The sequence below is a fragment of the Ranitomeya variabilis genome, chromosome 8 (genome assembly GCF_051348905.1).
Source record: "Ranitomeya variabilis isolate aRanVar5 chromosome 8, aRanVar5.hap1, whole genome shotgun sequence".
NCBI lineage: Eukaryota > Metazoa > Chordata > Amphibia > Anura > Dendrobatidae > Ranitomeya > Ranitomeya variabilis.
The window spans coordinates 143,174,208-143,318,386 of record NC_135239.1 but is presented as its reverse complement, the minus strand read 5'-3'; the positions used below and the strand labels follow the sequence as shown (position 1 = coordinate 143,318,386).

Here is a 144,179-nt window from a genome sequence, read left to right as displayed (position 1 = left end):
GGCAGTCCCCTCTCTCATGGTGCCGTCATGGAAGACCGAATATAAGTACCTTTGGATCCAAGCATGTCGCTAAAAACCTATGAGTTCCTAAAGAGGTTTAGGTTCCAAAATTGGGTCACTTTGTGGGGTGTAATTGCCGTTTTGCCACATCAGGGGCTTTTCAAATGTGACATGGCATCTGAAGTATTGTCCAGCCAAAACTATACTCTAAAATCCAAGTCACATAGCAATCCTTCCCTTCAGAGCACTGCCATGTGTACAAACAGAGTCTGACAACATATCTGGTATCGGCAGGTTCTGTAGAAATTTCTTAACACATTTTTTCCCCATTGCAGCATGGGGAAATTAAAAAAATGAAACTAAAGCAACATTTTAGTTGAAATTTTTCATTGCACTTTGAATTCATTCTAGTGAAGCACTTAAAGAGTTAAACTTCCTGAATGTGATTTCTAATACTTTACAGCAAGGGTGGGAAACCTTCAACCCGCAGTTCTTTGCTCTGGATCTAGCTGGGGTGCATGCAATGAAGAATTACATCCTGAAGCTGGCTAATGCAAGTGATAGGACGTACTTCGTGGGTGAAGTCAGCACGCTCTGCGCTCTTATCCCACTGATGAAGACAGCAGCCCTAGTATGTAATGTAAATGCTCCAGCCCCAGTTTCTCCTATGTAATGTATATACAACAGCCCCGGTGTTTCCTATGTGATGTATACAGCAGACACCTCCCACTACTGGAGTGTATTTAACATAAACAGTGATTAATTTCTTCCTATGGGAAGACCTGCAGAGTAATCTGCAGGTGCTTCTCACAAAATTAGAATATCATCAAAAAGTTAATTTATCTCAATTCTTCAATACAAAAGGTTCGTCCATGCATATAACTTTAGCGAGTCTGGCTAATTTTTGTGCTTTGGTCTCCCTCCTTGATTTCACTGATGCCCTAGACAGGATATTTAAATTAAATGCTTCTGCCATTTATAATTTATTAATTCACTGATTGTTAGAAAAAATAACACTTCCTTACTTTTTCAAGTAAGGGCACGGTGAGGATAGAAAGGAAATTTTGTGGGATGAGTTGTAGTTTTAAATGACAACTCCTTGTACCATACAATGACTTTAAAATTATTCACCCCACCCCCTATTTTAAATTACAGTAGAATGGTGAAAAAAACCGAACCCAAACTAAAAATAGGGATTTTTGTGTACTCACCGTAAAATCCTTTTCTCCGAGCCATTCATTGGGGGACACAGACCCTGGATGTATGCTGCTGCCACTAGGAGGCTGACACTAAGTGATACAAAGAAAGTTAGCTCTTTCCCTGCAGTATACACCCTCCTGCTGGCTCTCAGCTTACTAGTTCGGTGCAAAAGCAGTAGATCAATAACAACATATGACAGTATAGCATGTCACATTATATATGAGAATATAGCACGTCAAATTATAAAACAAGCACAAGCTAATAACAGGGTGGGAGCTGTGTCCCCCAATAAATGGCTCGGAGAAAAGGATTTTATGGTGAGTACACAAAAATCCCTATTTCACCTTCACTACATTGGGGGACACAGACCGTGGGATGTCCCAAAGCAGTCCCTGGGTGGGGAGAACATCAGATCAGGCCCTGTGTAACTGCTACTTACAAGTGCGCCACTGCGGCCTGCAGAGACCGCCTGCCCAGACGAACACCTCTGTGGAAGTCTGGGAATTATAGTGCTTCAAGAATGCATGCGGACTGGACGAACCCGCTAGGTTGTAGGCATGCTTTGCTGACCCCTGGTGCCTAGAACCCAACAAAACCTCGATAGACAGGGAGATAGGGAGATAGGCTGGCATTTAACACAGAAGGACTCCTGGATGGTGTAACGAATCCAGCAGGCTAACATGGCCGATGAAACAGCTAAACCCTACCTGTAACCGTCAGGAAGCCAGGAAGCCAAAATAAAGCGTCCAACCTTCGAAACGAAGCCGTCCTCGAGACGCACCTACTCACTTCGTCCAGAATATGGGGAACCCATTCCGTTTTGTGGACTGGTGCCGAAAGAGATGAGGGAAGAACGATGCCCTCATAACAGTGGGAATACAATACCACCTTGGTAACAAGGGACGGGGATGGCCTGAGGACAACCTTGCCTTGAAGGTAATAAGGGAAAAAAAGTCCAAAAGAACAGAGCGGCTAGCTCCGAAGAGTCGTCAGGATGACGAGATCGCAGAGAAAAAAAGGTGACCTTTCTTGATAGTAAAGTCTGTCCGGATCGAAAGGAGTCTACTATAAGACTCCCAGGACCATTAAGGTCCCAAAGACCTAATGGTATGCGATAGGGAAGAACAACATGTGAAAACTCCCTGCGAGGAAGTCCCTACTTGCATTTTTGTTTAAATAAGACGGAAAAATACTAGTTCCGCAATTAAAAAACCTGACGTAGTCAGTGCGGATCTCCAAGGATCACTGGGGCCCTTCCTGCTTCCGAAAGGCTCTCAGAAGTAGTGGAAGAGGGGTTATGGAAACTGGTACCATTGAAGAACCAGATAATGCACTGCGATGGCTTTTGGATCTCGAGGCCGAACCATGAAGTAGAATACATTGGCGGTCTGGACGCCATCCGACCTACATCTGGAGTGCTCCAAGAGAAGGCAGATCTGATGGAAGACTTCCGAGTGAAGTTCCCACTCACTTGAGGCGGGACCCTGATGGCGTCTGCCGTCTAGAGTTCTACTCCTGGGATGTGGAGTGCCGAGATCACCTGAATGATAGATCTCGGCCCATCAGAGAATGTGAGGTACCTCAACCATGACGCCTGACCGTGGGTACCTGCTAGATGATTGACGTATGGCACAGCCGTGGCATTGTCCGATTGAATTTGGATGGGGTGACCTGCCAAAAGGCAGTGGACCTGCTGTAGAATTTGCCGTACCGTTCGGATCCCCAGATCAATGATCAGGAGAAGAGGACTGGCATCACTAGTCACTAATAACCATTGAACCGGGAGAAAAGATCTCTCCTGGATGAGGAAGGAGCTCAGAGACTACCCTCTGAAAGCCTGTTTGACCTGCAGAAAATGAGAGGAGTGAAGGAAACCGATTCCATTGTCGTCACCATTTTCCCTCAGAACCCTCCTAGCAAATCGAATGGAATGAAGGGAGTGAACAAGTGTGCGAGCTCCCTGTTGAAGGGCCATGGCCTTGTCTCAAGGGAGATTTACCAACCTTTTGGAAGTGTCTAGGATCATCCTCAAAGAGGATATCCGCTGGGCTGGAAATGAGGAAAAACTTGTCTAAGATTAGCTGCCAGCCCAGGTGAGAAAGGGTATCACAAGAGATATAGACGACTCAGCGCAGTCCTGGAAAAGCGGCTAAAAAGTTGACCAGATAGGGCAGGACGACCATTCCTCTAGGGTGCAAGAGGAACATGACAGCTGCCATAACCCCTGCGAACACTCTGAGTTCAGCAGCAAGGCCGAAGGACAAGGTCGTGATTTGAAAATGCTGTTCGCGAATGAAAAGCAAAGGAATTTTTGAAGAGGGAAAAAATAGGAATATGAAGGTAAGCATCCCGAATGTCGGTGGATGCCAGAAACTCCACCTTTTTCCGTTGAAGTAGTGGCTGAGCGGAGGAACTCCATCCGAACAAGGGGGACCTTGTCAAGCTTGGTAGAAGTTTGAGGTCCAGGATCGGTCTCACTTTTCGGTCCCCTTTTTGGAACTAAGATCCCTTAGATCTAGACCGTCCTGGTCAACTCATCCACTGATGTTTGGGTCTATAGGAAACATGCGATCCTTTGTTCCTCCGTGGGGAAGGCTCCTAACTTCTCACCGAATAACCGATCACCCTGGTAAGGGACTGATGTCAGAGGCTTTTTGAACGCGGAGTATGCTTCCATTCTCTGAGCTATAAAATCCTTCTGAGTGTAATGGCATTTGCTGGTGACAGCGCCGCGCAAGTAGCCGCATCCGAGAGGCGTGAAGCAGCTAGTCTCCCACTCAAGAAATTTAATTGACCAGCTGTACTGTCTTCAGGAGAAGGCTACTGTTGTGAATCAAGGAAGTTAAGGTCTCCGACCAGGAGACCATTGCTGTAGCAACCCATGCAGCGGCTAAGGAAGGGTAGAGCGCTGAACCCGAGGCCGCAAGATGGAACGAACCAGATTTGCTATCTGACAGTCCGTTGTATTTTTAATTGATGACCCATTGTCAGGGATACTGGAAGGTATACCACAGGAGATTCTACCCGGTTAATCTGCCAAGTGGCAGAATGCGTGGCTGCATCTGGAAGGTCAGGAAAAGCAGTCTCTTGCAATCGCTGCTCTTTTTTGACAGTGCGGAGATAAAATGATGAACCCTCAATTCACCATCCTCTTAACAGGGAAGTGGAGAGGGATCGTCCGCCTTCTTGCATCATCTGCTAAATAGCTGTGATGCAGAGGGGGATGTTTGGATGCCAAAAACGGTGCCTCTGTACATCCACAGCGTTCAGGTCACTGGGTGGACAGGGCTGGTTGTCTTGCGTTAGGCCTGACTGCAGAAGAGGATACATGGAGGCGACACTCTGTGTGCTCGTCTATTGATGGTGTGGGGAGATCGGTGCCCTTTAAAAGGACCCGTCGCCCCTAAGAATCAGACCAGGCATGGCATCCCACGTCTTAGGGGGGTATACGTGGAGGGGACACCCCACGTGTTTGCATATTGGCTGAAAAAGGATACCGCGTTTGCAAAGGCTTCTGTCCAGTGAATCGCTTATCTGGACACTCCCTGTGCGGGTGAATGGCAAATGCTCTGCTGGGAGTTTAGTCTCCTTATGACAGACACTGCGTGATCTAGAGTAGAACCGAAGTCCTCAACCTACAGAGATTGGTTGATGATATAAATAGGCAAATCCATCCTTTTCTGAAGTTCTGGTGAGTGCAGAACCAAGGCAATATCCAATCCATATTCAGAGTCTTGTTCTCAGCAAATCATTGGTGAGAGATCAGGAAATGAAACTTCAGTTTTCTAGACGCCTGTACGTTTCTAGAATACTTGCAGCCCAGCGGCGTGTCCTAGCAGGCCATGTGAGCGGACGCATAGAAGAGCACTCCCGCTGCTAACTATTCTTAATCCTGTACAGGCACCGCTGAACGGACTTATTTGCACAATACCAGCTGGCCGAAGGTCTGGGGAGTGGAGCGGTGCTGTTTTGGTGGCCCGACAACGAAGGAGATGACAAGACGGAGGCAGAGAGACGCGGAAGCCGGCGATGAAGGAACCAGCCAAGATGGTGCTGCGGCCAGAGAAGACGCCGACAAAGCTAATGCCGCATGTCAGCAGCGCATGGAGGTGGCTGCGAAGCTCAAGAAGTTGTCACGCGGGTACTGGATAGACTACAGCTGATTACCCGGGCCCCTGCGATATCCCTCAGACTAGGGAAAACCCTGTCTGTCCCTCTCTCAGAATTTACACTGATGGTGTGCTTGTCTGGGCCGCCAGGCCTGACCCTGACTCCTGTTTCAGCCCTATGCTGAAACCTCCACCCGCCACCCAGTGATTAGACCACACACCAACCCCTACAGAAAGCACAGACAGGGAAAACTAAAAACGCACCACACCGCAGACACACAGAAAAACACTATAATGTGCACAGGGCAAAACAAATACAAATATAAGAAGGAGAAATATGGATCAAGAAAAATTTCTACCAATCCCAATTATTGAATACAGCAGGGTAGATGTGGAACTAAATTAAATAAGATAAAATTTAACTTTTAATATTAGTATTAAAACCCAATACAGACAAGAACAACAAAACAAACACTAATAACACACAGTGCAAAATAGCAGTATAAACCCAAGGCTCCGTATTCACCTTTTAAGGGCGTATCCAAAACAGAGAATCTAGCTATATCATATAAATGCTATATACTGCATAGCCGCCACAATCAAAGAAAAGACATCTGCTTAGAAGAAGATGGAACGGTCTCACCCAGGTGTGTGTACATATGTTCCTCCTGGTCTCTCAGACGGCTCCAGAAAGATGCTTTAAGTTAATCCCAGGACGTGGGGAAACGGGTATACTTCAGTCCCCGTAAAATTGGAAACCCACCATTAGGATACTAAAGCTTCAAAAATTAACCCCAAGGCCTCCCGATGCGTTTCATTGTTCCAAATCATCAGGGAAGGAAAATTAGATAAATAGAAAAGTTGCCAGTTTGGGGAAGGAAGGGGTTTTCCTCACAAGGAATAAACCACCTTCTTATTCAAAATCATCCTACGAGACTGCTGAGAATAATTGCATGGGGCCAAAAGTCATTGCTTGGTTACCATTGCTCAAATTGTAATGAGTCTACTGGTTGAGAGACTAAGACTTCAGAACCTATTTTGAGTGATTGTTTTGGATATGCCCTTAAAAGGTGAATACGGAGCCTTGGGTTTATACTGCTATTTTGCACTGTGTGTTATTAGTGTTTGTTTTGTTGTTCTTGTCTGTAATGGGGTTTTAATACTAATATTAAAAGTTGAAGGAGAAATATGACAAAGGATAATACACCACCAGATACAATATTTCTTCTCCTAGACCAAAACTCCAGACCGAGATCACCAGGCACGAGACACAAGCTATAATCGGCGATGCCCAAAGTCCAGAATGACTATTTAAAGGCCATGGGCGTGACCCAGCCTCCAACCCGATTACCAGCTAAATTAACCCCGGACAACCTGGATAAAGTCTAGCCGGCGCCACTGAGTGTATAGTGGACGAATGTGGAATTACCGCTGTCTGTCGGACGCCCTAGTGTGAATAGCGTCCGACATGACAGTACCCAGTCTTCTACGAGGGACTCCAGGGCCCTCACGACTTATAGGACCCGGCTTGTCCGGATGACGGCGGTGAAACATACTGACCAGCCAGTCCGCATGTATGTCCGAAGCTGGTACCCAAGACCTCTCCTCCAGCCCATAACCAAGCCAGTGTACCAGGTACTGTAATGTGCGGCGCACTATAGGAGAGTCAACCACCTTGGAGACTTCAAACTCCAAATTGCCATCCACCAAGACTGGAGGTGGCATCGGCGCCGCGTCCAAGGAACCCACCACCTTCTTTAAAAGAGATCTGTGAAACACGTTGTGTATTTTATATACCGTAGGAAGGTCCAATCGGTAGGCTACAGGGTTAATGATGGCGGCGACCCTAAATGGACCAATAAACCTTGGACCCAATTTCAGGGATGGTACTTTGAGTTTTATGTTTTTTGTGGACAACAACACCCAATCACCCACACTCAGGTCCGGACCTGGCACACGTCTACTGTCAGCCACTCGTTTGTACCTGCACCCACGCTCAGCAAGCGTTGTTTCACTCTCCTCCAAACGGATGACAGTTGTGCTCCTAGCTGGTCCTCCTCCGGAACGCCAGCAGAGCCACCCTGACGCAGAGTACAAAATTGAGGATGGTACCCGCAAAAACACAAAAGAACGGGGACTCCCCAGACGATTCCTGGCAGTGATTATTAATGGCAAACTCAGCCAAAGGAAGGAACGTCAACCACTCCTCCTGGTTGTCAGAAACAAAGCAGCGTAAGTACTTCTCCAAATTTTGGTTCATACGCTCGGTCTGACCATTTGACTGAGGATGAAACGCCGAAGAATGCGACAACTTGATCCCAGCCGTGAGCAAAATGCTTTCCAAAACTTTGCCACAAACTGAGTACCCCTATCCGACACTATGTCAGATGGGACCCCGTGAAGTCTGACCACCTCCTGCACAAAAACCTGAGCCAGAGTCTTTGCGTTAGGCAACGAAGGCAAGGACACAAAGTGCGACATCTTTGAGAACCAATCAACAACCACCAAGATGACCGTGTTCCCAGCTGAGGAGGGCAGGTCTGTAATAAAATCCATGGAGATCTCCATCCATGGCCTACTGGGTACCCCTAAAGGATGTAATGAGCCAGCAGGACGGGAGTGAGGCATCTTAGCCCTAGCACACGTGGTACATGCTGATACGTACGAGACCACGTCCTGTCGGATTTTGGGCCACCAAAACCGACGCAACACCAACTCCAAGGTACCCCTAACCCCTGGATGGCCAGCCAGAACAGCATCATGATGCTCACCCAACACCTTTAGGCGAAGATGAAGCGGTACAAATTATTTGTTAATGGGAAGCTCTGGTGGTACTTCCTCCTGAGCCTTGGCAATCTCAGCCTCAACCTCTGTTGTGAGAGCTGAGACCACTACACCCTTTTGGAGGATGGGTACCGGATCTTCCCGAGGTCCTCCCCCTGGAAAACACCTAGATAAAGCATCTGCCTTAGTGTTCTTAGACCCCGGTCGGTACGTAACAAAAAAGTTGAATCCCGTGAAAAACAATGCCCAGCGAGCCTGCCTGGGGGACAGACGCTTGGCTGACTCTAAATAAAGCAGATTTTTATGGTCGGTGATAACTAACCTGGTGGACCGACCCCTCCAAGAAGTGTCGCCATTCCTCAAAAGCCAACTTGATAGCCAACAGCTTTCTGTTGCCGATATCGTAGTTACGTTCGGCGGGCGACAGCTTCTTGGAAAAGTAGGCGCATGGACGCAACTCGCCCAAGGATGAGCCTTGTGACAGCACCGCCCCCACTCCAACCTCAGACGCGTCGACTTTCACGGTAAATGGTTTTGATACGTCCAGTTGCACCAGAATGGGGGCTGAAACAAAACTATTCTTCAGAAATTCGAATGCGCACACAGCAGCCTCAGGCCAGACGGAGAAATTGGTACCCTTTTTCGTCATGTCAGTAAGCGGTTTAGCAATGGTAGAAAAATCTTTGATAAATTTTCTATAATAATTAGAAAATCCAAGGAACCGCTGGAGTGCTTTTAGGTTATCAGGCCGTTCCCAATGCAGCACCGCTTGCACCTTAGCGGCGCCAATTTTAAACCCTGAAGCAGACACAATATAACCCAAGAAAGGCAACTCCTGAACCGAAAAAACACATTTCTCCAGTTTTGCATAGAGCTTATTTTCTCTGAGTAGCTGTAACACCTGCCTCACATGCTCTAAATGAGTATCACGGTCGCATGAATAAATGAGAATGTCATCTAGGTACACAATAACGAATTTCCCCAGTACATGCGAGAACACATCATTTATGAAATGTTGAAATACAGCAGGCGCGTTTGTCAACCCAAATGGCATCACCAAATTTTCAAAATGACCCTCAGGAGTATTAAAAGCCGTCTTCTACTCATCACCTTGACGGACTCTTATGAGGTTGTACGCCCCCCTGAGGTCAAGCTTGGAAAACCACTTAGCACCAGCCACCTGGTGGAACAATTCAGGTATCAGTGGCATAGGGTATGGATCCCAGACCGTAATCTGGTTTAACTCCCTGAAATCCAGACACGGGCGTAGTCCGCCATCTTTCTTCTTAACGAAGAAGAACCCCGCTGCCACCAGCGAGGACGAAGGCCTGATGTGCCCTTTGCTCAAACTCTCAGCAATGTAGTCTTTTAAAGCTTGCCTCTCAGGACCAGAGATGTTGAACATCCTAGCTTTCGGCAATTTGGCCCCTGGTTTAAACCTAATAGTACAGTCATAGGATCGATGTGGTGGCAATTCTGAGCAACCCTTCTCAGGGAACACATCAGCGAAATCCAGCAGTGACTCAGGAATGCTAGGAGTCACAGCGGAAACACAAGTGGCCAGGCAATTCTGGCAGAATCCGCTCCACTGAATTATGTCCTGAGTTTTCCAGTCAATCACCGGGTTGTGCATAGACAACCATGGAAAACCCAGAACCATTTGTGCAGGAAGATTACTAAGCACCCTACATGTAACTTGCTCAGAATGTAGGACCCCAATGTGGAGTTTAACCTCAGCCACAAACTCAGTAATCTCCCCCTGTGGGAGTGGAGTAGCATTAATGGTGACCACCCAGATAGGATGAGGCAGTTTTTCGACCATGAACCTGGCCGTGCGCGCAAACTCCTCATCAATGAGATTAGTGGCCGACCCACTATCCACAAAAACAGTGATTGGCAGCTCTCTGCCAGCAACCATAACTCTGGCAGGAAGCATACATTGAGAGACCACAATGGAGGATATGCATAAGCTCAGATTGGCCTCCTCCACACCCTCTGAGCTTAGTAGTTTTCCGCCGTTGCGCTTTTCTTAGAAAACAGAGGACAAGCATTAACATAATGCCCTTTTTTACCACAGCAAAAACAGGCTCCCAGCTTCCTGAGTGAGGGGGCTCGATGATGTGACACCCCTGCAATTTGCATAGGCTCCGTGGGCTCACCTGCAGCAACCTCACGTGCACATACGCCCTCCCCATAAGGGGCGTTTCTTGCACCTTCTGACGCAAATGGCGATCAATGCGGACAACAAAACTCATGACAGACTCTAGGGAAGCAGGAGTCTCATACATCAGGAGGGCTTGTTTAACCCTTCTCGAAACCCCATGTACAAACTGACTCCGCAGCGCCGGGTCATTCCATTGTGTGTCCACCTCCCAGTGGCGAAATTCAGAACAGTAATCCTCTGCCATTCGCTCCCCCTGGCGGAGAGCGCGTATTTTAGATTCTGCTAGAGCCAATCTGTCAGGATCATCATATATGAGCCCAAGAGCAGAAAAAAAAAACTCCACTGAGTTAAATGCAGCTGAATCAGATGGTAATGAAAATGCCCATGCTTGGGGGTCTCCGTTCAGTAATGACAATACCAGGCCCACACGCTGAGCCTCATTACCTGAGGAAACCGGGCGCATACGAAAATATAATTTGCAAGCTTCACGAAAAACAACAAATTTACTGCGTTCCCCAGCAAACCTCTCAGGTAAAGGAATCTTTGGCTCTGCAACTCTACTTGCAGTTTCAGCTTGCACATTAGATACTACAAGACCCTGTTGCTCAACTGCCCCCTTCAACTCAGTGACCTGTAAGGACAGCGTCTCCAACTGGCGGGTTATGGAAGTCATGGGATCCATGGCATCCAAAATTTATTTAGGCCAATTATAATGTCACGCGGGTACTGGGTAGACTACAGCTGATTACCCGGGCCCCCGTGATATCCCTCAGACTAGGGAAAACCCTGTCTGTCCCTCTCCCAGAATTTACACTGATGGTGTGCTTGTCTGGGCCGCCAGGCCTGACCCTGACTCCTGTTTCAGTCCTATGCTGAAACCTCCACCCGCCACCCAGTGATAAGACCACACACCAACCCCTACAGAAAGCACAGACAGGGAAAACTAAAAACGCACCACGCCGCAGACACACAGGAAAACACTATAATGTGCACAGGGCAAAACAAATACAAATATAGGAAGGAGAAATATGACAAAGGATAATACACCACCAGATACGATATTTCTTTTCCTAGACCACCACTCCAGACCGAGATCACCAGGCACAAGACACAAGCTATAATCGGCGACGCCCAAAGTCCAGAATGACTATTTAAAGGCCATGGGTGTGACCCAGCCTCCAACCCGATTACCAGCTAGATTAACACCGGACAACCTGGATAAAGTCTAGCCGGCGCCACTGAGCGTATAGTGGACTAAATGTGGAATTGCCGCGGTCTGTCGGATGCCCTAGTGTGAATAGCGTCCGACATGACAGCAGTTTGCCCGAGTGGGAGAAGCGGAGGAGGCAGAGACATTAGCCTGAGATGGATTAGACATGGAGGAGGAGGAAGCGATCCCGGCAGGAGAGCATGAGGTACAGAAGGGGAAGGGGGAAAGCAGCATGGCGGTGGCAATAGGGGCTTCTGAAGAAATGATGCCGGGAGGAGAGCCAACCCTGAGGGATGTTTTTACATTAGTTTCCTCATGCAAGCAGTCCCTAAATGCCCTGACCCTCCAGATGCAGCAGGTTAAGGGGGATACTGCACAGATAAACGCTGCCCTACAAAAGATGGACAGACGCATGGGTGTGATGGACGAGAGGGTGAGCACTGCAGAAGACCATATAGTAAACTGCAAAAGGCGGAGAAAAAGTTTGCTCAAGCGATATCCGAGTTCGCTGCAAAAAATGAGGACCTGGAAAACAGGTCCAGAAGGAAAACTGAGGGGAGAAATCCCACTGAGTTTATTGAAAGTTGGCTGATAGAGAAAATTGGGGTCAAGTGCTGACAAAAGCTTTCGCAGTTGAGAGAGCTCATAGGGTCCCGCCGCAACCCCCTGCCCCAGGAGCGAATCCCCGTACCATGCTTGCCAAAATACTGAACTATTGAGACAGGGACATTATTCTCAGGAAGGCCAGAGAAATGGAGGATCTGACGGCTGGAGGTCAGAGGATTGCTATTTACCCGGATTACTCTGCTGCGGTTCAGAAACAGAGGATGAAGTTTACTGGTGTCAAGAGACAACTGAGGGAACTGGGGGTGCAATATTCTATGTTGTTTCCCGCGAAGTTAAGAGTGGTGGCTTTTGACAAAATCCATTTTTTTCTGACACCAGAGGATGCTACCCAGTGGATAGACATTAATGCTAAGAAATTAAAAGCTAAAGGCAACTGAAAATTCGTGGAGACCCAAATGGGTGTTATTTCTTTGTCTCTGGAGGAGGGATTTGTGTTTATAACATAACTGCTCAATAATTGGGCAATTGTTCAACTTTTGAGGAGCTGAGCTTAGCCATTTTGATTGACTGGCCAGAGGGTGCAGTAATGGTTAATATGAAAGGGGGAGGACTAAACGGTGTACTGTAATTTTGTTTTGTAGTTTCTTTACATTATTATATGCGTTGAAATGTTTTTGAAAATTGTAAGAAATTCTGTTTTTTTACGGTAGCGGGAGGTGAGAGTAAATCAAGGTAGAGTGTTTGCAATGGGCAGAGGACCCCACTCTTGATGAGAGGAAGAATCTGTAGCACTGGGAGGGTTGGGGAAGTTGGATTTTGAAAGGGTGAAAGGGGAGGGGGGCTAGACAGCTTACACTTGGAAGTGAGGATAATTTGAAGAATGATGAGTGGCATGATGGGGGGGCGGTATTAAAATACTGAGTTGGAATGTAAGAGGCCTAGCGGATAAGCCCAGATGAGCAGCGAGCCTACAGTATGCTCGAGATCAAAGCGTCTCAATGATATGTCTGCTGGAGACACACTTGGTGCGGGAGAGGGTGGATGTGCTATGTAGGCGCTGGATACAGAGGGCATATCATTCTACTTTCTCTACGAAAGGGGAGTGTCAGTATTGATTCCCACGGGTGTGTATTATGAGGTGGAGGTGTATGTTGATGTGGATGGACAATATGCGGTGGTGGTGAAATGTAAAATGTATGGAGTGCTGCTGTGTGTAGCGGCGTTGTATATCCCACCTCCCTATTCCAGCAAGAAAATTAGAGAAGTGCTGGAGCTGGTGGGACGTTGGGGCCTGATACCGGTTTTAATTATTGGTGACCTTAATAATATATGTGATGACTTTTGGGACAAAAATAACAATTTTCAGAATAGGTCTGATGGGCACACTACTACGTTTGGTACCTATGTCCGAGAAATTGGTATGATTGATCTATGGAGAGTAAGACATGTTGGGGAGAGGGGGTAGTCTTGTTATTCACCGGCTTATGGTACTCTGTCCAGAATTGATATGGCTCTTGGAAATCTACTGTTGGACACAATGATGGGGGACGTGAAGTACTTGCCGAGGGCTATCTCAAACCATAGTCCAATTAAGGTGGAGTTTCGATTGATGGAGACACAGGCCGCGAGCAGGAGAGAGTGGAAGATTCACCCTAACTGGCTGCACAGTATAGATTTAGATAATATAAAGCGGGAGGTGATGGAATTCTTTGTGCTTAATGATGGGAGTGCAGATGCTCTCACTGTATGGGAAGCTATGAAGGTGTATTTAAAGGGAACCTGTCGCCCCCAAAATCGATGGTGAGGTAAGCCCACCGTCATCAGGGGCTTATCTACAGCATTCTGTAATGCTGTAGATAAGCCCCTGATGTTACCTAAAAGAGGAGAAAAAGAGGTTAGATTATACTCACCCAGGGGCGGTCCGGGTCCGATGGGTGTCTCAGGTCCGGTCCGGAGCCTCCCATCTTCATTCCATGACATCCTCTTCTGGTCTTCACACCGCGGCTGCGGTGCAGGCATACTTTGTCTGCCCTGTTGAGGGCAGAGCAAAGTACTGCAGTGCGCAGGCGCTGGGACAGGTCAAAGAGGCCCAGCGCCTGCGCACTGCAGTACTTTGCTCAGCCCACAACAGGGCAGATAAAGTACGCCTGCGCCGCAGCGTGAAGACCAGAAGAGGACGTCATGGAATGAAGATGGGAGGCTCCGGACCGGACCTGAGACACCCATCGGACCTGGACCGCAGCGGGACCGCCCCTGGGTGAGTATAATCTAACCTCTTTTTCTCCTCTTTTAGGTAACATCAGGGGCTTATCTACAGCATTACAGAATGCTGTAGATAAGCCCCTGATGATGGTGAGCTTACCTCACCATCGATTTTGGGGGTGACAGGTTCCCTTTAAGAGGGGCTGTCTAGAGATATTAGTAGATGTAATCGGAGCGTGAGGATGGCTGAGAAGGCAGCGATTGATGGGCTGAGGGCAGCGGAAGACGAGATGGTAATACTGGGAACTCCTGAGGCTGGGAAAAGATTAAAAGCAGCTCAAAATCATATGGATAAAACTATTTTGGAAAAGGCAGAAAGGAAGCGGGAATTTCAGAGGTTGACTTATTACCAGGAGGGGGAGACTGTGGGCCACATGCTGTTGCTGGTGGCTTCTGCCCAGAGGAGTACTTTGTTTGTCCATTCGCTGGTTTCGGGGAGTGGCACGAGAGCTTCCGAGACTCGAGATTTTGAAAGTCTTCGCTGAATTTTACACAGGCCTATATTTCTCTCGGGTGGATGCATCGGTGGGAGACACAGTGGCTTTTTTTTTTTTTTTTTTAGAGGGATTGGGGTTGCCGAGGTTGAATGATAATGACAGGGAACGCTTAGAGGCTCCTATTACAGAGGAGGAACTGGGTCAGGCATTACAGTCTATGGCAAATGGAAAGGCGCCAGGAGTGGATGGGCTACCCGCTGAAATCTATAAAAGTATGGGGGAAGTGTTAGTTCCCAGATTAAAGGTGGTTTTAGAGGAGGCTAAGAGTAGAGGGGCTTTGCCAGCCTCCATGAGAGAAGCCATAATAGTGGTAATTCCGAAGGAGGATAAAGATTTAAGGCAAAAACACCTAAGCAAGGACGCCCTCTCAGCCAACAGAGGGCATACCTCTAAGCCAAAAACATATAAACCTATAAACCACACTAAGTTGTGAAATGATGAAAAAGTATCAACAGGTCTAATTCTCAACAAATTAATTGACCAAAAAATCCACAACAAAGCGATAGAGGTATAAAAAAATATGAAAACACTTTTATTAAAGTATCAAATGTACATAAATGTGATAATTATACATATACATGGACAACAAGTGGTGAAAAGGAGAAAAACAGCTAAAGAAACCAGCATGCAAAGATGGTAAAAATAATGCTGGTAAGGAATACAAGGAAATCCAAGCATCCTAACTACAACAGCATGCCGGTATATGCTCTATGGTCATAAAGGGTAAACAGAGGCAACACTAAAGCGAAAAATAATGTATGGATGTATAATAACTCCATAAGTGCAGCCAATCAAAATTGGATTGCTCCAAAAAATACCAACATGTGTGCAAAAGACCAAGAGCAAAAGATCAAACAACCAACAAAAGTACAGGTACCTAAGAAATATATACATGTGCTGCTAGTAATACTGCATGGTTACCTTGAGACATGTTGGTAAAAACCGGCGTGCTGCGAGCAGGAAAAGGCCTGGACGTGTGTTTCGCCGTCGTGGCTTCGTCAGGAGGCGTGGTTTAATAAAGGAAAGTGCTGGGGTATATGTAGGGGTCATAGGGGACTCGCGGACTACTCCTTTGTAGTGGTTCTTTATTTTGTACATTTATTAGTGCCAATACAGCCCTATATAGCTTATTATGTTCTTATTGTATTAGATAATTGTGGGATTTTTCCTTTTAAACTCAAACACTGGGGCTTACTAAATAGTCATTGGTTCTTTATCTCAGAGTCACTCTTTAACTTTGCCATAAAACAAACCATTCCTTACTTTCCCCTCCCCCCTCCTTTGTTGGTTGTTTTATCTTTTTCTCTTGGTCTTTTGCACACATGTTGGTATTTTTTGGAGCAATCCAATTTTGATTGGCTGCACTTATGGAGTTATTATACATCCATACATTATTTTTCCCTTTAGTGTTGCCTCTGTTTACCCTTTATGACCATAGAGCAGAGGTGTCAAACTGCATTCCTCGAGGGCCGCAAACAGGTCATGTTTTCAGGATTTCCTTGTATTGCACAGGTGATAATTTAATCACCTGCACAGAATGATTCCAGCACCTTGTGGAATGCTAAGGAAATCTTGAAAACACTCATGGTTTGAGGCCCTCAAGGAATGCAGTTTGACACCTCTGCCATAGAGCATATACCGGCATGCTGTTGTAGTTAGGACGCTTGGATTTCCTTGTATTCCTTACCAGCATTATTTTTACCATCTTTGCATGCTGGTTTCTTTAAAAGATTTAAGGCAGCCTGAGTCATATCGGCCAATTTCTTTGCTCACTATGGATGTCAAGCTTCTGGCCAGGGTGTTGGCGACCCGACTGACGAGTGTTATCTTGAAGCTGGTGCACTCAGATCAGTCTGGATTTATGCCTGACAGATCTACAGCAGTCAACCGGAGAAGGCTTTTTATGAATGTGCAACTGAGGTCCGACAACTATGGCCAGAGAGTTATTGCATCCTTACATGCCCATAAGGCATTCGATAGCGTGGAATGGGGATATTTGTGGCAGGTTTTGCACTGTTTGGGCTTTGGCTCACAGTTTGTGTCCTGGATTCAGCTGCTGTATGCGCAACCAGAGGCTAGAGTCAGGGTGAACGGGGAGCTATCTCACGCTATAAAACTACATAGAAGGACGAGACAGGAGTGTCCGCTCTCCCCTCTTTTGTTTGCTTTGGCTGTGGAACTGTTAGCCGCCAAAATTTGACAGTCTGCTGAGGTGTCTGGGTTCAAGTACGGGACAACAGAAGAGAAGATCGCGCTATATGCAGACGATATACTACTGTTTCTGGCTGATCCAGTTGCTTCCTTGAGGGATGCCATTGGGCTTATTGAGAGATTTGGCTCTTTATCGGGGTTGACGATAAATTGGAATAAGTCAATTCTGTTTAAAGTGGACGACGTTATGACGCGTTCCGAGACTATTATCAGAAATTGTATACCTCCCCACAACTATCTTCGCCACAACTCCTATCCTCTTTCCTAGACGAACTGAAAATGCCCAAAATCCCCAACTCTGCTGTAGACCAACTCCAAGCACCTATGTCTGAAGATGAAATATCTACAATAATTAAAAATCTTAAAAAAAATAAGGCCCCTGGACCTGACGGCCTCACGGCACTTTATTACAAGAAGTTTACAAACATCCTCACACCCCACATTAAAAACTACTGCAATGCTCTACTAAATGGCACCCAGATGCCCCCTGAACTCTATGTTGCCCATGTGACGGTAATCCCAAAACCAAAGAGAGACCACCTCCTCCCTAAAAATTATAGACCTATATCGTTGTTAAATGTTGACCTTAAAATCTTTACGTCCATCATTACTACCAGACTCAACAGACTCTTACCCGCCCTTATCCACCACGATCAAGTGGGGTTCATACCTAATAGACAAGGGCCTGACAATATTAGAAGGAATTTAAATATTATACACTCGGCAAATTATCATAAACAACCCCTGTTACTATTAGCTTTAGACATAGAGAAAGCTTTTGATTCGGTCTCATGGTCCTACCTATTCGAAGTTCTATCTAGATTTGGCATCCCCCACAACCTTATTTCGTGCCTACAACTACTCTATGACAGACCCACAGCTTACTTGAAGCTCCCGTCCACCCGACCTACCCCTATCATCATACAAAGAGGGACGAGGCAGGGCTGCCCACTCTCACCAGCCCTGTTTGCCATGGCCATGGAACCACTGGCCGAAGCAATACGACTTAATCCGGACATACTCGGACCTGTGGGACCTGGCACGCAATATAAGGCTAGCCTATTTGCGGATGACCTGCTGCTGACTTTATCCAGCCCACTCACTACTTTCCCAAATTTGTTCTCGGTCCTCCGTAGATTTGAGTTGGTCTCGGGACTCAAAATTAATGTTGACAAATCTGAAGCTTTGTTTCTTAACACCCCTAAGGACATGCAAACAAATATAGTCTCTCAGTTCAAGTTTACAAAAAACAAACATTTCATAACCTATCTTGGAGTCAACCTCACCTCCCATAGACCGACTTTATTTAAGTGGAACTATCTCCCATTAATAAAAAGCCTTCGAGCTGACCTAACCAGATGGTCCGCCATGGCGTTGACTTGGTTGGGCAGATTGCATGCAATTAAGATGGTTTCCCTGCCCAGATTCCTATACCTGTTTCGCTCCCTCCCCATTCCGTTACCCCATAAGACTTTCCACGAGATCCACTCTATGATTTCAAAATTTATTTGGCAAGGAAAAAAACCCAGAATTCGACAAAAAACTATGTTCATACACAGAAAATTAGGGGGACTCTCCTTGCCCAGTTTTACACTATATTACAAGTCGGCTCAGTTGGCTCAACTGACTAATGCCTGTGCTTCCAACCATACACCTAGATGGGTTGGCCTGGAATCGTCCCTTCTACATCCATTTTCCCTACCCGGCCTCATGTGGTCCATACAAAACTCCCGAAAAGGCTTGCACATTACAGCACCATTCACGGCACACTCCCTGATCCTCTGGAGGAAGGAGAGGTTCAAGTTTGACCTCCAGTCCAAATCCTCTCCACTAACTCCCCTCTTCTGTAACCCTATGTTCGCACCCGGACTCGATCCACGCCCATATGCCTGGTGGACAGCTAATGGAATAACCACTTTAAAACAGCTCTGCTCGCCCTTTAATATAATTTTAACCAGACAGGAATTCCTCCAAAAATACAATCCACCCATTAAGGAAACTCTACGTATTTACCAGGTATTCCATTTTGCAGAACGGATCCTACAGCATAAAATCCCTTTTCATGCGACTAACTTCGAACAGAGATGTTTAGACGATCCACTGGGTAGGGGAACTATCTCTCTGCTGTACACGTCTTTAAACATTGCGCACGGGGTCGACAAATTAAAATACATGAAGCAGTGGGAGGAGGACCTAGGTATTCATCTATCTTTAGAAAATTGGAGGCGATGTTGTGACACAGTTTCCAGGGGTAGTCATCAAACCTCCCTGGCAGAGACATCCATTAAAATTCTACATAGAGCATACCAAGTCCCAAGTAGACTCCATACCATATACCACAACGTCACAGATAAATGCTTTAGGGGATGTGGCACAGTGGGAGACATGAAACATATTTGGTGGGAGTGTCCGGTTGTCTCGGCTCTGTGGCAGGAAGTTGGGTTGACAATTGAAAAAATGTATGGCAAAACAATACAACTTGACCCGGCTGCCTTTCTTTTGGGAGCCAGACACCCGGGCTTTTCTAACAGGTTCCACAGGTTGATAGGCCAACTGTGCATGGCCACTAAGCTACATATAGCTACCAACTGGAAGTCGCCTTTCCTTTCTATACAATCGGTTAAAGACAAGATGAATACAATTCTCCTATATGAACGTATACATGCAACTAGGGATGATTTGTGGGAAGCTTTCTACCAGGTTTGGAAGCCATGGATGGACCTTAGCACGAATTTGAACCTTGATCAGACCTTGACTTTATCTATTTGAGACTCTAATAACCTGTTATTATTACTAGACCCTGATGGCTGGGGGAATGAAGCTGTGTCGGTCGGGGTGCAGGGAGGGGGGGGGGGAACTTATAAAACAAAACAAAGTATCGCCTCGTCCTGTGAATATATTGCAGTTTATCATAAAGTGTAATGTAGAATCTCACTTCCCACCCCACTTTCCTTCTTGTATGTTTTCCCATGTACTTGTCTCGTCATATTTGGGCTTCTGAAGTTGAGTTAATATATGTATGTTTCCTATTCTCTGTTTATATACAAGCTTATTGAACTCCCTTGTATGGGAGCCAGTTGTAAAATTGCTATGTTAATGAAAATAAAATTTATTGAAACTAAAGTGGACGACGTGGGGGAGGAAGTGAGTGAGCTTATGGAGGAAGGGCGACTTAAGGTGGTAAATCAATTTAAATATTTGGGGATATGGATCTCTACGCCAGTCACAGACTATCTGCATAGGAATTTGACTCCTGTTTTGGGAGTTCTTAAGGCGAAGGTGGGTGCCTGGATTAAACTGCACTTGTGGTGGATCGGGTCAATCTCATTAAAATGATTTTGATGCCTAAAATATTATACGTTCTCCACAACGCGCCAATTTGGATACCACGCGGGAAATTTCGGCAGAGTAACTCCCTTTTCAGGAGTTTAGTATGGGGGAGACAGTACCCGCGTATCAGATTGGAGACACTTCAGCGACCCAAGGAAGATGGCAGTTTGGCTTTGCCCAACGCTGAAGTAAATTTTCTTGCAGCCCAGTGTCAACATTTAAAGGGCTGGGCGCATGAGGCGTCTTTCAGTGCAGTACAGCATTTGATGAAAGAGGTGACGAAAAGAAGCCCAGTTATACAGTGCCTGGAAGATGGATCCCTGGGTGCGCTTGGGAAAATCTATCCAACTATATTTCTGATACGTAAGCTGTGGGGTAGATTGAAACAAATTTGTGGGGTTACGTGACTGACTAGGTTCTGCCCGTTATGGTATAATAACAACTTACCAGAGTTTGTGGCATTGGGAGTTCTACCAGAGTGGCAGGACAAGGGAATTCAATATGTGCATCAGATAATTGAGCAGAGAGAGCTGAAATCCTTTTCCCAGTTGCAGTTGGAGTTTGGTCTTAGGGCCTCCGGGGACTACCAATATGCGCAGATGAGACACGCGTTTGGTGCTCAAAACAGGGGGGAATGCCTTAGAATCCAAGGAGATATAGTGCTTGAATATGTGTGCGGTGAGGGGACTACGAGGGGGGTTATTTCCAAATTATACAAAGATCTACTACATACGTACCTATTGGGATTCCCGATAAATGCGAGAGCTAGGTGGGAAAGAGAGCTGGGGCCCCCGGAAGATGAAACGTGGGAGTCGGTGTTGGAATGGGTTCCAAAATTGTCACTGAGTGAACTGTATAGGCTGTCACAGCTTTATATACTTCATAGAGTATACAAATCTCCGGACGTATTGTATAAAGCAGGGTTACGAGCTAATTCTGAATGCCCGAGGTGTAAGAATGAAAATGCTGGAATATTTCACATGATGTGGGCGTGTCCGAGACTGGCTGCTTTTTGGTTGGTGGTTCTGAGTCGTGTGGAAGGAGCGTATAGATGCACGGTACCAAGGGAACCGGTGGTTTGTTTGCTGGGTTATGTAGAAGAGATTGGAGTGGATAACACCGTGAAAATAGCAATTGCCAGATTATTATATATGGCCCGAAAGGTAATAGCGAGGAACTGGATAAAAGAGGAACCGCCCACAAGAGGAGAATACCTTCAATATGTGAAGCAGGGTCTTGCATTGGGAAAAGGGGTCTATAAGAAAAGAGGGAAAATGGACATGTTTGACAAATTGTGGACTTCTTGGTTTGAAATGGGCTAGAAGCTAGGTAAAGGGGGAAAAGGTGTTGGGGGCCTATTGATGGAAGAAATATTGTATATGCGGTCTTAATTGTGATGGGATCCATTATGTACCGTTTGAGGAAGTGGTAATAAAAGATGTGAGCTGTCTCATTGGAATGGGAGGGGATAAGTTGGGGATGTTGGGGTTTGACACTGTAAAAATCTGAAATGAAAATAAGGTTGTAACATGTATAATGCAATGTTATTCTTAATAAAAATCTGAGTTAAAAAAGAATACTTGCGGCCCCTGCTAGCCGACGGCTCGCATGAAGGAGATGGACCATCTATATCGGTCTTGCAAGCCACAGAGGGTTCACAGAGGGATTCAATCTCTTGGTCAGAGAAGCCATGGGTTGCGGCAGTGACGAAGCCCACTCAGCTAACTAGGTACTCTGGGATAAGCTGGGGTCGACAGCGGAGGGCTCCTGGGCTCATTTAAGGTGACCAGTTTCGGACTGGTCATGTGCCTTTAAGACAGGGAATATTTGTCATGAGCCTTTAAGACCAGGGGATACTGGTTCTGTGCCTTTAAGACCAGGTAATACTGGTCATATGCCTATAAGACCAGGAAATGCTGGTCATGTGCCTTTAAGACCAGGGAAAGCTGGTCATGTGCCTTTAAGACCAGGGAAAGCTGGTCATGTGCCTTTAAGACCAGGGAAAGCTGGTCATGTGCCTTTAAGACCAGGGAACACTGGTCATGAGCCTTTAAGACCAGGAAATACTGGTCATGTGCCTTTAAGCACAGGGGGAAGATGCAGGGGAGAGAGCAGTACTTACTTACCCGGTTGCATGTGCCCCTTCAACGCAAAACCATCGCCTCTGTGACTTCCATGAATAGGTCCAAGCCGGGGCCTAAATTTCTGCAGCCGGCGGGAGCAATACCAAGGGTAGAAGTGAGGGACGTTGGTGGTTGGTCGAGAGAAGCGAGCGTTCCAGTGCTAGGTGAAAAACGCCAGAAAAGGTGGGCAGAGCTGCCATAGTGTGCCATAGTGCGGGCGTGGCTTCCGGGATGCAGCCTACACATCGGCCGAAGCCAGGGGCTAAATTTTTGCAGCTGGCCACAGCGTTACCTCAGGGAGGTGGGCCACAGGGAAGCCATGGCTGAGGCTGCCTGTCAGCATGTGAATATCCCACTGCAGAGGCCCACCGCTGACTGGATCCACTCACCATCGGTGCGCGTCCCGGCATGGAGCCGTCGCGGATGACTGAGTTTCAGCGCCGAGGAAAGCGTGTGCACTCTACTGTTCTGCTGCAGTTCAGGTATTGCAGCGTGGAGGGTGCAGGGATAAAGGGGTAGACCTCAATCCACCATCCCTTTGTTAGGGAGGTGGAGAGGAACCGTCTGCCTCCTTCTTGTACCATCCGCTTTAACAGTGGTGGTACAGTGGGGGCTGCTCAGACGCCGAAGAGAGGGGCCTCTGTACATCCACGGAGATCAGCCCCCCTGGGTGAACAGGACCAGTTGTCCGGCAATAGGCCTGGCTGGGGAAGAGGGTACGTGGAGGCGACACTCCATGTGCTCGTCCGTTCAGGGTGAGGGGAGATCGGTGCCCTTGAAGGGACCCGTCGCCCCTAAGAATCAGCTCAGGTGTGGCACGTAGCAGGAGAGGATACTGAGAGGCGACACTCTCCGTGCTCGCCTGTTGATGGTTCGGGGAAATCGGAGCCTTGAAAAGATCCGTCGCCCCTTAGTTGTAAAATAAAAAATGTAAAAATAAAATAATAAAGAGTTTTGGGTCTGAATAGCAGACCTGTCCGTGTGCCTCCTATGGACACTAAGCAAGAACTGGTTAGCTGAGAGCCAGCAGGAGGGTGTATACTGCAGGGGAGGAGCTAACTTTCTTTGTATCACTTAGGCTGCTTTCACACTAGCGTCGGCCCGACGTACCGACGCATACTGTGAAAAAAATGCCCGACGTGGGCGGCGGAAGCAGTCTTACGACGCTTCCGCTGCCCCATTGCAAGGTCCGGGGAGGAGGGGCGGAGTTTCAGCCGCGCATGTGCGGTCGAAAATGGTGGACTAGACGCACAAAAAAAACGTTACATGTAACGTTTTTTGTGGCGGCGGTCCGCCAAAACACGACGCAACCGTCGCACGACGGTTGCGACGTGTGGCAATACGTCGCAATGCGTCGGTAATGTTAGTCTATGGGGAAAAAACGCATCCTGCAGACAACTTTGCAGGATGCGTTTTTTCTCCTAAACGACGCATTGTAACGTGCAGCCAAAAACGCTAGTGTGAAAGTAGCCTTAGGCTTCTTTCACACTTCCGTCGGTCGGGGTGCGTCATAATGCAGTGAAGCGACGTATCAATGGATATTGTGAAAATAGTGGAAAACGTGTGCAACGCATCCAGTGTTATGACGGATGCGTTGAAGGAGTTCCTGCATGCATTTTCAGATATAAGATGATTTTTTTTTTCCCGGACTAGAAAATCCTTCCAGGCATGCTCAGAATGAAAAAATGGGATACGTCGCTGGATTCCTGCGTTTGACTGTCAGCGACGAATCCTGTGTCCATAGGCTTCCATTATAGCCAACGACAGACAGCGCAGGACCCGTCGCTGAGCGATTTTCCGACATGCAGAAAAAACGTTCCTCTGAACGTTTTCTCCGCCCGATGGACAGCTATTTTCCGACGGATCCAGTGCACGACGGATGAAACGGATGGCCATCCGTCACAATCCGTCGCTAATACAAGTCTATGGGAAAAAAACAGGATCCTGTAGAAAAATTTGCAGGATCCTGTTTTTTCAAAAATCGACGGATTTCGACGGGAGGGAAAAGACAGAAGTGTGAAAGAGGCCTAAGGCTACTTTCACACTTGCGTTGGTACGGGTCCGTCGCTATGCGTCGGGCCGACGTACGTTGTGAAATTTGTGCACGACGTGGGCAGCGGATGCAGTTTTTCAACGCATCCGCTGCCCATTCTGAAGTCCGGGGAGGAGGGGACGGAGTTTCGGCCGCGCATGCGCGGTAGGAAATGGTGGACGCGACGGACAGAAAAAGTTCACTTGAATGTTTTTTTCGTGCCAATGGTCCGCCAAAACACGATGGATCCGTTGCACGACGGACGCGACGTGTGGCCATCCGTCGCGATCCGTCGCTAATACAAGTCTATGGGAAAAAAACGCATCCTGCGAGCACCTTTGCAGGATCCCTTTTTTTCCCAAAACGACGGATTGCGACGGATGCCAAACAACGCAAGTGTGAAAGAGGCCTTAGTGTCAGCCTCCTAGTGGCAGCAGCATACACCCACAGTCTGTGTCTCCCAATGAGGCGAAGGAGAAATGACAGAACTGCATTTCTTTTTAACAGTGTTCACTTCAAAGGTAAAAATGAAAAGGCAACATTAATATCCAGTTCAGTATGAAAATATAACGAACTAATAAAAATAAAAAAAATACAACTTTACAAGTAGTGAAAAAGTAAAAAAAAAAAGTTAGAATATCAAATTTTTTATTGATATAGTGAAAAACTTAAAAAAAAAAAAAAGAATATCAAATTTTTTATTGATACTGTGGTACATACATTTCTCACAGGAGGTGTAACTACTGAATATGAAACTCTAGTAACTAAAGTAGAGAGAAATTGAATTGCCAAACAGGTAATTATACATTTTGTTCACACGTTTACAGATGCTGTAATGCCAAATATCTTTTAACTTTATCTTTAAACAGAGAATAAAGGGGGGATACTTAGTTACATAGGTTGAATAAAGACATTTGTCCACCAACTGTACATTTCGTCACAAATCTAGCTATAACCCCCAATGTTATGTGTATCAAGGAAATCATCCTGCCCATTACTACCTCCTGTGGTCGGGCATTCCAAAGTCTGACGGCTCTAGCTGTAAAGAACCCTTTCCTGTTTAGCTGTCGGAAGCGCTTTTCTTCCACCCATAATGAGTGACCTTAGCACAGTCTTTGGAAGGAGCAAGTCATACGCCAGTGTTTTGTACTGGCCACACATTTATACATGTAAATGAGATCCCCTCTCAAGCGTCTCTTTTCTAAGCTAAACATGCCCAACTTTACCAACCTCTTCCCATATGAGGAGGCCTTCCATCCCTTGTAATAATCTAGTTGCCCGTTGTTGAACTGATTCTAACTTCTGAATATCCTTTTTAAAATATGGAGCACAAAACTGGATCCCATATTCTAGATGTGGCCTCACCAGTGATTTATAAAGGGGTAATAATTAGTGATGAGCGAGTGTACTCATTGCTCGGGTTTTCCCGAGCATGCTCAGGTGACCGAGTATTTATGACTGCTCAGAGATTTAGTTTTAATCACGGCAGCTGAATGATTTACAGCTAATAGCCAGGCTGAGTACATGTGGGGGGATGCCTGGTTGCTAGGGAATCCCTACATGTAATCAAGCAGGCTAATAGCTGTAAATCATTCAGCTGCTGCGGATGAAAACAATCTCCGAGCAGTCATAAATACTCGGAGGTCACCCGAGCAACGAGTACACTCGCTCATCACTAGTAATAAAATCCCGCCATCCCAATGTATTATCTTTTATTATATCCTAAAATCTTGTTTGCTTTTGCAGCTGCTGCTTGACATCGAGTACTGCTGCTCAGCTTACTTGTAACGAGAATATCCAAGTCCTTCTGTTCTGTAGTCCTGAGTATACTTCCATTTAATGTATATGCAGCAATAGATCCCTGTGGTACACCACTGCTAACTATATTCCATTTGTAGAATGTACCATTTATGACATCTCTGTTTCCGGTCATTTAGCCAATTCCTTACCCATCAGCATATAGATTCCCTCAGTCCTTGCTTCTGTAGCTTAAGTATAAGTCTTTTATGTGGAACTGTATCGAATGCCTTTGCAAAGTCGAGATAAATCACATCAGCTGCATTACCTACATCCAGATTTGCACGCACCTCCTCATAGAAACCCAACATGTTAGTTAGACACGACTTATTCTTCATGAATCCATGCTGGCTGTCAGTTATTATATTATCTGCAGGTCATCTCTTACAATGCCTTCAAAAATTTTGCCCACTACTGATGTCAGGTTTATCGGAGGTAGTTGCCCGGATCCACCTTCTTACCTTTCTTGTATGTCGGTACCACGCGAGACATCCTCCAATCTTGTGGCACCGCCCGTTACAAGAGAGTCTACGAATATGAGATACAGTGGTCTGTCAATTATTGAGCTCAATTCCCTGAGTATCCGTGGATGAAAGCCATCTGGGCCGGGGGATTTGTCAATCTTTCAATTGCTCAGACGTAAATGCACTTCTTGTTGTGTTAAACTAGTTATATCAGGTTGTGAATTTTGCCTTGTTGAATGGTCCCTGTAACAGACAGTTCATTAGTGAACACGGGTGAAAAGTGCCTGTTTAATATCTTTGCCTTTTCTTTATCCTCTGTGATTATCTTGCAATTGTCATCTTTTAAGGGGCCGAAACCATAAATTTTTTTTTTTTAGCATTGATATATTTACAAAAAAATGTGGGGATTTCTTTTAAGGCCGTTGGCAATTTGTTTCTCTGTAGATAACTTTGCTAGCTTTATTTTTTTTTACATTTCTTATTTAGATCTTTATACTCCTGAAATGCTATTTGTGTTCTCAGCTTTCAAGATTTTGAATGCCCTTTGTTTTTGTCTTATTGAACCATGTACTGTCCTGTTCATCTATAATGATTTCTTTTTATTCCTTGACATTTTATTACCAGGAGGTGTAAGTTTCTTGCAGGATTTTGGTAGCATTTCCTTAAAAATGCCCCATTTTTGTTCGGAATCCCCAGTTACCATGACGTTGTCCCAGTCCATACTTTTAAGCTCTTCCATTAATTTGTTAAAATCAGCTTTATTAAAAGTTCCAGGTTTTGGCATTTCCCTTTTGAATGTTTGATTTAAATTTACATTGAAACTTGCCTTGTTATGGTCACTGCTTCCCAAATGCTCCCCAACATGTAGATCTGAAATAGACCAGATACAATTTGACAGAACCAGATCCAGCAGACTACCTCCCTTGGTGGGTTCATTTTCCGGCTGAGGTAATTATCCTTAACTGTTGATAAGAAATTGTAGCTTTTAGCACAACCAGAAGATTCTATGTCCCATTGAATGTCTGGATAGTTAAAATCCCCCATTATAAGATCTCTATAAGGCTACTTTCACACTAGCGTTAACTGCAATACGTCGCAAATGCGTCGTTTTGCCGAAAATACGCATCCAGCAAAAGTTCTTGCTGGATACGTTTTTTCATCATAGACTAACATTAGCGACGCATTTGCGACGCATTGCCAAACGTTGCGTCCGTTTTGCGACGCTTGGGCGTGTGGTAGCGGACCGTCGGGAGAAAAAAACGTTACATGTAACGTTTTTTGCTCCCGACGGTCCGCTTTTTCCGACCGCGCATGCGCGGCCGGAACTCCGCCCCCACTTCCCCGCACCTCACAATGGGGCAGCGGATGCGTGGGAAAAATACATCCGCTGCCCCCGTTGTGCGGCGGAGACCACGCTAGCGTCGGGAACGTCGGCCCGACGCACAGCGACGGGTTGTTCCCGACGCTAGTGTGAAAGTAGCCTTACTGTTTGCTGCCTTTTTAGTTTGTTATAGCATTTCATCCTCTACCCGTTCAGCTATAGTAGGGGGCTTGTAACAAACTCCAATTAGCAGTTTTCCATTATTACCATCCCCATTTACCCATAGTAACTCTACACTGATGTGACTCCACCCAATGTCTTCATTGAGCACAGGTTTTAACCCCTTCCCGACCTTTGACGCATACGCTGCGTCATGAAAGTCGGTGCCAATCCGACCTGTGACGCACCGTATGCGTCATGGAGGGATCGCGTCCCTGCAGATCGGGTGAAAGGGTTAACTCCAATTTCACCCGATCTGCAGGGACAGGGGGAGTGGTACCTTAGCCCAGGGGGTGTGGCTTTGCCCCCACGTGGCTACGATCGCTCTGATTGGCTGTTGCACTTTCAACAGCCAATCAGAGCAATTTGCAATATTTCACCTATGAAAATGGTGAAATATTGCAATCCAGCCATGGCCGATGGTACAATATCATCGGCCATGGCTGGAAATCTTGATCTGCCCCCCCCCCACCGATCTGCTCCCCGGTCCTCCGTTCAGTCCCGTACTCCCCTGCATCCGCCTGTCCACTCCCCCCGTGCTCCGATCCACCCCCCTGCGCTCCGATCCACCCCTTCATACTTACCGACCCTCCCGGAGTCGGTCCGTCTTCTCCCTGGGCGCCGCCATCTTCCAAAATGGCGGGCGCATGCGCAGTGCGCCCGCCGAATCTGCCGGCTGGCAGATTCGTTCCATGTACATTTTGATCACTGTGATATAACCCATCACAGTGATCAAAATAAAAAAAATAGTAAATGAATACTCCCCCTTTATCACCCCCATAGGTAGGGACAATAATAAAATAAAGAAAATATTTTTATTTTTTTTTCCACTAGGGTTAGGGGTAGGGCTAGGGTAAGGCTATGTGCACACGTATTCTGGTACTCTGCGGATTTTTCCGCAGCGGATTTGATAAATCCGCAGTGCAAAACCGCTGCGGATTTACCGCGGTTTTTCTGCAGATTTCACTGCGGTTTTAACAACTGCGTTTTCTATTGGAACATTTGTAAAACCGCTGCGGAATCTGCAGAAAGAAGTGACATGCTGCGGAATGTAAACCGCTGCGTTTCCACGCAGTTTTTTCCGCAGCATGTGCACAGCGTTTTTTTGTTTCCCATAGGTTTTACATTCAACTGTAAACTCATGGGAAACTGCTGCGGACCCGCAGCTGCGGAAAAGCTGCTGCGGATCCGCAGCTGCGGATCCGCAGCGTTTTCCGCAGCGTGTGCACATAGCCTAATTCTAAGGTTATGTGCACATGGTGCGGATTTGGCTGCGGATCCGCAGCAGATTCGTAGCAGTGTTCCATCAGGTTTACAGTACCATGTAAACCTATGGAAAACCAAATCCGCTGTGCCCATGGTGCGGAAAATACCACGCAGAAATGCTGCGTTGTATTTTCCGCAGCATGTCAATTCTTTGTGTGGATTCCGCAGCGTTTTACACCTGTTCCTCAATAGCAATCCGCAGGTGTAATCCGCACAAAAAACACTGGAAATCTGCATGTAAAACGCAGTGCCTTTTACCTGCGGATTTTTCAAAAATGGTGCGAAAAAAATCTCACACGAATCCGCAACGTGGGCACATAGCCTTAGGGTTAGGGTTGGAATTAGGGCTAGGGTTGGAAATAGGGTTAAGATTAGGCTTGTGGTTAGGGGTGTGTTGGGGTTAGGTTTGTGGTTAGGGTTAGGATTAGGGTTGGGATTAGGGGTGTGTTGGGGTTAGGGTTGTGATTAGGGTTATGGCTAGAGTTGGCATTAGGGGTGTGTTGGGGTTAGTGTTGGAGTTAGAATTGAGGGGTTTCCACTGTTTAGGCACATCAGAGGTCTCCAAACGCAACATGGCGCCGCCATTGATTCCAGCCAATCTTGCGTTCAAAAAGTCAAATGGTGCTCCCTCCCTTCCGGGCCCTGACGTGCGCCCAAACAGTGGTTTACCCCCACATATGGGGTACCAGCATACTCAGGACAAACTGGGCAACAACTATTGGGGTCCAATTTCTCCTGTTACCCTTGTGAAAATAAAAAATTGCTTGCTAAAACATCATTTTTAAGGAAAGAAAAATGATTTTTCATTTTCACGGCTCTGCGTTGTAAACTTCTGTGAAGCACTTGGGGGTTCAAAGTGCTCACCACACATCTAGATAAGTTCCTTGGGGGGTCTAGTTTCCAAAATGGGGTCACTTGTGGGGGGTTTCTACTGTTTAGGCACATCAGGGGCTCTGCAAACGTAACATGATGCCCGCAGGCCATTCCATCAAAGTCTGCATTCCAAAGCGTCACGACTTCCCTTCCGAGCCCCGGCATGTGCCCAAACAGTGGTTTTCCCCCACATATGGGGTATCAGCGTACTCAGGAGAAACTGGACAACAACTCTTGCAGTCAAATTTCTCCTGCTATCCTTGGGAAAAATAAAAAATTCTGGGCTAAAAAAATATTTTTGAGGAAAGAAAACATTTATTATTTTCACGGCTCTGTGTTGTAAACTTCTGTGAAGCACTTGCGGGTTCAAAGTGCTCACCACACATCTAGATTAGTTCCTTGGGAGGTCTAGTTTCCAAAATGGGGTCACTTGTCGGGGAGCTCCAATGTTTAGGCACACAAGGGCTCTCCAAACCCGACATGGGGTCCGCTAATGATTGGAGCTAATCTTCCATTCAAAAAGCCAAACGGCGTGCCTTCCCTTCCGAGCCCTGCCGTGCGCCCAAACAGTGGTTTACCCCCACATATGGGGTATCATCGTACTCAGGACAAACTGGACAACAACATTTGGGGTCCAATTTCTCCTGTTACCCTGGGGAAAATAAAAATTTCCGGGCTAAAAATCATTTTTGAGGAAAGAAAAATTATTTTTTATTTTCACGGCTCTGCGGTATAAACTACGGTAAAGCACCTGGGGGTTTAAAGTGCTCACTATGCATCTACATAAGTTCCTTGGGGGGGTCTAGTTTCTAAAATGGGGTCACTTGTAGGGGAGCTCCAATATTTAGGCACACAGGGGCTCTCCAAACGCGACATGGTGTCCGCTAACGATTGGAGCTAATTTTCCATTCAAAAAGTCAAATGGCGCGCCTTCCCTTCCGAGCCTTGCCGTGCACCCATACAATGGTTTACCCCCACATATGAGGTATCGGCGTACTCAGGAGAAATTGCCCAACAAATTTTAGAATCCATTTTATCCTGTTGCCCATGTGAAAATGAAAATATTGAGGCTAAAATTATTTTTTTGTGAAAAAAAAGTACTTTTTCATTTTTACAGATCAATTTGTGAAGCACCTGGGGGTTTAAAGTGCTCACTATGCCTCTAGATAAGTTCCTTGTGGGGTCTAGTTTCCAAAATGGGGTCACTTGTGGGGGAGCTCCAATGTTTAGGCACACGGGGGCTCTCCAAACGCGACATGGTGTCCGCTAAAGATTGGAGCCAATTTTTCCTTCAAAAAGTCAAATGGCGCTCCTTCCCTTCCAAGCCCTGCCATGCGCCCAAACAGTGGTTTACCCCCACATATGAGGTATCAGCGTACTCAGGACAAATTGGACAACAACCTTCGTGGTCCAGTTTCTCCTTTTACCCTTGGGAAAATAAAAAAATTGTTTCTAAAAGATCATTTTTGTGACTAAAAAGTTAAATGTTCATTTTTTCCTTCCATGTTGCTTCTGCTGCTGTGAAACACCTGAAGGGTTAATAAACTTCTTGAATGTGGTTTTGAGCACCTTGAGGGGTGCAGTTTTTAGAATGGTGTCACTTTTGGGTATTTTCAGCCATATAGAACCCTCAAAATGACTTCAAATGTGAGGTGGTCCCTAAAAAAAATGGTTTTGTAAATTTTGATGTAAAAATGAGAAATCACTGGTCAAATTTTAACCCTTATAACTTCCTAGCAAAAAAAAATTTTGTTTCCAAAATTGTGCTGATGTAAAGTAGACATGTGGGAAATGTTATTTATTAACTATTTTGTGTCACATAACTCTCTGGTTTAACAGGATAAAAATTCAAAATGTGAAAATTGCGAAATTTTCAAAATTTTTGCCAAATTTCCGTTTTTTTTTCACAAATAAACTCAGAAATTATCGACCTAAATTTACCACTAACATGAAGCCCAATATGTCACGAAAAAACAATCTCAGAACCGGTAGGATCCGTTGAAGCGTTCCTAAGTTATTACCTCATAAAGGGACACTGGTCAGAATTGCAAAAAACGGCCAGGTCATTAAGGTCAAAATAGGCTGGGTCATGAAGGGGTTAATGTGGATTTTACAAAGATGCACACCCCTCTTTTTTTTTTTATCTTTCTTGTCCTTTCTTAATGTAGTGTACCTTTCTACATTTGTTATCCGGTCACAGCTCTTGTCAAGCCAGGTTTCCATAATGCCCACCACATCGTATTCTGTGACCGTCGTAAGAGTCTCCAGTTCATCCATTTTGTTTGCTAGACTTCTTGCACGTGCCAGCAGCAGACATTTAATATTTGCACATTTGCTACTCCTATTCAGCTCCCCGCTTTCCTTAGGTATCCCAGCCCCCCTAAATCCTCATTTACCCCTACTGCCTCCCGGTCTACTCTATCCCCTTATTAGAACTACCCTCCCTCTCCAAGATCCTAGTTTAAAAGCTCCTCCATCTGTCTTACCATTCCACCAAAGGAACCCAAACTTTTCCTTCCTGTACCAATTTCCAAGCCACTTCTTTCCCTAAGCTCCCGCTGCCCATCTCGCTCATGGCACTGGCAGTATTTCTGAAACCACCACCTTTGAGGTCCTGGCCTTCAGCTTTTCTCCTAGTTCCCCAAAACCATTTTGTGCACTTTATTTTTTGGTGTGCAGCTGGGCCCACATGGCTCTGTAAACTGTGGCCTCTGTTCACATGGGATGCATTATAGTTAGCACTGGTCAGCCCACCATAGGACATCATTAATAGGCTGTGAGACAGATGCTTTTTTTTTTTCCTTTGTGAACATCGCCGCATACAGATTTGTTTGCACTGGTGTGCCAAGCGGCTAATTCCTGATTTCAGGCTGGCTGCCTCATCTGTATTACTGCACCTGTGTAGTCGCCATCTTTACTTGGGTCCGTTGCACCCTGATAGTGCATTTGTTTAGAGGCCTGGACAGGTTAGCATCTTTGCCTGTGTTTTTTTTTTTTTCCCCGTTAGGGACCTTTTCAAGTTTCAGAGGTCCTTGAGAGGCTTACATATTGAAAATTCCCCAAAAGTTTTTTTTTTTTTTTTTTAAACCGCACCGCTCAAATACTTCAAAACTTATCAGGAAGTTTAAAACCACTTCACAGCTATGCAGGAATTAATGAACACAATATTTTTTTAATTTTACCTCTAAAATATTGCTTCTTGTAACAGTGAAAAACATTGAGGTTAAAGCAAAAAAAAAATAAAAAAAAAATTGGACCCCATAGTTTGTTACCCCCTTTGAGTGCAGCGATACCCCACATTTAGTCAAAAAGTTCTGTTTAGACAAACGGCCTGATTGAACGAAGGAGCAGTATTTTAATTTTGAAACACAAAAAAAAATAGATTGCGGGCACCATATCACATTAGCAGCGCTGCTAAGGTGCCTTAACAGCAGAAAACCCCACAAAATGATGCCATTTTGGTAACTACACCCTTCAAAAGGATTTTATCCAGGAATATGAGGATTTTGAACCAAAAGGTACTACAAAATTTAATAACATTAGGTCGCCCTATTGAATATTGAGCGCAAGTGCTCGCTACTCAAGTTTGCACAGAGTATTGCAGGTGCTCAAGTCTTCGCCCCACATGTTTGGCGGTCGCTTGTTTTAATGTGTATTTGTGGTTGTCAAGAGATTAAATGTTCCCACCTTCTGTTGGAATTGATTTTTCATCCAGTGTGATGGAGGAGACACTATTCATGGATTGAGGTCCAAACAAAAGCAAAAACGATGCAAAAACAACAGTATGCCATGTTTATTTGACATGAGGAAGAGGTTTTTTTTTTTGTTTTTACACATTACTAGAAAATAAAATAGCAAGCATATGAATAAATCAGGTCTAGATTGTTAAACAGATTCTTCTGGTCTTTGCAAGAAAGGTGGGCTGCAAACAAATTAATGCTCCAAGAGGCCCAAGTCGACTTAATGACCATACCTAAAAAAAACAAACAAAAACATTAAAATTCTTTTTTATTTAAGTGGTGAAAAAAAAATCCAAAGTGTGTTAAAAAAAAAATAAAAAAAATATACATACATACATACATACATACATATACAGCACCATTTTCTGCTGACATTTTCATGGATACCATTTGGGTGCAGATACAATCTTTTGATCGCCCGTTATTACATTTTAATGCAATATCGTGGTGATAAAAAAAACAAACGAAAAAAAAACCCAAAACTTAATTCTGGCGTTTTGACTTTGGCATTCAGAACATCTGACATGTGCCGGGAAAGACGTGGGCTCACTGCCGGAGCCCACATCAAAAGGGCGAGAAGAGACATGCACTGTACTAGTACGGCGCATGTCACAAAGGGGTTAAAGACTACTTCACTCATTTATGCTCAAATTATGAGAACTTAATTATATTTGCATCTGTTAAAGCAAACCTGTCAGCAGGATTGCTGTGAGTAAGCTACAGGCAGTGTCAGGTTTGCACCGGTATACGGATTGAAAATAAAAAAATTAAACAACCACAAGATGGATTTCATGAACCCAGGTATTATTTAAGCTTTTGAGATTCTCATGCTCCGGGACTGCGCGTGCGTGTGGTCATTTATGTGGCGCTCTGCTTACATATTCATCTGTATGGGCTTCGGACAGGTCACCGATCCCTCACCGACCTGCCTCCTATTTTACATACTGCATAATATATGGTAAAAAAAAAAAAAAAATCAGGCAGGGGTGGCACCGTAGCATGATACGGAGGATAATATGCATATTTTCGTTTTATTTAGACATCTATTTTTAAGAATTTTTTTTTCCCTGTAAACAAAAGGGCGCTGGCTGTCACAGTAGCATCTATGGCATTCTGAGTGATGCTACTGCGCAGACACTGCCAATTTCTCAGAAAAAAAAATTAGGCATCATCAAGATGGCACCTGCGCTGATGTTTTGGTCACTTTTGAATGTTGGCTGTGCTTTCACACTCGTAGCAGCATGAGATGGACTCTAGAATCCACACAAGTGGCTCAGGTAGTGCAGCTCATCCAGGATGGAACATCAATGCGACCTGTGGCAAGAAGGTTTGCTGTGTGTCAGCGTAGTGTCCAGAGGCTGGAGGCGCTACCAGGAGCCAGGCCAGTACGCCAGGAGACGTGGAGGGGGCCGTAGGAGGGCAACAACCCAGCAGCAGGACCGCTACCTCCGCCTTTGTGCAAGGAGGAACAGGAGGAGCACTGCCAGAGCCCTGCAAAATGACCTCCAGCAGGCCACAAATGTGCATGTGTCTGTACAATCTGTTAGAAAACAACTCTATGAGGATGGTCCGAGTGCCCGACGTCCACAGATGGGGGTTGTGCTCAGCCCAACACCGTGCAGGATGCTTGGCATTTGCCACAGAACACCAGGATTGGCAAGTTTGCCATTGGCGCCCTGTGCTCTTCACAGATGAAAGCAGGTTCACACTGAGCATGTGACAGACGTACGAGTCTGGAGATGCCATGGAGAGTGATCTGCCTGCAACATCCTTCAGCATGACCGGTTTCGCAGTGGGTCATTAATGGTGTGGGGTGGAGTTTCTTTGGAGGGCCGCAAAGCCCTCCATGTGCTCGCCAGAAGTAGCCTGTGCCATTAGGTACAGAGATGAGATCTTCAGACCCCTTGTGAGACCATATACTGGTGCGATTCGCCCTGGGTTCCTCCTAATGCAGGACAATGCCAGACCTCATGTGGCAGGAGTGTGTCAACAGTTCCTGCAAGATGAAGGCATTGAAGCTATGGACTAGCCCGCCCGTTCCCTAGACCTGAATCCGATTGAGCACATCTGGGACATCATGTTTCGCTCCATCCACCAACGTCACATTGCACTACAGACTGTCCAGGAGATGGCGGATGCCTTAGTCCAGGTCTGACAGGAGATCCCTCAGGAGACCATCCGCCGCCTCATCAGGAGCATGCCCAGGCGTTGTACAGTATGGAGGCCACACACAATACTGAGCATCTTTTCCTTGTCATGAGGCATTTCCACTGAAGTTGGATCAGCCAGTAATTTGATTTTCCACTTTGATTTTGAGTATCATTTCAAATCCAGATCGCCATGGGATATTCAGTTTGATTTACATTGATAATTGTTATGTTTAATTGTTCTGAACACGTTCCACTATGCAATGAATAAAAATTTACAACTGGAATATTTCAGTGATATCTAGGATGTGGTATTTTAGTGTTCCCTTTATTTATAAAGTATATATATAGTGTGATTTTAAAAAAACCAAAAACATTCAGTATGTAGAACAGGGGGCAGGTCGCTGAGGGATCAATAACCTGTCATAAGCCATGCAGATGAATGGCTGGGTACAGCACCACATAAAGACCACCCCCCCACACAGGTCGCCCCAAAGCACGAAAATCTTTAACTCAAAATAAAGATTAAACAAGCACATGATGGATTTAATCAACCCAGGTATTACTTTAATCAGTATAACGGCGCCGGCCTGACACTGTCTGTAGGTTACTGTGCACAATCCTGCTAACCGGTGCCCTTTAACAACTTTTTTTTTTTTTTTTTTTTTCGGTGGGGGGGGGGGGGGGGGGAAAGATTGGGCCGCTCCAACCACAGACTACATGCTATTTTACATTTCATTTTAAAAGCTGCAGATATATATATTTTTTTCCTTTAGGAATGAGAAGCCTTTCAAAAGTTTGGTGCTTAAATTTCTTACATTGCAAACATGGCAAAAAAATTTATAAATAGCTTTACATACTTTTGAAATTCCCATTCTCTGTTATCCAGTGGACAAACCTGCCGAGTTTTCAACCAACGCGAGATGCAATGGAAATGGAATGCATGCTATAGAAAGAAAATGCAAACAATTAGTATTTAAGTCATAACATTCAATAAAATTTAATCTCAAAGCTGGTAGTTTTGCTGTTCATCACAGCACCATTTCTTTTTACATTTGATGAGTCACTGCATGTAGTAATTCCACATTCTCCTACATATTCAAGATATAGAAACTTTGTTTGCGATACCCAATACCAATAACTTAGGGTGGTTATTTTTATTACCGTAAATGGAAAATTTACAAGTTTTTAAAATTTTCATATATTTTCCAACTGAATACTTTCTAACTTTACCCCATTTGCACTGTGGACAATTTTTTTTATCCAGTCTTCGAAGAGCCATTACTTTTTTCCTTTTCACGTAGACATATGAAGGTTTTCCCCCCTTGTGGGCCAATTAGAAGTTTAATCCCTTCACAACATTTGACGTACAGGTGCATCAAAGGCCGACTCCTTGCCTATGGTGCCAGAGGCCAACTCCCTGCCTTTGGGGTATGTGCACACGTAGGGGAGGTCCACTGCGGATTTTTCCGCAGCGGATTTGATAAATCCGCAGTGCAAAAGCACTGCTTTTTTTTACTGCGGATTTACCGCGTTTTTTTGTGCGGTTTTACACCTGCGGGTTTCTATAATGGGGCAGGTGTAAAACCGCTGCGGATTCCGCACAAAGAATTGACACGCTGCGGAACGTAAACTGCTGCGTTTCCGCGCATTTTTTCCGCAGCATGTGCACTGTGGATTTCGTTTCCCATAGGTTTACATTGTACTGTAAACCCATGGGAAACCGCTGCGGAAACGCTGTGGATCCGCAGCGTGTGCAGTGTGCACATACCCTTAGTATGGGCTTCGGCGCCGAGCCCACATCTTTCCCCGCACACGACAGCTGATCTGATCAACTGTCATGTGCCTCTAAGCCACAGGTGTATCAGATCCACGGGCGGCTGCTAACCAGTTAAATGCCGCTCTCTATCACTGACAGCGGCATTTAATATGCACCAGGCAGAAGCGCGTCACAAGTATTACCCATCAGCGCCTTTGTTACGCGATTGCGGGCGGATGTTCATGACGCCTGTGCTAGTCATTGTTAGTCTCCTATGAACGCTGGCTCATGGCCAGCACGCATAGTAGACATGTATAGCACAGGCGATCGGATGATCAGTTACAAGTCTCTCAAGGAAAACTATTGAAGCCAGAAAATGTAAAAAAAAAAATAAAAAAAAAAAAATCACCCCCTCTTTGCCCCATTCAAAATAAAATACAAATAAATATACATTCGTTATCGCTGTGCTCAGAAAGGTCACATCAAAATATAAATTAAATTGTATGGGTAAACGGCGTAGCAAGAACAAAACAAGCAAAAAAAAAAAAAAAAAACCACCAACGCCTGAATTAACTTTTTTGGCTGCTGCAACATTGCAATAACGGGCAATCAAATATCTTATCTACCCCAAAATGGTATCAATAAAAATCATCAGCTCAGGGCATTAAAAAAAAAAAAAAAAAAAAAAAAAATCAACCAGCCCCGGATCCGAGAAAATGGAGACAAGCACATTTCCCTTAAAAATTAGGATTTTTCTTCACCACTTAAAAAAAAGCCAAAAATACCCCCAAAAAATAAACAGCCCTAGTACTCTGCACTCATTACCTGTATCATTAAAGGTACCTTCACACTAAACGATATCGCTAGCGATCCGTGACGTTGCAGCGTCCTGGCTAGCGATATCGTTTAGTTTGACATGCAGCAGCGATCTGGATCCTGCTGTGATATCGCTGGTCGTTGAACAAAGTTCAGAACTTTATTTGGTCGTCAGACCGGCGTGTATCGTCGTGTTTGACACCAAAAGCAACGATACCAGCGATGTTTTACACTGGTAACCAGGGTAAACATCGGGTTACTAAGCGCAGGGCCGCGCTTAGTAACCCGATGTTTACCCTGGTTACCAGTGTAAAATGTAAAAAAAACAAACAGTACATACTCACCTTCGCATCCCCCGGCGTCCGCTTCCCACACTGACTGAGCGCCGTAAAGTGAAAGTACAGCACAGCGGTGACGTCACCGCTCTGCTGTTAGGGCCGGCACTCAAGTTAGTGCAGGAAGCGGACGCCGGGGGACGCGAATGTAAGTATGTACTGTTTGTTTTTTTTACATTTTACGCTGGCAACCAGGGTAAACATCGGGTTACTAAGCGCGGCCCTGCGCTTAGCAACCCGATGTTTACCCTGGTTACCCGGGGACCTCGGCATCGTTGGTCGCTGGAGAGCGGTCTGTGTGACAGCTCTCCAGCACTCAAACAGCGACGCTGCAGCGATCGGCATCGTTGTCGCTATCGCTGCAGCGTCGCTTAATGTGAAGGTACCTTTACACCGGTTTGAACTGGTTACCTTTTAAAAAGAAAAAAACAAACACACACACACAATTGAATCACACTCTAACCTCTCCACCATGTCCAAGACCAAAAGGCTGTCTTAGTGACCAAATTTAAGACCTGTGCAATGCTGGGATGGGCTACAGGACAATAGGCAAGCAAATTTGTGAGAAGGCAACAACTGTTGGCACAATAATTAGAAAATGGAAGAAACAAGAGGACGGTCATTCTTTCTCGGTCTGAGGCTCCATACAGGGTCTCACGTCTTGGGGTAAGGATAATTCTGAGAAAGGTCAGGAATCAACCCTGAATTACATGTGATCACCTGGTCAATGACCTGAAGAGAGCTGAGACCAGTGTCTCAAGCATTACTGCAAGTAACACACTATGCCATCGTGGATTGAAATCCTGCAGGGCACACAGGTTCCTCTTGCTCACGCCAGCACATGTCCAGGCCTGTTTGGAGTATCCAGATGGTCATTGTTGGAACTTCATAGGCAGCACGGGATAAGGTCATGTAGTCAGACGAGACCAAAATAGAACTTTTTGGTATCAACTCCACTCGCCGTGCTTGGAGAAAAGGATGAGTACCAGCCCAAGAACACCGTCCAAACCGTGAAGTATGGTGCTTTTCGGCAAAGGGGACAGGACTGCTGCACTGTATTGAAGGACGGATGGATGGGGTCATTTAGGGTACTTTCACACTAGCGTTTTTTGCAATACGTCGCAATGCGTCGTTTTGGCGAAAAAACGCATCCTGCAAAGTTGTCTGCAGGATGCGTTTTTTCCATATTGACTAACATTAGCAACGCATTGACACGTCAGCAGCAAAAAACGTTGCTTGCAACGTTTTTTGCTGCGTCGAGAACGTCTTTTCCGACCGCGCATGCGCAGCCGGAACTCCTCCCCCTCCTCCCCACACCTCACAATGGGGCAGCGGATGCGCTGAAAATCAGCATCCGCTGCACCCGTTGTGCAGCGCAAACAACGCTAGCGTCGGTACGTCGGCCCGACGCACTGCGACGGGCTGAGTACGACGCTAGTGTGAAAGTAGCCTTAACTTTAAGATTTTGACCAACAGCCTCCTTTCCTCAGTAAGAACATTGAAGATGGGTTGTGACTTGGTCTTCCAGCATGACCGTTACCCTGGCTGTGTATTTTGGGTCACTAAGGAGTGGCTCTTTAAGAAACATTTCAAGGTTCTGGAGTGGCCTAGACAGTCTGCCGACCTGAATCCAATATAAAATCTTGGGAGGGAGCTGAAACACAATGTTCCCTAACGACAGCCTCGAAATCTGAAAGATCTGTATGGAGGAGTGGGCCAAAAACCCTGCTGCGTTGTGTGCATACTTGGTCAAGAACTACAGGAAACGTCTGACCTACTGAATCAAATACTTACTTGATGCAATGAAATGCAAATTATGTAAAAATCATACAATGGGATTTTCTGGTTTTTATGTTTAGATTCTTTCACACATCCCTTTCTCCAGTACGTGTGGTGACAGTTTTCACACATACCGGAGACATGTACACACATAGACCCATTCAAATTAATGGGTCTGTGCACGTCAGAGTGTTTCCACGGACCATGTGTCCATGGGCAAAACAGGCCGACAAGTCAGTTTTTTTTAACATTAGCATGGACGGCAAAACGTCCCGCACACGTGCACATGAAGAACACACACTGATGTCATCCGTGTGACACGCATCGACACTGGGGAAGAAGCACTACAGTAAGCACTGTTCCCAGCAGCAGGTGCTGAAGCCAGCTCTCATTCTCCCCTGCTCTGCCTGCCATCAGCACGAGCGGGGGGTGGGGGTGGGGGGGGAGAGAGTGATGAGAGTTATATTCAAGTCTGAACGACAGTGGGTGGGGGCTTTTGGGACTCTTACCCCCATCATCCGACACCTGCTTCCGCTAATAACCGTGATAGTAGGTGCGGATGATCGGGGTATTCCACAGCCGCTGGCTGCGATCTAAGGAAATAAATGAATGAAAAACCTGATGTGGGTTCCCCCCTATTTTCCTGAACCAACCAGGCAAAACTCACAGCAGGGGGCTTCAACCCTCAGCAAGGTTGGTTATCAAGAATAGAGGGGTCCCCACATTGTTTTTATAAATAATAAAAAAAAAAAATAAAATAAAAAAAAAAAAAAAAAAATGGCATATGCCCCTTCATTTTTTGGCAACCAGCCTTGCTAAAGCTCACAGCTGGGGGCTGCTATTCTCAGGCTGGTAAGGGGACATTGATATAAGCCCCACAGCTGCCCAGAAAAGGCGCATCTACAGATGCGCCTTCTCTGGAGCTTTGCCCGGCTCTTACCACTGGCCCTGTAGCAGTAGCAAGTGGTGTTCATATTTGTGGGGTTGATGTCACCTCTGTAATGACAGGTGACATCAAGCTAGCGGCTTAGTAGTGCAGAGGTGTTATAAAGACTCCTATCCATCACTAACCCTATAGTTATATGTTAAATAAATAAAGAGCCAGAATAAAATCCTTAATTTGAAAAAAAAAATAAAAAAATAAATGACATACACCTTTAATATTCTAAATTAAACCAAACTTACTGCAACACCCAATTCCCAGACTCCCTCGATCTATTGTAATAAAAGTAAAATAAAAAAGCAACAATATACCATACCTGTCCGTCGTTGTGTCCCACGCCATAATCCATGTCCGGGGGCTAAATAGTTTTCAACCTGGACGGTGCCAAGATGCGACAGTCCTGGCTGAAAACCACTGGTGAATGAGCTGCTAAGGCCTCTTTCACACTTGCATCGTGTGACGTCCGTCGCAATCCGTCGTTTTGGGGGAAAAACAGATCCTGCAAATGTGCCCACAGTATGCGTTTTTTGCCCATAGACTTGCACTGCCGACGGATCGCGCCGTATGGCCATACGTCGCGTCCGTCGTGCACCGGATGCATCATGTTTTGGCGGACCGTAGGCACGAAAAAATGTTCAAGGGAATGTTTTGTTTTTTTTTTTTATACGTCGGGTCCGCCATTTCCTACCGTGCATGCGTGGCCGGAACTGCGCCCCCTCCTCCCCGGGACTTTACAATGGGCAGCGGATGCGTTGAAAAACTGCATCCGCTGCCCACATTGTACCACATTTTCACAACGTGCGTCAGTACGTCGCGCCGAGAGTGAAAGAGGCCTAAGAGGGCAGCATCATTCACCAGCGGTGACATTGAGGTCGGGCTGAACTGCGGTGACTTCAGGACCGTGGGAAAATTCCGGTGATGTCACCTCTGGTGAATGATGCTGCGCTCTCAGCAGCTCATTCAACCAGTGGTTTTCAGCCGGGATGGTCACATAGTAAAATTAATTGTGTAATTCAAAAGTATAACCCGGCCACCACAAAACGAGCCCTCATATGGCTCGATTGATTGAAAAATTATATAAAAAATAAATAAATAATAATAATAAAAAAAAAAAATCAAACTTTCGAGAACTGTTAAATAAAGAGTCGGCATTGTTGTTTTTTTAGGGGGGTTGATTTATACAGCATTACATGTGCAGCAAAATTGACTTGCCATGAATTACCATCAGTAAAATTCGAATGATACCAAAATTAGTTTGTGCTGTTCATTTCCCTCCAATGAATACATTTAAAAAAATAAATAAATACACAGAACCATTGGGAGAGTGGAGTACATCTGTGGCAAATTTAGTGACCAAGTCGTCGCACTTGATGAATCAGCCCAAAAATCAGAAAATCAAAACAAAAAAATTTTATACCCAATTTTTTCATCCAAAACCCCATGTCATCATACACTAGATGGACCCCTGTAAGTGCAGCAGAGATGAGATTTTGAGGCATTGTGCTGCATATGGACGTAGTCCGCAAACCAGAGATTCGGCAATACTAGAGTACTGATATACTCTACAGCACACCGGTATTCCGTATGGCAATGACAAGGACACAATTTGAAGGGCTCAAAAAAGGTTTGCATTATAGTGATAATGCGCAACTTTGATGGTCCATATAAAAATTCGGCCAGTGGTTGAATACTTCAGCAGAAAATTTGCTGAGGGGTACATACCCCAGAGGGACATTGCTATTGATGAATCTATGGTTCATGTCAAAGGGAGACTAAAATTCCAAAAATACCTGCCCAGTAAGAGGGCCAAGCATGGAATAAGACTGTACAAGATGTGCGAGAGTGCCTCAGGGTACACCACTGAGAGATACAGGATCTACGGGGGGGGGGCTTGGGGGGAGTTGAGTTCACCCAGATTGAACCCGCTCAAAGCCCCCCTTGTCCTGGGGGTGAGTGGAAAAATTGTGTGGGACTTGCTGGATAAAGGTCACCACCTCTACATAGATAACTTTTACACCAGCATCCCACTCTTCAAGACCCTGTCTTTCAGAGGTATAGTTGCATGCGACACTAAGAAAAAAAAACAAAAAACCCAGACCAGGCATCGAGTTGTTAATTGGGAAACTGCTAAGAAAAGGAGACAGCAAAGCCCGATGCAGCAACAACATGCAGGTGGTCAAGGACATGAGGGATATCCTTATCTTGACCGCCATACACACTGACAAACAGCTCCCGTGTCACTGCACTTTATATACACATGCTGAGTAGTAAAGCTCCTCCTCTACAGATAAGAGCATTAAGGCTCAGATACAGAATGCCTGCAGCCCTGCACTCATCTCAAGAACTGCTAGCAGGAACAGGAAAACAGGGTTAAAGGGAACCTGTCAGCAGGATTATGCACAGTAACCAACAGACAGTGTCAGGTCGGCGCCGTTATACTGATTAAAATATCTGGGTGATGAAATCAGTCTTCTGGTTGTTTATTTTCAGTTTTGTGTTAACGAGATTCTCATTAACCATAAGGGTCTGTGCACACATTGCAGATTCACAGCAGTTTTCCATGTAAATCTATGGAAAACCAAATCCACAGTGCACATGCTGCGGAAAATACCGTGCGTAAACGCTGCGGTTTATTTCCTGCGGATTTTTCAGAATCTGCATGGAAAAATCCACACGAATCCACAACGTGTGCACATATCCTAAGGCAGGGTTGGGGTATGTGGTGCTCTTAGGTATTCATAATGCAGACTGCTGACAGGTCACTGATCCTTCAGTGACCTGCATCCTAGGTTGCATAATGAATATCTAATTAAAAAAAAAAAAAAAAAAAAAAAAAAAAAACAGCCTCAATTTGAAAAAAAGCTACTGCGCAGGCACATCGGGTGCCATCAGTGTAGCTGTAATCAGATAGCAACTACTGTGCATGTGCTGGCGGCACCATCTTACTGGAGAAGACAAAAATTTCCTCCTCTAAGATTGTGCCACCAGCACATGCACCAAGAGCTGCTACTGCGCGATTTTCAAATACCGTATATACTAGAGTACAAGCCGAGATTTTCTGCCCCCCAAAAATGGATTGAAAGTGCCCCTGTCTGCTTATACTCGAGTCATGGTCGGTGGGTGAGGGGGAGCAACAACTGTCAAATACTCACCTGCTCCCGGCGCTCCTGACGCGGTCCCTGCATGTCCCACGGTCTTCGGGTGCGGCAGCTTCTTCCCCTGTTCAGCGGTCAATGGTACCGCTCATTAAAGTAATGAATATGGACTCCACTCCCATAGGGGTGGAGCCGCATATTCATTACAGTAATGAGCGGTACCATGTGACCGCTCTTCCTGCCACGCCCGGAGACCGTGGGACATGCAGGGACCGCGTCAGGAGCAGGTGAGTATTTCATATTCACCTTTCCGCGTTCCACCGATGCTCCGTCTTCCCCGTCCTCTGCAGTGACTGTTCAGGTCAGAGTCGCGATGACGTATTAGTGTGTGCGCCGCCCTCTGCCTGAACAGTCAGTGCGGAGAGACGGGACGCCGAGGAGCAGCGACGACAGGTGAGTATGTCTTTTTTTTTTTAGTGCAGCAGCAGCATTATATGTGGCACATCGTTATATGGAGCATCTATGGTGCCATAAAGAACTGCATGGAGCATTATATGGGGCATCTATGGGGCCATAATGAACTGCATGGAGCATTATATGGAGCATTAAATGGGGCCATAAAGAACTGCATGGAGCATTATATGGAGCCATAAAGAACTGTATGGAGCATTATATGGGGCATATTTTAATATGGAGCATCTTATGCGGCCATAATGAACTGTATGGAGCATTATATGGGGCATCTATGGGGCCATAATAAACTGCATGGAGAATTATATGGGGCCATAAAGAACTGTATGGAGCATTATATGGAGCCATAAAGAACTGTATAGAGCATCTTATGCGGCCATAATGAACTGTATGGAGCATTATATGGGGCTCCTGATTCAATATGGATATTCAAAAACACGACCTACGGATGTCTCAATTTTACTTTTATTGGTATCTTTATTTTTGACATTTACCGGTAGCTGCTGCATTTTCCACCCTAGGCTTATACTCGAGTCAATAAGCTTTCCTAGTTATTATATTATACTCGGGTATATACGGTAGTTCTTTTTGGATTTCATCCCCCCCTTTCCTCTAGCTTACTAACTTTAATAAAACTATAATATCAATATGTTCAAAAAATAAATAAATGTTATACATTGCAATTAATAAACATCAAAAAAATGTCTGTTAGTAGCCTAAACAAAAAAAAAAAACTTTTATATTAAAGCATAATTAAAATAGATAATTAAAAACAGCACAAAACAATTCAGGAGTACTAGAGTGGAAATGATGTAAAACCAATAAAATCCCTAAAAAAAAAAATAATATAACGGTCCCTGAGCACAAACCCGGATCCATTTTTTTTGGCCAGCAACACTTACCTTCAGGTAATGGATGTTTCATGTTTGACCTATTTAGGCATATTGAGGGTATGTGCACACGTCAGGATTTCTTGCAGAAATTTTCCTGACAAAATCCGGACATATCTGCCAGAAATCCGCAAATTTTTTTTGCGTTTTTTGCGGAATTTTCTTTTGACACTCCAAAATCATGGGAAATCCGCAAAAAAAAAAAAAAAATGCAAAAAGAATGAACATGCTGCTTCTTTTTGCGGATTGCGTTTTTTTTGCGGAAAAAAACCACAAAATTTGCACAAAAAAACTGCGGAATGCATTCTAAATGATAGGATGCATAATTTAAGCGTTTTTTTGTGCAGAATTATTGCATTTTTATTGGGGAATTCCGCAAAAAAAAATGCAAAAATTCCTGAAGAAATCCTGACGTGTGCACATACCCTTACTGGTGACTACATGGTTGATGCATTAGATATTGTGGTACATCAATTGATATATTGATACATTAGATCTTTATGCATCACTTGCCAGACAGTTTCATTATGTGAATTGTGGCTATATATTACATTAACTCCTGTAATGCCTGATAATTGTCCTCTACAGGGACAATATTTTAACTTCTATACTAGTGGCATTTTGTTGTTACTTGACCTATAGGTTATATTGATTTTTTTCAGGGATTTTATTGGTTTACATATTTTCCACTCTGGTACTCCTGATTTTGTTCTGTGTTTCCCCTTCCACAATTGGAGGTTTTTATTCCTGTGTTTTAATTATCTATTTTAATTATGCATTAATAAAAAGATTTTTTATTTTTTTTTGTTGGAATCTTCTTGTCTGGTGGCAATTAGGCCACTAAGACATTTGGATGCAACTTGAATAATATTGGCAAATAAAACATGCAATTTTACTGCAGAGCAGGTGCCACGGCTGGCACCTGCCTGCAGATTTTTTTTTTTCCTCTCGTATGTACAGATATTCATTATGTAAACTAGGGGGCAGGTCACTGTCAGTCTGCATTATGAATACCTAGTCAGAGCGCAACATACCCCAACCCCGCCTTAGGGCACAAGAATTTCATTTAAAATAAATAAATCAATCAAACCTACACATTTAAAAAGTAGACCTGTAGAAGCGCTGGAATAGCGCGAAACAGCTGTTGTCGATCCCTGCTCACTTCCTCTATGTCCGTACTCCCCCGTGCCGTGAACATGCTGTAATGAATCTTTTATCTTCAATAAAGGACTGAACCACGTCATCTGGTGAGTGCTGCCGCATATCTTCTTTTGTATTCAAACCTACACATTTAGTATCGCTGCGTTCAGAATCGCCCGATCAATGAAAAAATAAATTTTTTTTTACCTGATCGCTAAATGGCGTAGCGAGAGAAAAAAAAAAAAAAAAAAATCGAAACGCCAGAATTAAGTTTTTTTGGTCGCTGCGACATTGCATTAAAATGCAATAACGGGCGATCAAAAGAATGCATCTGCATTAAAGTGGCATCAATAAAAACGTCAGCTCGACACGCAAAAAATAAGCTCTCAACCAACCCCAGAACACGAAAAATGGAGATGCTACAGGTATCGGAAAATGGCGCAATTTTTTATTTTTTTAAGCAAAGTTTGCAATTTTTTTTCACCACTTAGGCTACGTTCACACTAGCGTTGTGCGCCGCTGCGTCGGCGACGCAACGCAACACGCACGCAAAAACGCGGCAAAACGCACGCAAAAACGCTGCGTTTTGCGACGCATGCGTCGGTTTTTGCCGAAAATCGGACGCAAGAAAAATGCAACTTGTTGCGTTTTCTTGGTCCGACGCTTGCGGCAAAAAAGACGCATGTGTGGCACAACGCAACAAAAAAAAGCGCATGCGTCCCCCATGTTAAGTATAGGGGGCGCATGACGCATGCGTCGCCGCTGCGTCGCCGACGCAAACCCGACGCACATTAGCTTAACGCTAATGTGAACGTAGCCTTAGACACCAAACATGTCTAGGTTCTCTTATCTGTGACCTCGTAATGACCTGGAGAATCATAATGACAGGTCAGTTTTAGCATTTAGTGAACCTAGTAAAAAAGCCAAACAAAAAAACAAGCGTGGGATCGCACTTTTTTTTGCAATTTCACCGCACTTGGAATTTCTTTCCCCTTTTTCTAGTACACGACATGGTAAAACCAATGATGTCGTTCAAAAGTACAACTTGTTTCGCAAAAAATAAGCCCTCACATGGCCATATTGACGGAAAAAAAAAAATAATAATAAAAAAAAAAAGTTATGGCTCTGGGAAGGACTGATACACTGACTGATCACTGATGTAATACTCGGCAATGCTTCTGCATTGCAGGGAATTAGATAAGCGTCTCACAGGCAGTGAGACGGAGTGCCAGCTCCTGCTAGGAGCAGGTGCTTACAGGCTACTGTCTGTGGGTACCCCACAGCCATCTTTCGGCCCAAGATCACCATCGGCATGACGCGATCACAAATCTATAAAAAAACAAAAAACAAAAAAACAAAACTGAATTGCCGTCCCCCCCCCATTCTTAGTGAAAAATCTGAATTTAAAAAAAAAACAAACAAACAAAAAAAAAAAACACTGTTTTCCAAAACGGCACCCCAACAAAATCTGCAAACACCCTCGTACAGTTCTATTAGCAAAAAAAAATACACATCTTTATTGCGCGATCGCAGAAAGATCTAAAAAAAAAAATAATAAATAAATCTGGTATCGCCATTTTCCTGGAGTCCACCGCATGGTAAACCAATGTAAGTGCGGAGGCTCTGGGCTTTCACAAAATGTCGACAGAGCCCCCACACCACCGAACACCAGCACACATCCGAATACCCCCCTCATCCCAGCCTGCAGCAATGCTCCAATCTTGCCTCCTCCAGCAGCGACTCTGGGACCCTGCTCCACCGTGGCCAGTAAGGTATAGCCGCATTATAAAGGCGCACCTCCTTTTTCCCAAATTTGGGGAAAATTAAAAAAAAAAAAAAGTGCCTTATAATCCGAAAAATACAGTACATTACAGTACATTTTTACCACTAAAGTGTTGTATTTCCACATCTCAATGTTCTAAAATTCTGTGAGGCACCTATGGGTTCAAAATCCTCACTACACCCCTAGATGAATTCCAGTCTAGTTTCCAAAATGAGGTCACTTGTGGGGAAAGTTTCTGCTGTTTTCACATGGCCGTGGCACTTCAAACGTGATATGGCTTTCACAATCTATCCCAGGCAAATAGCGCTTTCTTTTCCTAGCCGTGCCACGTGCCCAAGCAGAAGTTTTTAGACCACATATGGGGTATAGTAGCGTTCAGGACAAATTGCGCAACAAAATTATGGGATACGTTTTCTCCTATTATCCATAGTGAAAATTACAAATTTGGACGAAGGAAGAAGGGGAGAAAAAAAAAAAGAAAAAAAAGAGAACTTAAAAGTACATTTTTGTGGGTGAAAGGACTATTTTCACAGCTCTACGTTATAAACTTCAGTGAAGCACCTGGGGCTTCAAGGTACTCATCACACTAGTTTCCAAAATGGGGTCACATGTGGAGGGGAGTTTCCACTGTTTAGGAAGATCAATGGCTCTCCAAATGACACATGGCGTTTGCTCTCAATTCCAGGCATTTTTGCGTTCAAACAGTCAAAACTATGCTACTTCCCTTCTGAGACCAGCCGTACGCCCAAATAGTAGTTTTCCCACACATATGGGGTATCGGCATACTCAGAAGAAATTGCACAACAGATTTTAGTGTCCATTTTCTCCTTTTACCCTTGTGAAAGTAACAAATTTGGAGCTAAAGTAACATTTTTGGAAAAAAATTAATGTTCACTTTTTCCCTTCCACATTGCTTTAACTCTTGGGGGTGCTTCACAGAAAATTAATTAACGCTCCTGAATGTGGTTGAGTACATTGAGGGGTGTGCAGTTTTAGAATGGTGTCACTTTTGGGTATCTGTCATTTAGGACCCACTTCAAATGTGATATCAAACAAACGTTACTACTGTTATGAAGTGTTCCAGAGTAAGGGTATGTGCACATGTATCTGTGAGGGCTGCGGATTTTTCCGCAGCGGATTTGATAAATCCGCAGTGCAAAACCGCTGCGGTTTTTCCTGCGGATTTATCGCGGTTTCTATTGCGGATTCCGCTGCGGGTTTACACCTGCAGTTTTCTATTGGAGCAGGTGTAAACCCGCAGCGGAATCCGCACAAAGAATTGACATGCTGCGGAATGTAAACCGCTGCGTTTCAGCGTAGTTTTTTCCGCAGCATGTGCACTGCGGATTTCGTTTCCCATAGGTTTACATTGTACTGTAAACGCATGGGAAACTGCTGCGGATCTGCAGCTCCGGAAAAGCTGCGGATTCGCAGCAAAATCCGCAGAGTGTGCACATACCCTTAAAGTGGAACTGGTCAGATTTAAAAAAATTTGCCTGTCATCAAGGTCAAAATTGGCTTAATCAATAGATCTTGAAATAAATCCAATTGTGGAACTTTTTTTTTCCCAAAGCTCCAATGTAAAATTACATAAATCCATACAGAAAAAAAATAAAAAAATACCGTGTTAGCCAGTGGATAGTAAAATTATTTAGAATTGAGAGTCCTCAGTGGTTGATATCTTTTAAAGGGAACCGGTCACCCCCAAAAATCAAGGGTGATCTAAGCCCACCAGCGTCAGGGGCTTATCTACAACATTCTGGAATGCTGTAGATAAGCCCCCGATGTATCCTAAAAGATGAGAACAAGAGGTTATATTATACTCACCCAGGGGCGGTCCCGGTCCGGTCCAGTCCAATGGGTGGGCGTCGCGGTCCAGGGCCTCCCATCATCAGATGACGTCCTCTTCTGGTCTCCATGCTGCGGCGTACTTTGTCTGCCTTGTTGAGGGCAGAACAAAGTACTGCAGTGCGCTGGCGCCGGGCCTCTGACCTTTCCCGGCGCCTGCGCACTGCAGTACTTTGCTCTGCCCTCAAAAGGGCAAAGTACGCCTGCGCCGGAGCTTGAAGACAAGAAGAGGACGTCATCCTATGAAGGTAGGAGGCCCCGGACTGGACCGCTACGCCCAAGTGACTAATATAACCTATTTTTCTTATCTTTTAGGATACATCCAGGGCTTATCTACAGCATTACAGAATGCTGTAGATAAGCCCCTGATGCCGGTGGGCTTAGCTCACCCTCGATTTTGGGGGCGACAGGTTCCCTTTAATGGCTAACTGAAAAGATGGTAACTTGCAAGCTTTCTAGACTACTCCGGTCTCTTCATCAGGCAAAGACTAATAGAAATTCTGAAGAATCACATCACGTCACGTCACCTGTCTTATCTATGTCATTATTTCTGTGCCGTGTTGTGCATAAATATGTGATTCTTCAGAATTTCTATTAGTTTATGCCTGATAGACCGACGTAGTCTCGAAAGCTTGCAATTTGTTACCACCTTTTTACTGACTAACTGAAAAGATATCAACCACTGAGGACTCTGCTCTAAATATTTTTATAAATCCATACAGAATTGCTAGTGTATGTATTTTGAAAGACTGGACTTTTAGGCTGTGTGCGCACGTTGCGTATTTGCTTGCAGAAATTTCTGTTAGGTTTCTGCATCTCTTGGCAAAAAAAACGCAGCTGAAAATACACGCTTTTTTTGATGAGTTTTAAAAAACTTTAGAGCTAAATAAAGATTAAAAAAAAAAAAAAAAAAAAAGTAATTTCCTTGTTCAACCTCTTCAGCCAGATACCCTCATTAATATTAAATAAAGACACACACCAGCCTATGTAGGATCATTAACATAATTAACCTACGTATGCTGTAACAAAAAAAGAAACTGTCAAATCTGCGTGACATGCAATATCCGTTTATTTTTCTAAAAATGTTTGCGTGGCTCCCACAGTTTACATAACCTGCAGAGGGAAAGCCGACGGCTTATGTTAATATTCTGGGAAGGAGCCAATAGTCAAATGTTCCCAGGCTGTTTGCTTAGTCTTTACTGGCTAGTAGTGATGAGTGAATATACTCTTTACTCGAGATTTCTCGAGCAAGCTTGGGAGTCCTCCAAGTATTTTTTAGTGCTCGGAGTTTGAGTTTTTCTTGCCGCAGCTGAATGATTTACATCTGTTAGCCAGCATAAGTACATGTGGGTGTTGCCTGGTTGCTAGGGAATCCCCAACTGTACTTAAGCTAGCTAACAGATGTAAATCATTCACAGCTGCGGCAAGAAAAACTCCAAGCACTAAAAAATAAATACTCGGAGGACCCACGAGCATGCTCGAGAAATCTCGAGTAACGAGTATATTCGCTCAGCACTACTGGCTAGTTAACAGTGGAACCCAAGAAAAAAAAAAAAATTGATATGGGTCCCCCTATAAATTCAAACCAGCAAAGGCTTGGTCAACGTTATCTGAGGACACAAATCTCCAAGGTTGCTTATTTTTTGCATCAAACCATTCATACTCCACTGCTCAAAATAAATAAATAAAGGCACAAATAGAGGTTTTGCGGATAATCTGCACTACTGAAATCTCATAAAATTAAAATCCAGACAGTACATGCGTTTTTCTTTAGTTAATTAACACATTTCAAAGTACTACAGACTTCATCAGAACAAGAAAAGCATCTTGAATGACCTGGGTTCCTTCTTATGCATGACAAAGCTAGGTCTCATGCGGCTGAAGTGTGTCAGCAGTTCCTGCATGATAAAGACTGGCCCACCCGTTCCCCAGACCTGAATCCAATCACATCTGGGACATGTCTCTTTACATCCATCAACACCAGACTGTCCAGGAGTTGACTGAGGCCGGCGTCACACTAGCGTATTGCATCCGATGCGAGAGCATCAGATGCGATATGCTAATGACCCTCGGTTCCTGCTCGCAGCAGAGCAGGAGCTGAGTGTCATGCGTCTGTGCTCCGATTCTCTCGCACAGGGAGGATCGGAGTACAGCTGCGGAGGAGGCGGAGAAAAGAGTTTCTCCATCTCCTCCATTGCTGGGGTCCGCTTATAACGCACAGCACTCGGATGATATCCGAGTGGTGTGCGCGGTCTCACTCGCACCCATAGGCTTATATGGGTGCGAGTGAGCCGAGAGTTTTCCTCGGTCCGAGACAAATCGCAGCATGCTGAGATGGTCTCGGACCGAGGAAAACGGCCGACAAAAAGTCGGCTGCTGGGAGCTGCCCCATATGTTAACATTGGTCCGAGTGCAATGCGATTTTTTATCGCATTGCACTTGGCCGTTTAAAACGCCAGTGTGACGCTGGCCTGATGCTTTAATCCAGGTCTGGGAGGAGATCCCTCAGGAGAACAGCCGCCACCTCATCAGGACCATGCCCAGGCGTTGTAGGGAGGTCATACAGCCACGTGGAGGCCACACACTACCAAGCATTTCCTTGTCTTGAGGCATTTCCACTGAAGTTGGATCACCCTGTAATTTGATTTTCCACTTGGACTTTGAGTATCATTCCAAATTCAGACCTCCATGGGATGTTAATTTTGATTTATATTGATAATTTTTATATTTTATTGTTTTCAATGCATTCCACTATGTATTGAATAAAGATTTGCAACTGGAATATTTTAATGAATGATATCTAGGATGTGGTATTTTAGTTTCCCCTTTATTTTTTGAGCAGTGTATAAAGGAAATGTGTCATCTAACTTTAGGGCTTTCAGAGATCATTTAACTTTCAACGTGCTAAACTGTTCAAAGTAGTAATTTTGACCAGGGGTGTCCAGACTTTTACATGCCACTGTACATAGTGGTCTCCTACAAAGCTGATCTTGTGGCTGAGCCTCACAGGAGTACCAAGATGACAGCCACAGATGATCTTTCAGCACGTCTACGGCTGTCCTTGTAATTCATTGGTGATCTGCAGCAATGTTGGTGAGGGTCAATGGGAGCCAATGTGCACATACACACAAAAACACCAGCAACTGCTGTGTTGAAAGTGTAGCTGTCAATTTGTCAACCATTTAAAAGACCATTTTTTGGTAATAAAGTATACTACACTTAAAATGTATATTGGCAATCTAAAAAGCAAAAAAGTTGAAGAGACAGAGACCATTTAAGCACTTACATTGCACACGCCCCATGCCACAGTGCATTCCTCTGAAGTGGCTGATGCTTGGTTAGCTTGACATTCTATACCTAGAAGAGATTACAAGATAAATGCATTAATGAATGGATTTTGTAGTTAAAATCACCACGTTAAATAAAACATACCAAATATTTTCCTTTACAGGTTTTACAAGGATTATTTCTCCAAAAATACACAAGATTATTGTGAGTGTGAGACTGCTGTCACACTAGCAGTATTTGGTCAGTATTTTACATCAGTATTTGTAAGCCGAAACCAGGAGTGGAACAAATAGAGGAAAGGTATAATAGAAACATATGCACCACGTAGGCATTTATCACCCACTCCTGGTTTTGGCTTACAAATACTGACGTAAAATACTGACCAAATACTGCTAGTGTGACGGCAGCCTGAGGCTGCATACAGCACAAGTGTTACATAATCGCTCAGAATAAGGCTACGTTCACATTTGCGGTCCTCGCCGCAGCGGCGCCGCATGCATCATGCGCCCCTATATTTAACATGGGGGCGCATGGACATGCGGTGCACTTGCGTTTGGCGCCGCATGCGTCCCTGCGGCGCCCGCGTCGGGGCGCAGAGGACGCAGCAAGTTGCATTTTTGCTGCGTCCAAAATCAATGAAAAAAAGGACGCATGCGGCGCAAAACGCAGCGTTGTGCATGCGTTTTGCCGCGTTTTTGTTTGCATTGTGCGCTGCGGCGCCGACGCTGCGGCGCACAACGCAAATGTGAACGTAGCCTAATTAACACTGCGCTGATAAGTATGCACTCGTGCCATGGTGCCCAGCAAACAGATGTACTACACATTTTTTTCCTTAGGGTACCGTTACACAAAACGATTTACCAACGATCACGACCAGCGATACGACCTGGCCGTGATCGTTGGTCAGTCGTTGTGTGGTCGCTGGAGAGCTGTCACACAGACAGCTCTCCAGCGACCAACGATGCCGAAGTCCCCGGGTAACCAGGGTAAACATCGGGTTACTAAGCGCAGGGCCACGCTTAGTAACCCGATGTTTACCCTGGTTACCAGCGTAAACGTAAAAAAAACAAAAAAAAAACCACATACTCACATTCCGGTGCCTGCGTCCGCTTCCCTGCACTCCTCCTGCATCCTGTGTAAGAACCGGCCAAAGCAGAGCGGTGACGTCACCGCTGTGCTCTGCTTTCACTTTACGGCCGGCGCTCACAGTCAGTGCAGGGAAGCAGACGGCCAGGGACCTGACGGACACCGGAATGTAAGTATGTACTGTTTTGGTTTTTTTTACATTTACGATGGTAACCAGGGTAAACATCGGGTTACTAAGCGCGGCCCTGCGCTTAGTAACCCGATGTTTACCCTGGTTACAAGCGAACGCATCGCTGGATCGGTGTCACACACACCGATGCAGCGATGACAGCGGGAGATCCAGCGACGAAATAAAGTTTCAAACGATCTGCTACGACGTACGATTCTCAGCGGGGTCCCTGATCGCCGCTGCGTGTCAGACACAGCGATATCGTATGGATATCGCTGGAACGTCACGGATCGTGCCGTCGTAGCGATCAAAGTGCCAATATGAGACGGTACCCTTAAACATTTTTTAGTACACAGTCAAAAGTTTTGGCACACTTAAAATTGTTTCAGAAAATGTAACTGCCGTATTTTCCGGCGTATAAGACGACTTTTTAACCCCTGAAAATCATCTTAAAAGTCGGGGGTCGTCTTATACGCCAGGTGTATATGGTGGGGGGAGTGGTCCTGATGACGATGAGGGGGCGTCTCACAGGAAAGTGAGTATCCCCCATTACCTCATCGTAGCGCTGCAGCGTGGGGTCTCTGTGCTGGGAGCGGTGGCTGCTGTGCTGTGGGGCGGCGGCTCCTCTTCTGCAGTGTGGGGCGGCGGCGTATCTTCATGCAGTCGGGGCTCCTCCGGCATCTCCTTAAAGCTCGGAGGCCCCGCTGTCCGCTCCATCGGTACAATACGGTGGCCTCCGGGAAAATGGCCGCTGCTCAGATTCAGATCTCTTCTCCCGAGAGATCTCGGGACGAGATCTGAATCTGAGCAGCGGCCATTTTCCCGGAGGCCACCTCATTGTAGCTGCCAGCGGGGACTCCGGGCTTTAAGGAGATGCCGGAGGAGCCCCGACTGCATGAAGATATGCCGCCGCCCCACAGCACCAGAGGCCCCACACTGCAGAAGAGGAGCCGCCGCCCCACAGCACAGCAGCCGCCGCTCCCAGCACAGAGACCCCACGCTGCAGCGCTACGATGAGGTAATGGGGGATACTCACTTTCCTGTGAGACGCCCCCTCGTCGTCATCAGGACCACTCAAAGGCACATATTCACCGGCCCTATAAGACGACATACGGTGTATAAGAAGACCCCCGACTTTTAAGAAGATTTTATATTTTAACTGGTAAAGTTGGGGGGTCGTCTTATACGCCGGAAAATACGGTATTTCTCCCAGAAAATTAAGCAATTACACCTTTCTTTTTTGTGAATAGGAACACCACACAAGAAAAGGCAAAATTCAACATCAAATCTTACAAAACCCCCAAAATGGCCTGGACAAAAAATTGTTGGCACCCACAACTTAATATTTGGTTGCACACCCTTTGGAATAAATACAATCAATCGCTTCCTATAACCATAAAACGCTTCTTACACCTCTCAGCTGGAATTTTGGACCACTTTTGCAAACTGCTCCAGGTCTCATTTGAAGGGTGCTTGCTCCTAACAGCAATTTTAGGGTATGTGCACACGTCAGGATTTCTTGCAGAAATTTTCCTGACAAAAACCGGACATTTCTGCCAGAAATCCGCATGCGGTTTTTTTCACGTTTTTCCCCAAATGCTTAGAATAGCGGGAAAAACGCAGAAAATCCGCAAAATTAATGAACATGCTGCTTTTTTTTACCGCGATGCCTTTTTTTCGCGGAAAAAAACGCACCATGTGCACAAAACATGCAGAATGCATTCTAAATGATAGGATGCATAATGTATGCATTTTTAATGAGTTTTTATAAGTTGCCCGCAGGATGCGTTTTATTTTTGCACATACTTGTATTGCCGACGCATCCCGACATATGGACACACGTTCCATACGTCGTGCACTGGATGCGTCAGTATTTGGCGGACCGTCGTGGCAAAAAAAAAAAAAAAACACGTTCAAGGGAACGTTTTATTTCGCACGTCGGGTCCTGCATTTCCTACCGCGCATGTGCGGCCGGAACTCCGCCCCCTCCTCCCCAGTACTTTAGAATGGGCAGCGCATGCGTTGAAAAACTGCATCCGCTGCCCACGTTGTGCCGAATTTTCACAACGTCCGTCGGTACGTCACGCCGATGCTTAGCGACGGCCACGTACCGACAAATGTGAAAGAAGCCTTAGGCTATGTGCACACGTCTGGAATTTCCGAGGAAATTTCCACAGCAATTCTGGAACTCCCTGCCGCGGGAAAGACGCATGGGGAATTGGCATGTGTTTTCCCGCTCAACACTAGCGTTTTACAAGCGTAATTAGCTTGCAGAATGCTAGCGTTTTCCAAGTGATCTGTAGCATCGCTTGGAAAACTGATTGACAGGTTGGTCACAATTGTCAGTGTTTGATAAGTGTGACCAACTTTTTACTATTGATGCTGCCTATGCAGCACCAATAGTAAAAAGATCTAACATTAAGGCTGTGTGCAGACGTTGCGTTTTTTCGCTATAATGCATACATTATGCGTCCCACCATTTAGAATGCATACTGCAATTTGTGCACATGAGTTTTTTTCAGTCAAAAAGACGCATCGCGGTAAAAAACGCAGCATGTTCATTAATTTTGCGGATTTTTCGCGTTTTTCCCCACTATTTAATGCATTGGGGAGCTCTGGAAAAAAACACGCGAAAAAAAAAAAAAAAAAGCATGCCGATTTCTGGCATAAAATGTCCGGTTTCGCTCAAGAAATTTCTGCAAGAAATCCAGAACATGTACACATAGCCTAAAAATAAAAAAAAATAAAAAAACGTAATATTCTCACCTTCCGGCGTCCCCCGGCAGTCTTCCCGCTCCTTGCGATGCTCACGTTCCCAGTAATGCCTAGCGGCAATGACCCCAGATGATGTAGCGGTCTCAAGAGACGGCACGTCATCACAGGCCATTGCCGCAAAGCATCCTTGGGAACGCGAGCATCGGGAAGACTGCCGGGGACGCCAGAAGGTAAGAATATCATGTTTTTTTTCTTTTAAACAATTATGTGGTTCCCAGGGCCTGTAGGAGATTCTCCTCTCCTCCACTCTGGGTACCAACCGCACATGATCCGATTACTTCCCACATGGTGGGCATAGCCACATGCGGAAAGCAAGCGGATCAATGCATTCCTAATGTGCGGGGAATCCTCGCGATTCCACACAAAGAATGAACATGCTGCGTTTTTTTCCCGGAATGAGATTCCGCCGCTGAAAAAAAAACGCAACATGTGCACATAAAATGCGGAATGCATTCTAATAGGATGCTTAATGTATGCTTTTTTTTCGCGGTTTTATTGCCTTTTTATAGTGAAAAAAATGCGAAAAAACCTGAACGTGTACACATAGCCTTAAACTGATTGTTGCAGCAGATGTCCTGGGCCTGGTCTCAAATGTTGAGGTCCTGGGCTGGTGTGGTTACACGTCGTCTGCGGTTGTGAGGCCGGTTGGATTTACTGCCTAATTCTCTGAAAAGCCTTTGGAATTGGCTTCTGGTAGAGAAATGAACATTCAATTCATGGGCAGCAGCTCTGGTGGACATTCCTTCAAGTCAGGAAGCCAATTGCACGCTCCCTCAACACTTATGACATTATGTGATATAACTGCACATTTTATTGCGGCCTTCCTAAGGCACAATGTGCAATAACCATGCTGCCTAATCAGCATGTGGATATGCCACACCCGGGAGGTGGATGCGTTATCGCGGCAAAGGACAAGTGCTCACTAAGGTTTAGACACATTTGTGAACAATGTTAGAGAAAAAAAAAAAAGCCTTGTGTACATAGAAAGTCTTAGGGTACTGTCACACTGTCGCTACGACGGTACGATCCGTGACGTTCCAGCAATATCCATACGATATCGCTGTATCTGACACGCAGCAGCGATCAGGGACCCTGCTGAGAATCGTACGTCGTAGCAGATCGTTTGGAACTTTCTTTCGTCGCTGGATCTCCCGCTGTCATCGTTGGATCGGTGTGTGTGACACCGATCCAACGATGCGTTCGCTTGTAACCAGGGTAAACATCGGGTTACTAAGCGCAGGGCCGCGCTTAGTAACCCGATGTTTACCCTGGTTACCATCGTAAAAGTAAAAAAAAACAAAAAAAAACAGTACATACTCACATTCCGGTGTCCGTCAGGTCCCTTGCAGTCTGCTTCCCGCTCTGACTGACTGCCGGCAAGTAAGAGCAGATCACAGCGGTGACGTCACCGCTGTGCTCTGCTTTCACTTTACGGCGGCACTCAGTCAGAGCGGGAAGCAGACTGCAAGGGACCTGACGGACACCGGAATGTGAGTATGTACTGTTTTTTTTTTTGTTTTTTTTTACTTTTACGATGGTAACCAGGGTAAACATCGGGTTACTAAGCGCAGCCCTGCGCTTAGTAACCCGATGTTTACCCGGGGCCTTCAGCATCGTTGGTCGCTGGAGAGCTGTCTGTGTGACAGCTACCCAGCGACCACACAACGACTTTCCAACGATCACGGCCAGGTCGTATCGCTGGTCGTGATCATTGGAAAGTTGCAGAGTGTGACAGTACCCTTAGATCTTTGAGTTCAGCTCAAGAAAAATGGGAGCAAACACGTGTTGCATTTATGCTTTTGTTCAGTGTACATATCAATTAAACTTATTTTTCAAGTGTACAGAGGCTGTTCCGTGGTTTAGGCACACACAGCAATAGAAGTTACTGCTCCACAGAACCACTGCAGCTCATGATTGTCAGCAGCCAGTGACTTCAACGGTGCATCAGAAGATTAACACGCACCAAGAGGCGATGGTCTACAAAGAAATACTACATACTGCGACCCTTATGTTACTCTGTTATTTGAGCTGTGGATTAGGCACACTGGGGCTCAGAAGGGCATTTGGTAGTGCCGAATTTGTTGATTTCGTTTGTGGGGTGACGAGCCACTTTCTTTTCCAGAGCCTTTGTGCTACCAGTAAAGTGGGAGCCCCCTATATTTCCATTAACAAATGACAGACCCGAGTGGGGACTTGCTTTTTTTTTTTTTTTTGTGGATCGAGTTGAAGCTTTTGTTGGGAACATTTTACATCCACAGTGCCTCCATCTGCCTCATTATAGGGAATCTTTCACCAGAGGTTCTGTCCGAATCATGTATTTTAGAGATTTACATGGAAACCCCAATGTAAGCGCTTAGCTCAGGTTAAATGTGCGCCGAGCCTTACTGCAATCTTGAGACAGAATGAAAAGTCGGTCAAGAAGTTATGTTTTTAAGCCATTCCTCGTGCGGTATAAGTGATTTGGCGTCTTTCTTCGGGTCAGTGCGAATACAGATTTATATCTTGTTTTTCTATTTGGCTGCCGCCAAAATAAAAGATGCTTATTTTTATTACAAAAAAAAAATAAAATAGGGATTTGTGTACTCACCGTAAAGTCCTTTTCTCTGAGCCACTCATGGGGGGAGGGGGTGTTGTATGCTGCGGCCACTAGGAGGCAGACAGTGAATACAAAAAAGGGGTTAGCTGCTCCTCTGCAGTACACACCACCCACTGGTTCCGGACAGAACCAGTTCAGTGACCAAGCAGTTGGAGATTAACATTAACAGTAGGAACAACATGTCAACTAGAAAACCATCATAGGCAAAAGGCCAAAAGGGTGCGTGCTATGTCCCCCAATGAGTGACTCTGAGAGAAGGATTTTATGGTGAGTACACAAAAATCCTCATTTCTCCTTCGCCACATTGGGGGGCACAGGACCATGGGACGTACAAAAGCAGTCCCTGGGTGGGAAATAACATAACAAAACTCCCGGCACCTAATGTCTAAAGGTGCGCTACCGCTGCCTGCAAAATTTGTCAACCCAGGCCTGCATCTGCTGATGCCAGAGTATGGACATTTTAATGCTTTGAGAAAGTGTGCAGGCTAGACTAGGTAGCAGCTTTGCAATCCAGCTCTGCAGACGCTTGATGCCGAATGGCCCATGAAGCACCTACGACCGAGTGGAGTGTGCCTTGATCACCGCTGGAATAGGTTTGCATCTGACGCAGTAAGCTTCTTGAATAGCCGATCGAATCCATCTGGCTATTGTCGGCCGATCCCTTCCGATGCCCCTCCAGGAGCACAAAACAGGGCGTCCATCTGGCGATAAGGCGCCGTCCTAGACACGTACCTTCTGAGAGCCTTCACAAGATCCAAAGAATAAAGAGTTTTCTCCACACGGTGCACCGGAGATGGACAAAACGAGGGTAGAACAATATCCTCGTTAAAGTGGAAAGACAACGTCACTTTTGGAAGGAACGGCGGAGACTGCCTGAGGACTACTTTGTCACAGTGAAAAGTCAAAGGGAGCTCGGCAGGAAAGAGCAGCTAACTCAGAGACCCTTCTGATCGCAGTAATTGCAACTAGGAAGGTGACATTCTATGAGAGACGTCCTGCAACGGCTCAAAGGGAGATTCTTGTAGGACACCTACGACCAGATTAAGGTCCCAGGCGTCTAGGAGCGCTCTATAGGGAGGTACCACATGGGAGACTCCCTGGAGGAAAAAATTAGAAATAAAAAAAAAAAAAAAAGTTTGGAAGCGATCTTACCCTGGAACAGGACGGACAAGGCAGAGACCTGCCCCTTGGAGGGAGCGTGGCACTAGGCCCAAGTCCAGGCTGGACTGAAGGAATACCAAAATGGTGGGAATGTTGAAAACCAGGCCGCCTCTGCACCATCCAATAAAGATTTTCCAGACCCGATGATCGATGCACCCCGACACCGGTTTTCGAGTACTGATCATGGTGGAAACTACTTTGAGTGAAACTCGCTTGAGTCAAAACCCAGGGCGTTGTGCTGCGTTTTGCGTCGCATGGCCGCAAGCGTTGGACGCAAGAAACGCATCAAGTTGCATTTTTTTTGCGTCCAACTTTCGGCCAAAAACGACGCATGCGGCGCAAAACGCAGCGTTTCAGCGTGCGTTTTGCCGCGTTTTTGTTTGCGTTGTGCGCTGCGGCGCCGACGCTGCGGCGCACAACGCAAATGTGAACGTAGCCTTACATCTGCGGCTTTGCTGCGGATGTGCCCAACTCAATGAAAGTGTAAAGTTGCAGAAACGATGCAGTTCCGCACAAAAGTAGTGACATGCTGCGAGAAAAAAAAGCTGCGTTTCGGTGCGGCTTTTTCTGCAGCATGTGCACAACAAGTCTGCGGCTCCCATAGACTTACAATGGTTGTGCACTACACTGCGGATTTGATGCAATTCAGTGCGGCAAAAAACACTGCGGATCTGCAATCAAATCCGCAACGTGTGCACGCAGCCTTAGCATTTAGTGAACCTAGCAAAAAAGCCAAGCAAAACACAAGTGTGGGATTGCACTTTTTTTGCCATTTCATTGCACTTGGAATTTTTTTCACATTTTCTGTTACACAACATGGTAAAACCAATGGTGTCGTTCAAAAGTAGAACTTGTCCCGCAAAAGATAAGCCCTCACATGGCCATATTGACGGAAAAATTATGGCTCTGGAAAGAAGGGGAGCGATAAACGAAAAAAGCTCCAGGGGTGAAGGGGTTTAGAAACATTGATATGGACATATCTATGGAAATAGACAGAGATATATCTGTATCTATCTATCCATTATCTATCATCTATCTATCTATCCCTCTGTGTGTAATGGAGTGTAGGTTGGACAAATGTAAAAAAGAGGAGGTTGGACAGAAATGACATCACAAATCTTTTTGAAGAGAGAGGGGGGAGAGGAGGGAGGGGTTGGGTGTGTTTTGGAGTGGGTGTGGTAGGTTCGTGCTTAGTAGCAGTGCAATGCATCATGGAACTTGTAGTATTAGAGCACAATATCTCAGGAGAAAGGAAGTTGTCGATTAACCCCATGAGAGCTGAATCCAGCACTAAAGATGTGCTGCTACAGCATGATAAAAGGTAATATTGCTAAAATAAACACAGTAGATGTTTTCAGTGGCACATAATAGCAAGATTTATGAAAAAAAAAAAAAAAAAAAAAAAAAAAAAAAAAGAGGTTATAGTAGTTGACAACTTCTTTAATTCCTGTTGGACAATCTACCCCTTCTGATGAGTAAGCTTTAGCAATTACCGTTGTGATCCATCTAGCTATAGAAGTTTTAGAAGCTTTTTAACCCATTTTTTCCCCAAAAAAGGATAAATAGGTTAGGGTCCCTTCTCCAGGTACTAGTGGCCTCTAGATAGTCTAAGACTGCTTGCCTGACATCAAGGGAATGCAACGCTTGCTCCTTTGCATTAGAGGGGTTTTCACAAAAGGAGGGTAAAATTATCTCCTTTCAGTTTTGCACTGAAGCTATTTTAGGGACAAACGATGGATCTAATTTTAAAATATGGTCATAACGAATCCGAAGGTATGGATCCCTAATAGACAGGGCTTGTATTTCTCCCACTCTTTTAGCTGTTGTAATAGCTTACTAAAAAGGCTGTTTTCCCAGGTACGAACTGCAATAGGCATATCTTCGTTAAGGGTCCTTACATAGGGCCCTGAGGACTAAGTTTAAGTCCCAGGTGGGTGTCAATTGTCTAAAAGTGGATGCAATCTCTGGATGGCTTTAACAAACCTAATTATCCAAGGGTGAGAAGCCAAAAGAATAATCCAAGAAAGTGCTGAGGGACGAAATCTGTACCTTAAAGGGTACTAGGCCTAAAGGCCCCGTCTCACATAGCGAGATCGCTAGCGAGATCGCTGCTGAGTCACAAGTTTTGTGACGCAACAGCGACCTCCATAGCGATCTCGCTATGTGTGACACGTACCAGCGATCAGGCCCCTGCTGCGAGATCGCTGGTCGTGTCGGAATGGCCTGGACCTTTTTTTGGTCGTTGAGGCCCCGCTGACATTGCTGAATCGGTGTGTGTGACACCGATCCAGCGATGTCTTCACTGGTAACCAGGGTAAACATCGGGTTACTAAGCGCAGGGCCGCGCTTAGTAACCCGATGTTTACCCTGGTTACCAGCGTAAATGTAAAAAAAAAAAAAACACTACATACTCGCCTTCTGATGTCCGTCAGGTCCCTTGCCGTCTGCTTCCTGCCCTCACTGACTGCCGGCCGTACAGTGAGAAGTGAGAGCACAGCAGTGACGTCACCGCTGCGCTCTGCTCTCACTGTACGGCGGCTCAGTCAGAGAGCAGGAAGCGGACGGCAAGGGACCTGGACACCGAAAGGCGAGTATGTAGTGTTTGTTTTTTTTGGTAACCAGGGTAAACATCGGGTTACTAAGCGCGGCCCTGCGCTTAGTAACCCGATGTTTACCCTGGTTACCGGGTGCTGCAGGGGGACTTCGGCATCGTTGATGACAGTTTCAACGATGCCGAAGTCGTTCCCCTGATCGTTGGTCGCTGGGGAGAGCTGTCTGTGTGACAGCTCCCCAGCGACCACACAGCGACTTACCAACGATCACGGCCAGGTCGTATCGCTGGTCGTGATCGTTGGTAAATCGCTTAGTGAGACGGGGCCTTAAGGCCCATGTTGAAACCAGATTGGAGAAAATCCAGAACTCTGGGAACGTCCGGGGTTTCCGGCATCACGGCCGACCTGCCACCCTCCATACAGAATGTTTTCCAGATTTTGTAGTAAACGGCTGAAGTTACCGGTTTCCTACTAGCCTGAATGGTTGAAATGACTTCATCGGATAAACCTCGGGCTTTCAAAATGTCCCTTTCAGGATCCACGCTGAAAGGTGTAATTTTTCCGGGTTTTGGTGCAGGACAGGACCCTGATAAATGAGGTCTTTCCATAGCGGAAGTTTTATTGGGTTCTCTGTTGTCATGGATCCCAGCAACGGGAACCAGCTTCTTTTTGGCCAGAACGGTACAATCAGCAGAACTGTAGCTTGGTCTTCCTGAATTTTACCATCGGAATGAGTGCTAATGGGGGAAACGCATAGGAGAGTGGTTCGTCCCATGTTTGGCTTAAGGCGTCGACTGCTTCTGGCATGTCTGAAGGGTTGAGAGAATAAAATCTTGGAACCTTCGAATTTTTTCTTGTGGCAAACAAATCTATTCTGGGAGTTCCCCCAACGGTGGCATAATAGTTGGAAACTTCTTGATTTAGTTCCCACTCTGTTGGACACACTTCCCTCCTGCTCAGGTAGTCGGCCAAGATATTTTGAGACCCTTCTAAGTGTACTGCTGTAATTGACAGAAATGTGCTCTCCGCCCAAGCAAATATCTTCTGTGCCAACTCTTGAATTGCCTTGTGTCTGGGGCCTCCCTGGTGTCTCAGGAAGGATACTGCTGTCATGTTGTATGTTAAAATCTTCACATGCCTGTTCTTTAGGCGAGAACGGTTCCTTCTTAGTTTCCCAAACCGCGTAAAGTTCTCTGTAGTTTGACGACTTGTGGCTGATGTCCTCGGGCCACCTGCCCTGGAAGAAACTCCCTTCTAGGTGTGCTCCCCATCCCCACTGACTGGAGTCTGTGGTGATTACCACACAAGGGGTCAAGATCCATGGTACACCTATTCTTAGGTTGCTGTATCGTGTCCACCACCGTAATGATCTTCTTATCGCTGCTGATAGTTGAATTGTTCTGTCCAGAGACGTCTGGCAACGATCCCATATCAAGAGGACCTGTCTTTGTAGTAGTCTTGAGTGAGCTTGGGCCCACCTGACACAGGTGATACATGCTGTCATCTTCCCCAAGATCTTCATGGCTGATCTTATTGTAACCTGATGCCTCAGGAAATCTATGATCGTCTTTTTCATTGACTCCTGTTTTTCTCTTGGTAGAAAGGATTGTCTGGTGGTAAAATCCAGAAGCACTCCCAGGAAAACCTTCCGAGATTCGGGCTTTAGGTGTGACTTTTTTCGGTTTACGACCCAACCCAGGTGTTCTAACACTGCTATAACTCGATCTCTGTGTAGTAGTAAAGTGTCTTCTGTTCGGGCTACCAGGAGAAAATCGTCCAAATAAGGAATTATCGTAATTCCTTGGTTTCTTAGATATGCCACTACCTCGGCCACCAACTTTGTGAATATTCTTGGAGCCGAGGCTAGTCCAAACGGGAGGCACTGAAACTGGAGGTGGCAGGTTTGGTCCGGAAATTTTACAGAGAACCTCAGAAGCTCCTGAGAAGTTGAATGGATTGGAACCTGATAATACGCACTCTCCAGGTCGAGAGTGCACATTACCAAATTTTTGTCTATAAGGTGGATGGTTGATCTTAATGATTCCATCCTGAACCTTTTGTATTTGACGTATACGTTTAAAGGTTTGAGGTTTATTATTGTGCGAGTTTCCCTGAAGGTTTCAGGATTGAGAATAGGGAAGAGTAGTGACCGCTGCCTATTTCTGGTGGGGGAACCCAAACTATGACCTGAGAGATGAAAAGTTTTTGAAGGTCTGAGAACATTGGAGAACTGATTGCTACAACTGTTGGTCAGATACATCTGTGTGGCGGGGGAGATATAAGCTCTATTTTGTAGCCCTCCGAAATTATACTGAGGACATATTTGTTTTTTGTGATTCAACTCCAGTTGTTCAGAAACAGACTGAGCCTGCCCCCTATTCCTATGGCGTCATTGTCTTCTAGGTCTAGCACTTAATTCCCTGGGATTTCTTCCCCTTCTGTTCTGAGCATAGGACCCTTTATAGGTCCCTCTATTGGATTTCCACTGTTCTCTATAGTCAGGTTGTTTGCGAGGTGGAGGCCTTTTCTGAAAAGGCTGAAATTTCTTAGGTTTATCCTCCGGAAAACCTTTTTTTTATTATCAGATGCAAACTCTAAGATGTCATGTCTAATGTCTGTCCAAACACCCGGGATCCTGCAAAGGGAATGGCACATAATTTATTTTTAGAGGCGTTATCTCCCGTCCAAGATTTAAGCCATATAGCCCTACGGGTTGCATTAGATAACGAACTATTTCTAGCTGCAAATCTCACTGATTCGGCTGAAGTATCTGCCATGAAGGCCGTGGCGGACATTATAATGGGCAGGGAAGCAATTATATCTGCCCGCAGGGTCTTCATTAAATGCTCTTCTAATTGCCCCATCAACAAGAACATGGACCTGGCTACCGAAGTAGCCACTATGTTAGTCTTTATCACAGCTGCCGATGTTTCCCAAGCTTGACGTAAAAGAATATCTGCCTTGCGGTCCATGGCATCCCTGAGGCTTGACGAATCCTCAAAAGGGATGGCTGTCTTTGTATCTTTGGCCACAGGTACGTCGACTTTAGGGATTCCTTCCCGTGTCTTGATATCCTCTGGGTCAAACGGAAGACTGCTTTTAAATTCCCGGGACATCACCAGTCTACGTTCTACATCCTTCCACTCCTGCAGTATCATCAGTCGGATGTGTTCGCTCACCGGGAACACCGTCTGTCTCTGGGATGCAAGACCTCCGAACATCAGATCCTGCCTGGACTTCGGACATGGTTCCTCCATCTGCATCGTATTTCTCACCGCCTGAACTAGCTCTTCCGTGTCTTCTACCAAAAAAAGAAACTTCCTTCCTTGCTCCTGTTCTTCTAGTGGCAGCTCTCCTTCCTCCTGATCCAAGCTCTTAAATTCTGATTCTTCATCTGAAGAAATATCAGGATCTTTTTGTTCTGAGTCCATCCTAGGTCTTTTGCGACTCGGACCTGGACTGGAAGGGCATTGCCGAGACAAGGTAGCTAATGAGCTTTGTACCTCCTCATCTCTGACAGGAACGTTGGTTGTTCTTCTTACAACCTTGGAAATACAGGAGTTGCAGAGAGCTTTTTTGTATGTTTCTGGAAGCTATACATGACATATTGAGCACCGCCTAGACTTCACCGAGGCCTTTCCTGGCCTATTTGTTGTTGGGAGGGGTGCCTGTGGGACATCCTTACCCTAAATATAAGAATAGGGACTGCTTAGCGTCTATGTGTGTGTTTGTACAGGTACGTATGCGCTATGCGCACTTACCCCAGGATCCTCACTCCTGATTTCCATGTCCTCTGCTGAGAAACAATCAGGACTGGGTAAATATGCCGCCCCATGGCAAAAGAAAAACACCTCAGCAGTCGCTGCACTCACCCCTTGTCTCCGGCATTGCAAATACTTCTGCTTTAGCCTTCTGCACCACATGACTCTGGACCGACTGACCGAGTATCGTGTATCTGCGGTCGGAAGCCTGCGCGAATAATCAAATTATGCGCCCGCTGTTCTGCCGCTGAACACAGTTATCGGCCCTGTTATTATGCCTTATCTCTGCGTTCCATGAAGTGGAACGCACCCTGGCCGACGATGTCACCGGAAATGACGTCCGGCCTGATCGAGTACGCCCCCCGTCGTCACCGGAAATGATGATCGTATCATAAGCACCTAATTCCGCGTTCCACGCAGTGGAATGCATGCTGGGCCTCGCTGACGCTGGGAGTTCCTGTGCCACCCCTGTGTTCGTGTATAGAACACGTGGATCCCAGCGCCTCTCCTCCGATATGGCGCCCGAGCCGAGAGGCCCCCCACTGGGAGGAAGCGGCTCTACCCAGGAGCTCGTCCGCTCGACTGGTCTCTGGGGCAGAGGGACTCCCCTCCGGGAAGTTTCTGCCCTGGGCTATTCAAGAGGGGGAAAGATATTGGACCAGCAGCACGATCCCCCTGAGCCCTCCGGTCCGGTAAGCTGCTGTGCTGATCTCTCATGTGTCCCTCCATGCAGGGACAGGAAAAACACTGAAGGAAAGGGTGCGGAGTGGGGCCTTTTAACCTCTCGTGTTGTTTTTCCTGTCCCTGCAAGGAGGAGGAGGACGTCCTCCAATGTGCTGTCAGGGGGATGTCCTGGAAATATGTTTTTGATTTTGCGTTTTGGGCATTTGCAAATAACCTCGAGATGGGGATCCCGGAGGTCGACTTAAGGATAGGAAGACCTCTTGGTTCAGGCACCATTCCCCGGGATGGACGTCCTTCCTGCTGGAAGAAATCTGCCTGAGTGTTGTCCGAGCCCTTCAGATGTACAGCGGAGATTGAAAGCAGGTGTTTCTCTGCCCAAAGAAATATCCGTGCTGCAACTAGTTTCAGGCTGGCATACTTCGTGCCTCCTTGATGCCAAAGATACGCCACCGTTGTTACATTGTCGGAGTAGACACGGACATGATGGCCTTGGACTAGAGATGAAGCAGGTCTATCGTAGCCATTACCCAGTTTTGCCCGATAAGTGGGATTGCCGTTCTGATTGACTCCATCTTGAACCTCCGGTATTTGATGACCTGGTTCAGGGGTTTTAAATTTATGATCTCACTGCATTTCCCGGAGGGTTTCCTTATGAGGAATAGACGAGAGTAATGACCTCTGCCTAAGTCCTGCTGAGGTACATGAGAGATCACTTTTTCTTGCAAGAGATCCTGAATTTGAAGGAGAAGGGAGTCCCGGGGGTCTGGGGACTGTTCCGGGGTAATTTTCAGGCATTGGGGGGCTCTCGAATTCGAATTTCAGTCCGAATCGTATGGTGTGGAGGATCCACTGGTTCGTGTATATGGACTGCCATTGTGCGAGAAACTGCGAGAGTCGCCCCCCCCACCGGAGAGTCACTGTTTATCCGTGGTCTGTTGCTGTTGAGGCACAAGGATATTTCTGTCTCTACCCCCCCTTCGGGTAGCTCCATTGACCCGTTTTACCTTTTCCCCTGAAGTCCTTCTGGGAGGACTGGTCATGAGGGGGACGAAAAAAAAACGCTTCCTAGCAACCTTTTGTTCGGTAAGCGATTTTTTTTTCCTATCAGATGCCTTATCAAGGATATCATCCAAGACTGGTCCAAACACATGGTGTCCCTGAAAGGGGCTGGCGCAGAGTTTGGTTTTAGAGGTGAAGTCGCCTCCCCAAGACTTCAGCCAAAGGGCTCTCCTGGCTGAGTTAGAGAGGACTAGGGACTGAGCAGCCACATGAACGGATTCCCCTGAGGCATCGGCTAAGAACCCTGTTGACTTTTGAAGAAGGGGGAGGGAGTCCAGGAATTCCTCTCTGGAAGTAACCTGGGAGAGATGTTCCTCTAATTTGCGAAGCCAGAGGACTAGGGCCCTGGCGACGCATGTAGACGCAATATTTGCTTTAAGCAAGTTTGTAGAGGATTCCCAGGACTTCTTTAGGTGGCTTTCTATTTTTCGATCCATTAGATGTTTCAATTGAGAAGAATCCTCAAAAAGGGAGAGGTCTTTTTGATGGGAGATGGAGGACCACCCGACCTCGGCTGCCGGGCTGGTAAGAACATCCAGGTGCTCTGTTCACCGGCCACGGCAGCACCTGCAGGAAACTCTTCATGCCCCACTGGGGGACAGGAAAAACACTGGAGATAGCAGGAAGGGGAGGGTTATCTAACCTCTTTGTGTTTCCTGTCCCCCATTAGGGCGGGGGGACATCCTCCAAGGTGACTGTCGTGGAAGGGGACTAGAGAAATACAGCATTCTATAATAGTGTATCAGCCCTGAAAGGTGATGGCCGTATGTCTTATTGGCTATAACTGGTGACAGTTTTCCTATCAATAAAGGCATGAAGTCACGCTGCTGTGATGGGTGATAAATAAAATATTACAATCATGATATTTTATTTTTGTTAGCTACTAAAAAGTATTGTTACAAAGCAAGCTTCCAAAACTACTAAGGGCATGTGCCCACAGTCCGGCAGAGCAGTGTTTTGGGTGCAGCTCACCTGCAGTGCATCTAAAACACTGCGTTCTACATTACAAGCATAGTGGTTGGATCTATAGAAATCCATGCCCACTGTGCTTCTATTGGACGCTGTGTAAAAGTATCCGCGCTGTGGGTTTATGAGCCGCAGCATGTCAATTATCTGTAGTGGAGACGCTAGTCTCCGCTGTTTAGTCTCCCCCAGACTGTCACTAGATTATGTAAATCTGCAGGGTTCACTGAACACATGCGGATTTACCTGCGTGATTAGAACACAGCGAAAATACGCTGCTATATCCTGATTGTGGGCACAGCCTAAAGGTACCGTCACATTAAGCGACGCTGCAGCGATATCGACAACGATGCCGATCGCTGCAGCGTCGCTGTGTGGTCGCTGGAGAGCTGTCACACAGACAGCTCTCCAGCGACCAACGATGCAGAGGTCCCCGGGTAACCAGGGTAAACATCGGGTTACTAAGCGCAGGGCCGCGCTTAGTAACCCGATGTTTACCCTGGTTACCATTGTAAATGTAAAAAAAAAAACAAACAAAAAAAAAAAAAAAAAAAACAGTACATACTCACCTTCTGATGTCCGTCAGGTCCCTGGCCGTCTGCTTCCCGCACTGACTGAGCGGCCGTAAAGTAAAAGCAGAGCACAGCGGTGACGTCACTGCTGTGCTTTACGGCCGGCTGGCGCTCAGTCAGTGCGGGAAGCAGACGGCCAGGGACCTGACGGACATCAGAAGGGGAGTATGTACTGTTTTTTGTTTTTTTTTACATTTACAATGGTAACCAGGGTAAATATCGGGTTACTAAGCACGGCCCTGCGCTTAGTAACCCGATATTTACCCTGGTTACCATTGTAAAACATTGCTGGCATCGTTGCTTTTGCTGTCAAACACGACGATACACGCCGATCTGACGACCAAATAAAGTTCTGAACTTTCAGCAACGACCAGCGATATCATAGCAGGATCCAGATCGCTGCTGCGTGTCAAACACAACGATATCGCTATCCAGGACGCTGCAACGTCACGGATCGCTATCGTTGCAAAGTCGTTTAGTGTGAAGGTACCTTTAGGTCTCTTCATCAGGCATGGTATAACAAAGTATCTAAAGGAAGTATTACACAAAGGGGGAAGTTAAACAAAAACTGAGCTTGAAAAGAATCCTTAATTGGCTTAGAAAAGGGGCGTGAAAGTTTTATTGTGGCAATATTGTGATTTCAAGTTGCCTTTTAATGACAACTTTCATATTATTTACAGTGTCCTGGAGCACAGAAATGTTTGGCCACAGGTAGATTTATTTATTTTTTTTCTTTATGTCTTTAATCATGCTCTCAGTTTCTGTCCTGTTAAGTACACCACATTGAGAGAACATGCAAACATCCCAGGGATCTTATAGCTGTTTTGCGTTGCAGATAAGTCACCCATCTGTGGTCACTACATGAGTGCATGTTTTGCAGCTCTTCTCATTGCAAGGATAGATTCTTCTTGGTGTATCAGGGCATTGAGTTTCGGATCACAATATTTCTTAAATTTGAAGGATTCTATAGCATAGCATGCAAGTCTTGTTAAGATTGTTAACATGTCATCGGTGATGACAGGATGCGCAAAAAAAAAAAAAACACCAGGCATTGTCCAGTTTAGCCATGAAAAAGGTTGGCATACTGGGGTGGCAGTGAATAAATCTGGTTTGTTTTAATACAGTCTCAGAAAGGATCCCATTGGCTTCAAGAAACATTTGGATGGTGGTTAGACCATCATGTAGGATGTTAGAATGTAGGGAGCATCCATGGTTTCTAAGATGGCACCCCTTTGTAAATACTGATAGATTTTTTTTTTTTTATTATTATTATTATTATTATTATTATTATTAATTACACAAAGAGTCCATGGTGCCATTTCTAACAAACTTTAAGGACGTTCACTACCCATTCTGAGAATTTTTTCAGTTAGTATTCCCACCACAGATGATTATCAGGGGTGGGAATTGCAAAACTTTAACAGAAGACTGGAAAACAAGTGACTTTCAAGTGAAAGTCCTAGGCTGTTGAGCTCAGATCAAGAGAGCCACCGTCAGTTAAAGGGAATCTGTCACCCCATTTTAGGCCTATAAGCAAGGCCACAGCCATCAGGGGCTTATCTACAGCATTCTATAATGCTGTAGATAAGCCCCCATGTAACCTGTAAGATAAGAAAAACAAGTTAAGGTACCTTCACACGAAGCGACGCTGCAGCGATAGCGACAACGATGCCGATCGCTGCAGCGTCGCTGTTTGATCGCTGGGGAGCTGTCACACAGACCGCTCTCCAGCGACCAACGATGCCGAGGTCCCCGGGTAACCAGGGTAAACATCGGGTTGCTAAGCGCAGGGCCGCGCTTAGTAACCCGATGTTTACCCTGGTTACCAGCGTAAAAGTAAAAAAAACAAACAGTACATGCTCACCTGCGCGTCCCCCAGCGTCTGCTTCCTGACACTGACTGAGCTCCGGCCCTAACAGCACAGCGGTGACGTCACCGCTGTACTTTCACTTTAGGGCCGGCGCTCAGTAAGTGTCAGGAAGCAGACGCTGGGGGACGCGCAGGTGAGCATGTACTGTTTGTTTTTTTTACTTTTACGCTGGTAACCAGGGTAAACATCGGGTTACTAAGCGCAGCCCTGCGCTTAGTAACCCGATGTTTACCCTGGTTACCAGTGTAAAACATCGCTGGTATCGTTGCTTTTGCTTTCAAACACAACGATACACGGCGATCGGACGACCAAATAAAGTTCTGGACTTTATTCAGCGACATCACAGCAGGATCCTGATCGCTGCTGCGTGTCAAACTAAACGATATCGCTAGCGAGGACGCTGCAACGTCACGGATCGCTAGCGATATCGTTACAAAGTCGTTTCGTGTGAAGGTACCTTTAAGGTACCGTCACATTTAGAGACGCTGCAGCGATCCAGACAACGATCCCGATCGCTGCAGCGTCGCTGTTTGGTCGCTGGAGAGCTGTCACACAGACAGCTCTCCAGCGACCAACGATGCCGAGGTCCCCGGGGAAACATCGGGTTACTAAGCGCAGGGCCGCGCTTAGTAACCCGATGTTTACCCTGGTTACCAGCATAAAAGTAAAAAAAAAACCAAACACTACATACTTACATTCCGCTGTCTGTCCCCCGGCGTTCTGCTTCTCTGCACTGTGTAAGCACAGCGGCCGGAAAGCAGAGCAGTGACGTCACCGCTGTGCCCTGCTTTCCGGCTGGCACTTACACAGTGCAAAGAAGCACAGCGCCGGGGGACAGACAGCGGAATGTAAGTATGTAGTGGTTTTTTTTTTTAACTTTTACGCTGGTAACCAAGGTAAATATCGGGTTACTAAGCGCGGCCCTGCGCTTAGTAACCCGATGTTTACCCTGGTTACCAGTGAAGACATCGCTGGATCGGTGTCACGCACACCGATCCAGCGATGTCTGCGGGAGATCCAGCGACGAAATAAGGTGCTGGCCTCCTAGCTCCGACCAACGACATCACAGCAGGATCCAGATCGCTGCTGCGTGTCAAACACAACGATATCGCTATCCAGGACGCTGCAACGTCACGGATTGCTAGCGATATCGTTGTTAAGTTGTTCAGTGTGAAGGTACCTTTAGATTATACTCACCCAGGGGCGGACCGGCGCCTCCCATCTTCATATGATGTCGTCCTCTTTGCTTCCCGTCACGGCTCCGGCACAGGTGTACTTTGTCTGCCCTGTTAAGGGCAGAGCAAAGTACTGCAGTGCGCAGGCGCCGGGCCTCTCTGACCTTTCCCAGCGCCTGCACACTGCAGTACTTTGCTCTTCCCTCAACAGGGCAGAAAAGTACGCCTGTACAGGAGCCGTGACAGGAAGGAAAGAGGACGTCATCATATGAAGATGGGAGGCGCCAGACCGCGTCGCCCACTGGACCGCCCCTGGGCGAGTATAAACTAACTTGTTTTTCTTATCTTACAGGTTACATCGGGGGCTTATCTACAGCATTATAGAATGCTGTAGATAAGCCCCTGATGGCGGTGGCCTTAGCTTATAGGCCTAAAATAGGGTGACAGATTCCCTTTAAGTCACAGTCTATATGAAGACACTGATAGGCTATGTCTGAATTTAGCTTTAAAAGGAGTTTCTAATCGACACATGTCATCTTTTGCAACTGTCGGGCCAGAGGGTATGCTGCTGTCACCAACGAGGGACGTGGCTTGCAGAGTAAATAAACAGCGCTGAACGCCTTATGACCATATGCAAGTAATTGATGGATTCTCATCTCCATCATATCTGGAAACATTACAAGTAAAGCAGCCAATTCTTGACAACTACCATCACAAGTAGAAGAAATGCTGTATTTTACCTATTAGTAAGCTTGCAGTGGAATACAGAAGCAAAGCAGACATGTTAGGGTGTGTTCAATCTGTCCACAGGACAACCATAGGTGGTATACTCACCTAATCTGGCCTTTGTGAAAGAGTGGTAAAAATAAAGTCACATTTTCGAGAAGCCATACAGTGGACACAGCTAGCATTTGTTAGAACATGATCTGGTCAGTTGACAACAAAATAACTTTGTGCCGAGTGTTAAAACGCTTTGTGTGGCGGAAATCCAACACTGAACATCACCCTGAAAAACACCATCCCCCACTGTTAAACATGGTAGTGGCTACATTATGCTGTGGAGATGCTCATCTTCAGCAGGGGCAGAGAAGCTGGTCAGATGATGGATGGAGCAAAATACAGAGCAATACTGGAGGAAAACCTGTTAAGGGCTACAAAAGACTCAAAACTGGGGCGTAGGTTCACCTTCCACCAGGACAACCATAAACATATTGCCAGAGCTACAATGGATGGTTTACAGTATATACTCGAGTATAAGCTGACCTGAGTATAAGCCGACCCCCCTAATTTTGCTACAAAAAAACAAACAAAAAAAAAACAACTGGGAAAACTTAATGACTCGAGTATAACCCTAGGGTGGAAAATGCAGCAGCTACCGGTAAATGTCAAAAATACAAATCAATACCAATAAAAGTAAAGTTAATTGAGACATCAGTAGGTTAAGTGTTTTTGAATATCCATATTGAATCAGGAGCCTCATATAATGCTCCATAAAGTTTATGATGGGCCCCATAAGATGCTCCATATTAAAATATGCCCCATATAATGCTGCACAAACATTGATTATGCCCCATAAGATGCTCCATGAAGACATTTGCCCCATATGCTGCGATGAAAAAAAAAACAACAAAAAAAAAAAAAAAAAACATACTCACCTCTCGTCACTCAGGCCCCCGGCACTTGCTATATTCACCTGCTCCCCATTCCACCGCTGGGCGCCGCTGCATCTTCCCCGTCCTCTGCACTGACTGTTCAGGCAGAGGGCGGCGCGCACACTAATCGCGTCCTCTCACCTGAGCGTCAGTGCAGAGGATGGGGAAGACGCAGCGGCGGACGGCGGAACGGGGAGCAGGTGAATATCGCGCACTGCGTTATACTCACCTGCTCCTGGCGTGGTCTCTGGTTCCCCCGGCAGCTTCTCCCTGTATTGAGCGGTCACATGGTACTGCTCATTATAGTAATGAATATGCGGCTCCACCCCTATGGGAGTGGAGTGGGGTCCATATTCATTACTGTAGTGAGCAGTACCATGTGACCGCTCACTACAGGAAGAAGCTGCCGGCGCCGGGGAACCAGGGACTGCGCCAGGAGCAGGTGAGTATGATTACAAAGCTGCTGCTCCACCTCCCCTGCCAACCCCTGGGTATGACTCGAGAATAAGCCGAGAGGGGCAATTTCAGTATGTATATATATATATATGTATATATATATATATATATATATATATATATATATATATATAGAAATTCTCGGCTTATAGAGTATATGCGATAGATAAAACCATATTCATGTGTGTGAAGGTCACAGTCAAAACCTAAATCTAAGAGAATCTGTGGTAAGATAGCCTGCAAAAGACTTGCAGCAGCAACTGCAGCAAAAAGTGGTCTTAGAAAGCAATGAATCCGAGAAACTGAATACAAGTACGTGTACACACACACACACACACTTCCTTTAAATGGAAAATACTTTCTACTTCGTTAGTATACTGCATAAAGTCCCAAATAAAATACATTTAACTTGTGGGTGTAAAATAGGAAAAAAAAATAAAAAATAAAAGTGCACATAGCCTAATTCTGCATGTTGATACATCAGTAATAAATTTACATACCTGGGATGGTTTTGAGATCCTCCATCGTAACGTTAAGGCCGGAGTCACACTACCGTAACAAGGCCGAGTGCAATGCGATAAAACATGGCATAGCACTCGGCCCAGTGTTATACTATGGAATAGCTCAGATCTGGGATTATTTTCTCATGTTGGTTCGCCATGAGACAACAGTCACAGCATGTGCAATTGGCAGAGAGACTCGGCTCACTCGCACCCATAAAAGTCTATGGGTGAGTGAAACATCTCACAGCACTCAGATATCACCCAAGTGCAGTCCAATATACAATGGCAGCAGAGGAGATGGAGAATTACTTTCTCAGTCTCCTCTGCAGCTGTGCTCCAATCCTGTAATGCGAGAGGATCAGAGCACAGTAGCAGGACACTTCGCTGCCGCTCGCAGGAGAACAGGAGCAGAGGGTCATTAGCATCTCTCCTCGGATGCTATAGGCTGGTGTGACTCCTGAAAAAAGACACTTCTCACAGGACAGCACTAGATTACAATTTCTAGTGGTCATAATTTCTGCTTACACAGCTCAGGTCTTCTGAAGGGAACACAGATGAAACAGGATCACACATTCAGCTTACAAACTGGTCCCACTAGGGCCATCCCCAATACTATAGTGATCATGAAGCCTTTTAGAATAGGGACTATTATACAGCACTGATCTGTGTGGATGTGCGTCCAAGGAGGCACACTCAGCTGAAATGTATTGCGGCCCAGAAACCTGCAGGGTCCCTGCACCGCAATACATGCTGACAGCCAGAAGCTGACGTCAGTGTTCAAGTCACTGGCGGTGCATGTGCATGGCAGTGATGTCAAGTGCTACCAGTTGCTCGCACGCTGACGTCAGCTGCTGGCTCCTGGGAAAGGCAAGTAGAATAGTTTAGATTTTTTTTCTATGTTTGTTGAAGAGCAGCAGAACACACACTATTATTAGAGGGGGCCCTTGATAGAGACATTATGCCAGGATGGAGGACATTGTAACTTGGGAGGGTGAACATGTTTGTCAGATGTATTGGTCCTTGTAGCATTCCAGATCCTGTGGAGACATACGTGTCAACTGAGGCCCAGGTCCATATTTTGCAAAGAAGTCCACTGGATTCTGGTTACACCAATGGCAGGTAAGTCACAAAGTCAGCCACGTGATGCTGAAGACGGCGACTGGCAAATATGTTAATACATTACTGATTACTAACACAATAAAACAAATCCGCCGGAGTGCTTCTTTAATGCTTTGTAAGGGCCATTACCCTCCTGATCTTGATATATATGCTACAAACTCATACAGGTTCATTTCTTTCCATCCACAAACAATGTATTTCAGGCTGAAAATAAGAAAAGTAATCAAAATACAGGTACTTACACAAGTCCATGATGTGGTTTCTGCAAATAGCACAGTTATCAACTACAATATCCCAGGCCCACAGAGCAACTGCATTCCACTGAGCATGAAGGAAGAGAAGAAAAAAAAGACATTATGTCCAGATATAGGGAAAATTAACCATGTAAACATCATATATACTTTGCCACCAAATGGGCAAACAAACAAGCAACAGTCAGGTGATCGGCTAGGCACCCAAGCAATGTCAGAAAGCTGCACATAATCCTGGCTATCCCCCAAGGGTTAGGTCAGGTTCAGACAATCACATACTCTAATTCGAAGGGGGAATCTCTCATCAAGCTTTTGCCAACTAATTGCTGGATAATTTAGAGACAGAGATCCAAATTCCAGCAATTTGTCACTTCCTCGTGAATTGATAATATGGTTTTATCTGCATGAAAAAATTAGAGGACTATTAAATCTGCTGCTATATAGTCCTCCATATTCATGAGCTCTGAATAACCCACCAACACCATCAATTGGCAGCTTTGTGTGTACACTGTGCACAGGCAGAAAGTTGCCAGTGACGGGGTTATGTAGTTCAGAACTCAAAACTGATATTTATAGTTAATCATTTATAAAGAAAATCAGCAGTGACGTGCAGCACAGAGGAAAGGGAATGTGCGGTGGGGTGCACAGATTACCCCCGAACAACTAGTAGAAGTTGAAGAACGCATCTGACCCTGGGAAGCTCGATGGTGAGCTCTCTCAATGAGGAAAGAAAGGGACAGTTAGTGGCCATGCACACTGCCCAACATTACATACAGTGATTAGAACAAAGGCACCATCTCATTACCGGCTGTGGCGCTGCGATGACTAGATAGCGGCGAGCAAGTGATGACATAGGGTCTAGGCAACAGAGCTGCAGTGCTGAGAGCAGATTAGTGCATGTAGTCACCACCAGAGCCCTGGTCCCCAGACCTGCTGTCACCACAGATTACAGTGATCACAGAGGCTGGCAGGTCCGCAGCAGTTTCCTATGAGTTTACATTACAATTTAAATCTATGGGAAATAAAAAACACTCTGCACATGCTGCGGAAAAAAAACGCGCGGAATCGCAGCGGTTTACATTCCGCAGCATGTCACTTTCTGCGGATTTCGCAGCGGTTTTACAGCTGCTCCTACAGAAAACAGCAGTTGTAAAACCGCAGTGAAATTCGCAGAAAAAATGCGGTATATCTGCAGCAAAAACGCAGCGTTTTTGCTCTGCAGATTTATCAAATCCGCTGCGGAAAAATCCGCAGTGGACCATTATACATGTGAACATATCCGCAATGGACCATTAGGCTATGTGCACATGTATAATGGTCCACGGCGGATTTTTCCGCAGCGGATTTGATAAATCTGCAGAGCAAAAATGCTGCGTTTTTGCTGCAGATTTATCGAGGTTTTTCTGCGGATTTCGCAACTGCGGTTTTCTATAGGAGCAGCTGTAAAACGGCTGCGGAATCCGCAGAAAGAAGTGACATGCTGCGGAATGTAAACCGCTGCGTTTCCGCACGGTTTATCCACAGCATATGCACAGAGTTTTTGGTTTCCCATAGGTTTACATTGAACTGTAAACTCATGGGAAACTGCTGCGGACCTGCAGCTGCAGAAACGCTGCATCGGGATTATTTTAGATGATTGTGGGGGATTGTGAAAGGGGGCATAGTATAGCAAGGGGCGGGGGGGGACTTGCAGAGGCATTGTGGGGAGAAATATTATGGAAAGGGGCAATGTTAGAGGATATTTGTGTAGGAAGCACAGTGGGTGGCAATTTAGTCAGGGGTGCAGGGTGGGAGATATTTATGGGGCAGAATACCAATTTTTTATTTATTTATGTTTTTAAAGGGGCACTGTTTGGATGTGGTGCTGAAAACAGAAGTCTGCAGGGATGAGCTGTCGGAGTGAGATTTCATCATGGCGTCTGTACTACCCAGACACAACCGGGATGGGACAGACAGCAATCAGAGCAGATGTCACTTACAAAGTACCTGGATGCAAGTGTTTGAGGGACTGCCTGCATCTAATCACCGTATAGTCCGCAGTCTGATGATGGCTGGTAACAACTCCCAGTATCGCCGCACTATTGTTAAGACCGTACTGGGAGTTGTAGGTTCAGCGATCTGTAACTTTACTGTAATGTCCTCCCCCTGGGGCAAATAAAAAAAAATAAATAATATAATATAATATATATTTCCAATAAATGCATTCCTTTATCTATATAATTAAAAATAAAAAAATAAAAAACACAATAAAAGTACACATATTTGTTATCGCCGCGTCCGTAACGACCCGACCTATAAAACGGTCCAACTAGTTAACCCCTTCAGTGAACACCGTAAAAAAAAACAACCACAAACCACGCTTTATTATCATACCGCCGAACAAAAAGTGGAATAACACATGATCAAAAAGACGGATATAAATAACCATAGTACCGCTGAAAACGTCATCTTGTCCCGCAAAAAACAAGCCGCCATACAGCATCATCAGCGAAAAATAAAAAAGTTATAGTCCTCAGAATAAAGCGGTGCAAAAATAATTTTTTTCTATAAAATAGTTTTTATCGTATAAAAGCGCCAAAACATTAAAAAAACTGATATAAATGAGGTATCGCTGTAATTTTACTGACCCGAAGAATAAAACTGCTTTATGCATTTTACCAAACGCGGAACGGTATAAACACCCCCCCCCCCCAAAAGAAATTCATAAATAGCTGACTTTTGGTCATTCTGCCTCACAAAAATCGGAATAAAAAGCGATCAAAAAATGTCACGTGCCCAAAAATGTTACCAATAAAAACATCAACTCGTCCCGCAAAAAAACAAGACCTCACATGACTCTGTGGACCAAAATATGGAAAGATTACAGCTCACAAAATGTGGTAACGCAAAAAATATTTTTTGCAATAAAAAGCGTCTTTTAGTGTGTGATGGCTGTCAATCATAAAAATCCTCTAAAAAACCCGCTATAAAAGTAAATCAAACCCCCATTAGTAAGCGGGGAAAAAAAAAAAAAAGTGTATTTATTTTCATTTTCCCATTAGGGTTAGGGCTAGGGCTAGGGCTAGGGTTAGGGCTGGGGCTAAAGTTAGGGTTGGGGCTAAAGCTAGGGTTGGATTACATTTACGGTTGGGAATAGGGTTGGGAATAGGGTTAGGGGTGTGGTTAGGGTTACCGTTGAGATTAGGGTTAGGGGTGTGTTTGGATTAGGGTTTCAGTTATAATTGGGGTGCTTCCACTGTTTAGGCACATCAGGGGCTCTCCAAACGCAACATGGCGTCCGATCTCAATTCCAGCCAATTCTGAGTTGAAAAAGTAAAACAGTGCTCCTTCCCTTCCGAGCTCTCATGTGTGACCAAACAGGGGTTTACCCCAACATATGGGGTATCCGCGTACTCAGGACAAATTTTTACAACAACTTTTGGGGTCCAGTTTCTCCTGTTACCCTTGGGAAAATTCAAAATGGGGGGGGGGCTAAAAAATAATTTTTGTGGGAAAAAAATTATTTTTTATTTTTACGGCTCTACATTATAAACTTCTGTGATTCACTTAATGGGTCAAAGTGCTCACCACACATCTAGATAAGTTCCTTAGGGGGTCTACTTTCCAAAATGGTGTCACTTGTGCTGGGGTTTCAATGTTTAGGCACATCAGTGGCTCTCCAAACACAACATGGCGTCCCATCTCAATTCCTATCAATTTTGCATTGAAAAAGTCAAACTGCGCTCCTTCCCTTCCGAGCTCTCCCTTGTGCCCAAACCGTGGTTTACCCCCACATATGGAATATCGGCGTACTCAGGACAAATTGTACAACAACGTTTGCGGTACATTTTCTCCTGTTACCCTTGGTAAAATAAAACAAATTGGAGCTGAAGTAACTTTTTTGTGAAAAAAAGTTAAATGTTCATTTTTATTTAAACATTCCAAAAATTCCTGTGAAACACCTGAAGGGTTAATAAACTTCTTGAATGCAGTTTTGAGCACCTTGAGGGGTGCAGTTTTTAGAATGGTGTCACACTTGGGTATTTTCTATCATATAGACCCCTCAAAATGACTTCAAATGAGATGTGGTCCCAAAAAAAAAAAAAAAAAAAAAAAAAATGTGTTGTAAAAATGAGAAATTGCTGGTCAACTTTTAACCCTTATAACTCCCTAACAAAAAAAACTTTGGTTCCAAAATTGTGCTTATGTAAAGTAGACATGTGGGAAACGTTACTTATTAAGTATTGTGTGACATATCTCTGTGATTTAAGGGCATAAAAATTCAAAGTTGGAAAATTGCTAAATTTTCTAAATTTTTGCCAAATTTCCATTTTTTTCACAAATAATTAATCAAGGTGTGGATGAAGGACCACCACATTAAAACCCTGTCATGGGCAGCCCAATCTACAGACCTGAACCCCAATGAAAACCTCTGGAATGTAATCAAGAGGTAGATGGATAGTCACAAGCCATCAAACAAAGAAGAACTGCTTAAAGGGAACCTGTCACCCCGTTTTTTCGGTATGAGATAAAAATACTGTTAAATAGGGCCTGAGCTGTGCATTACAATAGTGTAGTTTGTGGACCCCGATTCCCCACCTATGCTGCCGAAATACGTTACCAAAGTAGTCGTTTTCGCCTGCCAATCAGGCGTCAGGTCAGATGGGCGTGGTGTCTTCCCCCAGATCTTGCGTAGTTTTCCGTTGGTGGCGTAGTGGTGTGCGCATGTCCAAGGTCCCGAATCCTGCACAGGGGTGTGAAAATAGCAGCGATGTCCGTTATTCCATTGGTGGTCGGTGGGCGCGGCCATCTTGCTTTGGCCACGCGTGCGCAGAAGCGGCGCTCTGCTGGCCGCGGCTTCAGGAAAATGGTCGCGGGCATCCGCGCGTGCGCAGATGGCTATCGCGGCGGCCATTTTCCTGAAGCCGCGGCCAGCAGAGCGCCGCTTCTGTGCACGCGCGGCCAAAGCAAGATGGCCGCGCCCACCGACCACCAATGGAATAACGGACATCGCTGCTATTTTCACACCCCTGTGCAGGATTCGGGACCTTGGACATGCGCACACCACTACGCCACCAACGGAAAACTACGCAAGATCTGGGGGAAGACACCACGCCCATCTGACCTGACCAGCCTGATTGACAGGCGAAAACGACTACTTTGGTAACGTATTTTGGCAGCATAGGTGGGGAATTGGGGTCCACAAACTACACTATTGTAATGCACAGCTCAGGCCCTATTTAACAGTATTTTTATCTCATACCGAAAAAACGGGGTGACAGGTTCCCTTTAAAATTCAGAGACATGTCAGTAGTTTATAGAATAAAACAATGTACATTTTACTCAATATACCTATAAAGGAAAAAAAAAAAAAATCTGAGAAACTGAATTTTGCTGTGGTCTCTTTATTTATTTTTTATTTTTTAAGAGACCACAGCAAAATTCAGATTCTCTTTTTTTTTTTTTTTTTTTTTTTAAGTCTGATCAGTGACCCTTTATGTGGTAATAACTCTGGAATGCATTAACATATCCCAATGATTGAGAATGTTTTTACATGACGTGCGTTATGTTAATGTTAAATTTAGGTTGATTTTTTTTTTTTTTTTTTTTTTTAAACAAAACATATAAAATTTGACAAATGTAAAAAAAAAAAATTGCAGTTTTCAAACTTTGAATGATTATCCCTTTAATCCAGAGTCATACTACACAAAAACAGTAACATTTCCCCCGTGTCTGCTTTACATCAGCACCATTTGCAAAATGTTATTTTATTTTGTTAGCCTTTTAGAAGGTTTAAAAATGTAGAAAAATGTTTAGAATTGAGAGTCCTCAGTGGTTGATACCTTTTAATGGCTAACTAGTTTAAGTTAGCCATTAAAAGGTATCAACCACGGAGGACTCTCAATTCTAAACATTTTTCTATCTACTGGCTAACACGGTACCAAGATATATATCTTTCAGGTATAAAAATGTAGAAGTATTTTTTCATGGAAATTTACAAAACTTAGTTTTTTTGAAGGACCTACTGAGGTTTAAAGTGACTTTTGGGGTCCTAGTTTATTGGAAAAACTCCAAAAGTAACACCAAATTAAAAACAGCAGCCCCTGACATTAAAAACTGCTGTCAGGTGGTTTATTAACCCTTCAGGTGATGTTAAGGAAGTAATGTAAAGTCGCATGACAGGAATGAAAAAAAAAAATTACCATTTACTGTATTTTTCTGACTATAAAACGCACTTACGGCGGGGACCACCGCAGCTCTGTATGGTGGCCTCTCAGGTGCTGCCGATCAGCTGATATTCAAAGTACTTTGAGCACATTTGAAGAGAAGGAGTTTTTGTATGTAGGAAATGTTGTGGGGACCCAGGCGTGACGTGTCCTTATTGGAATTCTTTCTGGAACTAAAGCCCTCATATACATTAGACCAGACCTGGGCAAATTGCGGGCCACATCCGGCAGTCTGGCTTGCAGACCGAGACAGCCGTGGGGCTGGAAACCAGAGGTCCACGGGCTGCACCGTGCCTGCTAAATGTCTCCATAGGCACTGAGTGCACTGGTGGAGGAGAGGCCTCCGGCCACTTGCTCCACCAATCAGCGTGTGAAACAGCCGACGTGATGACATCATTTCATCACGTCAGCTGTGTACTGCGGAGAGTCAGTGCAGCATAGCGCCAGGAAACGGGACCGAGGCGAGTATGTGCTGTTTTTTTCCCCCATATGTATGGGATGTTTTGGTGGGCATGGGGAGGCCGTGTGGGGCTTCATACAATATACAGTTTGGCTGTACACTGGTTCAAACGATATATAAGGGGACGTCAGCATAATTAATGCTGCTCAATATTACGTGATACACTTAATAAATTATCAATAATATAATTATAATATATTGATAGTAATATTGCTTAGAATTAATTTCAGCTTATTGGTTTCATCTGTTCTCTAAAGCCCCCCCCCCCCCCCCAATACATACATTCCCCGCCTTGAGTTACCTCTCAAAACATAAGAGGGGTGGCAAGTCTGACATGACAGATTCCCTCTCCTCCATCATCATCATCTATCGGGGGCCTTAACATTGTTATCAGGGACTAAATTATTTTTTTTCCTATGATCCAACAAACTAACAGGCAGGTAGCTGCTGAACAGTTAGCAACTGCCTATTGTACCTGGGACTGGCACAGACTGGTCCTGCCGGTGATTCAGCGGCTACACATCAGCAGAGCAGCTCTGACGATGGGGCGAGACTGCTGGCGTCCTGCTGATTGACAGCCAGCTCCCTGTAGTTATGCTGCAGGGATCAGCTGTTAATCAGAATGACAGCACAGAGGCATCCCATCAACAGAGCAGAAGAGAAGCTGCAGTTGCCCATGTGACATCACTAGAAGCCACAAAATCCTTGCGGTTTGTGGCCAGCAAGACGGGAAGCAACCACCTTCCTGTTCGTTCTTAGGCCCACAGAAGAATAGAGTCCTACATAACCCCTGTAAGAGGGGACAGCGGCTGTCAGAACACGTGAGCAGCCAGCAGAGGGAGCCCACCTGTGTACTGGGAGCGGGAACACCTATCAGTCTGGCCGGCCACTATGTGACATGTGTGGGCCCTCTGAGCAGCCAGCAGAGTTAGCCCACCTGTGTACGGCAATCGGGGACACTTATGTTACATGTATGGGCCCTTTGGGCAGTCAGCAAAGGGAGCCCACCTGTGTACGGGGAGCGGTGACACTGCTATGTGACATCTATGGGCCCTCTGGGTAGCAGACAGATGGTGCCCACCTGTGTGCGGGGACACTACTAGGTCACGTGTATTGACCCTCTGAGCAGCCGGTAGATGGCGCCCACCTGTGTACGGGGAGCGGGGACACTGCTATGTGACATCTATGGGCCCTCTGGGTAGCAGACAGATGGTGCCCACCTGTGTGCGGGGACACTACTAGGTCACGTGTATTGACCCTCTGAGCAGCCGGTAGATGGCGTCCACCTGTGTACGGGGAGCGGGGACACTGCTATGTCACATGTATGGGTCCTCTGAGCAGCCGGCGCCCACCTGTGTATGGGGAGCGGGGACACTGCTATGTGACATGTATGGGCCCTCTGAGCAGCCAGCAGAGGGAGCCTACCTGTGTACGGGGAGCGGGGACACTGCTATGTCACATGTACAGTGGGGCAAAAAAGTATTTAGTCATTCAGCATAGTGCAAGTTCCACCACTTAAAAAGATGAGAGGCGTCTGTAATTTACATCATAGGTAGACCTCAACTATGGGAGACAAACTGAGAAAAAAAAAAATCCAGAAAATCACATTGTCTGTTTTTTTATCATTTTATTTGCATATTATGGTGGAAAAATGGGTATTATACCTACCGATAATTCGGTTTCCAGGAGTCCATCCTGACAGCACGCTGGAGGACGTCCTCCTCCTCCTTGCAGGGACAGGAAATACAACATGAGAGGTTAAAAGGTCCCACTCCACCCCCTTTCCTTCAGTGTTTTGACAAGTACCACACCATGGATAGATATACCTTGCAAAAAAACTCTTTATTAACCAATATATACAGCATATGAAAATAGAATACATGGGGGGGAAGTAACGGTGCTGTCAGGATGGACTCCTGGAAACCGAATTATCGGTAGGTATAATACCCATTTTCCAGGACGTCCCCCTGACAGCACGCTGGAGAATACCAAAGAAAACCTCCTTTAGGGTGGGACAACTGCCTGGAGAACTTTTCTCCCAAAAGATGTTTGATGTGCAGCCAACACATCCAATTTATAATGCTTACAAAAAGTATTTACTCTGGCCCAAGTAGCGGCCTTGCAAATCTGATCTAGGGATGCCCCCGCCCGCTCGGCCCATGAAGCCGAAACCGCCTTAGTAGAGTGCGCTTTAATCCCTACTGGACAATCTATCCCTTCTGATGTGTAGGCTTTTGAGATTATAGACGTGATCCATCTAGCAATTGAGGTCTTGGAAGCTTTTTTACCTCTATTTCTACCCCCGAATAAAATAAACAGATTAGAATCCTTCCTCCAGGAACTAGTGGCTTCCAGATAGTCTAAAACCGCCTGTCTAACATCCAGGGAGTGTAATGCCCGTTCCTTTTCATTAGAAGGGTTGTCACAAAAGGAAGGTAGAATTATTTCCTGGTCTCGATTTTTTAACGAGGCTACTTTGGGGACAAAAGTTGGATCTAATTTTAGAATTATATGGTCTTCCCGGACCTGAAGGTAAGGATCTTTAATTGAAAGGGCCTGAATCTCGCCTACGCGCTTAGCTGTTGTAATGGCTACCAAGAAGGCCGTTTTCCAGGTACGTACTGAAATAGGCATATCTTCTCTAAGAGTATAGGGATCTTTACATAGAGCCCTAAGAACTAAATTTAAGTCCCAAGAAGGAACTAGCTGCCTCAAGGTAGGACGTAATCTCTGGATGGCCTTCACGAATCTAATTATCCACGGGTGAGAAGCCAATGGATAATCCAGGAAAGTACTGAGCGCCGAAATCTGAACTTTAAGAGTACTTGGCCTAAGCCCCATGTCGAAGCCAGACTGTAGAAAATTCAAAACTCTAGGAACATCCAAGGCTCCCGGTATCCCGGCCGACCTGCCACTTTCTGTACAAAACTTCTTCCAAATCTTGTGATAGATGGCCGCAGTCACAGGCTTTCTACTAGCCTGGATGGTTGAAATTACTTTGTCCAACAGACCTCTGGCCTTTAACATGTCCCTCTCAGGATCCATGCTGATAGATGTAATCTCCCTGGATCTTGGTGTAACACCTGTCCCTGATAAATGATGTCCTTCCATAACGGGAGTCTGATAGGGTTTTCCAACATCATGGCTCCTAACAATGGGAACCAGCTTCTTTTTGGCCAGTATGGCACTATTGTTATCACTGTTGCTCGATCCTCTTGAATCTTCCTGAGCACTACTGGGATAAGTGCTATTGGAGGGAACGCATAAGATAGAGGTTCGTCCCACCTCTGACTCAGTGCGTCGACTGCTTCCGGGATGTCTGAAGGGTTGAGGGAATAAAATCTTGGCACCTTCGAATTTTTCCTTGTAGCGAACAAGTCTATGCCAGGAGTTCCCCAAAGGTGGCATAGTATTTGAAAAATGCTCTGATTTAATTCCCATTCTGTTGGAGACACCTTTTTTCTGCTTAGGTAATCGGCCAGAATGTTTTGAGATCCCTCTAGATGTACTGCTGTTATTGACAGGATCGTGTTTTCTGACCAAGCAAAAATCCTTTGAGCTAGATCTTGAAGAGCCTTGTGTCTGGAACCTCCCTGGTGTCTCAAAAAGGATACTGCTGTCACATTGTCCGATAGGATTTTTACATGTCTGTTTCTTAGGCGGGGACGATTTCTTCTGAGGGCCTCCCAGACTGCGTACAATTCTCTGTAGTTTGATGACATCCGACTGATTTTCCTTGGCCACTCTCCCTGAAAGAACTTTCCTTCCAAGTGTGCTCCCCATCCCCACTGACTTGCGTCCGTGGTGATAACCACGCAGGGGGTTGCGATCCATGGAACACCTACTTTTAGGTTGTAGTCTCGAGTCCACCATTGTAGGGATCTTCTTACGTCTATTGATAGACGAAGCCTTTTGTCCAGGGATGAACGACGACGGTCCCATATTTTGAGAACTTGTTCCTGTAGTGGTCTTGAGTGTGCCTGAGCCCACCTGACACAAGGGATGCAAGCTGTCATCTTCCCCAACATTTTCATGGCAGATCTTACTGTAACCAGACCCTTTAGGAATTCTAACACCATCTTCTTCATTGAAAGCCGCTTGACTTCTGGCAAAAAGGATTGTCTGGCCGTAGAGTCCAAGAGTACTCCTAGAAATATTTTCTGGGATTCGGGCCTTAGATGTGACTTTTCCCGGTTTACTACCCATCCTAGGTGCTCCAAAACCGTTATGACTCGATCTCTGTGTTTTAGCAGAATATCTTCTGTTCTTGCCACCACGAGAAAATCGTCTAAGTATGGAACTATCGTTATGCCTTGGTTTCTTAGGTAAGCCACCACTTCTGCTACCAACTTCGTGAAAACCCTTGGAGCCGATGCTAGGCCGAAGGGAAGGCATTGAAATTGGAAGTGGCAGGTTTGGTCCGGAAATTTCACCGAGAACCTCAGCAGGTCCTGAGATGAGGGATGTATTGGAACCTGATAATATGCACTCTTCAGGTCGAGAGTGCACATCACCGAGTCTTTGTTTATCAGATGGATAGTTGATTTTATAGACTCCATCCTGAATCTTTTGTACTTTACGTACATATTTAGAGGTTTTAAATTTATTATCGTTCGGGATTCTCCTGACAATTTTGGGATTGAAAAAAGACGAATAGTGACCTGAACCTATTTCTGGAGAGGGAACCCGAACTATGACCTGGGAGCTGAATAGCTTTTGCAGGTCTGAGTACATAGGGGAGTTTGTGGTTACAACGGTTGGTGCAATACACCTCTGCGGTACGCGGGATATTAGTTCTATTTTGTAACCGTCTGCAATAATACCGAGGACATATCTGTTGTCTGAGATCAGACTCCAAGAATCTAGAAACAGACTTAATCTCCCGCCTATCCCTATGGCGTCATTGCCTTCTTTGTCTATAGCTTGAAGCAAAAAGGGAACTCCTTCCCTTTCAGTTCTGAGTAAAGGAACCCCTGAAGGACCCCCTGCTGGGTCTCCATTGTTCTCTATACTCAGGCTGCCTGCGGGGGGAGGGCGGGGGGGGAGGAAAGGGCCTTTTCCGAAAAGGCTGAAACTTCCTGGGTTTATCCTCCGGGAATCCTTTTTTAGTATCTGATGCAGATTCTAAAATGTCATCCAGAGCCTGACCAAAAATTTTGGACCCCATAAATGGAATGGCGCATAATTTATTTTTAGATGCGTTATCCCCCGACCAAGATCTAAGCCAAATAGCCCTACGGGTCGCATTTGACAAAGAGCTATTTCTGGCTGCAAATCTAACGGACTCAGCCGAAGTATCTGCCATGAAAGCCGTAGCTGACTTTATGATAGGCAGGGAGGCAATTATATCTGCCCGCGGGGTCTTGTTAATCAAATGTTCTTCTAATTGTTCCATCCACAGGAACATGGATCTTGCTACTGACGTAGCCGCGATGTTAGTCTTAATCAGAGCTGCTGAGGTTTCCCAAGCTCGACGTAATAGGATATCTGCCTTCCGATCCATTGCGTCCCTGAGACTTGAGGAATCTTCAAAAGGGATGGAAGTCTTCTTTGTAACCTTGGCTATGGGCACATCTACTTTCGGAATTTCTTCCCAAGTCTTGATTTCTTCAGGGTTAAACGGTAGACGACCTTTAAACTCACGCGACACCAACCTACGCTCCGCATCTTTCCATTCTTGGGCTATCATCCGACGAATGTGTTCGCTCACAGGGAAAACCGTCTTTTCTTGATGTGTGAGACCTCCAAACATCTGGTCTTGTCTAGATTTCAGCCGTGGTTCTTCCTTTATCTGCATAGTCTCTCTTACCGCTTGAACCAGCTGCTCCGTGTCTTCCACTGGGAAATAATACTTTCTTCCTTGCTCTTCCTTAGGCAATTCTCCTTCTTCTTGATCTGAACCTCTAAACTCCAATTCTTCTTCTGAAGAATCGTACCGATCTTCCTGAGCTGCCTCACTTCTGGGTCTCTTATGTGCCGGGCCTGGACTGGACCGACCGCTTTGAGACATTGAGGCCAAGGAGTTCTGGACCTCCTCTCGGATTAGGCTCCTCATTTCCGACAATAAAGAAGGTTGTTCCTCTCTGACAATCTTAGAGATACACGAGCTGCAGAGAGCTTTATTATATGTCTCTGGAAGCTTCGTATTACATACAGAACACCTCTTAGACTTTGAAGATGCTTTTCCCGTCTTTTGTCAGAGGGAGGGGATTTTGTGTGGCCTCCTTATCCTTAAATATAAGAATAGGCACTGCTCAGTGTATGTGCAAAAATAACGTCATTCTGCGCCCTGCGCACTTACCCCTGCCTCCTCACTTCTGACCTCCATATCTTCTGTTGAGGAATACACAGGGTAAGTGTGTAATCTCTTAATCAAAATAAAGGATATAGCAGCTTCTGCTGCGCTCACCCTTAGTGTCCGGCATCAGATGCGGTTCAATATGCTGGCTGGCCCGGACTATCCGCTGTATCGTGTCCTGCCGTCACCACAAACAAATCTTGCGCCTTATCCTCCTTCATACAGAGGAATGCAGGGCGCACTATTGCAGTACCTCCGGGTTTATGTATGAATACTTCCGCGTTCCACCCAGTGGAACGCACGCCGAATGCATCGCCTCCCCCCGGATGTGACGTCACCTTACCTTGAGACGCCACCGGAAGTGCTGTACGAACCTACTTCCGCGTTCCACCTCGTGGAACGCAAACCGCTGCCGGATCTTCTGACATGTGGCGCCTCTTGCTGGCCTGGCGCCCGAGCCGAGAGCCTCCCACCGGGAGGAAGCGGCTCTCACCCAGGAGCTCGTCCACTCGACTGGTCTCTAGGCAGAGGGACTCCCCACCGGGGAGTTTCTGCCTCGGGCCACAGTCGCGGGGGAAAGATATTGGCACAGCCGCACGATCCCCAGGGCCCTCCGGACTGGTAAGTTTCTGCGCTGCTCCGCGCTCGTGTGTCCCTCCATGCAGGGAAAGGAAAAACACTGAAGGAAAGGGGGTGGAGTGGGACCTTTTAACCTCTCGTGTTGCATTTCCTGTCCCTGCAAGGAGGAGGAGGACGTCCTCCAGCGTGCTGTCAGGGGGACGTCCTGGAAAATAAGTATTTGGTCAGAAACAAAATTTCATCTCAATACTTTGTAATATATCATTTGTTGGCAATGACAGAGGTCAAACGTTTTCTGTAAGTCTTCACAAGGTTGCCACACACTGTTGTTGGTATGTTGGCCCATTCCTCCATGTAGATCTCCTCTAGAGCAGTGATGTTTTTGGCTTTTCGCTTGGCAACACGGACTTTCAACTCCCTCCAAAGGTTTTCTATAGGGTTGAGATCTGGAGACTGGCTAGGCCACTCCAGGACCTTGAAATGCTTCTTACGAAGCCACTCCTTCGTTGCCCTGGCGGTGTGCTTTGGATCATTGTCATGTTGAAAGACCCAGCCACGTTTCATCTTCAATGCCCTTGCTGATGGAAGGAGGTTTGCACTCAAAATCTCACGATACATGGCCCCATTCATTCTTTCATGTACCCGGATCAGTCGTCCTGGCCCCTTTGCAGAGAAACAGCCCCAAAGCATGATGTTTCCACCACCATGCTTTACAGTAGGTATGGTGTTTGATGGATGCAACTCAGTATTCTTTTTCCTCCAAACACAAGTTGTGTTTCTACCAAACAGTTCCAGTTTGGTTTCATCAGACCATAGGACATTCTCCCAAAACTCCTCTGGATCATCCAAATGCTCTCTAGCAAACTTCAGATGGGCCCGGACATGTACTGGCTTAAGCAGTGGGACACGTCTGGCACTGCAGGATCTGAGTCCATGGTGGCGTAGTGTGTTACTTATGGTAGGCCTTGTTACATTGGTCCCAGCTCTCTGCAGTTCATTCACTAGGTCCCCCCGCGTGGTTCTGGGATTTTTGCTCACGGTTCTTGTGATCATTCTGACCCCACGGGGTGGGATTTTGCGTGGAGCCCCAGATCGAGGGAGATTATCAGTGGTCTTGAATGTCTTCCATTTTCTAATTATTGCTCCCACTGTTAATTTCTTCACTCCAAGCTGGTTGGCTATTGCAGATTCAGTCTTCCCAGCCTGGTGCAGGGCTACAATTTTGTTTCTGGTGTCCTTTGACAGCTCTTTGGTCTTCACCATAGTGGAGTTTGGAGTCAGACTGTTTGAGGGTGTGCACAGGTGTCTTTTTATACTGATAACAAGTTTAAACAGGTGCCATTACTACAGGTAATGAGTGGAGGAGAGAGGAGACTCTTAAAGAAGAAGTTACAGGTCTGTGAGAGCCAGAAATCTTGATTGTTTGTTTCTGACCAAATACTTATTTTCCACCAGAATATGCAAATAAAATGATAAAAAAACAGACAATGTGATTTTCTGGATTTTTTTTTTCTCAGTTTGTCTCCCATAGTTGAGGTCTACCTATGATGTAAATTACAGATGCCTCTCATCTTTTTAAGTGGTGGAACTTGCACTATTGCTGAATGAACTTGCAGTCCTCATTGGCCCCAATCTCCATCTCATGTCCTGATTCTGCTCTGAAACATTACAATGAAACCCTGCAAAGTGCCCTGGATGAAGCTGCTCCTCCTATACATTGAGCAACTCGACACAGACGGCGACAACCGTGGCACACGCTGCAAACACGTTTCCTGCAGTGGTGCTCCAGGTGCGCCGAACGTCTGTGGAGAAAATCTAATCTACCCGAAGAATTCATCCATTATAAGTTCATGCTAAAAACATACAACTCTGCCCTTCACCTCTCCAAATAAACCTATTTCAACACCCTCATCACCTCACTGTCCAATAACCCTAAACGTCTCTTCGACACTTTCCAGTCCCTACTCAACCCAAGAGAGCAGGCCCCAACCACAGATCTCCGCGCTGACGATCTGGCCAATTACTTCAAAGAAAAAAAATTGAGCACATTCGACAGGAAATCATCTCCCAATCTCTTCATACCAGGCACTGTCCTCCCTCCCCCACTGCATCTAGTTCACTCTCTGACTTTGAACCAGTTACTGAAGAAGAAGTAAGCAGGCTCCTTGCATCTTCTCGCCCGACCACTTGCACCAGTGACCCCATTCCGTCACATCTCCTCCAGTCCCTTTCCCCGGCTGTCACCTCTCACATAACAAAAATATTCAACCTTTCCCTCACTTCCGGTATTTTTCCCTCCTCATTTAAGCATGTCATCATACATCCATTACTTAAAAAACCCTCCCTCGACCAAAACTGTGCCGCTAATTATAGACCTGTGTCTAATCTTCCCTTCATCTCTAAACTCCTGGAACGCCTGGTCCACTCCCGTCTTACCCGCTATCTCTCAGATAACTCTCTTCAATCTGGCTTCCGCTCTTTACACTCTACTGAAACTGCCCTCACTAAAGTCTCTAATGACCTACTAACAGCTAAATCTAATGGTCACTACTCCATGCTAATTCTCTTGGATCTTTCCGCAGCATTCGACACTGTGGATCATCAGCTCCTCCTCACTATGCTCCGCTCCATTGGCATCAAGGACACCGTTCTCTCTTGGTTCTCCTCCTATCTCTCTGACCGATCCTTCACTGTATGTTTTGCTGGTTCCTCCTCCTCTCACCTTCCCCTTAGGGTACCGTCACACAGTGCAATTTTGATCGCTACGACGGTACGATTCGTGACGTTCTAGCGATATCGTTACGATATCGCAGTGTCTGACATGCAGCAGCGATCAGGGATCCTGCTGAGAATCGTACGTCGTAGCAGATCGTTTGGAACTTTCTTTCGTCGCTTGATCACCCGCTGACATCGCTGGATCGTTGTGTGTGACAGCGATCCAGCGATGCGTTCGCTGGTAACCAGGGTAAACATCGGGTAACTAAGCGCAGGGCCGCGCTTAGTAACCCGATGTTTACCGTGGTTACCAGCGTAAAAGTAAAAAAAAACAAACCGTACATGCTCACCATCTGATGTCCATCCGGTCCCTTGCCGTCCGCTTCCTGCTCTGACAGATCCGGCCGTACAGTGAGAGCAGAGTGCAGCGGTGACGTCACCGCTGCACTCTGCTCTCACTGTACGGCCGGATCTGTCAGAGCAGGAAGTGTAAACATAAGTTTAAACAAGAGCAGGAAGTGGACGGCAAGGGACCGGACGGACATCAGATGGTGAGCATGTACGGTTTTTTTTTTTTTACTTTTACGCTGGTAACCACGGTAAACATCGGGTTACTAAGCGCGGCCCTGCGCTTAGTTACCCGATGTTTACCCTGGTTACCCGGGGACTTCGGCATCGCTCCAGCGCCGTGATTGCAACGTGTGACCGCAGTCTACGACGCTGGAGCGATAATCATACGATCGCTGCGACGTCACGGATCGTGCCGTCGTAGCGATCAAAATTGCACTGTGTGACGGTACCCTTACTGTTGGGGTTCCTCAAGGATCAGTCCTAGGCCCCCTCCTCTTCTCTTTGTATACTGCCCCTATTGGACAAACAATCAGTAGATTTGGGTTCCAGTACCATCTCTATGCTGATGACACCCAATTATACACCTCTTCTCCTGCTTTCACTCCGACCTTCTTAGAAAACACCAGTGATTGTCTTACCGCTGTCTCTAACATCATGTCCTCCCTCTATCTGAAACTGAACCTGTCAAAAACTGAACTCCTCGTGTTCTCTCCCTCTACTAACCTACTTTTGCCTGACATTGCCATCTCCGTGTGCGATTCCACCATTACTCCAAAGCAACATGCCCGCTGCCTTGGGGTCATCCTTGATTCTGAGCTTTCATTCACCCCCCACATCCGATCACTGGCTCGCTCTTCTTATCTGCATCTCAAAAACATTTCTAGAATTCGCCCTTTTCTTACTTTCGACTCTGCAAAAACTCTTACTGTTTCTCTTATTCATTTCCGTCTGGACTATTGTAACTCTCTACTAATCGGCCTCCCTCTTACCAAACTCTCCCCGCTCCAATCTGTCCTGAATGCTGCTGCCAGGATCATATTCCTCACCAACCGTTACACCGATGCCTCTACCTTGTGCCAGTCATTACACTGGCTACCCATCCACTCCAGAATCCAGTACAAAACTACTACCCTCATCCACAAAGCACTCCATGGCTCAGCACCACCCTACATCTCCTCTCTGGTCTCAGTCTACCACCCTACCCGTGCCCTCCGCTCCGCTAATGACCTCAGGTTAGCATCCTCAATAATCAGAACCTCCCACTCCCGTCTCCAAGACTTTACACGTGCTGCGCCGATTCTTTGGAATGCACTACCTAGGTTAATACGATTAATCCCCAATCCCCACAGTTTTAAGCGTGCCCTAAAAACGCATTTGTTCACACGGGCCTACCGCCTCAACGCATTAACCTAAATATCCCTGTGTGGCCTAATAAAAAAAAAAAACATAATCAGGTTTCTCTCATCATGTTCTCATACACTTTATGCAGTTAATAGCACTCTATGTCTGTACTGCTACATACTTAGGCTGTTAACTGGTTCATGCAGCTTTACATGAACACCCGAGCCTTACACTATGGCTGGTCCAAATAACTAAAGCAATTGTTACCATCCACCTCTCGTGTCTCCCCTTTTCCTCATAGTTTGTAAGCTTGCGAGCAGGGCCCTCATTCCTCCTGGTATCTGTTTTGAACTGTGATTTCTGTTATGCTGTAATGTCTATTGTCTGTACAAGTCCCCTCTATAATTTGTAAAGCGCTGCGGAATATGGTGGCACTATATAAATAAAAATTATTATTATATTATAATGACTAAATACTTTTTTGCCCCACTGTATGGGCCCACTGAGCAGCCGGCAGATGGCGCCAGCCTGTGTAAGGGGAGCGGGGACACTGCTATGTCACATGTATGGACCCTCTGAGCAGCCGGCAGATTGCGCCCACCTGTGTACGGTGAGACCGCTATGTGACATGTATGGGCCCCCTGGGCAGCCATGGCCCACCTGTGTGCGGGGAGCGGGGACACTGCTATGTCACATGTATGGGCCCCCTGGGCAGCCGGCAGATGGCGCCCACCTGTGTGCGGGGAGCGGGGACACTGCTATGTCATGTGTATGGGTCCTAGATGGCTCTGTACACTGTGGCCTCTGTTCACACAGGATGCATCATGGTTAGCCCGCTATATTTATGGCGTCATTAATAGGCTTTTCACCATATACTTTGCAGTCCTGTGTGAACATGCCACATACAGACTATTTTTTTGCATGGGTGCTCCAAGCAGCCAATTCCTGATTGTAGGTTGGCTGCATCGGTATTATTTGCACCTGTGTTGTTTGCTATCTTTACTTGGGCCTGGTGCACCCTGGGTAGTGCAATTGTTGGAGGCCTTGAACAGGTAAGCATGCCTGTGTTCTGGTGTTTTTTTTGAGTTTAGTGGAGGTTTTCCTCCAATGGTGTTTTTTTCATGTGTATGGGTCCTCTGAGCAGTCAGCAGATGGCGCCCACCTGTGTGCGGGAAGCGGGGACACCGCTATGTGACATGTATGGGCCCTCTGAGCAGCCGGCAGATGGCGCCCACCTGTGAGCGGGGACACTGCTATGTCACATGTATGGGCCCTCTGAGCAGCCGGCAGATGGCGCCCACCTGTGAGCGGGGACACTGCTATGTCACGTGTATGGGCCCCCTGGGCCGTCAGCAGAGGGAGCCCACCTGTGTGCGAGGAGCGGGGACACTGCTATGTCACGTGTATGGGCCCCCTGGGCCGTCAGCAGAGGGAGCCCACCTGTGTGCGGGGAGTGGGGACACTGCTATGTCACGTGTATGGGCCCCCTGGGCAGCCGGCGCCCACCTGTGTGCGGGACACTGCTATGTCACGTGTATGGGCCCCCTGGGCAGCCGGCAGATGGCGCCCACCTGTGTGCGGGGAGTGGGGACACTGCTATGTCACGTGTATGGGCCCCCTGGGCAGCCGGCAGATGGCGCCCACCTGTGTGCGGGGAGCGGGGACACTGCTATGTCACATGTATGGGCCCTCTGAGCAGCAGCTCACGGGATCACGGTCACCTCTTTCCGCCTCAGTGTGGCCACAACTCTACAGCGCCATCCACAGGTGAGCGGTGGCACAGCCGGCCGTGCCTAGTGTCACATGGGACTCCACTTTATTATCTGTAGATACCGAAGAGCCTCCGTCACCCCGTCTTCGTGGAAGTAAGGTCTGCACGGTGACAGAAAGACAACCGCCAGTTACCGACAAGACGCCAGTCTCCAGGGAAAGCTTCTCCTACCTTCTTCACCTCGAACCTCTTCTTCCCAGCGCTGTTGTTCGCTCCGCTCGGCATGTCTACATCCATCGCAGCAGCCATTTTGAAGGAAAATATACGGAATTTAAATGGCGCATGCGCGGCCGAAAGCCGCACTGTCGTCATTTCCATGTGACTCTTTGTTAAAGGCGCTTGTGCTCTGCGAGTGGGTGGGGCTTACAAAGGAGGGGCGGGTCTAACAAGAAGGGCGGACCTAACAAGAAGGACGGGCCTAACAAGTAGGACGGGCCTAACAAGAAGGACGGACTTCTGTCGTGCACATGAGGGACCTTAGTGCTTCCTAACTGTGCCAGAATGTAATGTCCGATGTGTTGTGTAGAGGAGGGCTCCCGAAGAAACGGTTCACCGGAGAGCTGGAGCATGCGCAGTCTTAAGCACCCAAGCCCTAGGAAACCAGGCTGGAATGTGCGATGCATTGGTGCGCAATAGAGAGCAGGGTGGCCGCTCTGTAGGATCTTCATAGCAGCGAGGGCTTGTTACATTACAGGATAGTACATTACACGATAGTATAGGGAATGGTCCAAGCTCGTAACCTGCTGCCATTACGTCACATTCAGGGGTTTGTCTTACAACTACATCACAGGGTCCCATAAGCGTATTTCATAGGAACAGCACGGTGGCGCAGTGGTTAGGCTACGTTCACATTTGCATTGTTGGGCGCAGCGTCGTCGACGCAACGCACAACGCATGTCAAACGCATACACAACACAGCGTTTTTTGACGCATGCGTTGTCCTATACAATTGAAGATCCAAAACGCCCCCCAAAAAATACATTTAGTCAAAAGGCGCATGCGTCTAAAAACGCGGCTCAACGCAGGCAACTGCGCCCTATGCGTTTTTCATAGACACTAATGTGTTTTTTGACGCATTTACGACGCAGGTGCGTTGCATGCGTTTTTCTTCGGAAATGTGACGCATCAAAACTGCAACCTGTAGTGTCGTCTGCGCCCTGTCTGGTGCGCCAAAAAAACGCATGCGTCATACAACGCATGACAATGCATACCGCCCCATGTTAAAGATAGGGGCGCATGACGCATGCGTCGGTATCCGTCGACGATGCTGCGCCCAACAACGCAATGTGAACGTAGCCTTAGCACAGCAGCCTTGCAGCGCTGGGGTCCTGGGTTCAAATCCCACCAAGGACAACATCTGCAAGGAGTTTGCATGTTCTCCCCGTGTTTGCGTGGGTTTCCTCCGGGTTCTCCGGTTTCCTCCCACATTCCAAAAACATACTGAGGGAATTTAGATTGTGAGCCCCATCGGGGACAGTGATGATAATGTATGCAAACTGTAAAGCGCTGCGGAATATGTTAGCGCTATATAAAAATAAAGATTATTATTATTTCTCGGCCACAGGATCCCATAAACGCATCGCTCGGCCACAGAGGCCCATAAACGCATAAGCTCAGCCACAGGATCCCATAATCACATGATCCACCCACAGGATCCAATAAATGCATTGCTCGATCACATAAACATCGCTCTGTCACAGAATACCATAAATGCATTTCTCGGACACAGGATCCCATAATCACATGACTCACCCACAGGATCCCATAAACGTATCGCTGAGGCACAGGATCCAATAAACTCATCACTCGGTCACAGGATCCCATAAACGCATCTCCCTGCCACAGGGTTCCACAAACTGATCGCTCTGCCACAGGATACCATAAACGCATCACTCGGTGACAGGATCCCATAAACGCATCACTCGGTGACGGTCCCATAAACGCATCGCTCAGCCACAGGATGTCATAAAAGCATCTCTCAGCCACAGGGTCCCATAAACACATTGCTTTGCCACAGGATCCCATACATGTATCGCTCAGCCACAGGATCCTATAAATGCATCTCTCGGCTATAGGATGCCATAAATGCATCGCTCGGCCACAGGATCCCATAAACGCATCACTCTAAAACAGGGTCCCATAAACGCATCACTCGGTGACAGGATCCCATAAACGCATCGCTCGTCCACTGGGTCCCATAAACACATCACTCGGTGACAGGATCCCATAAACGCATCACTCGGTGATGGTCCCATAAACGCATCGCTCAGCCACAGGGTGTCATAAAAGCATCTCTCAGCCACAGGGTCCCATAAACGCATTGCTTTGCCACAGGATCCCATACATGCATCGCTCAGCCACAGGATCCTATAAATGCATCTCTCGGCTATAGGATCCCATAAACGCATCACTCTGTTACAGGGTCCCATAAACGCATCTCTCGGCCACAGGGTCCCATAAACGCATCACTCGGTGTCAGGATCCCATAAACGCATCACTCGTCCAGAGGGTCCCATAAACGCATCGCTCGTCCACAGGGTCCCATAAACGCATCACTCGGTGACGGTCCCATAAACGCATCGCTCAGCCACAGGATGTCATAAAAGCATCTCTCAGCCACAGGGTCCCATAAACGCATTCCTTTGCCACAGGATCCCATACATGCATCGCTCAGCCACAGGATCCCATAAATGCATTGCTCGGCCACAGATCCCATGAACGCATCGCTCCGCCACAGGATCCCATAAACGCATTGCTCGGCCACAGATCCCATGAATGCGTCGCTCAGCCACAGGATCCCATACATGCATCGCTCGGCCACAGGATCCTATAAACGCATCGCTCGGCTATAGGATCCCATAAATGCATCGTTCGGCCACAGGATCCCATAAATGCATAGCTCGGCCACAGGATCCCATAATCACATGATCCACCCACAGGATCCCATAAACATTGCTCAGTCACAGGATCCCGTAAACACATTTCTCAGATACAGGATCCCATAAACGCATCACTCGGTGACAGGGTCCCATAACCGTATCACTTGGCCACAGGGTCCGGTCAGCACTGAGGAAGATGAGTCCCGAGGACAATATGGAGGCTTTCCTTGCAGTGTTTGAGCGCACTGCAGAGCTGGAGAGCTTGCTGATTTCCCAGAGGGCTGAAGTGGTTGCCCCCTTCCTAACAGGAGATGCCCAGAAAGCCTACTTAGTTCTCAGTCGGGACGACGTCCTGGACTATGGGAAGCTGAAAGGTGAGATCCTTGCCCGACTGGGAATTAACATCTATGTACGTGCACAACGGGTGTTCCAATGGTCCTTTGTGGAAACTCAGCCCGCCAGGTCTCAGGCATATGACTTGCTGCCGCTGGTAAAAAAAATGGCTCAAGCCTGAGACCTTAACCACTTTCCAGATGGTAGAGAGGGTGGTGGTGGACCGGCTGGTGAGGGCTATGCCAACAGCCATACAGCATTGGGTGGGGCAAGGGGACCCAGGCACTCTGGAACAGGTGATTGGACTGATTGAGCGGTATACGGCTACTCAGGACTTTATACGGGACACTGCTCCACTTCAGCTATAACGTCGGGCCTCGCCAGCCCTGGAGCTTGGGAAAAGTCCACAACCCTCTACTGGGGCCAATGAGGATCAAGCCCATACTGAGGGGGTATCCCAAAGTGAGTGTGACAACAGACCTGTTAACCATAAATTAGCCCCAAGGTCCAGTTGTGCCGCGGCTATTAAGTGTTGGCAGTGCCAAGGGCCCGGACATGTGGCTACCAACTGCTTCCTGACAGATGAGCCTATGGACTGTGGGTATACTGTCATGTCAGACTGTTCAGACCAGGTCGTTCGACAGACAGCGGTAATTCCGCTTTTGACCACTATGCGCTCATTGGCGTCGGCTAGATTTCATCTAGCTGGTCCGGGGTTAATTTACCTGGTGCTCGGATTGGTAGCTAGGCCATGCCCACTGCCTTTAAATAGTTCTCCTGAACATTGAGCATCGCCGATTATAGCTTCTGTCTAGTGCTTGGTTATCTCGGTCTGGAGTGGTGAACTAGGAGTTGGAGTATCATATCTGGTGGTGTATTTCCCTTTGTCTTATTTACTCCTTCCTATATTTGTATTTATTTTGCCCTGCGCATTTATAGTGTATTCCTGAGTGACTGCGGCGTGGTGTATATTTTCCGTTATCCTTGTCTGTGCTAACTGTGGGTATTGGTGTATTATCTTTTCACTGGGTGGTGGGTTGTGGTTTCAGCCTAGGGTTGAAGCAGGAGACAGGGTGAGGGTGGAGGCCTAGACATGCACACCATCAGTGTAAACTCTAGGTAGAGGGTCAGTCAGGATTTCCCTAGTCTGAGGGAAATTGTAGGGGCCCGGGTTATTAGCTCTTGCCCACCTAGGCTTCCCGTGACATTATAATCAGCCTTAAAAACAAAAAAAAAGGGGTTTCTTTTTTTTTGTTGTTTTGTCATGGATCCCATGACTTCCATAACCCGCCAGTTGGAGGCGCTGTCCCTACAGGTCACTGAGTTGAGAGGGGCAGTGCAACAACAGGGACTAGCAGTATCTAATGTGCAAGCTGGAGCGACAGGCAGAGTTGCTGAGCCTAAGTTTCCTTTGCCTGAAAAGTTTGCTGGGGAACGCAGTAAATTTGTTTCTTTTCGTGAAGCTTGCAAACTATATTTCCATATGCGCCCGATCTCCTCGGGTAATGAGGCTCAGCGTGTAGGCCTGGTGTTGTCATTGTTAAGCGGGGATCCCCAAGCATGGGCGTTTTCTTTGCCATCTGATTCTGCTGCATTTGACTCTGTGGAGAGTTTTTTTTCCTTTCTTGGAAATATTTACGATGAGCCTGACAGAATGGCTCTAGCAGAATCTAAGATACGCACTATTCGCCAGGGGGAGCGAGTTGCAGAGGATTACTGTTCTGGATTTCGTCGCTGGGCGGTCGACACACAGTGGAATGATCCAGCGCTGCGGAGTCAGTTTATTCATGGGGTTTCTGGAAGGGTTAAAAAAGCCCTTCTGATGTACGAGACTCCTGCTTCTCTAGATTCCGCTATGAGTCTGTGTTCTGTCTTCATACACGTTGATACGGTGTGTGATCCAACATACAGCATAAACCACTTCTGTCTTCCGAATTAAGCAGACTGTTCTCTGTAGTCTAACTTGTTTATTGGTAACAGGTATTGAAATGCGGTAAAACTATAAGAATAAAAATGATTTGGGTAAGTATTGGGCAAATAGCAGCACAACTGATACTTATAACTAGCAGGGAAAGCATACAGGATGATGCAACTTCTACATGCAACTACATACAGTAACTGACAGATAATAGATTTCCCAGGTACTGGTTGCTATACAGTAATCACATTCTATAGAACACTATATTGCAGGAACAGGGATAGCAATCTTACCGGATAAACTAACCAGGGTGGCAAGTAAGTGAAGTAGTTCCAACACAGCAGATAAACACGAGTGTACAGGAAATACACAGAGAGAGAAATGGGGGATTCCCCTATCCCATGATGCTTTGGTGCAACCCAGAATGCAACACTCTAATGATCACTAAGAAAAACACAGGTAGTAAATTTATCCACCACTGGGTGGTGCTATAACACAGCAAAACCAAACTATAGCAGTGAGACTTTAATGCTTGGACGAACCCCTGTCCTTCATTAGGAAGGGCAGAACACTCCCCGCTTGGCATCAACCGATGCCACCTACAGGTTCCTTTGGCGAAAACAGCAAGACAAGTTCCACCACCGGTCTGAGGAATAGTTTACTTTCCCCGGACTTGCCTACTTTGACCTCGACCTTACGGACCTTCCCATCTTTGCTTGGGAATACTTTAGTGATGAGGCCTAGTGGCCACTCATTACGGTGAGACTGGCTGTCTTTCATGAGAACGACATCACCGGTTTTGATGTTTGGTCTGTCGGTCTGCCACTTCTTCCTTGGTTGTAAGGTGGAGAGGTACTGCTTCCTCAATCTGTCCCAAAAGGTATTGGAGAGACTTTGGACTTGTCTCCATTGCCATCTGTAAAGGTCCTTGTTGCTAAATTCTCCAGGTGGAGCGCTGAGAACGCTGGCTTTCTGAGTAAGTAACATGGCAGGAGTGAGAATGGTCGGATCCTCAGAGTCACTAGAAAGCGAAGTCAATGGTCTGGCATTTTCCATGTTTGGAACGGTAAAGGCAAGCTTGCAGTGATGCCAACCCTTGCAAGGTTTCTGAATGGCGGGTGACGTTGACTTATAGGACCGAGCCACATGAATCAAACAAACGAGGGCACGAACAAGCGAGTTCCAAGTTGAGAACTTATTGAAATGGTGGGATTTGAGGTGATTGTCTTTAGTCACCGTACATAGAACGGATACTTGAGGGCGGATTTCCTCATCTGCCTCTGGATCTACCAGTTCAAAGATGTTTGACTCGTCCATGTATGGCGTCGAACGGTATAAGAATGTAGGGCCAGTAAACCAGGTCGTGTCCTTAAGGTGACTTGCTTCAACGGATCTGGTTGCGTGGTCCGCAGGATTGTGGTTTGTGGACACATAGTGCCACTGTTTAGGTTCGGTGGATCTCCTGATCCTTAGCACCCGATTGCTGACATAGACATAAAAGCGACGAGTTTCATTGCAAATGTACCCCAGCACTACCTTGCTGTCAGTGTAGAACTCGACTTCTTTGTTTTCCAGGTCCATTTCTGTCGAGATAAGCTCAGCTAACTCTACTGCTAGCACGGCCGCACAGAGTTCCAGTCTGGGTACTGTGTGTTCACGGAGTGGGGCCAGTTTTGTCCGGCTCATAACAAACCTTACGTGGCATTGTTCATTGATGTCAGTTGTTTTCAAATATGCCACTTCCGCAATTGCTTTGGTTGAGGCATCGCAGAAGATACAAAGCCTTTGCATCTTGATTTCTGTTGATGGCACAGAAGCATATGGTCGTGCCACATAGAGACTTGACAAGGCTTCTACAGAGTTCTTCCATCTTACCCACAAGTCTCTTTTTTCGCTGGGAAGCGGATCATCCCAATCGGACGTCTCTCGGGTGAAGTCTCTCAACATCATTTTACCTTGGATAGTCACAGGGGTTACAAATCCCAGAGGATCGTACAAGCTGTTCACAATGGACAGGACGCCTCTACGCGTGAAGGGTTTCTCTTCTTCGCTGATCTGGAAGGTGAATGCATCCTTTTTCAAATCCCAGAGTAAACCCAGGCTCCGCTGCATGGGAAGGGAGTCCATGCTTAAATCCAAGTCTATTAAATCGGTTGAGTAATCTTGAGAGGGAAAGGCTGCCATTAGTTTCTGGCTGTTGGAAGCAATTTTGTGCAACCTCAAATTGGATGAAGCGAGCATTTCTTGCGCCCTTTTCAGGAGGCTGACTGCCGACTCCTCTGTGGGTGTGGATTTCAGGCAGTCATCTACGTAGAAATCCTTTTCCACAAAAGATCTTACATCCGATCCATACTTCGCTTCACCCTCTCTGGCTGAATGTCTAAGGCCATAGATAGCAACAGCAGGGGAAGGGCTGTTCCCGAAGATGTGTACCTTCATACGATATTCCACGATGTCCTTGTAGGGGTCATTATCACGGTACCAGAAGAACCTCAAGTAGTTTCTGTGTTCTTCTTTAACAAGGAAGCAGTGAAACATCTGTTGTATGTCGGCCATAAATGCTACTGCATCTTTGCGGAAACGAAGAAGTACTCCCGGAAGTCAGTTGTTGAGGTCTGGACAAGACAGGAAGACGTCGTTTAAAGAAACACCTTCGTATCTGGCACTTGAGTCAAATACCACTCTTATCTGACCTGGTTTCTTCGGATGATACACGCCGAAAATAGGTAAGTACCAACGTTCCTCGGAATCTTGAAGTACAGGTGCAATTTCTGCGTGGCCACTCTGGAATATTCTCTCCATGAAGGTAAAGAAGTGTTGTTTTGTTTCTGGTGCCTTCTGCAGTTTGCGCGTAAGGGAGACAAATCGACTGTAGACAAGTTCTCTGTTGTTGGGTAAGCGTTGCCTCTGTGGTTTGAATGGTAAAGGTGCGACCCAACTCTTTGATTCGTCTCTTACTATCTCTCGCTCCATGATGTCCAAGAACAGTCTGTCCTCTATGGACGTTGCTACCTGGTTGTCTTCTCTTGTCCTGTGGAAAACTGTGCACCCTATATGATCTTGCTCACCGTCGCATGCATGGTCTTCACAGGAAGGATCAGCTAACGGACAAGGTGGAGGGGTGTGGTGTGGCAATTCTTTAATCAAGAAACTGCTCTCGCATGGCTGGAAGAGAGACGGGCATCCATTCTCGAGGGTATTGGTGAGCATGCTGTTGACTGATGTCGGCCTGTGTGCTCCACCCAAACAGACATCTCCCACAATGACCCATCCTAGGTCAAGTCTCTGAGCGTATGGGGCGTTTTGTGGGCAGTTGATCTGTCCTCTAGCCTTGTGGACCCGTAGTATGTCTCTTCCGAGAAGTAAGACGATAGGAGCTTCTTGGTCAAGCTCTGGTATCAGGTGAGCTATACATCTCAAGTGGGTGTGATAAGCTGCTACCTCTGGTGTAGGTATCTCGGACCTGTTGTCGGGAATCTGGTTGCTCTCCAGTATTGATGGCAAGGATAATAAGCAGGTTTGACCGTCCATAGACTCTACTTTGAATCCAGTTGCTCTCCTCCCCGCCGTCTCGACAGTACCTGCACATGTCTTCAAGGAGTACGGAGAGCCGGGACCAGCAATGTTGAAGGTTACATAGTTACATAGTTACATAGTTATTAAGGTTGAAGGAAGACTGTAAGTCCATCTAGTTCAACCCATAGCCTAACCTAACATGCCCTAACATGTTGATCCAGAGGAAGGCAAAAAAAACCCATGTGGCAAAGAGTAACTCCACCATGGGGAAAAAAATTCCTTCCCGACTCCACATACGGCAATCAGACTAGTTCCCTGGATCAACGCCTCATCAAGGAATCTAGTGTATATACCCTGTAACATTATACTTTTCCAGAAAGGCATCCAGTCCCCTCTTAAATTTAATTAATGAATCACTCATTACAACATCATACGGCAGAGAGTTCCATAGTCTAACTGCTCTTACAGTAAAGAATCCGCGTCTGTTATTATGCTTAAACCTTTTTTCCTCCAGACGTAGAGGATGCCCCCTTGTCCCTGTCTCAGGTCTATGATTAAAAAGATCATCAGAAAGGTCTTTGTACTGTCCCCTCATATATTTATACATTAAAATAAGATCACCCCTTAGTCTTCGTTTTTCCAAACTAAATAGCCCCAAGTGTAATAACCTATCTTGGTATTGCAGACCCCCCCAGTCCTCTAATAACCTTGGTCGCTCTTCTCTGCACCCGCTCCAGTTCAGCTATGTCTTTCTTATACACCGGAGACCAGAACTGTGCACAGTATTCTAAGTGTGGTCGAACTAGTGACTTGTATAGAGGTAAAATTATGTTCTCCTCATGAGCATCTATGCCTCTTTTAATACATCCCATTATTTTATTTGCCTTTGTAGCAGCTGTCTAACACTGGCCACTGAATATGAGTTTGTCATCCACCCATATACCCAGGTCTTTTTCATTGACGGTTTTGCCCAGAGTTTTAGAATTAAGCACATAGTTATACATCTTATTACTTCTACTGTTGTGAATTTGCTTTTTGCTCCCTCTAGTGGTTACTAGTTTTTTGACTCTGGTTTTTCTGTCATTCCTTTTATCCGCACCTGGGTCGTTAGTTAGGGGTGTTGCTATATAAGCTCCCTGGACCTTCAGTTCAATGCCTGGCAACGTAGTTATCAGAGCTAGTCTGCTGTGCTCTTGTCTACTGATCCTGGTTCCAGTTATATCAGCTAAGTCTGCCTTTTGCTTTTTGCTATTTGTTTTGGTTTTGTATTTTTGTCCAGCTTGTTCCAAATCTATATCCTGACCTTTGCTGGAAGCTCTAGGGGGGCTGGTGTTCTCCCCCCGGACCGTTAGACGGTTCGGGGGTTCTTGAATTTCCAGTGTGGATTTTGATAGGGTTTTTGTTGACCATATAAGTTACCTTTCTTTATTCTGCTATCAGTAAGCGGGCCTCTCTGTGCTAAACCTGGTTCATTTCTGTGTTTGTCATTTCCTCTTACCTCACCGTCATTATTTGTGGGGGGCTTCTATCCAGCTTTGGGGTCCCCTTCTCTGGAGGCAAGAAAGGTCTTTGTTTTCCTCTACTAGGGGTAGCTAGATTCTCCGGCTGGCGCGTGTCATCTAGAATCAACGTAGGAATGATCCCCGGCTACTTCTAGTGTTGGCGTTAGGAGTAGATATATGGTCAACCCAGTTACCACTGCCCTATGAGCTGGATTTTTGTATTCTGCAGACTTCCACGTTCCTCTGAGACCCTCGCCATTGGGGTCATAACATTCTACCCAAGTGCATGACCTTACATTTATCCCCATTAAAGCTCATTTGCCATTTATCAGCCCAAGCTTCTAGTTTACATAAATCATCCTGTAATATAAAATTGTCCTCCCCTGTATTGATTACCCTGCAGAGTTTAGTGTCATCTGCAAATATTGAAATTCTACTCTGAATGCCCCCTACAAGGTCATTAATAAATATGTTAAAAAGAAGAGGGCCCAATACTGACCCCTGTGGTACCCCACTGCTAACCGCAACCCAGTCCGAGTGTGCTCCATTAATAACCACCCTTTGTTTCCTATCCCTGAGCCAGCTCTCAACCCACTTACACATATTTTCCCCTATCCCCATTACTCTCATTTTATGTAACAACCTTTTGTGTGGCACCGTATCAAAAGCTTTGGAAAAGTCCATATACACTACGTCCACTGGGTTCCCTTGGTCCAGTCCGGAACTTACCTCTTCATAGAAGCTGATCAAATTAGTCTGACATGAACGGTCCCTAGTAAACCCGTGCTGATACTGGGTCATAAGGTTATTCCTCTTCAGATACTCCAGTATAGTATCCCTTAGAATGCCCTCCAGGATTTTACCCACAGTAGAGGTTAAGCTTACTGGCCTATAATTACCGAGTTCAGTTTTTGCCCCTTTTTTGAATATTGGCACCACATTTGCTATACGCCAGTCCTGTGGTACAGACCCTGTTATTATGGAGTCTTTAAAGATTAAAAATAATGGTCTATCAATGACTGTACTTAGTTCCTGCAGTACTCGGGGGTGTATCCCATCCGGGCCTGGAGATTTGTCAATTTTAGTTATTTTTAGACGCCGCTGTACTTCCTGCTGGGTTAAGCAGGTGACATTTAATGGGGAATTTTTATCACTAGTCATTTTGTCTGCCATGGGATTTTCTTTTGTAAATACTGATGAAAAAAAGTCATTTAGCATATTGGCTTTTTCCTCATCCTCATCCACCATTTCACCCAGACTATTTTTAAGGGGGCCAAAACTGTCATTTTTTAGTTTCTTACTATTTATATAGTTAAAGAATATTTTGGGATTATTTTTACTCTCTCTGGCAATGAGTCTCTCTGTCTCAATCTTTGCTGCCTTGATTTGCTTTTTACATAATTTATTTAATTTTCTGTATTTATTTAATGCCTCCTCACTACCTACTTCCTTTAATTCTCTAAATGCTTTCTTTTTGTCCCTTATTGCGCCCCTTACAGCTCTATTTAGCCATATTGTTTTTCTCCTATTTCTAGTATGTTTATTCCCATACGGTATATACTGTGCACAGGTCCTATCCAGGATGCTAATAAACGTCTCCCATTTTCTTTGTGTATTTTTGTGTCTCAGGATATCGTCCCAGTTAATTGCACCAAGATCCTCTCTCATCCGTTGGAAATTTGCCCTCCTGAAGTTTAGTGTCCTTGTCACCCCCCTACTACCCATCTTATTAAAGGTTACATGAAAACTTATTATTTTGTGATCACTATTCCCCAAGTGACCCCCAACCCTTATATTTGATATGCGGTCTGGCCTGTTGGTTAATATTAGGTCTAGCAGTGCCCGCCTCCTTGTTGGGTCCTGAACCAGTTGTGAAAGGTAATTGTCTCTCATAGTTGTCAAAAACCGATTACCTTTGCTGGAACTGCAGGTTTCTGTTCCCCAATCTATTTCAGGGTAGTTGAAGTCCCCCATAATAATGACTTCTCCTTGAGTCGCAGCTTCATCTATTTGCTTTACGAGGCTATTCTCCATTGCTTCCATTATTTTTGGAGATTTATAACAAATCCCTATCAGTAATTTATTATTTTTTCCCCCTCCCCTTATCTCCACCCACAGGGACTCTACATTTTCATTAAATTCACCTATATTATCACGCAGGATGGGTTTTAAGGAAGATTTTACATATAGACACACCCCTCCCTGTCATGATCTCTGCAGGCAGAGATCATAGCAAGCCTATAGAGGGACAAGCTCTCGGAAGATGGAACTATACTGACCATGAACTAAGCCTGCCGCGCAACTAGAAATAGCCAGGTAGCATTTCCTATTTATCGCTAGATGCCCAGCTCTGGCCTAAGACCTAAATAGCTAGCAGAGGGAAATATAAGACCTGGCTCACCTCTAGAGAAATATTCCAAAGAAGACAGTAGCCCCCCACATATAATGACGGTGAGTTCAGATGAAACTACAAACGCAGCAGGAAAATAGTCTTAGCAAATTTGAGGTCCGCTTACTAGATAGCAGAAGACAGATAGTATACTTTCATGGTCAGCAGAAAAACACTAACAAAACACCATCCAGAGATTACCTTAAACTCTGGCATTAACTCATAACGCCAGAGTAGCAATCCCTGATCAACGAGAGCTTTCCAGACACAGTAACAAAACTTCAGCTGTGAACTGGAACAAATAGGCAAAACAAAACATGGACAAAAGTCCAACTTAACTAGTAGTTGTCTAGAAGCAGGAACAAGCACTGAGAGGCATCAGATAACATTGTTGACCGGCAAGAAACCACCAGAGAAATGAGCTTAAATAGCGACACCCACTACTGATGGAACCAGGTGAAACAGGAAAGAGGATGACAAGTCCAATTCCACAAGCGGCCACCGGGGGAGCCCAGAATCCAAATTCACAACAGTACCCCCCCCTCAAGGAGGGGGCACCGAACCCTCACCAGATCCACCAGGGCGACCAGGATGAGCCCTATGGAAGGCACGAACAAGATCAGAAGCATGAACATCAGATGCATTGACCCAAGAATTATCCTCCTGGCCGTAACCCTTCCAGTTGACCAGATACTGGAGTTTCCGTCTGGAAACACGAGAGTCCAAAATTTTCTCCACAACGTACTCCAACTCACCCTCAACCAACACCGGAGCAGGAGGCTCAACTGAAGGTACAACAGGTACCTCATACCTGCGCAATAACGACCGATGAAAAACGTTATGAATGGAAAAGGACGCAGGGAGGTCCAAACGGAAAGAAACAGGATTAAGAATCTCCAATATTCTATAAGGGCCGATGAACCGAGGTTTAAACTTAGGAGAAGAGACCCTCATAGGGACAAAACGAGAAGACAACCACACTAAATCTCCAACACAAAGCCGAGAACCAACACGACGATGACGGTTGGCAAAACGCTGAGTCTTCTCCTGGGACAACTTCAAATTGTCCATAACCTGCCCCCAGATGTGATGCAATCTCTCCACCACCGCATCCACTCCAGGACAATCCGAGGATTCCACCTGACCGGAGGAAAATCGAGGGTGAAACCCCGAATTACAGAAAAACGGGGACACCAAGGTGGAAGAACTGGCCCGATTATTGAGGGCGAACTCTGCCAATGGCAAAAAAGCAACCCAATCATCCTGGTCAGCAGAGACAAAACACCTCAGATATGTCTCAAGGGTCTGATTAGTCCGCTCGGTCTGGCCATTAGTCTGAGGGTGAAAAGCAGATGAAAAAGACAAATCTATGCCCATCCTAGCACAGAATGCCCGCCAAAATCTAGACACAAATTGGGTACCTCTGTCAGAAACAATATTCTCAGGAATACCGTGCAATCGGACAACATTCTGAAAAAACAGAGGAACCAACTCAGAAGAAGAAGGCAACTTGGGCAGAGGAACCAAATGGACCATTTTAGAGAAACGGTCACAGACCACCCAGATGACAGACATCTTCTGGGAAACAGGCAGATCTGAAATAAAATCCATCGAGATGTGTGTCCAAGGCCTCTTAGGAATAGGCAAGGGCAACAGCAGTCCGCTAGCCCGAGAACTACAAGACTTGGCCCGAGCACAAACGTCACATGACTGCACAAAGACTCGCACATCTCGTGACAGGGAAGGCCACCAGAAGGATCTTGCCACCAAATCCCTGGTACCAAAAATTCCGGGATGACCTGCCAATGCAGAAGAATGTACCTCCGAGATGACTCTGCTGGTCCAATCATCCGGAACAAACAGTCTATCAGGCGGACAACGATCCGGTCTATCCGCCTGAAACTCTTGCAAGGACCGCCGCAGATCAGGAGAAACGGCCGACAAAATTACTCCCTCCCTAAGGATACCTGTGGGTTCAGAATTACCAGGAGAGTCCGGGTCAAAACTCCTAGAAAGGGCATCTGCCTTAACATTCTTAGAACCCGGTAGGTATGACACCACAAAATTAAAGCGAGAAAAAAATAAAGACCAGCGCGCCTGTCTAGGATTCAGGCGTCTGGCAGTCTCAAGATAAATCAAATTTTTGTGGTCAGTCAATACCACCACCTGATGCCTAGCCCCCTCGAGCCAATGGCGCCACTCCTCAAACGCCCACTTCATGGCCAAAAGCTCCCGATTCCCAACATCATAATTCCGCTCTGCGGGCGAAAATTTGCGAGAAAAGAAGGCACAAGGCCTAATGACGGAGCAGTCGGAACCTTTCTGCGACAACACTGCCCCAGCTCCGATCTCCGAAGCGTCAACCTCAACCTGAAAAGGCAGATTCACATCAGGCTGACGCAACACAGGGGCAGAGGCAAAACGGCGCTTAAGCTCCTGAAAGGCCTCTACAGCATGAGGGGACCAATTAGCAACATCAGCGCCTTGTCTGGTCAAATCAGTCAGTGGTTTAACGACATCCGAAAAACCAGCAATAAATCGGCGGTAAAAGTTGGCAAAGCCCAAAAATCTCTGAAGACCCTTAAGAGAGGAGGGCTGAGTCCAGTCACAAATAGCTTGCACCTTGACGGGATCCATCTCAATGGAAGAGGGAGAAAAAATATACCCCAAAAAGGAAATTTTCTGGACCCCAAAAACGCACTTAGACCCCTTCACACATAAAGAATTAGACCGCAGAACCTGAAAAACTCTCCTGACCTGCTGGACATGAGAGTCCCAGTCATCAGAAAAAATCAGAATATCATCCAGATATATTATCATAAATTTATCCAGAAAATCGCGGAAAATATCATGCATAAAAGACTGGAAAACTGAAGGGGCATTAGAAAGACCAAAAGGCATGACCAAATACTCAAAGTGGCCCTCGGGCGTATTAAATGCGGTCTTCCACTCATCCCCCTGCCTGATCCGCACCAAATTATACGCCCCACGAAGATCAATTTTAGAGAACCACTTAGCACCCTCTATACGAGCAAACAAATCAGTAAGCAATGGCAATGGGTATTGATACTTAACAGTGATCTTATTCAGAAGCCGATAATCAATACATGGTCTCAAAGAGCCGTCTTTTTTTGAGACAAAGAAAAACCCAGCTCCCAAGGGAGAAGAAGATGGACGAATATGTCCCTTTTCCAAAGACTCCTTTATATATTCCCGCATAGCAGCATGTTCCGGCACAGACAAATTAAACAAACGACCCTTTGGATATTTACAACCCGGTATCAAATCTATGGCACAATCGCACTCACGGTGCGGAGGTAACGACCCAAGCTTGGGTTCGTCAAAGACGTCTTGATAATCAGAGAGGAACTCAGGGACTTCAGAGGGAATGGACGACGAAATAGAAACCAAAGGTACGTCCCCATGAATACCCTTACATCCCCAGCTCAACACAGACATTGCTCTCCAGTCCAAGACTGGGTTGTGAGACTGCAACCATGGCAATCCCAGTACCAAATCGTCATGTAAATTATACAGCACCAGGAAACGAATAATCTCCTGGTGATCCGGATTGATAAGCATGGTTACTTGTGTCCAGTATTGTGGTTTATTATTAGCCAATGGGGTGGAGTCAATCCCCTTCAGAGGAATAAGAGTCTCCAAAGGCTCTAAATTAAAACCACAACGATTGGCAAAGGACCAATCCATAAGACTCAGAGCGGCGCCAGAGTCAACATAGGCGTCCGTGGCAATGGATGACAAAGAGCAAATCAGGGTTACAGACAAAATAAACTTAGACTGAATGGTGCCAATGGAAACAGACTTATCAAGCTTCTTTGTACGCCTAGAGCATGCTGATATAACATGAGTAGAATCCCCACAATAGAAACACAATCCATTCTTCCGTCTAAAATTCTGTCGCTCGCTCCTGGACAGAATTCTATCACACTGCATACTTTCTGGCGTCTTTTCCATAGACACCGCCAGATGGTGCACCGGTTTGCGCTCCCGCAGACGCCTATCAATCTGAATAGCCATTGTCATGGACTCATTCAGACCTGCAGGCAAAGGGAACCCCACCATAACATCCTTAACGGCATCAGAGAGACCTTCTCTGAAAGTTGCCGCCAAAGCGCACTCATTCCACTGAGTAAGCACAGACCATTTACGGAATTTTTGGCAGAAAACTTCAGCTTCGTCTTGCCCCTGAGATAGTGCCATCAAAGTTTTTTCTGCCTGAAGTTCCAAATGAGGTTCCTCATAAAGCAAGCCCAAGGCCAGAAAAAACGCATCCACATCGCGTAACGCAGGATCCCCTGCTGGCAATGAGAAGGCCCAATCTTGAGGGTCACCCCTGAGCAAGGAAATCACAATCCTAACCTGCTGAGCAGGGTCTCCAGCTGAACGAGACTTCAGGGACAAATAAAGCTTACAATTATTTCGGAAATTCTGGAAGCTAGCTCTATTCCCTGTGAAGAACTCCGGCAAAGGAATTCTCGGCTCAGATACCGGAGCATGTACCACAAAATCTTGTAAATTTTGTACTTTCGTGATGAGATTATTCAAACCCGCAGTTACACTCTGGAGATCCATTATTGTCAGGTGCACACAGAGCATACAGAGATTAGGAGGAGAGAGAGAAAAAAGACTGCAGCAAGGCAGACTGGAGGAAAAAAAAAAAAAAAAAAAAAATTCCAGCAGACTTCTTATAACTCTCCTTTCTCAACCTGGGTCTTTAACACTTTATTGGCCGGTCAAACTGTCATGATCTCTGCAGGCAGAGATCATAGCAAGCCTATAGAGGGACAAGCTCTCGGAAGATGGAACTATACTGACCATGAACTAAGCCTGCCGCGCAACTAGAAATAGCCAGGTAGCATTTCCTATTTATCGCTAGATGCCCAGCTCTGGCCTAAGACCTAAATAGCTAGCAGAGGGAAATATAAGACCTGGCTCACCTCTAGAGAAATATTCCAAAGAAGACAGTAGCCCCCCACATATAATGACGGTGAGTTCAGATGAAACTACAAACGCAGCAGGAAAATAGTCTTAGCAAATTTGAGGTCCGCTTACTAGATAGCAGAAGACAGATAGTATACTTTCATGGTCAGCAGAAAAACACTAACAAAACACCATCCAGAGATTACCTTAAACTCTGGCATTAACTCATAACGCCAGAGTAGCAATCCCTGATCAACGAGAGCTTTCCAGACACAGTAACAAAACTTCAGCTGTGAACTGGAACAAATAGGCAAAACAAAACATGGACAAAAGTCCAACTTAACTAGTAGTTGTCTAGAAGCAGGAACAAGCACTGAGAGGCATCAGATAACATTGTTGACCGGCAAGAAACCACCAGAGAAATGAGCTTAAATAGCGACACCCACTACTGATGGAACCAGGTGAAACAGGAAAGAGGATGACAAGTCCAATTCCACAAGCGGCCACCGGGGGAGCCCAGAATCCAAATTCACAACACCTCCCCCTCGCTTATCTGTACGGTCATTTCTGAACAGGCTATAGCCCTGCATGTTAACAGCACAGTCATGGCTCTCATCCAGCCACGTCTCAGATATCCCCACCATGTCATAATTATGCTCCAACAACATTAGTTCTAATTCATCCATTTTGTTGGCGAGGCTTCTGGCATTAGTATACATGCACTTGATGTTCCTCTCTGTACCTCTATTCTTTCTTAAATTACTAACTGTTCTAACCCCACCCCCCATGCCACCGCCACCCCCAACTTCCTTATTTGTGCCCAGGCCTCTATCTGCACTATCTTCCCCTCCTATAAAATGAATACCCTCCCCCCCAATCCCTAGTTTAAACACTCCTCCAACCTTCTAACCATTTTCTCCCCCAGCACAGCTGCCCCTTCCCCATTGAGGTGCAGCCCGTCCCTAGCGTAGAGCCTGTAGCCAACTGAGAAGTTGGCCCAGTTCTGCAGGAACCCAAACCCCTCCTTCCTACACCAATTCTTGAGCCACTTATTAACCTCCCTAATCTCCCGTTGCCTCTCTGGCGTGGCACGTGGTACAGGCAGTATTTCGGAAAATACCACGTTGGAGGTCCTTGCTTTCAGCTTGCAGCCTAATTCCCTGAAATCATCTTTAAGGACCTTCCACCTACCTCTAACTTTGTCATTTGTGCCAATGTGCACCATGACCGCTGGGTCCTCACCAGCCCCTCCCAGTAGTCTGTCCACCCGATCAGCGATGTGTCGGACTCGAGCGCCAGGTAGGCAGCACACCGTCCGACGATCCCTGTCTTTGTGACAGATTGCCCTATCTGTTCCCCTAATAATTGAGTCCCCCATTACCAGCACCTGTCTGGCCTGCCCTGCTCTCCTATTTCCCTCCTTACTGGAGCAGTCACTCCTCCGGCTTTCAGAGGACATGCGTGGCTGCAGCAGTGCTAATCCTGCACTGGCACACCCCTCATCTGCCAACTTAGCAAACTTATTGGGGTGTGCCAGATCAGGACTAGCCTCCCTGGCACTCTTCCCTCTACCCCGCCTTCTATCTGTCACCCAGCTAACTGCCACACTGTCCTGCAGCTCCATCCTACCATCCCCCTCCTCATCTATCCCATTGAGCGTCTGCTCTGTGAGCAGAAGACTCTTCTCCATATTGTCTATGGATCTCAGTGTTGCCAGCTGCACATTTAGATCCAGTATCTGGGTTTCCAAATGCACAATGTGCTCACATCTCGCACAGCAGTATGCACCCTCGACCAGCTGGTCAAGGACTGCATACATGTGGCAAGATGTGCACTGGATGGCATTAACAATTGTGGAGCACATTTCCTAATGGGGATTGCACCACACAGAAACGTTAATTAAAAATAAATACAAAGTATTAATTTAAAAAAAAAACAAAAAAAAAAAACAGAAGCAATTCCTCCCTTGGAAACTCCCTGATTCCAAAGTCACTGAATCACAAGTCACACACTTACCGCCGTTCACACTTACGCTCAGGTCACTCTCAGCTCGCTCACACTCGCTGTGCTGAAGATTTATAGATTTTTTTTTTTCTCTCTATCTCCCCTCAACAGCAATCCACCTTGCTGTTCAGATGCACTTCCAAAAAGGTGTCGAAGAGAAAGGACTTAGCTAGAGACCTGTTGCTCTGATCGTCCAAGATTGCATATACCTTGATTGCCTTATCCCGTTGGCTCGCTGGGAATACTCTGACAAGACAGATCTTTGAGCAGGATCTTCCTGCTACGAGTTCCTTGCAGATCTCTGTGCACTGAGAGGTGACCACTGGGGTGTCCATGTCAGTGTCCATCTGTTTTTCGGCAGACTCTTCTACTCGCGATGATACCCCTGAAGGTGGTCCAGGATGCAAGACCGTGTTGTGCTCCACACTACTACATTCTGTGCATTTCACACTGGTTTCACAGTTCTTGGCGAAGTGTGAGGTTGTCGCGCAGCATCTGAAGCATATCTTGTTTTCCTTTAGGAAACTCTTACGGTCTTCTAGAGACTTCTCCCTGAAGGCTCTACATTTTAGCAGAGGATGAGGTTTCTTGTGTAGGGGGCAGTGTTTGCTGAGATCCTGCGGTTTGTCCTCTTCTGGAGAAGACTTACTTGCCCTGTAAGGAAAACCTGTGGAGGTAACATTAGTTTTGTGGACTGCCACTGGTGTTTTACTGGGTTTTACACCAGAGGCAGTGGTACATGACATAGTGAAATCGAAACTAGGGTCATTTCTAACTTTAGCCTGCTGAGCAACGAAGTCTACAAACACCCTGAAAGGAGGAAATGGTACCTTATGAGCCTGTTTGTAACGGGACCCGTGACTGACCCACTTTTCTTGTAAGTTGTAAGGGAGCTTTTGGACAATCGGGTTGACACCTCTGGCAGTGTCCAGGAATGCCAACCCTGGTAGTGTTGAGGAGAGCCATAAGATCAAATACTTAATTAACCTCAACACATAAGGTAATTGAGAGAAGCAACCCATAACATGTATTGTTTAAACTTACATAAGTTTTCCTCAGACAAAGTGAGACACTAAAGATGGCCGCCATCTCCTGTACCAGAGCCGTGTGCTCTGGTATCCAAGATGAACAATGAAGACCCTAAAGATGGCCGCCATTTCCTGTATCAGCATGCCGTGTGCTCTGGTATCCAAGATGACGCCCACCCTGATGACCCCATGGATCCACCCACAGTGACGCCCACCCTGATGACCTCATGGACCAACCCACCCTGATGACCTCATGGATCCGCCCATGGACTTGCTCATGCCCAACCCACTAACCAATGAAATACATCCGATCACTCCCATTTTAGAGCTAACCGAGCCCCCTTACAGGAGATATATAAGATGTGTTTGACTAATAAACTTCCTTTCTTGGAGCTGAGCCACACGTTGATCAAGGAGAGTTACAGCTGACTGTGTCTGGTGTATTTCTTTAGTGCACATGATCAATATCCATTAGGCCAGGAGTAGGCAACTAGAGAATTGAACATTTTATTAATTGTTCAACCCTAATATTTGGCCGCCCAACGTGGGGCCAGCAGAGGAGAGCCCTGAACCCTGAGGACCGGCGAGTGGAACGGCTGGATGCACTGAGTACCCCAAACCTGGAGACTGATCACCTCCTTAACAGAACACGGTAAGTCTGCTGATTTTTATAATCTGTAGTCTTTACCTTGTGTCCTTCGGGGTATCCTGTGCAGATTGCCTGACCGTGTCCGGTTTTCTTGGTATCTGTAAGACGGCAGAAGGGTCTCTCCGCTGCTGGTCATTTAATTGCAAGAACCGTCACATGTTTTTAGTTGCCTGCTGCCTGTTACATGTTGTGAAGAGGGGAGATGACTAGTAGTTAAGAGAAGCAAGTTTTTTTTTCTACAGAGGCAAGTGAGAAAACAGGAAGAGCAAGTTTGTTTGTTTTTTACAGAAGGAGATGACTGGTAGTTAAGAGAAGCATTGTGTTTGGAACAGGAAGAACAGGTTTTTAGGAAAGAAAAGAAGCAAGTGTTTACAGAAGGAAAAGCATGTGGTAGAACGGGATAAACAGGTTTTTAAGAGAAGCAAGCAAGTGTAGAAAAAAAAAAATAATAATAATAATTTTTGTCTGTGGTATACGGTTGTCGCCTGTGATAAGATTTTCAGTTCTGTATAAGAGAGACTAGGACCTGGAGTGATTGACTCGGCCTAGGGGGGGGGCCCGGTAAAGCTTGGAGTGATTGACTCAGTTCGGGCATAATAAATTGTGTAGCGGCTCATTAAAAACTTGGAGTGATTGACTCAGTTTGAGCCAAATAATTAAATTTATAGTTTTTGCCCCGTGACATCGAGTGAGTGACTCTGCACGGGGACCGGTAAGTTAGGGAGCAATTTGACAAAGTAGGGAATAATTGGTTTGTAAAGTACGGAGCACGGAAGTCAGACAGGGACCACGTGACAAGAAGCAATAGGAACTGAGTACTGCAGACTCAGTTCCCTTTAGAATCTCAGGTTTGAGTCATCTCCCCCGTCTGATTGTTTGTTTGGTGTTTGTTATCTTGATAGATAGATATATATATACTGTATATCTATAGAAAGATGGAGAAATTAATGCAGTTCTGCCGTATGGGCACTAAGTCAAATTCAGATGGCAAGTTAGACTCGTGTAAATTAGTGGAAGTTGTGTGGAATGCCAGAAGGGGGGATGGTTACAGCCCCCGGAGTAGAAGATTGTCTTAAAAGAAAGAAAAGGTATCCTAGAAGATAATGGATTGTTGTCTATTGCTAGGGCAGAAGAAAGAGTCTCTGAAAGTCTGTATAAAAAAAAAAATAAAAAAAAAATGGAAATTGGGTGGAAGAGAAAAGGAATAGAAAGAGTAGAGTTTTGAGTTGTGTATTACAAAAATATATCCTGTGAGCGGCCACCACCGTATAATTGTGGCCCAGAGCCATGTGCTAAATGTAATAGCGGCCATTTTGTTGATGGCAAGTGTGTTAAATGTAATAGCAGCTATAATGGTGGCCCAGAGCCATGTGCTAAATGTAATAGCAGCCATTTTGTGGATGGCAAATATTTTAATGCTAACAGCAGCCATTTTGTAGATGGCAAATATGCTAATTCTAAACTCTAATAGCGGCCATTTTGTGGATGGCAAATGTAATTCTAATAGCGGCCATTTTGTGGATGGCAAATGTTTTAATTCTAATAGCAGCCACCATTTTGTGGATGGCAAATGTTTTAATTCTAATAGCGGCCATTTTGTAGATGGCAAATGTTTTAATTCTGGCAGCAACCATTTTGTGGATGGCAAATGTTTTAATTTTAATAGCGGCCATTTTGTGGATGGCAAATGTAATTCTGACGGCAGCCATTTTGTGGATGGCAAATGTAATTCTGACGGTAGCCATGTTGTGGATGGCAAATGTGCTGCTCCTGGTGGTGAACATCTCAGACTAAGGCTACACATCACATCACTAAATCCTTGTTACCCAGTAATGACCACTGACAGCCAATGCTATATTCCTTCGGGAAGTGAACAGGCTTTACCCATGTTTCCTGTCTCAGTGGTTTCCAATGAGGCACCAACCCTTTCCCCTATCACTCCTGTCGTGAATCCAGCAATCCTCCCACCTGGATCGTCCCCGGCTCCTACCCTTTCTACTGTCACTTCCACTGCCAATTTAGCCACACACCCACATGAGATGCTCCAAGCAGCGGCCTCTCCTCCCAATGCTTCCACAACAGCACTCTCACGCAGCCTACATAACCCTATACCCAGTACCTCACAGGCTGTCTCGCAGCCAAGCGCACACCTGTATGGGACGGTGGCGACTGTATCAAGGGGGGGCTCAATGTGGGAGGGGGATACCAATAGCACAGGAAGCACAAAGGGGAGGGAATGTTGGCAACCTATTTTTGAAAAAGAACTTCCTGAGGGACCCTTGTTAGTGGTGGGAAAGGGTGACATAACAACAATGGAGACAGACGCTATTGTTAATGCTGCCAATTCTCGGTTAGAGCACAATGGAGGTGTAGCTAGAGCTATAGTGGAAGCAGGAGGGGCGACTATTCAAGCTGACAGTCGAATCATTGTTGAGTCACGTGGTCAAATAGCTGTTGGGGACACAGCGGTGACTAAAGCTCGCAATCTTCCATGTAGAATGATCATACATGCTGTGACCCCTACTTATGACCCTATTCATCCAGACGTTAGTGCTCAACAACTTCGTGCAGCAATAACTCGCATATTAGAGTATGCAAATATTAGTGAGCACATTGAGACCTTGACAATTCCCGCCATTGGTGTTGGCATTTTCGGTTTCCCTGTTCATGCATGTACAAGAGAAATCGTTGAAATTATAATAAACAAGTGTAGCCCCCCAAGCATTTGCTGCCTTTCTGAAATCAGGTTAATTAGTAATGAGGACAGGACTGTTAAAGCTTTTAAGACTGCCTGCATCACCTGGACCCCACACCATGATACTGGAGCTGCCCAAATAGAGCCCCTCATTCCAGGACTGTTACCTCCTCCTGCTCCTCATAAACAAGGGATTACATCTGTACTCGCGGTGCCATCTCTACTCCCGCCTCAGGTGCCACCACCAACAGTGCCGATGCTCATGTCTGAAGAGCCCACCCTCTATGTCAAGTTTACACCCCAGCAAGCTGCTACTCTGTTGAACCAGCTTCCAGATCCAGAAAAACAGCCGATGCCTTTCTACAGAAGCATGCTTCAAATACAAAGGAATTACTCAGCCACGTGGCAAGATCTCATTTCCCTGGAAATCTTAAAGCGGGCGATGCATATTGGCCTGTTATGGAGGCTGCATTCAATGATGCCTCACTTGCCAGTGACACCACATGGGACTCTGGTATTTTGTTCTGCCAACAACTTAAGACATGGGCCTCGGATAAGTTGGCTGATCAGTCAACATCTTTCAAGGATGTCACGCAGGAACCAGGGGAATCGGTGGAGAGATATCATGCTCGCTTAGCCCAAATGTTTAATGACCTTGGTTTCAGTAACCAGATAAAAGTTCAACGGACACTGCTCGTCTCCTCTTTTGCTGAAGGCCTTCGAGAAGCCCTGAGGAAGCAATTTCAAGCAATCAGACCTGAATATGCTACATTGGATCCTAAGGATGTTTTAACAATAGCTAAGGGATTCAAAAAAACACTCCCTGAGAAATCGATAACCTCAAACAAAAAGACCCATATTCTATGGACTGATGTGCAATATCAAAACCAGCGACTTCTATCACCTCGTAGCAAAGACGTCTGCTTCAATTGTGGCAACCCAGGTCACCAAAAACGAGATTGTAGGGTCCCTTTTCCAAGACGCAGATTCAGGAAATACAATGAGGATAATCGCAGATTCAACTATCCTCGTTACAATGACCAATACTACGAACGACCACTACAAGCTCAGATGCATCCCGATGTCAATCACACCGCAGCTCTGATGGATCTAAGCACCCGATAGGACAAGGGCAAGCCCGTGTCCACTACTTTGGCTTCTATGTCTGGTCCTATAGCCAAAGTAACGATCAACGTTCAAGGCAAACCCTTACCGTTTCTTGTGGATACAGGTGCAGCCAGAAGTGTTATCAGATTACAGGACCTGCCTTTTCCCGATCTGATATCCTCTGAAGCCGTGACATGCGTGGGAGTGGATGGCAAGCCTACTTCTAACAAGCTCACCCGTAAGATACAGGTTGGACCATACGAAGATGTGTTTATGCGTCTAGTGGTGTCCCCCACTTGTCCTACCAACCTTCTGGGAGCAGACCTTCTCCAAAAGCTGAGAGCAACTATAGCTTATTCATCAGATGGTCTCACCATCACCATCACTGACCCGCTCGATCCGAGCGAAGAGTGTCAACTTCAAGCTGCACCTCTGCTTATGACGATGGATGAAGCTGCTAAAACAGTCTCGAGTATTCCGCCAGAAGTGATGTCACAAGTTCCATCTACTCTATGGTCTACTGGCCCTGAAGATATTGGATGTCTTGCTGTGCCCCCGGTGCGGGTCATTCTTAAACCTGGAGCTCAGCTTCCAAGGGTGCCCCAATATCCACTCAAATCTGTCCAAGAAGAGTCTTTGGCCACTCAAATCAAGACTCTCTTGGAGAACGGGGCACTAGTCAAATGTAACTCTCCCTGTAACACACCTTTGTTTCCAGTAAAGAAGAGGACATTAAAAGGAGAAGCTACAAAGTATCGTATGGTTCAAGATCTCCGGGCTGTTAATGCAGCAACTGTACTAGAAAGTCCAATTGTGCCCAATCCACATACATTGCTGTCAGAAATACCATCAGATGCAGAACGTTTCACTGTCATAGACCTGGCCAATGCTTTCTTCAGCATACCACTGCATTCAGAAGATTGGTACCTGTTTGCTTTCACTTACAGAGGATCACAATATACCTGGACGGTCTTACCACAAGGAGCACAGAACTCACCAAGTCATTTCTCTCAGGCCCTTGCCACTTGTCTACAGCCATGGAGAGAGATTAACCATCAAGTTGTCCTGCTTCAATATGTGGATGATCTCCTACTATGCTGTCCTAATCAGGCGACCGCTGAAGAGTCAAGTCTCAGTCTTCTTCTTTATCTTGCACAACAAAACTGTAAGGTGTCCCTCAACAAAGTCCAGTGGTGTCAGCCTAAAGTCGTGTTTTTAGGCCACTGTCTCTCTCCGAAATTGAAACACCTAACGGATGAAAGGAAGCTTGCTATTAAGACCGTTCCTCTACCAAAAGGACCTAAGCAGTTACAAGCTTTTTTAGGACTTATCACATATTGTCGCCAATGGATTCCAGACGCCTCCAAGCTGATGCAACCGTTGTACGATGACCATAAGATGTCAGCATTTCCACTATGTCCCAAATCTGTTGAAGCCTTCTATGCTCTTAAACAGGCCATACAGTCTGCACCAGCTCTTGGAATCCCAAATTATCAACTACCTTTTTACTTGTTTGTCAGTGAAGTAGCAGGACATGCTTCCGGAGTCCTAGCACAAAAACATGGGGGAAGAACAAGACCAATCGGCTACTACTCTGCCCGCCTGGACTCTGTGTCTCAAGCTTCCCCGACTTGCCTCAGAGCTGTTCATGCTGCACATATGCTTCTGGACAAAACTTCTGATATCATCTTAGGACATCCGGTTCTCTTAATGGCTCCACACGACATAAAAGCTATTCTAGGCCAGACTCAACCTAAACACCTGTTGCTACAGCGTCATATGAGACTCCAATGTTCCCTCTTGATTCCGGATAATGTCACTCTTGTCCGCTGCACCATCCTCAACCCGTCCACGCTGCTTCCTCTTTCCAGGGGGGATGTGGATGATGATACTGATGCTCTCGGAGAAGATGCCTCTACACACTCAGAGGATCATGACTGTCTCGAACAAATGCAGGAAGAAGCAGCCTCCAAGAAAAATGTGTCTGAAGACCCACTCCCACATGCTGACCTGACGTTCTTCACTGATGGTTCCAGATTTGCAGATGAAACAGGAAGATTCCATACGGGATATGCCGTGGTTACACATGACCAGGTCATCTCAGCTGGATCGCTACCACCGCACATGTCTGCACAAGAAGCGGAACTTAAAGCTTTGATGTTGGCTTGTCAGGAAGCGACGGAGAAGGTGGTCAACATCTACACGGATTCAAGATACGCTTTTGGAGTGGCTCATGACTTCGGCAGTATCTGGGCAGCCAGAGGATACCTAACGTCCAGTGGAACTCCTGTAAAATATGCTGCTATCATACAAGAACTTGTGGCCGCTCTAGATCTACCTTTGGAGGTTGCAGTGATCAAGATCAAAGCTCATGGGAGATTGGATTCTCCAGAAGCAAGGGGGAACTTCTTTGCTGACAAAACAGCAAAAACCTATGCTGTGGATCCACTTGGGAAAGAAAAAGCAGCGGTGTACGTGTCACAAGACACTGAAGAAGGGACTAAAGGCTCTCTTATGAGGATCATCCATCTACATCAAGACAAGACATCAGATGATGAAAAGAAGTCATGGCAAGAAGGAGGAGCTAAAAAGGATGAAGATGGAGTCTGGAGGCTGAACAAAAAGGTCTGTCTACCCCGTAATCTGTACCCTTCAGTGACAGAATGGGCACACGGTATCACCCACAGAGGCAAGAATCAGATGAATGACCTAATTTGGAAGACTTATATGGCACCTGGAATCTCTACTGTTACCCAAAAATATTGCAAGTCCTGCCTTGTGTGTGCAACATGCAATCCAGCACCGCCTCAGAAAGTTACTCAGAAACATTTGGCTAAACCACTTTATCCCTTTCAGAGGATTCAGATTGATCACATTCAAATGCCAAAAGTAGGGAAGTACGAGTATGTACTGGTAGTGACTGACATGTTCTCAGGATGGCCCGAAGCCTATCCAGTAACAAACATGACTGCCAGAGTGACTGTTAAGAGACTGATGACTGAAGTAGTCTGCAGATATGGGGTCCCAGAGGTAATTGAGAGTGAACAAGTAACCGCATTCACTGCAGCACTGACTAAGGAACTATGGACATTGGTGGGAGCTGATTTGGGTTTACATACTCCATATCACCCAAGGAGCAGTGGAAAAAAAATAGAAACACTGAATGGCACCTTCAAAAATAAAATGCTGAAAGCCAGTTAGGAGGTCAGACTTGGACAGACATTTTGCCCGTTGCCTTATACTCAGTCAAAAACACTCCAAGGGGTCCCACTAAACTCACACCATACGAGATTCTTTTTGGGGGGCCTCCAAGATTGGGTCAATATTTTCCACAACAGCTAGCCTTAGGAAGTGATACTCTGGTAAAATAAGTAATTGTTGTTACTAAAGAACTGTCAGTAACACATGTACGAGTTTTATCATCCATTCCAGGTCCAGATTCCAGTGACGGTACCCATACTCTCCAACCTGGTGAGTACGTGCTTGTAAAGAAGTTCATCAGAAAGGCATCCCTGGAGTCGAGATTTGAGGGTCCCTACCAAGTGCTCCTGACTACTCCTACTTCGGTCAGGGTTGCTGAGCACCTCCTGGATCCATCTCTCACATTGTAAACTTCTTAGACAGGTAGGGACAGAGTAGGATCTGACCTGCTTGTCAAAGTCCAGCTACAAAGGGAGGTTTTCCACAAGGGAAAACTTGTCTCAAACTGGTGAAAACTCCAATTTCCTCCCCCGGGCAAGACGGTCAGATCTAGGATGTGTACATCAGGGTTAGTCGCACATGTGTATTTTACTGTAATTAACCATGGAGATGGGAGATTGGAGAGTAATAGATCCAGCAGGTTGGAAAGTCCCGAGGACACTGGTAACACGCTCCGATATACCTCCACAGTATACCCATAATTGGTCACACATTCTCTGGTGTCTATAGCATCCATATTGTCATGAAGCTTCTGATGTCATAATAACACTTAACATCGGTGGGTTAGGGAACCACGGTGGGATCAAGATAAAAGAAAAGGTTAATAAAGTATTTAGGGGGGACTGTTGAGGAGAGCCATAAGATCAAATACTTAAATAACCTCAACACATAAGGTAATTGAGAGAAGCAACCCATAACATGTATTGTTTAAACTTACATAAGTTTTCCTCAGACAAAGTGAGACACTAAAGATGGCCACCATCTCCTGTACCAGAGCCGTGTGCTCTGGTATCCAAGATGAACAATGAAGACCCTAAAGATGGCCGCCATTTCCTGTATCAGCATGCCGTGTGCTCTGGTATCCAAGATGACGCCCACCCTGATGACCTCATGGATCCACCCACAGTGACGCCCACCCTGATGACCTCACGGACCAACCCACCCTGATGACCTCATGGATCCGCCCATGGACTTGCTCATGCCCAACCCACTAACCAATGAAATACATCCGATCACTCCCATTTTAGAGCTAACCGAGCCCCCTTACAGGAGATATATAAGATGTGTTTGACTAATAAACTTCCTTTCTTGGAGCTGAGCCACACGTTAATCAAGGAGAGTTACAGCTGACTGTGTCTGGTGTATTTCTTTAGTGCACATGATCAATATCCATTAGGCCAGGAGTAGGCAACTAGAGAATTGAACATTTTATTAATTGTTCAACCCTAATAGTAGATCACCTTCTGCCTGAGCAGCATGTACCTCCATTAACAAGTCGCTCAGTTCCCTGAGCTTTTGATAACCCTTATTTGCTATCTTGGGGAAATCATCAATTCTTTTATACAAAGCATTTTCTATAGCTTCTATTGACCCATAACATTCTTCCAGTCTCTCCCACACCATACGAAGTCCTGTGTGTGGGTACTTTATGTTAATGTTCCTGATTCTTTTGGCGTGTTCAGCTGACTCGCTCCCAAGCCACTTAACCAGTAGATCTAACTCTTCACTACTGGAAATATGCAAGTCTCTGGTGACATTCTGGAAAGAGGCTCGCCATGCTCTGTAGCTTTCAGCTCGATCAGTGAACTTTACAAGTCCCTTGGTCACCAGCTCCCGGCGGGTAAAGAACCTTGCAAAGTTCATAGTGGCTGAGTCAGTGCCAACGTGAGCTGGTGTGCTGTTGTCATGCGGTGTATGTGGTGCATCCTCATACCTGGTAGGAGCTTCTGGCTTAGGAAAGTCTGTATAAACCCGTTCAGTGGCGAAGGGTGTACCTGTCAGTCTGGGCGGAGGCCGTACCTTCTGTTCCGTAAGACGGTAGTGGTGATCAATGTCGTTTCGCAATATACCTTCCTGCTTCCAGTACGGTGTTTGGAGGAAGGATCTCTGGGAATCTGTATAGGCTGGTTGGTGTAACGGATCGGAGTTTTCTTCTATTTTGGGATGTTGGCGGACATATTCTGAGACGCGTTGAGCAGGGTCCTGATGATCAAGGTCTGGTCCACGTACATCGCTGCCTCCCTCGGATTCAGGAAACTCCACGGCTTCTAAGAACTCAGCTTTGGCTATTGCGGCTGCTGCTTCTTTTTCAGCGGAAAGCCTTTCTAAGGTCGCTCGCAGGCGTGCTGTATCTGCGTCTCTATCGGCTTGCAGGCGGGCTCTTTCTGCTTCTTGGCGGGCTCTTTCTGCTTCTTGCTCTGCTTGCAGGCGGGCTCTTTCTGCTTCTTGGCAGGCTCTTTCTGCTTCTCTATCTGCTTGCAGGCGGGCTCTTTCTGCTTCTTGCTCCGCTTGTCTTAACTTTAACTGCATCTCTTGTGCAGCGAAGGAGGATCTTACTTTTGCCGCCTCGGCTTCTGCTCGGGCGAGGGTGACAGACCTTTTCGAGGAAGACTTGCTAGAGCGGCTTGTTTGGGACCTCGTCCTGAGTGAAGATGTTCGACTTGCAGACATTTTGTGTCCGTTTGCAGGCTGTAGGACGTCTCAGAGCGGGTAGGGGTGACTTCAGCGTGGACTGAGACGTGTGGTGCTTGGTGGGCTGCACTCTTGGTACTTGTGACTGTATGGCGGCCGCTGCGGTATCTGCAGGCAGTGCGGTGTGGTACAAGCGGTTGCGTAAGTGGTATTTGCTATCGCTGGCGTCTATCCTCCCTTTACTGTCATCCCGGCGTCTAGCTTCCGTTTTACTGGCCTCCGCTGGTATTTAGCCTCCGTTTTACTGTTCTGTCTTCATACACGTTGATACGGTGTGTGATCCAACATACAGCATAAACCACTTCTGTCTTCCGAATTAAGCAGACTGTTCTCTATAGTCTAACTTGTTTATTGGTAACAGGTATTGAAATGCGGTAAAACTATAAGAATACAAATGATTTGGGTAAGTATTGGGCAAATAACAGCACAACTGATACTTATAACTAGCAGGGAAAGCATACAGGATGATGCAACTTCTACATGCAACTACATACAGTAACTGACAGATAATAGATTTCCCAGGTACTGGTTGCTATACAGTAATCACATTCTATAGAACACTATATTGCAGGAACAGGGATAGCAATCTTACCGGATAAACTAACCAGGGTGGCAAGTAAGTGAAGTAGTTCCAACACAGCAGATAAACACGAGTGTACAGGAAATACACAGAGAGAGAAATGGGGGATTCCCCTATCCCATGATGCTTTGGTGCAACCCAGAATGCAACACTCTAATGATCACTAAGAAAAACACAGGTAGTAAATTTATCCACCACTGGGTGGTGCTATAACACAGCAAAACCAAACTATAGCAGTGAGACTTTAATGCTTGGACGAACCCCTGTCCTTCATTAGGAAGGGCAGAACAGTCTGGTTGTCCGTATTGATCGCCGTTTGCGTCAGGGGGAGCATGAAACACCGCCTATGGGAGAGGGCTTAGGTTCACGTGAGGTTGCTGCAGGTGAGCCCACGGAGCCTATGCAAATCGCAGGGGTGTCACATGTGAAGCGTCGAGCCCCTGAGCTCAGGAAGCAGGGAGCCTGTTTTTACTGCGGTAAAACTGGTCATTTTATTAACATCTGTCCTCTGCTGTCTAAGAAAAACGCAACGGCGGAAAACTTCTAAGCTCAGAGGGTGTGGAGGAGACCAATCTGAGCTTATGTATATCCTCCATGGTGGTTTCTCAATGCATGCTCCCTGCTAAGGTTATTATCGCTGGCAGTGAGCTGCCAATTACTGTTTTTGTGGATAGTGGTTCAGCCACAAATCTCATTGATGAGGAGTTTGCGCGCACAGCAGGTTTTAGGATTGAAAAACTGCCTCATCCTATCCGCGTAGTCACCATCAATGCTGCTCCTCTCTCACAGGGGGAGATTACTGAGTTTGTGGCTGAGGTGAAACTCCACATTGGGGTTCTACATTCCGAGCAGGTTACATGTAAGGTGCTCAGGAATCTTCCAGCTCAGGTGGTTTTGGGTTTTCCATGGTTGTCTATGCACAACCCGGTAATTGACTTGAAAACTCAGGACATAATTCAGTGGAGCGAGTTCTGCCAGGAGAATTGCCTGGCCACATGTGTGTCGGCTGTGACGTCAAGCGTTCCGGAGTCACTTCTGGAATTGGGGATGTGTTCTCTGAGAAGGGTTGTTCAGAGTTGCCGCCACATCGTCCCTATGACTGTACTATCAGGTTTAAACCAGGGGCCAAATTGCCTAAAGCAAGGATGTTTAACATCTCCGGTCCGGAGAGACAAGTGTCATGAATCCCCCATGGCTAGGGATAGCACAGGACAAGCAAAGTACAAATAAATAACGGACGAGCTCTAGGGTGATGGAACCTGGGCTGACCGCTGCCCTACGCCTGACAAACCCGATGTTTACCCTGGTTACCAGTGTAAAATATCGCTGGTATGGTTGCTTTTGCTGTCAAACACGGCGATACACGGCGACCTAGCGACCAAATAATGTGCAGACCTTCTAGCAGCGACCAGCAATTTCACAGCGGGATTCTGATCGCTGCTGCGTGTCAAATACAGCGATATCGCTCCCTAGGACGCTGCAACGTCACAGATCGCTGGCGACGTTGCTTAGTGTGACGGTACCTTAAGTCTGTTGTGTGTCCCCTCTGAGTGATCTTACTGAGGCCGATCTTGACCGAGATTGAGATTCATTCCTGTAATATGGCCGAGATCTCTCATTGGGATTCCTCCATTTATACATCTTATTTAGCTGCTTATCATTAACATCCCGTTGGAATTTTTTTGACTTAGTCTGCATTTGGTGTCTTTTTTTGCACTTTTGTGTGTTGTGCATGTACATTACCATGTTATATGCGGATCATTTTTACTCGATTTTTAAATGTTGTTATAATAAAGGTTTATTAATTTTTAAAAATACAAAGTCTCCTTCGGTTCTCCTTAATTTGATGCAGTAGATGCAAGGAGGTAAATATGATGTTTTTGTGACAAATGGTGGTCACAATAATGAATCTGGAAATTGTGGTATTCATATTGTTTTCTGTGTTTTTCACAGTTAATTCCAGTTGTAGAATCATGGATTATAGAGCCCGCGACGGAGCATGGCTCTCACAATTGAACGATGTATTTAAAGACACCAGTGTTACAGGTGGAGAAGGGAAGGATAAGGGGTTAAGTGAGATGACATGTAAATTCAAGGACCTCACTAGGAAAATAACAAAAATATGGTGGAACCATGCGTTCTTAGACAAATATCTGGAAAAGGGACTTATCCCGAGGGGGCTGAGAGTCCAAGTGTTCCCCTCTTTCCCTGTTGAGAACCCAGAGATAAGGGAAAAATGGGTAGATTATGCTAACAATTGCTCAGCCGGCTTTATGTCAATATTAAAGGAGATGAATGCAGAGTCATTGCAAACAATAGAAAAAGAAATGGATGAACTCCAAAATGATATTAAAAAGGCAATGTCGGCTGAGACTCTAAAAAAGTTTAATGTCGAAATACAGGAAGAAACACAAAAATGGGCGGAGGAAATTCAGCAGACTAAGTCAAAAAAATTCCAACGGGATGTTAATGATAAGCAGCTAAATAAGATGTATAAATGGAGGAATCCCAATGAGAGATCTCGGCCATATTACAGGAATGAATCTCAATCTCGGTCAAGATCGGCCTCAGTAAGATCACTCAGAGGGGACACACAACAGACTAAGAAAAAGAATCGCCCTGAGGTGGAAAATGAGGGCCCCACCACAAGTGAAGGCCATAAGAAAATTAACACCAGACAGAATACTAAAAAGAGAATCGAGGGGAAGCAATCGGAGTGTGGGTCTCAGGGAGGGCTCCAGGTAATTAACCTGTCTGACCATATACTAACATCTACTCAGATACAAGTACTGAGTAGGGGTCTTTCGTTTTCTCCAACTAACAGCTATGATTATTTTACAGCACTAAAGGACTTACATCTGTTCTCGCGGAAGTTAATTCTCAAAAAACTTCATAGCAAAGGAGGCAATGATTTGGAGGGTTGGAGTGCGGCAGAGAGAGACACCATACGGATATTGGAAGAACTCCTTGAGGAACAAACTCAAGACGTTCAAGGTAGGTTTCCTACAAACATACTCCCCAGATCAACGAGTTTCCCCCCCTTGTCACTCTGCCCTGCGGTGGAGATATTCACCAAGTTGGTGACAAATGAATTGAAAACTCTATCTAGTTTCCGCCGCTATGATAATTTGACTCACAAACAAAGAGAGAGTATTCGTCAATTGCAATCCATGGATGACGTGGTATTTAAAGCAGCTGACAAGGGGGGGAATATCATTGTCTGGCCAACTGTCAAATATGAGCGAGAAGTGTTTCGACAGTTGCGGGACAATGAGGTATATACCAAAATAGGATATAATCCGATGGTGTCTTTTTCTGCACGACTCCAAAAAATTCTCGTGAGAGCTTTTGATGCGGGCATAATTAGTAAAAAGGTCTTGGAGGGGCTGACAGTGCAGTACCCTAAAGTACCCACATTTTACCTGCTCCCAAAGATACACAAGGATGCCGTCAACCCACCGGGGCGTCCGATCGTGTCAGGGATAGATGGCCTCTGTGACCCTGCATGTAAGTTCATTGATTATTATTTAAAAGCAATTGTGGAAACATTGCCTTCTTATGTTAAGGACACGACGGACGTTCTGACTAGGGTTGACGGTGTCTGTGTGGATCAGGACATCATTCTGGTGACAGCAGATGTTGAAACGTTATATACTTGTATTAACCATGAGGATGGAATTCGGGCGGTCCGCTTCTTCCTTGGGACCTCCAACCTGGACGGCCCTCTGTGTGAACTCATCCTTGAACTGCTACACTTTATCCTCACGCACAACTTTTTTACCTTCAAAGATCAGTTCTACCAACAGAGACGTGGCACGGCCATGGGTGCGGCCTGTGCCCCCGCGTACGCCAACCTCTTCCTAGGTTACTGGGAGAGGTTGGTGTTTGGTGAGGCGGGGGCAGGGGCCGCCGACCATGTGCTAAGTTGGCTACGATACATTGATGACATTCTGATCTTCTGGCGTGGGACTGTGCGGCAGTTGGATGAGTTCATGGTGGGACTGAATAATAATAATTTTAACATTCGACTAACATACAGGCATGATAAAACCAAAATTGATTTCCTGGACGTCAGTCTCGAGGTGGACTCATCCTCCACCATCCAGACTGACGTCTTTCGGAAAGAAACATCGGTGAATTCATTGATACATGCAGCGACAGCTCATAGTCAGTCCACTGTGAGGGCTGTCCCGGTTGGACAGTTCCTGAGGATGCGGCGGATATGTTCGACCGAAGATAAATTTGAGAACCAGGCCTCTGATTTAAAAAAAAGATTTGAACAGCGGGGCTATAGCCAAAGATGCATCAAAAATGGCTATAATAGAGCCAGGTCGGTCTCCCGAAACTCATTGTTATATCAGAAGAGAACTAAAAATAAAAAAGACGATCATATACGTTTCATCTCTGTCTTTAACCATGAGTGGGAAAACATGCGGAGTGTCTTGACTAAATATTGGCCCATCCTGAGTGCTGAGCCCTCCCGGAGACCCTACCTGACTGACAGACCCTTGATGACACCTCGGCGTTCTAAAAATCTGGGTGACTTGTTAATTAAAAGCCACTACGTAGCACCTAGTAAAAACTTTTTTGGTAATAGTGAACCAAGAAAAGGGTTCTTTAAATGCGGCCACTGTTTGGCATGCACCAACGCCCATCCAAGGTCTACATTTGATTCAGCCGACCAAAAGAGTTTTCAGATAAAAGAGTACATCTCTTGTAGCACAAAAAACGTAATATATTATGCTACATGTAGTTGCCCCCTCATATATGTGGGACTGACGTCCAGGGAATTGAGGGTGCGCATCAGAGAACATGTGCGAGATATCAGCGCGGCTGCAACAGTGGAGGATGTCACAACCCTTAAAACTATCCCGAGACATTTCCGTATGTCACATAATTGTGATCCCAGGGATTTCAGGGTCAGTGGCATAGACGTGGTACATACGGGTATCAGGGGAGGTAATATTAAAAAATTGTTAGCACAACGAGAATTAAAATGGATTGTGACCCTGGGTACCATGAAACCCACGGGCTTAAATGAGTCTCTGAATTTTGCATCATATCTGTGAGGGGTCTTTTTGATCTATTGATCTCAGCCTGTTCTTATGAATATCTTCTCATTTCCCTTTCCCTCCCCCCCTTTCCTGTTCCCTCTCCATCTTGTATTTTATGTTGTGTTTTGTGTTTGGTTTTAACTGTTTTTCTTGCTTTATGTGATATAGATCACTGCGATATGTCAGGAATAAAGTTGGAATTTTCCCTATTTTCTTTACTCTTATGAAATGGACTACCTTCTATTGAAGAATGGAATCATGGGTGGAATCCTCCTGACATACATAGATATCTCAAGAGCCTCTGAATTCGGCAGCAGAAGATATAACATATATCACATTTAAAGTTTTTTATACTGTTCATTATCTGTTTTTTAATCTTGCATAATAGGGCATCCCCAGCTGTAGTGCGCGTGCGGGTTTCCTCTTTCTGTGCTCCCCCCGCTCTCGTCTGGCGGCGTCCTGGGGTGAGTGCAATCGGGACTCCTGTTCCTGCTTGTGCCCACTGCTGGATATGTCCGGGCGGGGGCGGGGAGACCTGGACAGCGGTGCGCGCATGCGCCGTACACATACAGCGAAAGGGTAGGCGTCACCATGTGATGGTCACATGGTGCGCTACTATGGTTACTTAAGGTCCTGTAAGCCATTCTGAAACACTTCCCCCTTTGAGAAAGCGAGGCTCACAGCAGCGAAACGCGCGTCAGGGGTGTGTGCTGAGACGTACCCGGTGTCAGGTGAGACATGCTCCCCTCATAAGCACATTGGAGGGGGTTTTTTGCTCACTGCAAGCAAGGCATTGCAAGCATTGTATTAGGTCTTAGGGACACCTGAATCTACTCAGGTTAAAACCTATAATCTTATATGAGACTGACTCTTTTTACAGAGCAGGCGCACCTTAGATCATTGGAACATATATGTGAGCTAATTGTCTCAACCATGTGGATAAGAGCATTATGCGGATATGGGATATGATTAAACCATACGGGGAGTCTCATCACACAAACTGCATTTGGTGTCTTTTTTTGCACTTTTGTGTGTTGTGCATGTACATTACCATGTTATATGCGGATCATTTTTAGTCGATTTTTAAATGTTGTTATAATAAAGGTTTATTAATTTTTAAAAATACAAAGTCTCCTTCGGTTCTCCTTAATTTAATGTGTTACATGGTAGGCCAGTCTGAACAAGTGCATTTTTAGGGCACGCTTAAAACTGTGGGGATTAATAATATGCATCTGGGTAGTGCATTCCAAAGAATTGGTGCAGCACATGAAAAGTCTTGGAGACGGGAGTGGGAGGTTCTAATTATTGAGGATGCTAACCTCAGGTCATTAGCAGAACGGAGGCACGGGTTGGGTGGTAGACTGAGACGAGGGAGGAGATGTAGGGTGGTGCTGAGCCATGGAATGCTCTGTGGGTGAGGGTAATAAGTTTGTGCTGAATTCTGGAGTGGATGGGTAACCAGTGTAATGACTGGCACAAGGTAGAGGCATCGGTGTAACGATTGGTGAGGAATATGATCCTGGCTGCAGCATTCAAGACAGATTGGAGAGAGGAGAGTTTGGTAAGAGGGAGCCAATTAGTAGAGAGTTACAATAGTCCAGACTAGAATGAATAAGAGCAACAGTGAGAGTTTTTGCCGAGTCGAAAGTAAGAAAGGGTCGAATTCTAGAAATGTTTTTGAGGTGCAGATAACAAGAGCGAGCCAGTGATTGGATGTGGGGGTGAATGAAAGCTCTGAATCAAGTATGACCCCAACACAGCAGGCATGTTGCTGGGGAGTGTCACAATAATGTAAAAATGCCATATTGTGAGTTTAGTTCTAGAAGGTTCCATGGCAGACACACGCTGTGAGCCATTCCGACCCCCCTCTTCTCTGCTTTCTGCCTGTGTGTGTAATTCAAAACCCCTCAGTTTCCCTCCTCCCACAAAAATTTATATAGCTCTACGCTGCAAATACCAGACTCTGTGAACACTACTCATTACTCCTCCCACCTGGTACTGGCCAAAACTAGTATAGAAAGCATGAGATTCTTTGGTCTATTAAAGTGATGTATAGGGGAACCGATCCGGGCTAGAGATATAAGAATTATATATTCCGAATGTCCATCGAGGGATCTATAACTCCATGAAATAGCTAGAAGCTAAACCGAACGAGTGCAAAGTGCTGGATTCTCCATAAGCAGGTCATGTAACTATGCCGTATTTACAATCACCCTGACATGGTACACCTCGTGATCCTGGTGTATTTCGTATATGAGATTCATACTGCGAGCTAGGTAGAAAACTGATTGCCATAACACTAAGTAAAAGGGGAGATTTTCAGCCTCTAAGTGAGGTCACCACAGGGGGAGTGCCTGGGTTTTAGACTAGGAAATAAGTAGTGAAGCAAGCAGTCTTCACGTGTCTTTTGTCTGGGGTCTAGCTGCTGTACAGATGTGTGATGTATCTAGATGTAGCCCCTCCTCCTCAGCACATGGCCAGCCATGATGATGAAATGACATAACGACCTGTAAGTGTTCTTTTCAATTTTAATCCTTTTTTTATTAGTAATTGTATTGTACATATGATTTGTCTCCTTTATAATATCTTTTTATGCCTCTGTAAACACTGCCTACCTTTTTGTGGAGTAAAATATAATATTACTAGCTTGACTCTCCTTGTTCTATAACAAACTGTCGCGTCCTCTGAGGTGAATTACGCTACTGATTTGAGTTGGCTCCAGACCCATTAACAATTAAGAGAATCTGAGCTGGTGGCAGCAGAATTTGTCCTGTGCACTTGGGAGTCTTTGCAGTGACCGGCGGTGTTGATAATTATTGTTCTCGCCTGAGTGGGAGTAGTTATATCGCCCTTGCTGCAGCTTGCCCAATCGCCAGTACATAGCAGGCAGCCTTTCTGGTGACTAATTATTCCTGGCGCAGTACCCTCACTGACCTGAAGGTAAGGGGGGCGCCAGAGAGCTGCAAGTTCCAAACCGGAACTGGGAAGTGGGATATACAGTAGATAAATCCCCTTCGGAAAGAACCAGGGGCAACCAAACAGCGCCGGTTCATGACAAATTGGTGTGAGTGGTGGGGATGATAAAGGTATCTTCCCCGTGATCCATGACATATTGGTGGGATCCCTGACATATCCAGTGGGATTCGTGACAGGGAGTAATGGTGGAACCACAAACGGAAATCGCAATGTCTTGCGTAGGTACATTAGTAGAGGGAGAAAATACAAGGAGTTCAGTTTTTGACAGGTTCAGTTTCAGATAGAGGCAAGACATGATGTTAGAGACCGTGGAAAGACAATTACTGGTGTTTTCTAAAAAGACAGGCATGATATCAAGAGAAGTGTATAATTGGGTGTCATCAGCATAGAGATGGTACTGGAAACCAAATCTACTGATTGTTTGACCAAAAGGGGCAGTATACAAGGAGAAGAGGAGGCTGCCTAGAACCGATCCTTGAGGAGCCCCAACGGTAAGGGGAAGGTAAGAGGAGGAGCAGCCAGCAAAAGATACAGTGAAGGAGCGGTCAGATAGATAGGGGGAGAACCAGGAGAGAACGGTGTCCTTGAGGCCGATGGAATGGAGCATAGTGAGGAGGAGCTGATGATCCACAGTGTTGGATGCTGCAGAGAGATCCAGGAGAATTAGCATGGAGTAGTGACCATTAGATTTAGCTGTTAGTAGATCATTCAAGACTTTAGTAAGGGCACTTTTGGTAGAGTGTAAAGAGCGGAAACCAGATTGTAGAGGGTCGAGAAGAGAGTTATCTGAGACAGAGCAGATAAGACGGGACTGGACCAGGCGTTCCAGGAGTTTAGAGATGAAGGGAAGATTAGAGACAGGTCTATAGTTAGCGGCACAGTTTTGGTCGAGGGATGTTTTTTTAAGTAATGGATGTATGATGGCATGCTTAAATGAGGGGGGAAAGATACCCGAAGAGAGAGAGAGGTTGAATATTTTTGTTGGATGAGTGGTGACAGCAGGGGGAAAGGGACTGGAGGAGATGTGACGCAATGGGCTGACTGGTGCAAGTGATTGGGCGAGAAGATGCAAGGAGCCTGATTACTTCTTCTTCTGTGACTGGTTCAAAGTCAGAGAGTAAGCTAGATGCAGTGGGGGAGGGGAGGACAGTGCAAGGTATGAGGGGATTGTGAGATATTTTCCTGTCGGATAAGATCAATTTTTTCTTTGAAATAATTGGCCAGATCGTCAGCGCGGAGATCCGTGGTTGGGGCCTGCACTCTTGGGTTGAGTAGGGAATGAAAAGTGTCAAAGAGACATTTCGGGTTATTAGATAGTGAGGTGATGAGGGTGTTGAAATAGGTTTGTTTGGAGAGGTGAAGGGCAGTGTTGTATGTTTTAAACATAAACGTATAATGGATGAAATCTTCGGGTAGATTGGATTTTCTCCACAGACATTCGGCGCACCTAGAGCACCGCTGCAGGACACGTGTTCGCAGCATGTGCCAGGGTTGTTGGCATCTGTGCTTTCATGTTCTATGTATAAGAGGTGCAGCTTCATTCAGGGCATGTTGCAGTGTTTCATTATAATGCTTCAGTGTAGAATCAGGACATGAGAGGGATGAGATAGGGGCCAGTGATAACTGCAAGTTCTTCATAAGTTTCTGGGTGTTAATGCCCTGTATATTTCTATATGTGTGGAAATTAGGGGTGACCTGAGCAGGATGGCAGTTCTTGATGGAGAATGAAAGAAGGCTGTGGTCAGAGAGCGGGAGAGAGGAGTTTGTGAAATCATCCACTGAGCAAAGCCGAGAGAAGACCAAGTTGAGGGAGTTTCTGTCTTCATGCGTTGGAGACTTAGTAAGCTGCGAAAGGCTGAAGGAGGAGGTTACAGATAAAAGGTGAGTAGCAGATGGGGAGAGGGGAAAAGCAATGGGAATGTTGAAATCACCCATGATAAGGGTGGGGATATCACAGGAGAGATAGTGTGGAAGCCAGGTGGCAAAATGATCCAGGAACTGATGGGAGGGACCTTGAGGACGATACACCATCGCCACTCGAATCGAGAAGGGGATGAAGAGTCTGACAGCATGGACCTCAAAAGAAGGGAAAACAAGTGAGGGTACTTGAGGGATAACCTGGAAAGTACATTTGGGTGATAAGAGCACACCTCCACCTGCTCTGTTGTCCAATCTTGGGGTATGAGAGAAGTATAGTCCACCATATGAAAGAGCTGGTGGATCCAGGTTTCAGTAAGAGCCAGGAGGTTAAGCGAATTAGAAAGGAAGAAGTCATGGATGAAGGAGAGTTTATTACACACTGAGCGAGAATTCAAAGGGAACAATTAAAAGAGACAGAAAGTGTGCAGGGAGTATTAATAAGGTTAGAGGGGTTTCTGAGTGTAGCAGTTGGGGGGTTTGACTTGCTATAACATAGTGGGCCAGGGTTAGGAGAGATATCTCCTGCGACTAGGAGGATAGAAAGAGTGAGCAGATGGTTAAGTGTTTTGTGAGAACGTCTCTTGAGTTGGATGGTGGGACTGAGTGGATCTGTGCTGTTTAGCAATGTGAAAAGAGCATGATTGCTATACATAGGAGAGGAGTGAGGGGCCGATATGGATGTAGTATAAAGAGTTAATGCAAGGATGGTGGATGTGAGTGAATGCAGCAACCAGGATATAAATGATACAAATGGATGGCCCCCAGGCGCAGGGCAGTGGGGTACTCGGTACCGTGTCCCTCTGTCTTGGTTCTGGGGATGTCACGGTGGCCCGGCCCGACCCGGTCCGTGGCCCTGCTAAGGGGTGCTCAATTAAAGGTGTAGTTGTTTGTACGGTGTTCGTGACGCCACCTGTGGTATTCGGTCAGGATGACTGACGCTGCCAGGGGTCCACTGGGGTGATGGAATGGCAGCTGGATGGTATACCTTCCCACAGGTGAAGTATGTCCTCAGGGCTTCCCAGTAAGGTAGATGATGATGGTGTAGGTCGCAGTAAATAATGAGGACACAGGGTTGCAGTTTCTTTACCTTTTACTGAAGACTTCAGCATCCACAATCCAGAGCACTGATAACGGGGGCTGGCTGAATCCGGCCGGTCCGAAGGCACATCCAGAGTTCTCATTGCAGGTGGAAATCAGTAGCCTTCCTACTTGCGCCTGTGTGTTGTAGTACCTCCCTGCTGAGCACCACGAGATAGTCCTCACAACTGTCATGTATGTTTCTGATATTCTCTCTCTACGTCCCCCAGATGATATGGATAGGACGACCCGTATGACGGGGTAGGCCTGGAGCTATTTTATAGGGACCCTAGAGACGCCCCTCTCCCACAATTTGCCTCCGTTGTCTTTATTAGTTTAAAGGTTGGGCAGCCAACTTGGAATTAACTGTCCTGCCGTAGTTTGAAGTAGTAGGTAGAGCCTATTACTCCCTCGGTGTTCCGGCCACCGGCTACGCGCCTCAGAAGGATGTTGCCGATCTTAAGGCAGAACCCCTCCCGGTATTATCTCCTTGTGCTGTGTTCTTGTTTCTCACTTCTCCACAATATACTCCGCTTCTTGTCCTTTCTTAGGATGCTGCTGCAATGGGGTGCAGGCGCAGCTCCGTAACGTTCTATCTCTTGCTAAGTCTCTGCCAGGATCCCACCCCTGACAGGGACCTCTGTCTGCAGCTCAGATGTTCCTCCTTCTCCCCCTGTCTGCCTGACAGGTCTTTCCTGGGTCTCACCCAGTAGCGTTCTCCCTAACTTCCTATCCAACTCCCAGTTTTACCCGAGTGTGAGGAGTGGCCTAATACATAGAACCCTTTGTCCCCCTGGTGGTTGGAGTGTGAAGTGTAGTGTGTGACTGTGATACCTGGTCAGGTGAACTCCTTTAGTGCCATCAGACGTACCATCACTACCCCTGGTGGAAGAGCGACAATACTGCAATGACCAGGACTCTGGGGCGCTGCACAAATGCATATGGTGAATATTTGTTGCATTCCAAATGTACTGGGAAAAGGTTTGTTTAATTGTCTTACCTGTCTAACTGTCATGGTATAACTGCCAGTACTTTGATAAAATGTACTTAGATTAAATGTGCATAAATGCCCCCCTGCATAAATGCTTCCCCAGACTATGTCTCAATATATAGGAGGGTAGCTCTAAGATCTCTCACTAATTTACCTAGTTAGCAATCAATCAAAACTAAGTTGAGACAGCAGGACACAATAAATGTAGTGAACAGATAAACAAGTGTCCAGGCCTACATGGATCATAAACCTCTTTGAACAAAGTTACATGACCTCACAGCATAAGGGGACAAGCAGAGTAAGTTGAAATGGCTATATATCATAACATATGCTTGCTAAGGCTACGTTCACATTTGCGGTGTGCGCCGCAGCGTCGTTGCCGCAAGAAAACGCATGCGTCGTGCGGCCCTATCTTTAACATTGGCGCCGCATGTACATGCGTTGTCATGCGTTGTGTTGCGTTGTGCGCCGTATGCGGCGTTAGGGCGCACCTGTCAGGGCGCGGCAAACGCAACATGTTGCATTTTTCGGGCAGCGCTGACCTTTTTAAAAACGCATGCGTCGTGTTTGCGTCGTGTTTGCGTCATCGATGCGCCTTTTCCCCCATTGATTTGTATTGACAGCGCAAACGACGCAAGTACTTGCGTCGTGGTGCGTTGTACGACGCATGCGTTGTCAAATAAAAAATGCAAAACATTGTCTAGACTTTGTCTAGACACTAAAAAAACACTATATATATATATATATATATATATATATATATATATATATATATATATATATATATATATATATATAAAAAGGGGGGTTGCCATTGTCTTTCACAAGGCTATCCAGACAAGACACAGAGAGGAGAATCTGCTTGCCAAACCTGTAAGTATATATTTCTCTTTGCATATTTTTTATTCTGTGTTTTATTTCTTGATTTTGATTTAATTTGTGCAATGTTTGGTCTGTGCTATTGTACGGTTATGGCACTGTGGGTTGTATTTAATTTTTTTTTTTTTTTAATCTGGTTCTGATGTACTTCTGGCGTTATATGATGGCGTTTATTGTCTTCGGCCTTGCTTGGTTTTGGATTGGTTTTAATGGATTTTGGGTTGTTCTGGTGTCATGCGGTTGTTCAATGTCTTTTTTTTGGCTGATTTTTTCTTGTTAAATTTCTGGTGCATGTTTTTCTGGTTTCTATTGTTGGGGGTAACCGTATGGCGTTTTCTTGGCTCATTTCTTGCTGTGTTTTATTATGCTGTTGGCATTTTTTTTTCTTTCCTTGAGTGTCTTTTCTTGCTGGTGGGGGGGCTACATTTATGATGTTTCATTTGTATTGTATTGTTCCGTGCTGCTATATTATTTTCAATTGTATTTTCCCTTTATTTTTTTTTAATTTTTTTTTTTATCTCTGATGGTTTTACGTCGTTTTCCGTATGGCATATATCTCCTTTCTTGACTGTTTGCATTGCCAAGTGTGTAGTATAATGGGTTTTTTTTTTGTTTTTTTTTGGTGGGGCCCTTTTTTTTAAATTTCATGTGTTTTCTTTTCTATTTGACTATGGTTTTTCTTTTGGTTGCTGTATATTGTAACAGCGGTTGTCCCGTAATGTTTATTTACAGGCTTCTTCAAGTGAGGGGGAAGGCAGTCAGCGGGAGCAGAGAGCTCGGGGCCAAGTTGTGGCGTCAGGACGGCGAGTGAGTATATATATATATTTTTTTTGAGTAGCATCCTGCTTTCACTAGGGATGTTTACTAAGCTTAACTACATATAGCTTTTCAGGGCAGCAAGTATTGGGGGAAGGTAACATAAAGTTGAACTCCCTGCACAAAAAAATTCCAAAATACAGGTGTAGAAACCATCAATATACATACATCAAATGGCAAAGGATAGGGCAAAGGTACATATCATGACAGGTGCTGGTGGTTGTTAATATTTGCATATTTGTAACCTTTTTGTTTTCTAATTTTTCTAGGTTTCACAACGGGACCAAGGATACAGTATAGATGTGGACCTCCTGATCTCCAGCATCCAGGAGCGTGGCCCGTTGTGGGACAGCCGTGACCCCCGGCACATGGACCAGGTGGTGTTGAGGCGTTTGTGGGTAGAGGTGGCAAAGTCGCTGTGGGATGGCTTTGACAGTGCCTCAGC

The 144,179-nt window shown here is 45.9% G+C and overlaps 1 protein-coding gene across 1 annotated transcript; it reads right to left on the bottom strand.

Annotated features, from left to right (window-relative positions):
* Positions 1-34,207: 34,207 nt before the first annotated feature.
* Positions 34,208-98,915, bottom strand: RBX1 (ring-box 1). Its single transcript, XM_077277520.1, has 5 exons — positions 98,760-98,915; positions 78,859-78,937; positions 54,462-54,532; positions 37,177-37,262; positions 34,208-34,402 (listed from the first exon to the last, which is right to left on the bottom strand). Exons 1-5 carry the CDS (start codon positions 98,904-98,906, stop codon positions 34,390-34,392), a joined length of 396 nt encoding a protein of 131 aa, XP_077133635.1. The 5' UTR covers positions 98,907-98,915; the 3' UTR covers positions 34,208-34,389.
* Positions 98,916-144,179: the final 45,264 nt, after the last annotated feature.

Bases quoted from the DNA above. Each gene is read 5' to 3' on its own strand.
- RBX1 (XM_077277520.1), bottom strand. From the start codon at position 98,906: ATGGAAATGACGACAGTGCGGCTTTCGGCCGCGCATGCGCCATTTAAA. The intron at 78,938-98,759 runs GTAGGAGAAGCT...CTTCATGCTCAG, and splicing joins AGAGGTTCGAGGTGAAGAAG to TGGAATGCAGTTGCTCTGTG. The intron at 37,263-54,461 runs GTAAGTGCTTAA...TTCTTTCTATAG, and splicing joins TGGCATGGGGCGTGTGCAAT to CATGCATTCCATTTCCATTG.